General features: G+C 34.8%; 1 protein-coding gene across 1 annotated transcript in view; it reads right to left on the minus strand.

The window, feature by feature from the left end:
* Window positions 1-139638: 139638 nt before the first annotated feature.
* The window catches only part of LOC149551848 (uncharacterized), a 5584-nt gene continuing 1043 nt past the window's right edge, over window positions 139639-144179 (minus strand). The window contains exons 1-2 of the mRNA XM_089787349.1: window positions 142310-144179; window positions 139639-140391 (exon numbers count right to left, since the gene is read on the minus strand). The exon at window positions 142310-144179 is cut by the window's right edge and continues 1043 nt beyond it. Of these exons, the coding sequence (XP_089643475.1) occupies window positions 139943-140391; window positions 142310-144179 (2319 nt within the window). The 3' untranslated portion in view covers window positions 139639-139942. The remainder of the gene's footprint in view (window positions 140392-142309) is intronic.

Consider the following 144179-nt stretch of genomic DNA (forward strand, 5'->3'; position numbering starts at 1 on the left):
TATCAGACGGAAAGAATAATAGATATTTACAAAAGAGCAATCCTTATAGAAGGAGATTGAAAAACCTAAAAGGGAAACCCTAAGAGGTAAATGACATTTTATAATTACTAATTAAATTTTAAATGAAAATGGAAAGTGCATAAGGTGAAATCTTAAGAAGGGAGTAAAGGTAATTTAATAAATGAAATAAAATTAACATTTTACTCTAACACCCCCCTTAAGATGAGAAACAATGCAACTACAAATAATGTAGAGAGAGAAAGGAAACTACAATGCAATGCTGAAAGAAAACTTGGATCCCGACAACAAGGCCTGAAGAGGTACCCAGTCACAACCAAATCTCTATAAAACAAATCAATAGAGAAAACCAGTGGAAAAGACCCTACTCTAGAAAGAGATATATCAAGAAAACAAGGAAGGAATGACTCATCAATGAGACCCCCCAAGGACAACTTCCTTCACCCCAAGCATAGAACACAGTTGAAGATACCATGGGGATGCAAAAGGTTCAGTGAAGATGTCTACAACCTGCTTAGTAGTGGGAATGTACTCCAAGCTCAAAACACCATCTTGAATTAGATGCCTGATGGAGTGGATATGAAGCTCAATGTGATTGGTCTACTAATGCTTAAGTGGGTTGTGGGAAATGTTTATAGCACTCTGATATTGTCACACCATAGAAAGGTGGGACTATTAGGAGAAAATCTAAACTTGATCATCAACTATCGAAGCCACAAAACCTCCTGACTAGTGAGCACAAATCCAAAAGTAGACTTGCGATCATCAATATCATTGGCCCAATCTGATTCTGTGTAACCAACAATGTGAGGATCCCCTAATGTGTAGTGAATGCCATAACATGTAGTAGCCCGAATGTACCTCAAGATACATATGGAAGCTTTCCAATGAATCTCATATAGATCATGGGAGAATTGAGAGACAAGTCCAACTGCAAAGGAAATATTAGAACTTGTGTGTGTTAGGTACAACAAACTACCCACAAGTTGTCTATATAAAGTGGAATCCACTATAGGAGTAGTACAAGTGGTAGATAAAACAACACCTGACTGAAAAGGAGTGGGAGAAGGCTTGCAATCAAGCATGTTGAATCTTTGAAGCATATCAAGAACATACTTTTGCTGGAGTATGGCTATCCCATCCGAAGATTGAACAACCTATAGGCCCAAAAAATAGTCCAGAAGTCCAAGGTCTGTCATCTCAAACTGCTCTCTCAAGGCTTGTTGAACACTCTGTATTATGGAGGGTGAGCTACTTGTAATGATGAGATCATCTACATAAAACACAAGTATCAATAAGTCAGCCCCATGACGCTAAATGTAAACTATAGGACCAAATGACATTGAGTGAACTATGATGCAAGCAAGCAAGAAGGAATCTATCTTCTCATACCAAGCTCGACAGGCCTGTTTGAGACCATATAAAGACCTTTGAAGCTTGCATATCAATGAAGAGTCTTGCCCAAAACCATGAGGCTGCTCCATATAGATCTTCTCATGAAGGTCTTCATGCAAAAAGGCACTCTTCACATCCATTTGAAAAATTGTCCATCCCTATGAAGTTGTAAGAGAGAGTACAAGTTGAATATAATTTATTTTTGCAACAGGAGAAAAGGTCTTGGAGTAATCAATTCCCTCAACCTATGAAAACCCCTTATCAACAAGACGTGCATTGTACCTATCAATAAAACCATCTGCAACATACTTGGTATGATACATCCACCGGCAATGGAACAACTTTCTTCTTTTCGAAAGAGGACAAAGATCCCATGTGTGGTTCTTCATCAAAGAAGAGTACTCCTCAACCATAGCCCTATCCCACTCTAAGTGTCTTGTTTCCTGTGAAAATCTTTATGGATCATTTGAAATGACATGAATGGGGAGGCTTGTATCAAATTTTGAGCACGAGTGCGACGAAAATTTGTAAGATCACCTACCATAGGTCCTACTGCATCAACAATATGACAAGCACAGTTGGGCACTCGCAGAGCAACAAGTGGAGGTGCTGAAGGGGGATCAATATCAAGATCTTCCTCAGAGGATGCATAATCCTGTGGAGGAGTAGATGAAGTACTAGGTAGTGAAGGAAAATTTCAAAAAGTAGTCCAATCTATTATTTTTACACTCCTTAAAAAGCATAACTAGGTTTTGATTTTCAATTCCTACTTGCTAGTAGGAAGTTGGAAAACTTGGTTTTGAGGCAAAATTGGAAGTCTGGTATGCTAATTCCATTTTGTCAATTTTGAAACAAACACAAAAAATTTCAAATCCAGATTTTGAAAAAGTCAATTCCTATCATCTTCCATGAACCAAACGGACCCTTAAAGATCATAAAATGGTTTGTGAAGAAGACAAGCAACCCAACAAATTCAGTGTAGAAGAAGCCAATGAACTTGGATAAAGCATCGAAATATAGCTCACAATATGAAAATCACTAGTTACTAGTCTTTTTAGTTCCTACCATGTAGAGAACTATTGCCAAGGGTTATTAGTTAAACGGTGATTAAACATTTACTTATCATCCAATAATGTTCGATAGTTTCTCTACTAATACATTTTTTTGGTTAGTTCCTACATAGAAGATGATTGATCTTCAACAATTTCCTGTGCAATATAGAGACTAACAAATTTTCATTGGCCAGATTGGAGACTTCTACAATTTCAATGCAAGAGAACACCTGAATGTAGAAGGTGGGATCATAAACAATGTCTGAGAATCACCATTTTCAAAGAGGCTATTTTTAATCGAGGTCACAAATTCATCTATAGTTTGTAACTGAATATTAGTTGTTTGCAAATGAAGGAATATTAATTTTCTATACCTTTCTTATTGAGAGGTGAGGAATACATCTTCCTCCATTTATACCATTTTATTTGATTATTTAAAACATTGAGAAGTGGGAAGGACATCTTCCTCAATTTATACAATTTTATTTGATTATTTATAACAACTCAATCATTCTGGCAGCCTTTGTGAAAGGGTAGACCAGATTACATGTCGAGGAGATTGAATGCCACCTATGTGCTTCATTAAAAGACCACTATCTCTTTTGTAGGTCATTCAGTGAAATAATTGGCAATTTTACGGAGGTGAGAGGTGGAAATGACACGTATTTTTTGGGAGGCTTATGAATTGACGAATCAACAATGAGTTTATTTTCCCTAGAGTAGAAATCTATTTAGGTATCATTGTAATGGGATTTTGGCTAGTTTGTCATTTAAGAAGTATAGTGCAGGTGCATAGGAGTTGGTACATGAATACAAGTGAGCATTCATGACTTATAGTTTTAGAATTTAGGTTTGCCCTTAGATAGGGTTACACAAATAATGGATCATTTGCCTTCATCTGCCTTATCTAGTAGGTTCTACTATATTCCGGAATAAGACCAAAAATAACTAAAACAACTATATAGAAGGACTTAGGACTTGCTGTGATCAGATGCATTATCAGCCAATCAATATTTAATTACAGTTTACTTTTTCCCTATTTGCACAGGTTGAACTTCCATATTTTCTACAAGATTATTAATTTGAGGTTCTTTGGTAGTATGTAATTGCATTTGTCGATGATGTGCATGAATGCACTAATATCCATCTCTTGGATTTTTCATTTCTGCATTGTGCTAGACTCATCTGCTACTATTTTCTCTGACCACCCGTCCGTCCACTACATAGATCTATGGTCCACGGAAGTGAAAAATAGTGGGGACTTGGCAGTTAGGGTCGAATGCATGCTCTCAGTTCAATGTAGAGGAAGATCCCAGTGAGGAGTTTGAGCCAGAATTCCCACATAGAGAGTTGTCTACTAAAAAATTTCAATATTACCAGTCATTCTAACAAAACTTTTTGGTGCGAAGGAGAGAGCATTGCGATTGCAACCTATATTCATGGCTCCCATTTCTAGCATGCACATCTTGCAAGAGTATGCAGTCTTGTGATTGTCCAGTTGATTTCTGTTAAATATTCAATCTGTAATTTTGTGGCTTCTAAAATTCTAACTTTCCATTCAAGCACAATCTTTCTTCAAACATTCTCAAATGACTTGCAAAGTACTAAAATAAAATGATAGAGCCTTCCAACCAGATCTTCTACTCTAATCTGAAAGTCATTGGTACCAATCTAAAATACTCAATTCTTGTAATCAAAGGTTTGTTCGTGTCATCAGGGGGTTGGTCTCCCTTTTCCCCTTAAAATCTGGCAAAAAATGCATAATATAATATAATATAGTGCTTGGGTTTTTTTAACAACATTCGCTCTCATACAAATCCGGCTTGATCTTGATCTAACACTAGACTGGTTTCTTGCTTATGAACAAAGATATTACAATTCTCATTGTGACATGTGCTAAAAGGGTCTGTATCCCTTGAACGCCATCTATCAACATTGAAGAGAATCCTCTAAAGTCTTGTGCTTTACCCAGGATAAACATTGCATTTCTCACTCTTTTGTTGGTTTCTAGTCTTTCCTTCGTCGTTCCTTGTTCCCTTGTCCAACCATGTTGCCTATAGATAGTAGGGGCATCAAGAATTTAAGCCTGGTACCTCTGGCTTCCCGCAGGGAGGGCATGCCCGATTCAATGGAGGAAGTTAGCTACAGATCAGTTGAACTATGCGTTTAGAGAAAGATGAGAATATCCACAAGAAAATTAATTTTTCTGGTGTTGAACCTACTGTAAAAACTGATATACAGAATGATATGCATTTTGACATGATTTCTAGGCGAGGCAAACTACTAGACTGGATGAGAAATTCTGATCAGCATAGTAATTGACATGGTCGAATGGTTCAAAATTTCACTCAAGGATGTAGTTTGGTAGATATAAATGACATGTAGTTGATAGCTTTAACATAATTTTGTCTCTAGTTAGTTGCTTGTAAAGCCGTTGCAGTTGTTCTTTTATAGTCCATTTTAAGATCAAAAGGATACTATCAGTAGCGATGCATAAAATTTATAAAGACTATAATATTAATATATTTATTAGAAATCTTATTTGGTATGCTATCGTGATTATTTTAAAAAATTTTATCAGAGATTATTTTCTGAAGATTTCTAGAGGTAGCCAAAAAATGAAGCATCAACTTGATTGGTAATAAATAGAAATATCTTTTGTAACCATTGTAGCTTTCCTCATATTCAACAAGCCTCTGAAGTCCAAATTGTTCTCAACAAACTTTGTCAGTTTTAGACTTTATGAAAAGTCCATTAGCATGTTCTGAATATGATCTCCCATTAAATCGATTCAGAGAAATAGCAAGTGTGATAAGTGTCATAGTAGGTAGAGTCCAATAGTTGGGAGGGATGTCTAGGGACGAAGTAGGAATGGGGGGCATATTTTTACGCAGATTCCCTTGAATCCTAGACACACACTTGAATTAGATAACAACTGTAGAAATGCTCTACAATCTTTCTTCTTCCCTCTTTCCATAAATCCATCCATGTCCTTGTGCCAACTGCTAAACATCCAAACACCAAGTCATGCTCTCCCTCTAGATGTAAAATGTAATTATTGAATCCAGTACCTCCTGCAGTAGTCCCTTGGCTTGAATAAAAAAAACCCCACTTGAATCCTCTAATCTAGAAACCTCAAGTCTCTACTGGACTTGATAGAACTCCCTTCCCTCTCTTCCTTAGTACAAGAGAGGTTATGCTTAGTCCTAAATAAAAATGCCAATAGAGTCAATACAAGGCAAACAATTTTAATGACCTGAGCATCATATACGAGAGCATTAGCTTATGACCTAGTGCTGAATTTCTTACAAATTAATTTTAACTCTTCTGTGATAACATTAGATATTTCCTCCACCCATAGTTAGCCCCTAATGTTCTTTTTCCATCTCATTGAAATTCAGATTTATCTTACGTTTAATTGATTAAGCTTTTTAATTCTATTAATGTATTCCAATCCTTATTTCCACCATCACATATATCAAAGAGGAGACCATAGATGGAATTATTAGTTCTATTTAATCTTCTTTGTTGTGCATCTATAAAACAAAGACAAAGGCCAAGTGTTAGTTTGCAGAGGATAATAGAGAACAGGGATAAATGATAAGAACATTAAATGGAACATAAATTTAGAATGTATCTAGGTATGCTAGTTTCGAGTAAGATTCATTTACTTTACCATTTTGGTGTTGATTTCAGTGCATAATCAAAACCATGTGGCATTGAGGTGATGAATTTTTAGAACCTATGAATGTAGGCAAATAAGACATAGCAGTGTCAAAATTAGTTAAGTTGAGAACATGTTAGAATTCATGGTTTATTTAGAACATGCTACCAGTTTGTCATAAGCTAGCTAGAATGGATATGCATTGTGTTATTTATAGATGTGGGCTTTGGTAGCTATACCTTTTTTTGGCTTGTCTTCTTCCTGTATAGGTGCTCTTAGTAGGGTATTTGTCTTCCTCAATGTTGCCTAGTTGGCTACAATAGAATAGAGGAAATATGTTAGAATGTTGATTAACTAGGAGATGACATAGAAGGTGATTTTCAAAAGCAAGTGTTACAGTGACAAATTTACATAGGAGGTGAAAATGTACTCTTGGTACTTAACTGGTGGATGTCTTCTTCAAGGTATGGCTTGGAGGAGACCGGTCCAAATGGTGTATCTTGGGTTGCACTCATGATTACTAAGGGCCTACAATTTTGTTGCTTTCTTAATTAAATTTTGCAATATGGGAATGGAATTGGAATGAGCCTTAAGGAAAGTATATAGAAGCCTTGAGAAGGAAGTAGGCTGAGGGCATAGAGAAAGAATGTGGGGGATTGAAGATGGAATCTATAGGTTCTTGATGTGTGTGGTCTACTGGAATGGACATGAGTTCATGGTGCATAAATGACAAGTTGTTTGTGTCTGGGCCTATTTCAATGTGCACTATGTCAAGCGTGCATAGAATAAGTGTCCTAGAGAATTTGATTTTTCTTAATACATATGTTGGCAAAGAAAAATAGCAATGGTAGTTACTAGAATATCATAATCAGTCTAGTACACCTCTAATCTTTGAACTAGTGGTGTAGATGAGTGAGTGTTTGTCCAACAATGGTTTGTTATTGTACTTGGCAGAGGGCCTGGTTGTTCTTGCAGCATAGTATCTTGTAACAAATTGGTGCTTTTTAAATTTGTAGAGATGTCAAAGTTGAAGTCTCCAATAATGTAGAGAAGGCTTTGGGCAAAAATAACTGCCATTACTTTATTGATAGCTGTAACAGTATTTGTGAGTGTAGCAGTTAATCATGCATGCAAAGGAATATTGTTTGGCTATTTAGGAGTAATGAGATAACAAGAGCCTCTACATTGTCAACACTTAGTGCTCTAGAAGTTTGTTAGGATTAAGCCTTAGATAGAAATAACAATTACATGCAAATATAAACAATATCAAAAAATAATAGATCACACAGAAAATAACACAAGACACCAAGATTTAACATGGTTCACCCAATCCCTGGGCTACGTCCACCAAACAACAAGTCCAATATTATTAGGATCCAGTGATTACAACCTAATTAAAATCTGTAATCCCTTATAGCTCAATACCACTACAAGAACCAATTTTTGCATCACCCACAATGAAAACGGTCCCTAACCCTAAGCCCTTTTATACAAGTATTTTTACTACTTTAGGGTTATAATTAATAATTACATGTCAACCCAAAATCCCAATAATTATGGAGTATGTATAGTACTTCCTTGATCAGTCACCACAATCTAACAACTTCCCACTTGGGGACTAATCAGGCTCCACACTAAACAACAATAATCTCCCACTTGGAGACTAATCCTGTAACTATGTCGCTACTCTATGAAGCTCCCACTGGATCAAACCACCTTGGACTCTGTTGTTCTTTTATTCATGTTTAGTCTAGAAGACCAACTGAAGCTGAAGAAGAATTCAACTTCTCCCTTGTTACTACCTTTGTAAACATGTCTGTTGGATTGTCATCTATATGTATCTTGTCCAACTTTAATTGTCTATTATCCAAAACTGACTGAATGAAATGGTATCACAACTGAATGTGTTTTGTCTTTGAATGTAGAGCAAAATTCTTAGCAAGATGAATGTCACTCTGACTATCTATAAATAAATAATTATCCCTCTGAGGGTGTCCTAATTCTTCCAAGAAGAACTGAAGCCATATCATCTCCTTCACTGCCTCTATAGTAGCAACATACTCTGCCTCTGTAGTGGATAAAGCATTAACCTTCTATAACCTAGAAACCCAGCTCACTGCTGCCCCACCAACAATAAATACATAACCTATAGTACTCTACTTGGTATCAATATTACCAACCAAATCTGAGTCAACATAGCCCTATAAATTAGTAGTATAGCCCCCAAAGTGTAAACACTTACTGGATGTTCCTCTCAAATATCTGAAAATCCATTTGACTGCATTCCAATGCTCAATTCTTGGATGAATCATATACCTGCTAACAACTCCCATTGCATGTGCATTATTTGGCCTTGTACATACCATAGCATACATCAAGCTTCCTGCAACTGAAGCATTGGGTGAGTTGGACATCTTATCCTCCTCTTCTTATTTCTTTGGACACATCTTATTAGTCAATTTCAAATGACCAGGTAAAGGTGTGCTAACAAATTTAGCATTCTCCATAGAGAAATGTTGCAACACCTTCTCAACATAATCAGCTTGAGATAGCATCAATTTCCTGTTCTTCCTATCTCTGGAAATCTTCGTACCAAGGATTTGTTTTGCTGCCTCCAAATCCTTCATAGCAAATGCATGTGCTAACTGAAATTTCAACCCCTTAATGTGATCCATGTTAGACCCAGCTACAAGCATATCATCAACATATAAACATAAAATAATGTAGTTGTCATCATCCAACCTCTTAAAATAAACACAATGATATGAATGACACCTACTATATCCATGCTCATGCATAAAACTGTCAAATTTCAGATACCATTGCTGAGGTGCCTCCTTCAAGCCATATAAACTTTTCTTCAATCTGCACACTAAGTTCTCCTTACTTTTGACCTCAAATCCCCATGACTGAGCCATATATATCTCTTTCTCCAAATCACCATAAAGGAAGGTTTCTTTAACATCAAGTTGCTTTAAATGCAAATCTTTAATAGCCACAATACTTAATATAGCGTGAATAGAAGTCATCTTAACAACAACAGAAAATATCTCATCAAAATCAATGCCCTTTTTATGTGCAAATCCTTTTATAAATAACCTAGCTTTAAATATTTGCTTACCTCCATCTTCTTCTTTTAACCTATAAACCTATTTATTCTATAAAGCCCTTTTACCTGCAGGCAACTTGCATAAATTCTATGTCTTATTTTTCAACAAAGAGTCCATTTTGTCTTTCATGGTAGACTCCCACTGAATCTTAGTATCCACTTGCACAACTTCATCATAAAATTCAAGTTCACCATCATCAGTAAGTAAAATAGCATACAAGGAAGGATAAAATATTTGTGGAGGTCTACTTAGCTTTGTTGACCATCTAACATTCAAGGGGTTGTGTGGTATTTGTTGTTGCGGTTGTTGCACATCATGAGGAATTGTTGAAACATAATCTTTCAAAGTATCATCCAACATTACATAATCATCTTCTTTCTTCTCATGTTGCTGCAATAGATCTTTGTACACCACTTTCTCATTGAATATGACATCCCTACTTCTTACAATTTTATGATTTTCAAAATCCCAAAGTTTGTAACCAAATTCATTAATGCCATATCCAACAGATACTCATTTCTTTGACTTAGCTTCCAGCTTGGTTCTATTTTTAGAATCTAAATTAGTGAAAGCTTCACAACCAAAGGCCTTGAGAAAAGAATAACTCATCTTCTTACAAGTCCATGCTTCCTCTAGAATACCACAACCTAAAGGAGTAGAGAGACCTGTATTAATCAAATATACAATAGTATTGACAGCCTTCACCCACATGTGTAAGGGCAACCTAGTATGCAACCTAATGCTCCTTGCATGCTCCATTATAGTCCTTTTCATGTGTTTAGCCACTCCATTTTACTATGGAGTCATTGAAACAATTTTTTGTCTGTGAATACCATTAGTGGAGCAATGATCGTCAAATTCATGATTGCAACACTCACCACCATTATCAGATCTGAGACATTTTAATTTCTTACCGGTCTCATTTTCAACCAAGCATTTCCATTTTTTAAAAGTTTGAAATACATCAAATTTTTGTCTAAGGAAATAAACCCATACTTTTCTAGTTACATCATCAATAAATGTAACATAATAATGAGAGCCACCAAGGGAAGATACTTGAGTTGGTCCTCATAAATCTGTATGCACAAGCTCTAATTTTTTCTTTTTATTTTTCTTCCCAATTTTCACAAAACTCACTCTATTTTGTTTTCCATGCACAACTTTCACAGAAATCCATATTAATACATTTTAGACTTGGTAAAACTTTCTTTAAATGAAAAAATTTCATACCTTTCTCACTCATGTGCCCAAGTTTGTAATGCCACAATGTTGTATCAGAATCTACAATAGCTATTTGTTCTCCTTGCTCAACTGCAACAACTGTTCTTGAAAATGCATTTTTTTCTAAAACAATTAAAGTAGAAGGAATAATATGACTTGTACAAAGCTATAAGGTGCCTACTTTCACACCTTTTGATATTACAAGGGAACCTTTTGAAACCTTCCAATTTTTTATCATTAAAAGTAACTACACAACCCTTATCACCGAGTTTCCGGGCTGAAATTAAATTCCTACTTAGCCTTGGAACATGTCTTACCTCATGTAGTAGCCAATGATTCCCATTTTGCAACTTAATATCAACTTTTCCCTTTCCAACAATTTGATAGGGTTCATTATCCCCCAAATAAACAAGTCCAAAATCCTCTTGGACATAATCAATGAAATAACCTCTATGACGTGTACCATGAAATGAAGCACCAGAATCTAAAACCCATGAATCATCAACACTTTCTAAAGACAGAAGCACAACATCCTCTTCGAATTTTTTACTTACCACATTTTCCTCCTTCTCCATCTAGTTTATCTCCTTCATTTTTCTTTCAAGTCCAACAATATTTCTTTTTATGCCCTAGTTTCCCACAGTACTAGCAGTCATTTGGTCCTCTCGATTGAGACCTCCTCCCCTTTGACTTTCCTCTTGATTTCCCATGATTTTGAGAATTGTTTCCTCTCTTAGTCATTATGCCTTTTCTTTGTGCATTTAAAGAACTTCCTAATATAGACCCACACGAGGATTTCCTACAAGTTTCCTCACTCAAAATAACGCTGATCACATCATCATATTTTAGGGTACTAGATCTAGGAACAAAATTACTCACAACCATTACCAAGGCATTCTAGCTTTTAGGAAAAGAACACAAAATCAAAAGAGCCCTAATTTCTTCATCAAAATTGATACCCATAGAAGATAATTGACTAGTAATAGTATTAAACTCATTTAAATGATTTGCAACAGATCCATCTTCTGCCCTTTTCATATTAAATAGGAACTTTATGAGAAATACCTTATTTGAAGCAAAGGGCTTTTCATACATGTTTGCTATGGTTTGCATCAACTCTTAACTTTTCCCTTTCCAACAATATGGCCTATATAAAGATAGTCTTCTATTTCTATCTTCCATAACTAAAAGTTTTGCCCATTAAACTTGTCAACCCTTAGATTACCCTCATCTCCCATCGCTCCCACTCAACTATGAGACTTTCCTGTAGAGGATTACTGAAAAAAAAACCTCACTTTGATACCACTTGTTAGGATTAAGCCTTAGATAGAAATAAAAATTACATGCAAAGATAAACTATATCAGAAATAATAGATCACATAGAAAAGAACACGAGACACCAAGATTTAATGTGGTTCACCCAATCCCTGGGCTACATCCACCAAACAACAAGTCCAATATTATTACAATCCAATGATTACAACTTGATTACAATCTGTAATCCCTTACAACTCAATACTGCCGCAAGAACCAATTTTTGCATCACCCATAATGAAAAAATCCCTAATCCTAAGCCCTTTTATATAAGTATTTTTATCGCTTTAGGGTTATAATTAATAATTACATGTTGGCCCAAAATCCCAATAATTATGGAGTATGTATAGTACTTCCCTAATCAGTAACCACAGTTTAATAAAGTTAACACATGGAGTGTTCGATGAATGCATGTCATTATGTCATGGACTTGGTGTGTTGCAAAATAATTGTATTTTGGAAATGGATTGTTGACTATTGACATCTTTTGATGGGTTTCTTGTAGATAGATAATGGTTGATGACATTATATTTTCATCATGTAGGATGTCCTCTAAATGTGGTTGGAAATAACGAGTATTTAGTGTAGCTATTGTAATAGAGGGTACATTGTCGAGGGGCTTGTGGGGGCTATTAAGTAGCCAAGAAACATCCTTTTCCAAATGTGCCATTTCTTCTGGCACTGTTGCTTTCACCTTGAATTTTTTTGGTGAGAGGATTTAGCAAGAATAGTGACTCAATGCTTGTTGTTTAGGATATGGCTATGTATGTTAGGCTATGGTGGTGCACCCCTAGAGGGTCAAATGCAATGTCATGCATAGTGAGTCATTGTGCTCTATGAATGGTGCGAGCATATGCTAATTGTATGGGAAACTATTTTCTAACATTGGTGTTGTACATAACATTTTTCTTTTGGAGTGGTTTCACAGGCCGAAGAATTGGCACCCAACCATTGTTTATGTATGTTTGGTTAACCTTTTCAATCGGTTGGCCTGGGATCTACCAATGCACGAATCATTGAATTGTAGCCAAATAATGTCTAGGTTAGTGTCCTTTGTGTATGCTTTGAACTTTCCATCAATTCCATTGACAAGCGCATCTTGTATGTCATAGTTGCCACCAGAGATTTTGATGTTAATGTCTTTTTTTAATTGTATTTATTTTGCCAAAGGTATGGTTTTTTGGTGTGAATGGTTTGTTGTGACAAAGAAATCATGCTCATCAATTGTATTAATTATAATTAGGTCTCCAAGGAAGGAGGAAAATATCCTTTTGTTGTGTGTGTCAACATCTTTTCTTCTATAAAATAGAAACAAAAATGTTGGGTCAATGGGTGGTGGGTGTAAGCATTGTTTATTCAAGAATGTTATGTCATCATTTTTTTGGGATCTAGTGTGTATGGTTTAGAATACTAATAAATGTGTGGTCTTTTTGCCTCACTACAGTATGTAGGTTGTAGCATTTTACATTTAGCTGCCAAAAGTTGTAAGATACTAGGTCACTATTATTTGTCAGAGTTTGGAATACTGGGTAGTCATGTATAGCTTTTGATTGGTAGAAGTTGCCACAGAAAATGACATCCAGACCACCAAAGTATCTAGTAGGTTCTTGCATTATGTCACAAAATCTTTTATCTATGCAGCACATCAAACTTGCTTCGACAAAGGATACTTCATCAATGACAACAATTCACAATTGGCTATATTTATAGAGTAAGGATAGAGTATTTCTTGGTAGGTGAATAAAAAGAGGATAAGATCATTTTGAACCCTTCTATAGTAGGCCTTATTTTTAAAAAAATTTCAGTAATGCTCACAAATGGCCAGCCATAGACTACAATGGGTTGATTAACAAACATGCCATGACTACACCAGTCGATTGTCCAAAGCAAGAAAAGGCTAAACTTGTTGGTTTGCTACTTCCAATTATAGACCATAGAATTTTTTGTGATATTTCTCACTTCTACAACATCCATCGCTTCTCACTCCAAGGAAAATGGCTAGCCTCTATACCTATTTGCAATTTATAAACGTTTCCAACTAGCATCAAACCTACACCATCTGTGATAGGAACTTGGCTGCCTTGCAACTCTTGTTTGTAAAAGTGACATGTTTATATGTTAGGATTTCAACTTTATTCTATAAAAGTTAGAGTTGTCTATAAAAAGCATGAATAATATTTCTACTCTAATTTAGGTTGTTACTAATATGATAAGTTAGTTATGTTTGTAATATCTATAAATATATGTCTATTTGTAATAAAAAGAAGGGGGAACTTGGTAAAGGGGAAAGGTGGGAGAAATTTTTTAATAGACTTTTGGATTTGCATTATACACTGAGTGTTCTTGAACTTATACTTTTTCAAGAAAATAATGAAGAGCTCATTTAGTTGTACATCTTGAATGTTCTCATCATCTATAATGTTGGTTACTTTTTGTATATTAAGTCACTGATCTCTTATGTAATGGTGAAATATGATAGTCTTCTTAATCTATGTACTAAATTTGGCAATGTGTATTCATTTTCATGGTATATTGTTGTGAATATATGCGAATAGCATATCTTTTCATATGCCGAGGTTTATGTTAGAGTAATAAAGTATTTTCTTATTAATTAAATCATATTGATTTAATTATTGACTCACTTATTATCTCTACTTTAGTTAAGCTAAACTTTGGGCATATAATCTTTAATTCTTTTATTAATTATTATCATGTAACCTAGGTTTTACCTATTAGGATTTATAAGGATTGATCTCTTTGTAATTTATTCATTCACTTTTGATTATAGCAATTTCTCTTTTTGCTCATCAAGAATGTCTCATCTGTAGATTTAGGAATTCTAGCCTTCATAGCTTTTGTTTCTCTCTATCTGTGATAGGTGTTTGCATATAGGTGATTCCTAGGAGCTGTGGGGTGGATCTTTCAACTTCAACATGGTATCAAAGCTTCAAATTCTCCATGTCCCTATTCTATTTATGAGAGGTTTAGCTTAGCTTTTAGTTCTATATTTTTTCTTTTAGAGGGGTTTATTTTTTAGAATTTTTATTTTTAAATATTGGATCTGGGAGGTCACCTTTTTTGGTGTGCTTTGAGCCCAAACAAACCACACCATTGAGCTTAGAGTGCCCAAAAACCCATATTTTCATATAAAACTTGTCCAATTTGGACATAGTTGGAATCTGAGGCACAAAAACATTTGCTCCCAAATTGGGTATATTTCTTGAGGCAATGGGTTTATGATTTTTGACACTTAAATTGAGACTTTTTGCATGAAAATTGAGGTTTTCTAGCACAAAAATTGAGATTTTTTTCACACCAAAATTGAGGTTTTCTAGTAAAATTTAGATATTTGGCATAAAAATCGAGATGATTTTTGGTACATAACTGACATGCTTCTCGAGGTAATTTTCATATGGAATCATCACGCTTTTTGAGACAATTTTGATACAGAATTTATGCACTTCCCAAGACAATTTTTGCTACAAACACACACGCTTCCTAAAGTAGTTTATGATTTTGGTGGGCACACTTCCCAATGCATTTTGGCATGAGTCCTAAGACAGTGATTATTTATTTTTCCCTTCTAACACTTTTTTGACTTGCCTTTGGTTTTTTGGCCTTAACTTGCTCATCTAGACCCTATTTCTTGCAAATGAGATATTGTCATAAAGTTGATTTCGAGCCCAACATGATGGTGTAGTTTATTTGGACTTTTAATGCTGTTTGGTTTCTAGTTTATGCAATCAAAGTTAGAGGTTCTTTTTTGCACTTTGAGAGACATATCTTACGATATTTTATTTTTCAGATTCTACTCTAGGTACATCACATTCAATTTTTTTCTTTTTTGCATTATTGTGGATATCTTGGTTGTTTTAGGTCTAGGGATCAATTTTGTTGCTTCAGATGATTTTTCATGGGTTATACTAGCTCTTGTGTCAACCTTATGCCTTTTTTAAATCTTTGTTGACATCCTTTTGTAGTATTTTTGCAAACACACTGAGATAAAGTGTCACTCTATTGCATTAAGGGATCTTGCACATTTTTTGTTTTGTTGTACTTATACTACATTATAAAGTGCATTGGGGGATTTCATGTTGGGAATATTCACCATTTTCTTTTGTTAATTAAGTGTTCCTTCCACGACATTAGCCTCATGATGTGTCGATGACACATGCCATTAAAGGTGTTTGTACTTCTTTTGAACTCTCAATGTTCCCAGTTCTTCTTTCTATAGGAGATATTGCATTTAGTTTCAGTGTTCATGTCTAACCTCTCAACATTATAGGGGGTTATGTTGGTTCTATTGCTTTCTTGGTTCGATGGAGTGAGCTATGTATTTAGTACTTGATCCTATGTACTGAGTGATTGCAATGGTTGGATACATGTACATTTTGGTGAAATGGATTGTTTACCATATAGACATTCTTTCATTCCTATTTTTGGAGGCCATGAAGATACCTTCCATCTTTGATTGATTGAAACATGGGTCAATGAGTTTGTCAAACACTACATAGTTAAATCTTGGTAGTAATATCATAATTTGACTTGTGGAAAATATCTCCTACTTAACATAATATATTTTTATATTTATATTTCCTTGGTGTTCTATTTTCCAAAAAAAAATCTTATTTTCTGATATTTCTATTTGTACAAAATGATATTCATGGAGACAAATATTCAAACTTTTATTTTTTATTTTAACGTAAGTGTGGTTTAGATATACAATGCTCTCTCTTCCATTATCAATGGAATTGTTTGGCAATACTTTTTTTCAATCAATTATGCCTCAATCTTCTATTTATTTAAAATAATAATTTTGATTCAAGAGCATTAACATTTTCATGCATTAAATTTTCAAACAATCAATAAGGATGTCAAATACCTATTGAAAAACATTTTTGAAAGAGGAGCAACACAAAAAGACAATGATATTTTAAGACTTTAATGAGAATTTTTAAAACTTTGTAGTTTGTAACAAATTACAAATAATAAGAGTATTTTCTAAATATTTCTTATATATTTTTTTTTAATGTGGAAGATGTCTCAAGTTAGGGTTTTGAATTTTTTATTATAAATTAGAGACATTTTCTTTATGACTATTTATGACATGAGTGTATTGATGATGTAGAAAAATTGCTTGTAATATTAATGTGACTGGTGTATTATTTGTGCACACTCGTTATTAGCCACATAAACATGCTATAATGGTAATTTATACACCAAGAACTCATTCTAATCAATACATACTATTAAATTGTTTCTCTAGTAAACTCTAGCTTTCTATATATAGTAGGAATGATAATTTCTCCCCTCAACTTGCCATAACTAAATCGTTTCTTTTCCAATCTCTCTAACTCCATCTCTACCATTAGTTATTATTGAAACTATTTATTTCTTCCACTTGAAATGGTCATTTTACTATCTATCATCATCATCTTTGAATCTCTTTATGAATCAATTTGTAGTTCATTTTTTTGAAATTTTCTCATAGTGTGTATGCATACTCTTGGCCATCTTTCTACAATCATCTTTATACATCACTCATACACCTGCTCACCCACTATTGTATGGCTCAAACTTGTTGACAAAGTTCACCCACAAGAATAGGAGAATTCTAATGACTAGACTTTCAATAGCCTTTGAATTTTGTGCAACGATTCTTTATGATGTGTCCATGAAATTATTTACAATGATTATTTGGGATGTATTAAAGCCAAGTCAATAACATGTCATTATAATTGTGTATATTTTAATTGAAATAAAATAATTTATAGATGTCATAACCTAACCCTAACTTGCCCACCTACATTAAATATTCTTATAAACTACCTACAAAGCTCCCCCATTGCATTTTATTTGTCTCTCATGAAAAATATTTTCTTGCAAAGTAATGAGATGTAGGTTTTCAAACTACAACACATTTTGGGATATTTTTGCAAAATTTATTTATTTTGTGTAAAATTACGATAACAGTCCAATCTTATTTTAACTAGACTTGTCTTGACTTTTGAGGAGCTCTTTTGGAGGTTTTTCTTAAATTTTGTTTCCTCCTTATAAGGAATACATTGTTCTTTAGAAATCTATCTTCCCAAAACTTGTATACGTGATACAAAATGTAAACCCTAAGCCATTCCCAACAACACATAACACTTACACACATATAATACAAATTAATCATAAAACTAACCTACTAATAACATACCACGAGATCAAAATTCTTGGAAATAATATATTGAGAGTAGTAATAAAGAGCACGCCATAAATACAACATCAAAAGAATAATTGTTTGATGGCGACTTACCAAATTTTGCCTCTACCATTGTTTAATAAGAATGCAACTCTCTTCTCACTCTCCCTCCACTAATTATATTTTAGAAATTTCTCCATTTTCTCTTCTTTCTCTTCTCCACATCTTCCCAAACATGCATATGCAATCCCCAAAATTTCTAGAAGCTCCGAGAAGAAAGAATGAATTCCTCACCCTCCATTCAAAAGCTAAGTAACTCTCCTCCTTTAGCTCAGTAGCTTCTAGAAAAAAAAATGAATTCCTCTTCCTCTAGAACTCTCCTTTCTCTCGCACATGCATGAGTATATGCACCAAGATGGTGAGCAAAATAGTGGACAGCATGAAAAAAAAATTCAAAAGTACACATAACATGATCACATTATGTGTAATTTGATCAAATTAAAAAATGGTCCTAGGCTTGTTAACAAACCAAGAAAATCATATTAAAAAAATTGAACATGGAAATAATTCATCCAACTTATAAACACGATCACATTATGATTAACCAAAAATGATCATGTTATGCTTAACAAAATGAAATCACGTTACTGAGAGCTAGCATCATTGCTTCTAGTTCTCCATACCCCCATTGGGTTATGAAGAATCAAAACCAATGAAGGTGAGATATATAGAGAGAGGGGGGTGAAGGAGATGCAAAGGAGGAGAGAGAGGGGGGGGGTGATAGAATTCACATTTCTCTATGGATAATTCCACAACAATTGTCACTTCTCTATTTGAATTTTTTTTACTGAATGTGCACAAAAGACTTTTTGTCACTACTTGAGCTTCTAGTAGATGATGAGTATTCATCATTATCATCAATGTCATCTGATACATGCTCACATGCATATCTTACTATTGACATATCAGTCAAGTTTTTTATTAGTGACAAACATTTATTTAGATTGTATATAGCTACCCAGCTCATTGTGTAGTTCTCAATGTTTTCCATGTATTTCAATTGATTTCGAGTTTATCAGTGGTTATCAAGCAGTGAAGTGTTCATTGAGTTCAGCGTTAACTGAGCTTTCTAGTGTTAACCAAGAGACTCAATTTATACCGAGCTCGACGTGAGAATTTTTACCAAGTCATATAGTGTAAATCAAGAGACTCAATTTATATGACAAGTTTTGACAATGTCTACCAAGTCACCAATGCAGACCAAGTTGAGGACTACTTAGAAGTGATTATTATGGACTAAGCTTCTACATCTACCAAGTGTATAATGATGTGGAGTATTGACATTAGATGTCGAGTATCAGAACTTCACCGATTCAGTCTTCAAAACCTGAATGTCTTCATGTGGTCTGACTTTGTAACATTTGTAGTAACTTGTATGATGGCTGACTTTGTAATTTGTATAATTGGATTGATATATATGTAATGCATTGTATCATATCCAAGGCATGTATTGTCAGCCTCCCAATTAGATCAATAAAATGGTTTAAAAACAAAACTCACGGATTAGACATCCAAAATGAGCTGTTATATTTCTAATAGAGAAGGTTCATTTAAATTGTCAACCCGAGGACATATACTTGAAACAAGTTTGAAAAGTATATGCACCATGAAACTCTCTAAGTTATTCTATCATTGCAAAAGATAAACTATAACAGTGCTGAAAATAAATTTAAGTACACAGTAATGGCTGCAGGAACTGTATACTACAAAGTACAACTTTTCATACATGTCTGTATCTATATCTCCAATGCTTGATTACAATTTCTAATATATAAGATTACTGACTCCCTAACAACAATCTAACAAGTTTTTCATCATTCCTTTAACAAGGAAAAATTTTATTACAAAAGTAATGACAAAGTGTGTTGAATTTTAGTTCCACATTTTCAACAGTCTACTCAAATGCACGGCTCTCCTTCATTATTGCAAATTAGCTCAAACCAATTTACCATGTTATGCTCCTCATTTTGAACTTTCTAGATTATTTTGAAAATCTAAATTTCATTAAGAAATGTGAAAGTTATGGTCATTTTTCTGAAAGTGATTTTATGCTGCCTGAAAACGTGCCACTTTTTCCTCAACCAAATTCTGATCTCTAGTGCTAATTAACTGTTTTGAACTAACTCAAATGCTCAAAAGGGTTTATGCTCCTTTTTTTTAGATTTCCAAAACCATAAGCCATTCTTAATTTCATTAAGAATTGAGTGAGATATGATTATTTTTCTGAAGCTAACTTTTAACTTTATCTTCATTTCCTTCACTTGCTGAATATTGACAAGTGTCAACTTACTTCTCCTTCTTTCCAGCTGCATGAACGAATCAAATAACTCACAAAAAACATGTTAACCACCTGAAGAATATTATTATTCAATGTTAACCATTTATCACAATAAATCATCATAATCTAGCATCAACTAGCTGCACATGCAATTGTTAATCAATAAATCATTAATCATAGTTAATGCTTCATAAACCAAGTTAATGTATGGAAATGGCGTGGAAATATATTAAAACCATGGGGTAAAGTGTTATAACAAATAGATATAGATATGACATTTTATAGGCTCATCATTTCTCCCCAGCTGAAATTTTGCTTGTCCTCAAGCAAGGGATAGACATTAGTTAGTCATGAAAACTCTCAGCATGGAATCTTGTGACAACTTTAATCAATCATCAAGAATTTCAAAGGTGGTATAAAAGTTATACATGAAAGGTCATCCTTCTATGGTCTATGTCAATAAAACCAGGTATACATGTGCTCCCCCCAGTTAAAAGGTTGTTTGTCCTCAAATGAGAATGTATGGATGAGGGTAACATCAAATTACTTATGGAGCATATAATTACAATAATGATAATTGAGAATCAAAATGCAATGCATTAATAATAAATTACTAAAAATGATAATTATTATGAATAAATAGAAATCACAGTACCATTTGTGTTGTTGTGAGAAACTTCAAACTTTGCAAATAGCTGAAAGTACAGGTCCTTTTATTGATGAATATTCAGGTCCCTCCAAGAGTGTTGAATATTTAATATGAGTATTGTCTTCATACTTTCTAAAAGTTGTCTTTTGGATCACATAGTAGTTGTTGCAGGAGTGTCTATTGAATCAAAGAGTAGTGGCTATAGGACTGATTGTTAAAACCAAATAGTAGTTGTTGTAGGAATGATTGTTACAACATGAAACCTATAAAAAATACCAACTAGACACCATCATTGAATAGAGCATTCCTAACATCATGAAGACTCAACTACTCAATGGAACTTTTAGAAATGTATGCAAAGACTCTCTTCTAGAATTAGAAACTTGACTCACTTAAACCCTTGAAAATGATTTGAAATATGAGCAACCAACTAGTTGTAAACTCCTCCAAAATAGTCTTAGAGACAAGAAGAACTAGGAAACAAACTAAACTAGACAACTACTAACTCTAAGACATTGTGTAACAACACATATTGAATGGAAAACCTAACCTAACCTATCCTACCCTACACTAACTAGATTACATGACCCGTTCAAACAAAACCATTCACTGGTTCTTTGAAGTATCTTCCTCTTCTAAAAATCTTCCAATGCTTCACATGCCTATGTACAGTGAGCAATTGTTGCAACATCAATAGAAACTTCGCAAACTATAATATTTTTGGAAAGACATTTAAAAAATCACTTATTACTCCATCTTGACAATTTATATTGTCATTTTTAAGTGCATAAGTAAGATGAAATATTTCCCCTTTAGGTGCAGCTGCATATGTAGCTTCGTCTTCTATCGCAAGTTCTTCCTTTGCTCCAACCATAGCTTGTGACAACATTTTTTCCTCCATATGAATGAGATGTCTAATAGGACACCCTCGTGAAAGCATAAATTTTGAACACTTCTTGCTGGATTTGTGTAGATGAGTTGCTTCTCCATCCTCTTCTTGATTTTTAAAAACCAATTTGTACATGGCTGATTTGATAAAAGCACAAAAATTTCAACACCATCTTCATAAGGCTCAGAGTTTCTCTCTACAAAAGATGTTGGTTTAACATCTAATGTTAAGCAAAACTCATCTAAATCATCCCAAAACTGATCTTCTTCAATATCTTCTTTACATTTATGCATGAGAGGACTAATTTTCACTTTATTGCAACTTTCTTCTTGAAGTAGGAGTTTTGATTTGACATCACATTCATCTTCAATAGCAACCTCATGTATGGTGATTTCTTCATTTTGCCAAATAAGGTTGTATTCATTTCCCCCCTCACAAATTAGCACTTTTTCATCAATATGTGAACAAAATTCCTCTATTATGCTAGATAACATGTCTTCATTGATTTCCCAACTTGCTGAAAATGATATTGGATCTTCATTCTCCATGGATCTAAAATCCATATTGTGTTGCATGCAAACTTCTATGATCCTAAGTGCTTTGAAAAGAAACTAAGATTCTAGGAAAACTACAATGAGCAGCTAAAAACTCAGAGACTCTTATAACTTGACTTGTCCCTGGCAACAGCGCCAAAAATGTCAGCCTCCCAATTAGATCAATAACTTGGTTTACAAACACAACTCACGGATTAGACATCCAAAATGAGCAGTTATATTTCTAATAGAGAAGGTTCATTTAAATTGTCAACCCGAGGATGTATACTTGAAACAAGTCTACAAAGTATATGCACCATGAAACTCTCTAATTTATTCTATCATTGCGAAACATAAACTATAACACTGCTGAAAATAAATCTAAGTACACAGTAATGGCTGCAAGAAACTACACAATAATGGCTGCAGGAACTGTATACTACAAAATACAACTTTTCATATATGTCTATATTTATATCTCCAATGTTTGATTACAATTTTGAATATATAAGATTATTGAATCCCTCATAACAATCTAACAAGTTTTTCATCATTCCTTTAAACAAGGAAGAATCTTATTACAAAAGTAATGACAAAGTGTGTTTAATTTCAAATCCATATTTTCAGCAGTCCACTCAAATGCATATCTCTCCTTCATTATTGTGAATTAGATCAGACCAATTTACCATATTATGATCCTCCTTTTCAAATTTCTAAATCATTTAAAAAATCTAAATTTCATTAAGAAATGTGAAAGTCGTGGTCATTTTGTTGAAAGTGGTTTTATGATGCTTGAAAACGTGCCACTTTTTCCTCAACAAACTTCTGATCTGTGGTGCTCATTAACTATTTTGAACCAACTCAAATGCTCGAATGGGTTCATGCTCCTTGTTTTCAAATTTCCAAAACCATAAGCCATTCTTAATTCCATCAAGAATTGAGTGAGATATGATTATTTTTCTAAAACTGACTTTTAACTTTATCTTCATTTCCTACACTTGCTGAATATTGACAAGTGCCAACTTGCTTCTCATTCTTTCCAGCTGCATGAACGACTCAAATAACTCACAAACAACATGTTAACCACCTCAAAAATATTATTATTCAATGTTAACCATTTATCACAATAAATCATAATAATCTAGCATCAACTAGCTACACATGCAATTGTTAATCAATAAATCATTAATCATAGTTAATGCTTCATAAACCAAGTTAATGTATGGAAATGGCTTGGAAATATATTAAAACCATGGGGTAAAGTGTTATAACAAATGGATATAGATATGACATTTTATAGGCTCATCATTTCCCCCTAGCTGAAATTTTGCTTGTCCTCAAGCAAAGGGTAGGCATTAGTTAGTCATGAAAACTCTCAGCATGGAATCTTGTGACAACTTTAATCAATCATCAAGAATTTCAAAGGTGGTATAAAATGTATACATGAAAGGTCATCCTCCTATGGTCTATGTAATTAAAACCAGGTATACATGTGCTCCCCCCAATTAAAAGGTTGTTTGTCCTCAAATGAGAATGTATGGATGAGGGTAACATCAAATTGCTTATGGAGCATATAATTACAATAATGATAATTGAAAATCAAAATGCAATGCATAGATAATAAATTACTAAAAATGATAATTATTATGAATAAATGGAAATCACAGTACCATTTGTGTTGTTGTGAGAAACTTCAAACTTTGCAATTAGCTGAAAGTATAGGTCCCTTTATTGATGAATATTCATGTCCGTCCAAGAGTGTTACATATTTAATATGAGTATTGTCTTCATACTTTCTGAAAGTTGTCTTTTGGATCACATAGTAGTTGCTACAGGAGTGTCTATTGAATCAAAGAGTAGTGGCTATAGGATTGATTGTTAAAACCAAATAGTAGTTGTTGTAGGAATGATTGTTACAACATGAAACCTATAAATAATACCAACTAGACACCATCATTGAATAGAACATTCCTAACATCATGAAGACTCAACTACTCAATGAAACTTTTAGAAATGTATGCAAAGACTCTCTTCTAAAATTAGAAACTTGACTCACTCAAACATTTGAAAATGATTTGAAATATGAGCAACCAACCTGTTGTAAACTCCTTCAAAATAGTCTTAGAGACAAGAAGAACTAGGAAATAAACTAAACTAGACAACTACTAACTCTAAGACATTGTGTAACAACACTTATTGAATGAAAAACCTAACCTAATCTATCCTACCCTACACTAACTAGATTACATGACCCGTTCAAACAAAACCATTCACTGATTCTTTGAAGTATCTTCTTCTCAAAATCTTCCAATGCTTCACATGCCTATGCACAATGAGAAATAGTTGCAACATCAATAGAAACTTCACAAATGAGAATACTTTGGAAAGGCATTAACAAAATCACTTATTACTCCATCTTGACAATTTATATTGTCATTTTGAAGTGCATGAGTAAGATGAAATATTTCCCCTTTAGGTGCAGCTGCATATGTAGCTTCGTCTTCTATTGCAAGTTCTTCCTTTGCTACAACCATAGCTTGTGACAACATTTTTTCATCCATATGAATGAGATGTCTAATAAGACACCCTCATGAAACCACAAATTTTGAACCCTTCTTGGTGGATTTGTGTAGATGAGTTGCTTCTCCATCCTCTTCTTGATTTTTAAAAAATAATTTGTGTGGCTGAATTGATTAAAAAAAAAAGAAATTTCAACACCATCTTCATAAGGCTCAGAGTTTCTCTCTACAAAAGATGTTGGTTTAACATCTAATGTTAAGAAAAACTCTTCTAAATCATCCCAAAACTAATCTTCTTCAATATATTCTTTACTTTTATGCATGAGAGGACTAATTTTCACTTTATTGCAACTTTCTTCTTGAAATAGAAATTCTGATTTCACATCACATTCATCTTCAATAACAACCTCATGTATGGTGATTTCTTCATTTTGCAAAATAAGGTTGTATTCATTTTCCTCCTCACAAATTAGCACTTTTTCATCAATATGTGAACAAAACTCCTCTATTATGCTAAAGAACATGTCTTCATTGATTTCCAAACTTACTAAAAATGATATTGGATCTTCATTCTCCATGAGTCTAAAATCCACATTGTGTTACATGCAAACTTCTATGATCCTAAGTGCTTTGAAAAGAAACTAAGATTCTAGAAAAACTACAATGAGCAGCTAAAAATTTAGAGACTCTCATAGCTTGACTTGTCCGTAGAAATGGCGCCAAAAATATCAGCCTCCCAATTAGATCAATAACTTGGTTTACAAACACAACTCACAGATTAGACATCCAAAATGAGTAGTTATATTTCTAATAGAGAAGGTTCATTTAAATTTTCAACCCGAGGATGTATACTTGAAACAAGTCTGCAAAGTATATGCACCATGAAACTCTCTAAGTTATTCTATCATTGCAAAACATAAACTATAACAGCACTGAAAATAAATATAAGTACATAGTAATGGCTGCAAGAAACTACACAGTAATGGCTGTAGGAATTGTATACTACAAACTACAACTTTTCATATATGTCTGCATCTATATCTCCAATGCTTGATTAAAATTTTGAATATATAAGATTACTAACTCCCTAACAACAATCTAACAAGTTTTTCATCATTCCTTTAAACAAGGAATAATCTTATTACAAAAGTAATGACAAAGTGTGCTAAATTTCAGTTCCACATTTTTAGCAGTCCACTCAAATGCATGGCTCTACTTCATTATTGTGAATTAGATAAAACCACTTTACCATGTTATGATCCTCCTTTTTACCTTTCTATATCATTTTGAAAATCTAAATTTCATTAAGAAATGTGGAAGTTATGGTTGTTTTTCTAAAAGTGGTTTTATGTTGCCTGAAAACATGCCACTTTTTCCTCAACCAACTTCTGATCTATGGTGCTCATTAAGTATTTCAAACCAACTCAAACGCTCAAAAGGGTTTATGCTCCTTTTTTTTAGCTTTCCAAAATCATAATCCATTCTTAATTTCATTAAGAATTGAGTGAGATATGATTATTTTTCTGAAACTAACTTTTAACTTTATCTTCGTTTCCTACACTTGCTAAATATTGACACGTGTCAATTTGCTTCTCCTTCTTTCTAGCTGCATGAATGACTCAAATAACTCACAAAAAAAATTTTAACCACCTCAAGAATATTATTATTTAATGTTAACCATTTATCACAATAAATCATCATAATCTAGCATCAACTAGCTGCACATGCAATTGTTAATCAATAAATCATTAATCATAGTTAATGCTTCATAAACCAAGTTAATGTATGGAAATGGCTTGGAAATATATTAAAACCATTGGGTAAAGTTTTATAACAAATGGATATAGATATAAAATTTTATAGGCTCATCATGTATGATGCATGGAATATAATGTGTGGAAATATGAATGTGAAAAGTAGGAGTGAATTATAAACACCATAACAGTGCAAGGAGCAGTAGAGACACATCTATCATAGAAAGGTGATTAGTAAAAAAAGAATCTCATTCAACAAAATAAGTTCCAGATCAGAGATCTACTATTGCTTCATCCTAATAGGTGGATTAGTCAAATCCTTTCACAAGGTACACCTAACAATCTTTTGTAAATCTCTTTACTGAGTGCATACTTAATTGTATGTTTGTGAATCCTTTCACAAGGTGGACCTAGCAGTCCTTATTGCTCCTAACACAACAAATCATTAGAAGTGGTCAATGTAAGCTTTAAAAGGCTAGCTTTATACTACAGTACTAAAGTTGTGTGTATCATCCCCACCCTAGTTTTACTTTCTATTTGGAAGGTTCCTGGGTCACCAAATCTTTGTGTCTCAGTGTTATGAATGCTTTCAATTTCTTATGCATGCAAATAGATTAGAATTTGTACAATAGATAAATGCAAATTGAATGGCTAGATTAAAGATTGAAATTTTTGAGGTTTTAGAAGTTACTAATTCATGCCTCCACTCTCAGTAACTTAGCTTAGTCCTTAATATTTCCATCAATTGGTATTAGAGCTTTTTGGTTCTCAAGAGAAAGCTTAATAGCTTGAGCAAAGATCAAGGCCATGGAGATATTTAGACTTGCAAAGGCTGCTGATAATGAAAAATTTGATTTAGAAATGGCCATTGCCCAACTCAAGAAAGGAAAGGAGCAACTCTGTCAATCCTTGAAAATAAGAAAATAACTTGCAATTCAAATGAATGATCCACTCTACATTGAAGAAATAATTGAAGACCTTCATTCAAGAAATTCAGATGAAGCCGATGAAGCAATCAAAGAACTCCTAGAAAAGAATAGTTCCCTGCAAGAAGAAGTAAGAAAGCTAAGAAAAGAACAAAAAATTCGGTCAGTAAGGTTATGTGAAGTCTTGGAATAGAGAAACAAGATAAAAGAAGAGATGGATGGAAGAAACAATGAAATCCAGAACCAATCCCTTTAGCAACCAGACCTTATTGATCAGCTCTCCAATGCAATTGAAGAAATCATGAGCCTAAGATTTGAAAATGAAAGAATAAGGAATGATCTAAATTCTGAAAGGAAAATCAATGAAAGAATGAAAATGATCTCAAATCTGAAGGACATATCAATGAAAGATTGAGAAATGATCTAAACTCTAAGAAGCAAATCAATGAAAGAATGATGAAATCTCAAGAAACCATGAATTAATTAAATGAGCAAAACCTTTATAGTAAAAAAGGAAAAGTAGGAACTAGATATACAAAAGAAGGAGAATTATCCATGCAAGGAGCCCAAAAGAACCAAAGACCTACGTGCACTCACTATGGTAAGATAGGTCATACATCAAACAAGTGCTAGAGTAATGGAAAAGAAAAATTCAATGGAAAATGCTATAATTGTGGTCAACATGGTCATAGAGCTAATGAATGCAAAGAGAAACCAAGATTTGAAGGCAAATGTCATAAATGCAAGAAACATGGACACAAGTCATCAGAATGCAAAATCAAGGTATTGAATCTAGCAAAGAAAATTGTGAAAGCAATATTTGGATGGGATTACAATACCTAGTGTAGATGTCATTAATTTGGAGAATTTGGACACGTTGGTATGAATTGTGTTAAACATCATATGAGGAAAAGAGATAGTATGTAAAGATGTTTCATTTGTACAAAACTTGGTCATCTTGCCAAGAACTGCATGAATACTAGTAAAATTGAAGATGAGAAGAAGGAAAAAGCTGATAACATTTGTAAGTAGATGAGACAACAATGGGTTCCTAAGTCTACTAAGCATGCAAGTCCGAGCAATGATGGACATGTCACTCAAGAATTGGGTGACTCTACCACTTATAATTAAGTTCTCAAGGGAGAACTGGAACTAAGCCATCAAAGAAGACATCCAAAAATAGTTCTAGATTGAAAGGTGGCAAAGATCCAAATCTATATTTAGGATGTAAAGGGATCATTGAGTAAGACTGGTATCAGTTACTACTGAGTTACTTCTCTATCGAGTGAGGTTAGGTCATAGAATCTACCAAGCAAGGTCGAGAGTAATAAATATTCATATGGTTACCAACTCATGAAGACTTCACCAAGTATTCAATACCAAGTAGTGGATGACAGTTTGTCAACATATCTACTTTTATATCGAGCATTAATGGGGAAATTTCAAAAAAAGGCTTGTTACATAAACCAAGTGATTTTCCAGTCAATGTCAAAGATGATGATGATGAAGAAGATAAGGAGAAAGATGAAGAAGAGAATGTTGAAGAAGTAACTCACTTTGATAATGAAGAAGATGAAGAGGATCAAGGACAAGAGGCTATTGAGGAAGAAAATAAAGAAGATGAGGAGACTAACCTTGTCAAGATAGTCGCAGCACTCATTGCCTCACTTCCTCACTCTCCAAGCAAGCCAATGTCTACATCAAGTAAGGAGACTACATCAGCAACTTTGATTGTTTCCACTAGTGATATATCAAATGTCCAATCACTCTTTGTTCCCACTCAGCTCAACACATCACTAATAGAAGTGACTTCCACTTCATCCACAGAGTTGTAGATTCTTCCTTCATCTACCGAGTTGACTACTTCAATTTTGACTTCTTCAGTTGTAAGTACACCAACTTTGAGTTCTATAATTTTCAGCACATCAATTTTGGGTTCCTCACACATTTCTATAATTATTCCTTCAGTTAATATAGTATCAATTTTTATTACAAGCCCAAGTATCTCTACTATTATTTCTATTCCATATACAAAAGCAATAAGTGCAAGGACAGTTGAGCCCAAGGTTCAATCAAGCACATAATTTTTGGGGAAAGGAAAGGAGATAGAGGAAGACATTGATTTAGATGAGAAAATAGTAATACCCAATTGGGATATTTACAAGCTTACTTCAGACCAAATGTAGACATTTGGTGAACTCCTCCAAAAGAAGGCTAAGCAACAAAGGCTAAGAGAGGAGAGAGATAAAGAGTATAAGATAATTGAAGATGCTAAAAACATTTCGGCAGAGACTATAGGAATTGAGATTGATTCTTCTCAACCTATTTTGTATTAGCTAGTAGAAGTAGTCTAGAAATTCAATGAAGACACTAATAGACAAGATAAGCTAGTGGAGAAGGATGAAAAGAAGTTTAACAATAAAGTGCTAGAGCACATTGCTCAGAAGATTTTCATTCATCAAGTAGAGCTCTCTACAATTTTGGGTAATTTAGAAACATCATGTTCAAATGTGTCATCACTTTTTGGGAAGCTATGTGATGTTTCTAGTTTTACAAAGGAAATAAAGGACAAACTATCCAAAATTGATGAAGATCTAAAGGCTAGTGATCAATAGCTATAACTTTACCCTAGTTCAAACTTTACATACTTCGAGAAAACAAGATTTTTGTCAAAAATGCAAGCAAAATTTATAAGGGAAGAAGCAAGGATCATATCTACATTTATTAACATACAAAACATGATCCTTCCCAACATGGATGCATTGCAAAAACATATTGCATATTCAAAAACTTTAATCCATGACAATATCTTCTCTATTGTAGATCATATGATAGAATTGTCAACAGAAGTAACAATTGCACTTCATACATGTAAGGTCCTATAGGAAAATTGGGATAAAACTTTGGAAATCATTCTTAAGGTACATTCTGATTTTTTGTCTCATTTTGGTGTTTCTATGTAAATAAAATAGAATAAATCTTTGGCATTACTGTCAAAAAGGGGGAGAAAAGATATATTAAAGATATATTGGAGAAAGCCATATGTTATGGGAAGTAAGACATGTATAGAGAGACACATAGTATGGGAAAATATGCTATGGGAGAGAACATGCAATAAGTAAGACATGTGGTATATAGCAAGAAGATGTATAGTATACTGTATATACTTTACAAAATCAATTTTGAAATATCCCAAAAATAGTGTACTCTACTGAGCCAATATCACATGATAATGGATATAAAGTATTCAATTTTGGTTGATAAGTGTTTTTGTCACTAATGCCAAAGGGGAAGATTGTTGACATATTAGTCAATTTTGTTATTAGTGACACACACTTATTCAGATTGTATATTGCTACCAAGCTCATTGTACAATTCTCAATGTTTTCCATGTATTTCAATTGATGCAGAGTTTATCAGTGGTTAACAATCAGTGTAGTGTTCACCGAGTTCAATGTTAACTAAGCTTTCCAGTGTTAACAACGAGACTTAGTTTATATTGAGCTTGAGGTGAGAATTTTTATCAAGTCATATAGTGTAAATCAAGAGACTTAGTTTATATGATGAGTTTTCACAATGTCTACTGAGTCACCAATGTAAACCAAGTTCAAGACTACTTAGAAGTGATTAGTATGGACTGAGCTTCTACATCTACTGAGTGCATGACGATGTTGAGTATTGATAGTAGATTTTGATTATTGGAACCTCACTGAGTCGATATTTAGAACTCGAATGTCTTCATGTGGGCCAACTTTGTAAAATTTGTAGAACTTGTATGATGGATGACTTTGTAATTTGTATAATTGGATTGATATATATGTAATGCATTGTATCATATCCAAGGCATGTATGATGCATGGAATGTAATGTGTGGAAATATGAATGAGAAAAGTAGAAGGATCAAATGGTAAAGGCCATAACAACATAAGGAGTAGAAGAGACATATCTATCTTAGAAAGGTGATTAGTACACAAAGGAATCTCATTCAACAAACTAAGTTGTAGATCAAAGATCTACTACTGTTTCATCCTAATAGGTGGATCAGTGAAATCCTTTCACAAGATAGACTTAACATTCTTTTGTAAATCTCTTTACCAAGCGCATACTTAATTGTATGTTTGTAAATCCTTTCACAAGCTGGACCTAGCAGTCTTTATTGCTCCTGATAGGGTAGATCATCAGAAGTGGTCAATGTAAGCTTTAATAGGGTAACTTTATACTGTAGTACTAAAGTTGTGGGTATCATCCCCACCCCAATTTTACTTTTTATTTGGAAGGTTTCTATGTCACCAAATATTTGTGTCTCATTTTTACGAATGCTTTCAGTTTCTTATGCATGCAAATAGATTAGAATTAATATAATAGATAAATGAAATTTGAATGATTGGATTAAAGATTGAAATTTTTGAAGTTTTAGAAGTTACTAATTCACCCCTCCCCTCTCAATAACCTAGCTTTGTCTTGAATATTTCCAAAACTTACTTCTTTCCTTTGTTGATTTCCCCTTTCTAGCTCTTTAGGTCCTTATCTTTCTCTTCTATCATGGGTCCAAGAAGATCTTCCCACTCTTTTCCATTAACTAGGTGGACTTTGTCTCTTAATTCTAAATAATTTGTTAATAGTTTCATTCTTAGCCGAATTCATAACTAGATTCTCCATAGCTTGTTTTTTTTCTTGATCACTATAATATTTTCTCCTCAACTGAACATTATGTAATCAATTGATATACAATCACAATTTTCTCTTGATCAGACCTTTAAGCTTGAGATTGAGCCTATGGATGCACAAAAGAGTTGAAAGCTAGATTTGGTGGAAGAATAGTATTTGATCTATCAAGTATTCTCTAAGGGGATGTAAGACTCCTTATGGAATACTAGATGGTTGTAATGTGTCCCAAAGGGTCATAAGGGGTGAGCTAATGTCCCTTTCAAGAAGTTCTAGGACCCCTTATGGTCCCTTTTGACATATTATAGCCTTCAAGTGTACCCTAAGTGGATCTAATACTATTCTTCTACCAGATCTAGTCATGCGACAACTAATCTTGCTCCACCCTAGCTACATCTAGGGATACCTTAGGTATTTCTCTTGACCTAATAGGGTTACCATCTACCCTATTCTCCTTAGGATCCTAACAAGGAGGCCCTAGGCTTTTCAACTAGCGCACATCAATGTGAGAACAACAACTCCTCAACATTACAACCAACCCCAATTACTCAAATGACACCCCAAATTGATGAATGGTCATATAAGAAGGCATTTGGATTCCCCTCAAGTTTCACAACAACAAAACAACTTGAAACCCTAATCGAGTTCCAAAAATCATGCAAGATTTCAAAAAAATGCTTGAAATAGGGCTAGAATCAATTAGCCATCCTAATGAAGAAAATCCCAAATAATTTGCAAAAGTCCTTAACAAAGGGTCAATTAAACCACTGATCTAGACACCCTTTTCAGAGAACTCAGAGATTTTTATGGTCTAGGGTTCTCAACTTGTCCGTATAGTATGAACACAAATTTAGCCTAAAATCAAGAGTTTTAAGGGTTTAGTAGACTACCTAATGAGAAACATATTTTTTCGTCCATATAACTTCCAAAAATGCCTCCCATTGAAAGTGGGGCTTCAATACACAACATCCTAACACTTACTAAGCTGTGATTAAAGTATTATAAACATTCAATTACTCTAACACCTTTGCACTTTCCTATGACCCCTAGCCATGCATCTCTAGCTTGCCTAGGGCATCACCATATAATTACTCGCTTTGATTCCCAAGGTCTCTAATTTATTGTAAAATATGTACAATGAGTCATCTCCAAAATTCCAAGAGGTCGTATAAATCCTATGGTGGGAGAGGGAGTTATGACCCCATTTTGCTCAATTGTTTGATTCAGGACAACAAGTAGACTAAAAACAAAACAATTTATTGAACCAATTAAATCTCTACAAATTCACAAATAAAAGTTATACAAAATATTAAATTGAAACCCTCTAATACTTCTAGACATTGCAGATCCAAGATCAATCCATGAAAGTGCCAAAAATCTTAGAAAACATAAACTGTTACTAGTTTATATCTGATAGTCCGTACACAAAAAAAATGGATAAAACTTCCAACCCTATCATAATATCAAGGATGACCTTATAAAAACATCCCAACACTAATCCCAAGTACTCCAAATAGTTACTAATGTCCAACTGAAAACTTGCTAGAATGCAACAAAAAGTTGTCAAAGTTGTTAATGACAACATTGACAATTTTTTAGCAACTTTTACATTTGTTGGAGTTTGACTCTCAAACTTGCTCCAAAGGTTTCCAAACCTTTCAAAAAGAATTAAATGGATGAAAAATATGAAAGAAGGTCCTAAAAACACTAATTTTACCATTCTACCATACTAAACACAAAGATGCTCAATTTGACCTAGTCAACAACTATGAGCAACTAATGAGCATTTGACTATTCTACCATACTAAACACAAAGATGATCAATTTGACCTAGTCAACAAGTATGAGAAATTAATTCCTCATAAGGTATCCTAACCTTAAGACACTTCACCTTAGGACTAGGCTAGCCCTATTATTCACGTAGTGGTGTGGCTAGCACCACTACAAGACAAAATACCCTAGGAGCCCCAGGTCTTTCCATGAGCCTACCTAGGTGCCCTTGCACCATACTCCCTCAAAAAAGATAACTATGTCACTCTTATGGAAAATAGGTATTGGGGGATGCTAGCTTTGTTGAAATCTACCTCAGCAACCTAAGTTGCTTCTGAATCAGGTTTGCCCTTCCATTTGATGAGGTGATCCATATGTACCTAGTGCCTACTTGCCTTCTTAACTCTAGAATCTAACACTTGTTCAGCTTCCAACTTGCTTGAGGTAAGTACTACTGCAAGCTCTAGATCAGTACTGACCCCATGTCTTCTCTAAGGTAGTGTACCCTTAAATTCAACCAAAGCTTGCATATTGAAAATAGGAGAGATGCTCAAATTTGATGGCAAATCAATTTTATAGGCATTGGCTCCATACTTGGCTATGATTTTGCAAGGTCCCACTCTTTTCATTTGTATCTTGATTGGCATACCTTTTTGAAATTTGGATTATTTCAAATACACCATAACATAGTCACCAACAACAAATTGGATATCTTTCCTTCTTTCATCCACCTCGGCCTTCAATTTTTGGGTATTGTCTTGGACAGTATTCTTGACTTGTTCTTGGATTTCTTTCATGGTTTGGGAAAAATATTCGTCATATCCACTTCTATGCTCCATTCCTCCAAGATCCCTCAATTCACACACATCCCTTGGATGTAGTCCATACACAAATTCAAAGGGACCTTTTCCTATGGTTCTATTCCTACTATCATTGTAAGCATATTCTACTTGGGGAATAATGACATCTCATGTTTTTCCATACTCCTTAGTTAGGAATGTCAAGAGATTACCTAGCACCTTGTTGACCACTTTAGTCTCACCATCTATTTGGGGATGGTAGGCTGATCCAAAAGAAGGGTTAGTACCAAGTCTACTCTACAAAGTCTTCCAAAAGTGACTCATGAATTCTACATCCCTATCTAAAACTATGCTCAATGGAAGTCCATGAATCCTCACAACCTCTTCAAAGAAAAAATGTGCAATGTAGCTTGCATAATTTGTAGTCTTACATGGAATGAAGTTCCCCATCTTGTCGAATCTATCAACAACCTACTATGAAGTCCATGATCACACACTGACATGGCCTATTTGGGACTAGTAGGGTCTGATAAAGACCTACATTACTCATTCCTTCTTTAGCTTTCATACATATCATACTCTACTCTACATACCTAGTCACATCTTTGACTAGTTTAGGCCAATAATAGAACCTTTGAACCAATTCTAGGGTTTTGCTCACACCAAAGTGTCCACTTAGGCTTTTATTGTGCATTTCTTGTATTAGGTTCTCCCTTATTGAACCCCTTGGTATACATAACTAGTTACCCTTAAATAGAAATCCATTTTGTAAGGTAAATTTAGAGAACTTGCTATGGAAATGGTTCTCAAAATCACAACATACCTTATGTGCCTCTTGACAATTGTCATCCTCCTTATAGAGACTTTTGAAGCTCTCTGTTCCAATTCTATGCTACTAAACCTCTTGGACTAGTGTTAACATTCTCCTGCTCAATGAATTTTCCACCTTGTTCATCTACCCTTTCTTATGCTTGATTGTGAAGGTAAAAGCTTGCAAGTACTCCATCCACTTCAAGTGTTTATTACTCAAATTTTCTTGAGTGTTGATATAGTTTAGAGCTTGGTTATTAGTAAATTCAAAAAATTCCTTAGGCAAGAGGTAGTGTCTCCACTTCCTAAGAGACTAAACTAGGGCATAGAGTTCTAGGTCATAAGATTAATACTTCTTTTTGGGCTCATTAAGTTTTTCACTAAAGAAGGCTACTGGCCTACCTTATTGGCTTAATACTCCCCCTACTACTAGGCCACTTGCATTTCACTTTATAGTGAAAAGTTTCTCCAAACTAGGTAGTTGCAAAATAGGTTGGGTAGCTTCTTGCTTCTTTAGCATTTCAAAAGATTTATCTACTTCAAACGTCCACTTGAACTTAGACTTGATCCAACTCTTTATGGTATCTAGCAAAGGTGAACATATGCCACTAAAATTCCTAATGAATTTTCTATAAAACTGAGCTAGACCATGGAAACTTCTTGCCTTAGCCGATGTAGTAGGTGGTGGCCAGTTGGGGATAGCAACAACCTTCTCTTGATCCATCTTCAAGGACCCTTAGACACCACAAAGCCCAAGTATACTAGTTCTTTCTTGAAGGAGTCGCACTTCTCAAGGTTTATATCAAGCTTCTTCTCATGAAGTCTTTGCAATGCTACTTCCACATGTTTGATGTGCTCTTCCTTGGTCTTTTTGAAGATGAGTATGTCATCTAGGAATTATTTAAGCACTTCATTCATGAGCCTCATGAATGTGCTAGGTGCATTAGAGAGACCAAATGGCATCACAAACCATTCATACAGCCCATCTATTGTCTTAAATTTTGTTTTCCACTCATCTCCCTCCTTAATCATGATTTGGTGATATCCACTCTTCAAGTTCAGCTTTGTGAAATACATTGCCTCTCCAAGACAATCCATGAGATCCTCAATCCTAGGTATGGGAAACCTATACCTATTTTTTATCCTATTTATGGCCCTTGAGTCCATACATAGTCTCCATTTTCCTCCCTAATTGGATGCTAGTACAATAGGGACTATACATGGGCTTATGCTCTTCTTGATTAGACCTTGGTCTATCAATTCTTGCACTTGTCTTTCCACTTCTAGGTTTTAGTCTAGAGTGAGTTTGAATACTACTTTTTTTTTGGTAAGGATGCACTAAGAACAAATTCTATTTGATGATGGCTTATGAATCTTCTAGGAGTTAGGGTAGTAGGAGTACCATCACTCACAATGTCTTTGTATTTTTCAAGCAATGCTTGAACCTTTGCAAGAAAAGGGTCCTTAACTATCTTTTCTTTTCCTTTGGACTTCAAACCATATAGCCTTGGCTCTCTTGATTTTTAAGATCCTTAATAAATTATTTCCCACTATACAACAACACACTAGGAACCTTAGACTATGTTTCTTCTCCCTCCAATAAAGATTGGATTTTAAATGTTTTGCCTCCTTTCTTGAATGATATTGAGTTTGCCTTGCCATCATATATTGCTTCTCTATCATATTTCTAGGGTCTGCCTAATAGTAGAAGGAAAGAACCTATAGGTAAGATGTTGCATAATAGCCAATCCTTGTACCCTGCTATGGAGAAGTCAACCCATGTCTACTCATTCACCAGTATGCTTTGGCCTTTGTTGAGCCAAGTCACCTTGTATGGAGTCACATGTGGTATTTTAGTTAGCTTAAGCTTTTTAACTACCTACTCTAATATTATGTTATCAATAGAACTTAAATCCATCACCACATTACAAACTTTCCCAAGGATCTTGCATCTAATCCTAAACAAAGCCCTACTATTCGTAGGTTCATTAGGGGTAGGTTGTTTGATTAGTATCCTCCTCAACATAAGGTTCTCACCTTTCTTAGACTCTATGTGATCCACTTCATTCTCCTTGCAGTTAGAGTTATCCTCTTGTGCATATGCCACCCTTTTGTCATGGTTCGAAGAAGAGGGCTTTTCAAGGCATATATGTTGGATGGCCTAGTTGACCACAGTTGTAGTACTTCATGCTAAAAAAGTAGAAGTTGCTTCTGCTTGATCCTCTACCTTTGTTAGAACCTCCTTGGTTACCTCTTCCTCTACTATAACCTCCTCTAGAAGTTCTTTTAGTGGCTTTCTTTATCAGCTTGGTCTCACCTTGGTTTCTCTACTCATTACATCTACCTTGGTAACCTTGTCTTTGTCCTTTTTTATTTCTGTCCTTGCCTCTATCATTGAAGTTGGAATCCCCTTTCTTCTTATTCTTTTCCTCCACCTTTAGGGCTAGCTGATGGCACCTTTGAATAGTAGTAGGTGTCCACAAACTAAGCTCCTCTTGAATATTCCAGTTTGAACAATCCAAGTACCTAGCTACTTTTATTATCTCTTTCTCTTGCTTCTTAGATCTAAGGGATAACCTCTAAAAATCCACTGTATAAGAGGCCACATCCAAGTCTCTTTGTGTCAGTCCTTGTCTTCTCTTATGGGGTTGAATCTCATAGTCCTTCAGTAGGAAATTATCCCTTAGTTTGGTCACCATGGCATTCCAATTGGCTATAGCCTTCTTGCCCATACTAATCCTCTCATCTAGGACATATTTCCACCATGTCAAAGCTCAACCTCTAAGGCTTGACTTAGCTACTTTGACCTTTTGTGCCTTTGATACTCCTTCACACTCAAAATGGTTCTCCATGCCATCTAACCAATCCACTACTGCATCTATGCCCATCTTTCCATTGAATAGTGGCACACCTTTCAAAGCTTTTCTACCTAGGGATTTTATAGCTTTCAAGAAAGGTTTCTCATTCATTGTAGGGTCTATCTCAAGGACAACATGTTCTTCTACTATCTCCTTACCCTTCTCATTACCTTCTTCTTTCTTCTTTTTAGCTGCATCAACAACTTCCTCCAACTTTGTCTTCACCTCTTCCAAAACTACTTCAAGGAGTTTATTCTTCTCCTTTTTCTCATCAACTTCCTTAGCTAGCTCTACATTAGTCATCATACTTGACTCACCCGATAACTCTCCAGTAGTTGTAGACATACAACTCCTTCCCAACTCTTTAACTTTCTCTGATACCACTCCAATGTGACAACTGGTCTTTCTCCACCCTAGCTACCTCTAGGGATACGTTAGGTGTTTCTCTTGACCTAATAGGGTTACTAGTTACCCTATTCTCCTTAGGATCCTAACAAGGAGGTCTTATGCTTTTCAACTAGTGCACACCAATCTAAGAATAACAACTCTCCAACATTAGAACGAACCCCAATTACTCATATGACACCCCAAATGGATGAATGGTCATTTAAGAAGGCATTTAGATTCCCCTCAAGATTCACAACCACAAAAAAGCTTGAAACCCTAACTAAGTTCCAAAAAGCATGCAAAATTTCACAAAAATGTTTGAAATAGGGATACAAGAAATTAGCCCTCCTAATGAAAAGAATCCCAAATAACTTGCAAAAGCCCTTAACAAAGGGTCAATTAAACCACTAATATAGACACCCTTTTCAGAGAACTCGGAGATTTTGGTGGTCTAGGATACTCAACCTGTCCATATAGTATGAACACAAATTTAGCATAAAACTAAGGGTTTTAAGAGTTTAGCAGGCCGACTGATGAGAAACAGGTTTTTCCCTCTATAGAACTTCCACCAATGCCTCCCATTGAAATTAAGGATTCAATACACATCCTTGTAACACTTACTAAGCTCTAATTGAAGTTGTATCATCTTAAAATGGAATCACTTCCATCTTGGTAGGTTTAGCACCCTCTTTTAGTATATTTATCATGATATATTTACATTGTAGGATGCACTTTGTACTTGATTCCTTTGTTCTATGTAAAATTAGGGTTAGGATCCTGAAGATTCTCCTTAATTTACCTCCTCTATGGCTCTATTGTCTAGGTAGGACATAGGCATAGGTCCTCATAGCCTTCATTATATTCATTATAGGATTTTATGCCTATTCCTGGCATTTAGTCCTATTCTGATATCATTTATAGGTTTCTAGGCATCCTTGAGACCTTATGTTTTCTGCTCTGGTTGGGTTTTGATCCCTAGGTCAACCCTTACCCATGGGAAGGTTGACCAAGTTGACCCTAACCTAGGGCAAGGTTAAGGTCATCCTTGACCTAGGTTAGGGTCAAAATCATCCTTGACCTTCTTCAAGATTCAATCCCCCTTTTCAAATTTTGGTCCTAGAGAGCCCCGAAATTAATGTTGGGCTTTCAGATTCAAATGTGGAAGGGTTTTAATTTGAGATTAATTTATTTCTTTCCTTAGTTTTTTATTATGTTTGGACCATAATTCAATGTGAAATTTGAATTATGGGTCCTCCCATTACTCGAGGAGCCTCACCTTGAAGCCTCTATATAAAGACTCTCATTTGCATCTATATACAACTAGAAGAACTAGAACTAGAAGAAGACAACAAGAATCAAGAGATAACAAGATGACGCTATGAAGATGTAACATTGTAAGAGAATGATATAGAAGATCAAGCTATTGTGGATATCAAGCACTTTATGAACACACTATTGTGAACATCAATTTGGAGCAAGAGAGATCCAATCTTCCTTGCTCTGCCATTATCAATAGTACTTTAGCCTTGGGGGCTTGGTATGCTTTCTTATCTTATTCAGTTCTATGGGTTGCTTTCTCATACATATTCCTGCTAGGGTTTCAATCTAGTATATTAGATCTTGGCATTATACATTCAATACACACACACACACATTCTATTATATCTAGCTATTTGTGGAGTTGGAAATATCCAAAATGGGGTTTGACTAAGGCAAAACCCTATATAGCCACCCCAAAACCCAAATTTTAGATATATGTGTTTTTTTTTTCGAAGTTCAGAGTATAGATCTTGATACCCTTTTCAAAAAACTTTTGAGATTCGCAAACAAAATTTTCATCGGAGCAGTGCAGGTCAAGGTTGACTTTTTGGGGCACACTTGTGCCATAGGGTAAGATTGTGCCCCACCAACTGGGTCACGTTTGACCTACCCTTAGAAGGATAAAAGTTTTCTTGTTTTTCTCCATCTTGATATTTCTAGTCTAGAATGGATTGCAGATTTTCTAGAAACTATGCATAGGCATAAGAAAATAGGTATTTTCAGATTGGTGCTATTTCGAGGTATGTATTTTATCTTGTCTAATTTCAAAAAAAATTATACTCATTCCATATCAAATCAAAAATAATAAATGAATAGTGGTGAATGTTATAAGCATTGCTAGATATGCATTTTCATCCTATTGAGAAGTATTATAAACATTCAATCACTCTAAATGTTTGCACTTGCCTGTGACCCTTAGCCATACATCTCTAGCTTACCTAGGACATCACCATATAATTACTTGATTTGATTTACAAGGGCCATAATTTATTGTATAGTATGCAAAAGGAGTCATCTCCCAAATCCCAAGAGGTCATTTAAATCCTACAGTGGGTGAGGGAGTTATGACCCCCTTTTGCTCAATTGCCTAATTCAGGACAACGGCAGACTAAAAACAAAACAATTTATTGAACCAAATAAATCTCTAAAAAGTAAAAAATAAAAGTTATACAAAGTATTAAATTGAAACCATCTAATATTTCAAGACACTACAAATCAAAGATCAATCCATGAAAGTGCCAAAAATCTCAGCAAACATAAACTATAACTGGTTTATAGTTGACAATTTATACACACCAAAAATGGCTAAAACTTCCAACCCTCACAAGAGTTTGAGGATGGCCTTATAAACACATCCCAAAATTGATCCCAAATGATCCAAATAGTTACTAAGATCCAACTAAAAAGTTACTCATATGCAGCAAAAAGTTGTCAATGTCGTCAATGACAACATTGCCAAATTTTTAGCAACTTTTACATCTTTTGGAGTTTGACTCTCAAACTTCCTCCAAAGGCTTCCAAACCTTTCCAAAAGAATTAAATGGATGAAAAACATGTAAGAAGGTCCTAAAAACACTAATTTTACCATTCTACCATACTAAATGCAAAGATGCTCAATTTGACCCAATCATCAACTATGAGCAACTAATGAGCATTTGACCATTGTACCATACTAAACACAGAGATGCTCAATTTGACCTAGTAAAAAACTATCAGAAACTAATGAGAAATTAATGCCTCATAATATAGTCTATCCTTAACACACTTCACCTTAGGACTAGACTAGCCCTATTATTCACCTAATGGTGTGGCTAGCACCACTATAAGCCAAAATACCCTAGGAGTCATAGGTCTTTCCATAAGCCTACCTAGGTGCCCTTGCACCATCTATATTTCAACTCTTTTGTGGATCTATGAGATCAATCACGTGCCTAAAGGATTGGCCAAGAAAAAGTTGTGATTATATATCAACTGATTACAAAATGTTTAGTTGAGGAGAAAATATTGTAGCAATCAAGAAGAGAACTGGCTATGGAGAATCTAGTTATGAATTCTGTTAAGAATAAAGCTATTAATGAATTACTTAGGATTAAGAGACAAGGTCCACCTAGTTAATGGAAAAGAGTGGGAAGAGCTTTTTGGACCCATGATAGAAGTTGCGGATAAGGAATTGAGCATCTAGAAAGGGGAAAAAGGTAATATATGCATGTGAGCCTATGTTAGATGATGATGATGATGATGAATACTCACTATCTAATATTATGTCAAGTAGTGACAAAAGGTCTTTAGTGCACATATACTTAGAAATAAAATCTTAAGGGATCTTATGGGGTTTTAAGTGGTCCTAATGTCCCTCTCGACACACTAGGACCAATCATGACCCCTTTCGATGCATTAGTGCCATCAAGTCTCTAGAAGCACTTATATTTGTTAGTGGAGGAGATACAATCATTGGATCTATAATAATCTTAGATATCTAACCTCAATTGATGTAACCGATTCTAAACTTTTCTCCCAATTAGACTTCATTGTCCTTTTAATGTACCCACATGAAAATAGAAATATGAAGCTTAGTGATAAGCTCTATAGATACCTTGAAAAAGAAGGTGCATTGAGACATAATTTAACATGATTTTATAAAATATATAGTAGGAATGACAACATATAAACCATTCCAGCTATCAAAAACCATATGAAACCTAGCTTGATTCAAAAGTGTTATTTAAATCTTGACCTGATACCTCTATCCATCTCTAGGTCAATCTATTATTGTTCTTGCTCTTTCTATTTTGAAGAATTTTGTGAATTAGCATTCAATGGTTGTACATAATCTTGACAAGAAATCCAAAAGATAAATATTTATTTCATAGAAACACCAGTATTTACAATAAACTAATAATAATGAAAAAATTACATACCCCATTAACATGCAAAGTCATAACTACATAATTAAACCCAAATACTTATAGAAACATTTGTTACAATGGAAACAAGCTCATGTATACAAGTGAAAAAATGATTGCAACATATGAAAATAAGTGTACCACATATAGGATAATGATGGTTGTATTTCCATGCCCTCCAAATCTTGTGGTGGTGGCATATTAACAGGCTCTAATGATTGTTGAGATTGGGAAGACCTATTTAACATTCACCTTAGTTGTACTTAACACATGATATGCATGTTATCCTATGTCAAATGATGATAATGAATACACACCATCTACTAGTAGCTCAAGTAGTGGTAGAAGGTCTTTAGTGTGCCTCCAACTACTGGACTATCATGGAAAACTTCTTATGAAGATGGAACCCCCAACTAATAAACTATCATAGAAAACTTGTGATGAACATGACACCTCCAATTACTAGTCTTTCACAGAAAACTTGTGATGAAGATAACACCTGCAACTATTGAAATGTCATGAAAAACCTGTGATGACGATGGCACCTGCAACTACTCAATTTTCATGGAAAACTTGTGATAAAGATGACACCTCCAACTACTAGACTATCATGGAAAATTTGTGATGAAGATGATACCTCCAACTACTAGTCTATCATGGAAAACTTGTGATGAAGATGGCACCTGCTACTACTAGACTATCACGAAAAACTTGTGATGAAGATGGCACCTCTAACTACTAGACTGTCATGGAAGACTTGTTATGAAGATGACATCTGTAACTACTAGACTATCATGGAAAACTTGTGATGAATATGACACCTGCAACTTCTAGGTCCTATCATGAAAAAGTTGTGATAAATATGGTATCTCCAACTACTAGACTATCATAGAAAACTTGTGATGAAGATGACACCTCCAACGACTAGACTATCATGGAAAACTTGTGATAAAGATAACACCTCCAACTACTATAATGTCAGGAAATTTTTTATCTCTCTTTTCAAATTTAGAGAGAGAGAGAGAGAGAGAGAGAGAGAGATTAGGGTATCTCTATAATTATATACATACATTCACCAAAGACCTTATCAACATGTTTCAATGTTTCAAAATCTAAGCTAAATTGGCTATCAATGTCAAGCATCAATTTTTCGCTCATCTTGGTAAGAGCTCCAATAATTTGTCTGGTCATTAGAGAAGACTATTTTTGTAGGTTTCCTTGTTTGTCATGGTAATATATGTTGGCTTAATTTTAGACCCTTCTTCCTCCTATTCTTGACATACACATAAAAACCCATCACTAAATTTTCCTACATGATAAAAATAAAAAAGAAAGTTGACTAAAATAAATTAACATACCTTAGAGCCCTCATAGGAAGTCTCTGTCATTTCTTCAAAAGATGATTTATCTTATAGTTCAACCACAAGAATCTCTCTTCTATAACCTAACCTTACTTTTTATTGTTGCATTGCAATTAGGTCTTCACTATAAGGGTCACCATTTTGATGAACCACAAACTGAATGATTCCAAGATCCACAATATGAGTTCTAGAAGCTAAAATTTCCTTGACATAATTGGAATTTGAATATTTGTATAAAACCTACTATGCATCGTCCCTCCACCACACTCTTTCTGTGGTGGGATTTTGGTAGTCTTTGGTAATACACATGTTTTCCTTACAACATTTTTTTTTTATTACTCTCACAATATTCTGAAGAAAACAATGAAGCGATTGAAAAATGTGATGGTTCTAATGTGTCCAATGCATGGTTCATTCAAAGCATGAAACTCAAGATTGAGATCATTTTAATAATGCCCTAGTTGATCCAATCATTTATTTGATGAAATCAATCTATTTTCGTGTAGTTTCTTCATTAACTAAGCCTAATTAGGCCTATTAGACCTCTAAACAATTGACTGTACTTTTACATAGACATAACATGTTTGCGCTATTGTTGGTATAGTTATACTAGACATAATGCAGCCATGTTATGTATAGTATGGTAGTTTAGTTATATGAAGCATAACAGAATCACATTTTGTTAACAAAAAAGTATGATTGCATTTAGGTTTGGTAACATGCTTGTTAAACTACCCAAAGGCTTGGGTTTATGTTTTACCTCCATTTGTTTGTTGCTTTAGATATTTTTTCATCTTCTAAGATCAATAATTGTCTTTGACTTCATTAGTTTTGCAAATGGTAAAGTGGGTATCTCTAAAATTACCACCATAACCTCACACATTTTCTTACCTTTCTAACTATTTTTTTTTTCAAAGGACAAGATTAGCATTGTGAAGTTGATTTTTCTATATTAGTGTCCTGACACTCATGTCAGACATGTGTCTACCATTTTTTTAATAAATTTTGATCTACTTAACCAAATGAAAAATAAAGTACATATTATTGTTTTACAATTGATTCTATACACTTAAAAAACAAATTCAATTTTATATTATTTTGATGCAAGTTATGCTCAGCCCTCGAAGAGGTACTAGAATTTTAGGATGGAGCCACTTTAAAAAATCATAGAAAAAAAACTAATTGTTAGAAAGTTATGAAAAAATAAACAACTTCTAGATCTAACTCTTACCTAACATCCTACCAAAGGGTTTTTCAAAATACTAAATACAAGTGTATGTTTTGTTGAGTACACAGAAATGACTATGTTATGTTTTTTTAGCAAAAAATAGAAATAATTTTTTGTGCATGCAAGCTTTGATCCTCTTTATCTTATCCATTTTTAAAAACCTTACAAATTTAGAAACTAGATTTAGAGCACTACAATATTTATTTTTTACACATTTTCTCAATTTGAGTGCATGACCCTCAAATGGGTCTTCCAAGATTAGGTTTACCTGATTTTAGAAAAAAAGGAGTCCACTTATATCCTCCTTTTTGCAAACCATCTTTGTGCACACAGCCATTTGAGTATGGTAGTGGGAGAGATTATCTTCTAAATCTTATTCCATGCATTCCCCTTTTCCCTTATTCATTTTTTTTCTGTACTACTTCTTTCACTTTTAAACTTGTCACTTTTTAAAATGCCATTATAAAAATGATCAAAACTAAAAATTTAATTAAGGTTTTTAAATAAAACTCAACAAACAAAATTTTTAGTATGTATAAATTTAATAAATACACTCATCTAATATTACATGAATAATAATTGTTCTACAACTTGACATGACAACATTCTACACAAGATATCAAAGTGACATCACTCTACAAACCACAATATTGCACAACATCACACACCTTAAATATACAAACCACTAGACTTCATCTTTACATTTGTAAAAGATTATTTAGTCATAAAATATTTGTAATTTCATAAATAAATCTAACTAAACAAAAAATATAGATTCAACTAACAAAAAAATAAAAAATAAACATATATAAATGAACAAATATCCACATCTCCATCTTTCACAAAATTTTGATCTATAAATGCTCAAACAAAGGATAAATCAATATCTTATTACTAATTACTTTTCAAAAAAGCATCCCAAATAAAATCACCCAACTCAATACTATTTATATATTAAAAATAGTTTATATTTAACAATCAAATTATATATTTTTTTGATAGGTAATAATTTCTTATATTAATATCCAGGAAAAGATTACATTCAAGTTTCATAGTAGGAATTTCAACTCCGACAACTGAGAAAGAACTATTAGTAGATAAAATCCCCTACCTACATCCTTAACTAGAGCACATAGAACATTGAGGAGATCAAAATTTCTCACAATCCTTACAATCCAAAATGTGAGAAAACCCAACTCTAGAAGCCAAGACAAAAAATACCAGTACCTACAGCAAAAATCCTGACATAAAATACCTGAAATCACAACTTCCTAAACCAATTTTCCACTTCTTTAGTTGAGGAGGCAAACACCTTCCTCTACTTAGTCCTTGACTTGATAGCTTTCTGTTGCCATTTCTCTAACTACTAAATGTTATGATACAATGGAACCATAATGAAAGTATGTAAACCCATAGAAAAGGATAGAGTGCAATTAAATGGTGAATGTGTCAAAAAAAAAAATTGACTCCCTTTGCAACCCATTTTGTCCTATTAATCATTCGATAAGTGACAAGTATAAAAGATCACATGCCACTACTTGCCAATCCAAACATGTATCAGTGCCAACCAATTGAAACTTCTTCCTAGCCATTTCAAATCTAGACATTGATTGGTACTATCTATTGTAAAGTCTTCAATACTCATTCATTATTAGAAGTTTTGAAGCCCCATAGACTCTTCCAAGTCCTCAATGCCAATGCTTTGAAAATCCTCCCATAACTCAAAATTGTCTTCAATTGAGCTCACTATCCCAATTTTAGATAGCTTGCCAACCAGAGTGCTAGCCTCTCTTACTGTATTTGTTACCTTAAATTCCTTAACTCCTTGGAGCAATGCTCTTACTTGGCTAACATATTTATCTAAGTATCAAGCCTCAAATTGTCCCTTCATGATACCATTAAAAACTATTTTGGAATTTCCTTCCAAGTGAATCTTGCAAGCACCAAGCGTTGTGCCAACCATCACAACCTCAATCATAGCTTGGCATTCTACTTGGTAATTGGTTCCATCCTTGATTCTTTTAGTGTGCAATGCTAAAATGCTACCATCATGAGATATGAACACTATATCAATTTCTAAAGGCCTTGGATTCATGTAGTGGTACCATCAAAGTTAATTTTTAACCAACCATTGTCCGAGGGCACCATTCGACATGTCACTTTTCACCAAGAGGTCATGAATGGGAAACAATAAAATTATATTGTGCAATGCTAAGATGGTTAATTTAGTTTAAGAATATCTTAATGTTGAAGTAAATTAACTATTACCTAATCACATTAATATATATATATACACATAAACTAAATTTATCTATATAAAAAAGCTCAATCTTTGTTGTCCAACATAATTATAGAACAACAATTAGTAATGCACTTCTGTTGGTTTCTCTTTCTGATTACTTCTGTTGGTTTCAGGTCCTTGCTTGACCTAGTTTAATTGTATTGCTAGTTTTAGGTCCAATTAAAACCTGGTAGAGCTTCATGGTATATCTTTCTTTTTGATGTAAAGGGTTTTTGGGCCCCTTCAAAACCTATTTTTACCTTAATCTAAAACAATTAGTAATGCACTACCTTAGAATGACTTAATACTTGCCTTCGGTTACTAATTTTAATTATATATATATATTTTTTGATGAATGGCCCCTTTTCCATTAATTGATTAATAATAAAGTTGCATATTCATAGAAAAGGTTGGGGAATACAAGGTCATTCTGCAAAATTTTACATGGCACCAAGGTTAGAAAGTTATAAATTATACATAAAAAAAAGAATGAACTAAAAAGTCCTTAGGTTGCAAGAGCAGTTCCAAAGGGAGATCATGGAGGTCATATGAATCATATACATTAGAGAGGCTAATAGGTCATAATTAACTAGGGGCACAACTAGGGTCACTTTGTGGTGGAGAAACTGAGCAATGGTGCCAGTCATTATTCCTACTGCCCAAAGAGTAGCGAGGAACCCAGGACTAAGGAATTCAAGAGTGGTAAGAGGAGGAACTATGACCCTAATATTGACTACAAGGTAGAGCGAGATTAGAATAAACAACATCTAGTAGCATTGCCTCAATGCAGCTCTTACAAGTGGGCCACCTTGTTAGATTCTATTTTCTCTTTGAAAAGATAGAAATTCTATTCTTTTTATATGTAAATATTATTATAATTTAATTATAAATTTGTTATAAATATTAATTTTGACTTGTTTTATTTTTTTTAGTTATAATATATATATATATATATAATTTTAAAAATTAAGATGTAAACTTACTCTCATAAGTTAATTCTACTAATATTTATATAATAAATATTGTTAATCTCAAATTGGTTTTGACAAGGAAGTGACAAAATACAATTATCTATTAATATTATAGTGCACACCAAGTGATTAGAGCAAGCCAAGAAATTAGTGTGAGTCAAGTGATCAAAGCATGTTGAGCATCATTTTTTAGACAATACATGCCAAGCAATATATCTAATATGAGCCGAGTCACTCATGAGCTGAGCAAACTATATGTGCTAAGTGATTCAAAAGCCAACTAAATAGTGTATGTTGAGCCATTTAGAAGTGAGTTACAACATTGAGAATGTTGTGATGGTTGAGCATCAAAGCCTTCAGATGTCAAGTGAATATTTTTTGTAATTGCACAAACTTCTATGTAAACCATTTTTGGGCCAACTTAAAGATTATTTTACAATTCTAGAAGATATGTATGGACGTATATTATGAATCCCTATATAGTACATGCAACCAATCAAATTTAGGGATGTTTAAGTGATAAAATGGGTTAGCTTCAGCTGTTGATTCTTACCTAACTCTAGCCCACCTATGTGTTATTTTTTTCATGCTATGGATGAACATGTGTAATTAACTATTTCAGTTTACATGCTAAATTGTGAGATGGATGTGTGGTGAATGTTTTATGGTTAAAGTTTTGAAGTGATGATTTAACGCCCCTCCCCCCCCCCCCCCCCCCCCTAGTGTTTACTTTCCCATTATTATTTTCAACAATCAATATCAGAGCTCTGTTCATTGGAAAGAAAAGCTTTATAACTTTGAGGAAAGATTTTGAAGATGGAAGTCTACAAGTTGGGAAAGGTTATTGAGAACTAGAAGATTGAAGTACAACTTTCCCTACAACTAAATGAAGCAAGAGATGAAATGCAATGTTAATTGAAGAGAAGAAATGAATTGGCTATTGAGCTAAATGGCACTGATTACCAAGAAGAAGACACTACTGAATTATTTGAAAATGGAAACTCAAGTGAGTTTGATGTAGTAGTTGCAGATCAGATGGAAAAGAATAATGCCCTAACTAAAGAGGTCATAAATCTTAATATAGAACAAAAAATCCAATCAGTATTAATATGTGAGGTGACCAAATAGAAAAAGAAAGATGAGTAAGAAAAAGTCATGATTGAAGATGAAAAAAGAACACTGACCATTAGACTCTAAGAGAAGACATTAGATGTAAAAAAGTTTTCTAACATGCAATTGGATACAATGAATCAATTAATGATTGAAAACTATTAATTTAATGGAAAAGACATTGAGATCACAACCTTGAAGTTACAAAATGATCAACTAAGGAATGAACTGAGAGCAAGAAAGGAATTTGTTGAAAGCTTCAACAGACCTAGTGAAGTCATCAAATACTTTGAGAAATTGATGAGATCTCCAAGAGCTAAAAATGATACTATTGGATTGGGATACACCAATACCAAGGAAGGAGAATCATCTAAAATTGGTGGACAAAGAAACAAAAAAGGAAATGACTACAAACCCACTTATCATAATTGTGGGAAGCTAGGTCATATAGCTAATGCTTGCAAGAGCAACAATGCAAACCAGAACCCTAAGTAGAAATTAAAGAGAGATTGTCATAAGTGCAACAAGTAAGAACATCAGGCACATGAATGCAGGACCAAGACCTTAAGCACTCAGAGATTTGAAGGATATTGCCACAATTGTTAGAAGTATGGACATAAAGCATATGAATGTAGATCTAATGCCAAGTGGACATATAACAAGAAGACAAATGTATAAAAAAATGGAAAATAATATGATTGGGATTACAATACAAGGTATAATTGTCACTATTTTCAAGAATATGGACATGTTCCTAGGAATTGTATTAGAACACATTTCAGAGGTAATTAAAATAGATGGTTGAGTGAGACTACATGATTTAGTTATCTCAAGACTGGTTATGTCAGTAGAAACTATCCAACTAGATCACCTATACCAAGTAATGGAAACAATAAAGGCAAAGAAAAGTTCAATGTTGAGAAGGTCAAAATGTAGATGAACAAGACATGGAAGAAGAAGGAAGATTGTAGCATATCAAGTGTAGATGAGGTCACTTCATTCAATGGATCAGGTGAGCACATCTCCCCCAACTAGGCAATCAAGAGGTATGTATGGGGCTGATATTTCAAAGTTATATTATACATTAGTTCCAAGAATCTAAGATCTAAAAATATTATATATGCATGAATTAAAATGAAATGTATTGGTTAGAACCTGAAAGAGATATTCAGTTTTCTTGTTTTTCATGTTGTTGCCAAGCATGGAAAGTTTCACAGTTATTGCCAAGTGATGGAATTGCTATTAGTATTGTTCAATTTTTCTATGTTAGCCAAGCATTCTAGAAATCATGTATAAGTCGAGTAAGTAGGAAGTCCTATGATAATTGAGCTTATAGTTGTGTAAGCATTGAGTATTTATTGATGAATATGAAGGGTTATATAGTCAAATTTTGACTCATTTGTATTCATCAGCAATAGAAGAGAGCACAAAGAGCATGAAGGCAATATGGAAAAGGAGATTCTAGCATTTAAAAATTGGATTTGACTACTACTTGATAGAATTCATCAGATTGAAAGGAATTTTACTATTGCCGAGTTATGTTGTTTGATTTTTCATAAACCCTAAGTAGCCAATATGACAACTAGCTCTTTTTAAAATATTAGGAAAGAGAGAAAGGAGGTTTTTAATGTTTAGCTCATAAGTAATGATCTAAGACAACCACCTTTCTGAGCAATACTTGAGATAGCATACAAAGGAGACCTATCTATTGCAATTGTTGATGATACCACCAAAAGTTTTCATGATTCAAAATGTTAGGTGTTGTTATACAGGATAGAAGTAGGTGATATGGAAATAAGAGATCCCTACGATAAATTGTGTGATAAAAAATTCTTGAGGGAAGAATATAAAATTGTAGGACAAAAAAGGTTGAACCGTGCCCTAATTTTTTTGGATTTTTCTACGTTGCATAAATGATAACTATATCTGGTTAAAAGGTGGACTAGTTAAGCTCATAAAGAGGATCATTAGATGAGTATTAGGGTACCCTACCCATGATCAACCTAAGAGCATGTGAAGTGATGTGAAGGATGTGATTGAAAAGAATACAAGTGCAATATGGAACAAGAGATGAATGTCTATTGACACAATCTCATATCCCTTAATTGTCTTTGTAGTAAGAGTGATTGCTCACAAGTTCTTTCATTCTAGTTGATTGAATAGTGTATCATGTGTGGTTGTTGATTTGGGTTACAAGATAGTAAAGGGAGACCATTCCTATGACCTTGCCAAGTTGTAACTACAATAACTATTAGAAAACTTGGAGGCCATCAGGAAAGCAAAAAGTGCATAATGCAAATTTGGTTCTTTACTTGTTTGCATATTTTTTTTATGTGAAAAAATCCTTCCCCACCTTTTTCATAGTTGCTTGGAAGACCAATAGGCCTATTACACAAAAATTTTCAGAATTCATAGAGTAGCTAGGTGACAATTTTGATTCAGTAATGACAAGTTACTTTGAGGATTTTAAGAAATCCATGAAATAGAGGTTAAGGATTCCTGTATCACTTGTGGAGAAACATTATTGTAAGAATTTGACTTAGGGAAAAATTCACCCAAGACCAAGGAACTCAAGAACAAGCAAAATAGTAGACCAAAAAGAGTATGATTAAAATAACGATATTCAATTCAATTCAATGTGAAAGTACACTAGGAGTGCCTATCTATAAAGGCCTCTAGAATGCTTCTAGAATGCGTAAGAGTTAGCAACATGATAAGTCATACAACCAAGAACACATCCACCAGAAGTGGATTATCCTCCATTAAGCATAGGAGTAAGTGTGATGATGAGAGGATAAGCCTACAAAGGTGTAGCCCACAAAATTATGTTCTAGTCACCATGTGTTGAATTAGAGTTGCTTACTCCAGTTTTGTCAACATGACAACTCATAAGAGTATGCAAACTCCTAACTGTCTCACCTAAGAAATAATAAAATAATGCATTAACTTAAGTAAACTTAAGTAAATTGTAATAAGTAAATACTTATTTACACCAACACCCCCCCTTAAGTGCAACTTAGGGGAAAGCACTTAAACTTACAAAAGCTAGTATGAAATGCAAGATGGGTCCCAACTACTAGGCCATGTTAGGTACCCATGTACAAAAATGAAATGCAATCTCTCATAAAGCAGAGAAAAAGGGAAAACCTTGTGGGAAAAACCCTCCCACAAAAAGAGAGATGAAAAATCAAGATGCATGGATGGATGGAGTAATCAAGGCCCCCCCATTACGACATACATCAAGTATATACAATAGAGAAGTATGAAAAGAACATAGACCCAAAAGAGGAAAAGGTTCCCCCACAAGAGAGAGAAGAAGAAATGAGATAAGGTAGTCTCCCCCCCCCCCCCCAATGTAGAATGTCAATTAGTGATAGTTGCTCTAATGTAGAAGCTGATCCATGACTGTTGAATAATGTTCCTCCCCTTTGGAAGAAATAATCTTGATGATCAATGATGCCTCTAAAACCTTCTCAACTATCCTTGTGTCGATACTGACTGTCACCCCTTCCAATATTTCTAAAAAGAACATGGTCAGATCTAGCAAGGATAAATGTAGAACATATTCCAAAGAACTAACTATCTCCTCGAATGATAAAGAGACCCCCTACAACTGCTATACATAAGGATCCACAATCATATCAACCTATGAAGACTCATCATGTAGAGAATGGACATGAGGATCAATGTGAGCCCTCGCAACAACTAAAGAAGGATCTTTTCAATCAAGGAGAAGATGTATATAATCAATGATGTCTCCCAAATCTGCTATGTGGGACTCCACACAAAAATATAAAATATCTATCAAGCAGTCATCCACTAATGCTGGAGGTGGAAGACTAGGTGTACCTTGCTATGATAGACCTATCACTGTGGCTATATATGCATGTGGAATATGCTGATGATGTGACATTAGACTGTAACTATCAATAGGATCCCACATATCTAAATCTATTGAATCACTATTGTTGGTGTCACTATTAGTTTCCACAATGTATGAAGTGTAGAGAGGATTAGAGGATAAGCTGGGTAAAATTTCCTCAAACTGAACATTGCTCTCTATGAAAATCACATGTGTCTTAGGATCCATAAGTCTGTATGCCTTAACACCATCTTCATATCCAATGAAAGTACAAGGCCTAGGTGGTGGTGCCTTGCATCTCCTGGAAGATATGTTTGCCCATGCTGGACAACTGAAGACTCTGAAGTATTTCTCAACTAGTTTTCTACCACACCATACATCAAAAGAGTCTTTCCATCTAAGTCATTATGAGGAGACCTATTAAGTATGGGATTGGCACTACTTATAGCTTTGACTTCAAGTATAGGATCAAGAGACTTGGCTTGTATCATGCAACTTGCCATAGACTTAAGTGTTTGAAACCTCAGTACTACAACTATGTCTTGTGTGGACTCAATGCCGGTGGATTCTGAAGATCAATACCCTCAAGTTTGTGAAAGTCTTTAAGTCTTGTGTTCACATATCTATCTTCATTGTCCATCTGAAGAACTTTGATGGCTTTCCCTGATTGTTGTTCAACATGACTCTTGAAGGCTAGAAACTTATCCAAGACTTCATTCTTATGATGAAGAAAATAGACCCATGTGTAGCATGAAAAGTCATCAATGAAAGCGAGTATGTAGTGAGCCTGGTTGACTGATGTCACTGTAAAAGGACCTGCTAGTACCATGTGAACCAACTGAAGAACAACTGATGCTCTTGAAGACTTCCCTTTTAAAAACTTCTCCACTAGATGCATATCCATTGAACAAGTTGAACATTCACCTATAGAAAATTTGAATGTAGGTTGACCTTTGACCATGTTTTTTAAGAAAAGTTGATGAAGATAGCAACAAGCAATATGACCATACCACTCATGACATAATTTGGTTTGTGAACGAGATTGATTCAGCAAGGCATGTGAAGAAGACTTAGGCACAAAGTGGGAGAAAGAATACAACCTTGTTTCATGATTAACTTTCCCCATTGCAACCAATGAATCATAATTGAGAATGCGCACCATTATTGAATCTAGAAGGAACTCAACTTTATTGCCATCTCCATAGTGAGTGATTTAGTAAATTGAGAGGAGATTAGAGATTAGGAACATAGAGAACTTCTTTGAACTCTCTATTTTCCATCTCCACATGTCCTTTCCCTTCAACTTCCATTTTTATATTATCTCCTACAAAGATGTGTGGTAGCTTAGACTGCTTTAATGAAGAAAAGTCTACTTTTGAAGAACCCATATGATACGAGGCACCTAAGTCAAGAATCCATTCTATTGAAGAAGTTGAGTTTTCCATAAGTGCTTTCCCTTTGCCCTTTGAATCTTAAGATGAAGATCCTCTTTCCTTATAAGCATTAGGCAATGGAACATTGTGTTTCTTTATGATGTTTTTTAACTCATCAATATTTTTATGATAACACTCATGTTCATCATGACCCAAATTCTTGCAATAGGTATACTTTTTCTTCTCCTCATTAGTGTCCCCCTTCTTGTTTGAATTTGAGGAAGACTTGCCTTGTTGATTGGATGGTGGTGTTATCTTTTCTATATTCTCTTGTGTGTTATTTTTCCACTTCCTATTCTTGCCCTTTCATTTATTTGAAATTTGAGTAGCTAAATTTTGAGAACCCTCATTATTAGCCACCAATGCCTTAGACTTGGGCGAATTGAGAATCCCCATTGATTGCTACTTCTTTTCTTCATAATCCAACAATTGAGCATAATGATCAAAAGTGACTTTCTAATAGGTAGCCCCTAATGTAGTCTTTGTGGTGTTGTAAGAAGAAAAAAATGTGGAGTACTCAGATGGTAGCTTATTATGAATGAGATAGATTAACCTAACATCTTTAATAGGACTACCACTATCATTAAGCTTCATTATTAATTCATGAGATAGAGTAACCTGTCATCTTTAAAAGGACTACCACTATCATCAAGCTTTGTTCTTAATTCATTCACCTTAATGATGAAATCATGTATAGAATCAAATGTCTTAGGATCTAGGGAGACAAGCTCATCTTCAATTTTGTAAACATCCTCCTCAGACACTTTACCATATAGATTTTTGAGGGCATCCCAAGCATCCTTGGATGTCTTGTGCTTCTTGATTTGATAGAGAATTTTATCTTCAACCCTCAACAAAATATCACCTAGGGCTTTCCTATCTGCCAATTCCCAAGCATTAATATCACTTTTAGATACTTGATCACCTATTAGTTTAGGAAGGGTACCATATACATAATGAGAAAATTCATTATGCATTAATTGACACCACATTTTAATAGACCATATAGCATAATTATATGGTGTTAATTTTGGGAACTTAAAATTTCCCATGATGCAAGAAAATAGTAGGAAAAGAGGAACACAACACCAAGAAACACCCCCCCTTTTCACTCAATCAAGAAATCCCCCCCCCCCCCCCCCCCCCCCCCCCCAACAAAAAGAGAAGAAGATGCTTTTGGCACTTTATACTTAGTCCATTTACAATAGTCACTTGCTAAATTTGGCCTTAGTGGTCTTTTAATTTTTCCTTTTTACAACCTCATTTTGGAGTTCAAAACTGGAACATTACAATGTACCTCAAATATACAAAAATTATAAAATTATATGAAGTCATTACAATGCAAAAAAGGACTTAATTCTAAAAGTGATACTTTTGTCCACACAACCCTATAATTTGATTATAGATCTGGAAAGTAGAAGAAAAAAATTGCACTTTCAAAAAAATGAAACCTATTTTCGACTCCAGATGAGCCTGTATGGAGCAATTGAAGTTGCAAAATGTAGGATTGGTAAGTACAGTTGCCAAAAAATGCAATTTCTGACAAATCCATGCACCAAAACTAGAAAAGAACTACACGACTAAAAAGTTTAGGAAATTCTAGCCAAAATCAAAAAAAATTGCACCTAATTTGGAGCATGGATGACTATGATATGGTCTCCCAAAGACGGACTATCAAATCAAAAATGAATTTGGAGAGGGGTCAAATCAACAAATTATGAGGTTAAATTTAATGGTCAAATAGTTGTCATAGCAATTCAAATTTGGCTGCGAATGATGGTCATACAATCATTAATTTTAGACCAATGAATGATGATGTAAGCAAAAAATTTGGCCCTTAGGCTAATGTAGTGAATGACATCAAGATGACATTAGTATGTACAGATGATCCACGTGTCAGTATGATTGGACAACATGGCAGATAGAAGGGCTAACGTGGGTTCAGATATACGGTGTTGACTCAGCTTGATAACATGTATGTCATAGACAATGTGGAGGTTTGTTGATTGTGTAGGTGAGTCCAACATGGCTTTATCAACTAATGCCATGTAGCAACATCTAAAGTGGCAATGTGGCATGTATGGGGCTGAGCTAGCATAGTTACTAATAAAGTGTGATTGGGTCAGTGACTCTTTATCAGGTAGAAGTTTCAAAAAGCATCGCCAAAAAGTAAGGTATGGGCCGAAGTTTGTTAAAAATCTACCGCTGCTGGTAAAGGATTAATCAATGTTGGAGAAGGTATTTTGGAGTTGGAGGGTTCAAATCACTGGTCTAGAGACTATTTTTAATCTATTGTCGAAGAACCTTGTCTATGGGGGAGTCGTTGCAAATTTCCACAAAATACACTCAGACAACATACTGAAGTCAATGTCGAAGATCATAGTGTTCTACCGAAGATTAAAACCAGTGCTGAGGAGTTTAGGAAATATCCCATATTGACAACATGAAAGACTCCCTTCATGTATAAATGAAAGAGCTTGAGTTAACTAAAATAAAGTTGGTGCCACCAGATCTCACAATGTGATTGACTGTGGTTGGCCCATGCTCGCCAGAGTTGGGACATTGTCAAATTATGATGAATGCTAACTAGGATTATAAAGTAAACTATCTTATTCCACGAATATTCTTTTTAGGGGTCGAGGTTGTAGATCCTACAAAAAAAAAATTCTCTATAGGCTCTGTAGGGTTGATTTTTTTTGAAAAAATACAAAATTTTGAAAATAATTGCAAAGAAGAAATAATTACAGATCTGAACAAAATAGTTGCATAGGTTTAATAGATCATATTGGATTTGTAGATCAAACCTTCGAGTGCTAGTTTACAAAAAAAATTGCCTCAAAATTGACTTTGGCCCAATATAGGAAAATTTAAAGTCAATTTTCACAAATCAACATTCCAAACATAATGGTGAGATCTACTTTAGCTCTAGATGCTTCCAATGATTGTGGATTCTTCGAATTTGAGTCAAGGTTTCCTCGGAGAGGTGAAGCAAGAATGGTCTCAAATGGCTATGTGAAGAGAATCTCCCTCAGCTCTGATACCATGTAAGAATTTTGCTTAGGGAAAAATTCACCCAAGACCAAGAAACTCAAGCATAAGCACAATAGTAGACCAAAAAGAGTATGATCAAAATAACGATATGATATTCAATTCAATGTGAAAGTACACTAGGAGTACCTCTGTATAAAGGCCCTTGGAATGCTTTTATAATGCCTAGGAGTAACTAACATGATAAGTCATACAACCAAGTACACATCCACCAAAAGTGGATTATCCTTTCCTAAGCACAAGAGTAAGTGTGATGATGAGAGGATAAGCCTACAAAGGTGTAGCATGCAAAATTATTTTTTAGACACCATGTTCATAATTAAGATTGCTAATAACTATGTTATCTACATGACAACTTAGTTAATTATGCAAACTCCAGTGTTGTAGACACCATGTGCTGAGTTAGAGTTTCTTAGTCCAGTGTTGTCAACATGAAAACTCATAAGATTACACAAACTCCTAAGTGTCTCACCTAAGAAATAATTAAATAATGCATTAACCTAAGTAAACTTAAGTAAAGTGTATTAAGTAAATACCTATTTACACCAACAATTATGATGATGTTTTCTTCCTAGTGGATGCAAATTACACACATGTGCAAGCAACTATACCTAGGGTTAGATGGTTAAATCCCTTGCCATATGAGATAAATGTAGATGAGGTCTCTCAAGCTATTACATCTTTATTAGTAGAATAAATTGACGAGAGTGGCACCTCATTTGGAAACTATGAAGAAGCTAGATCAAGGTTTACAATTGACTTGAAAACAACTATAGTTCTTAGGAAGAAGAACAAACTTGTGAAAATGTTGAAAGAAATATTTGGTGAAGGAAATGAGGAAGAAGAAGATGATGATGATGATAAAGAGGAAGAACAAAACCAAGCCCCATTGGCATTAACTCAAAGTTAAGGAGATGATCAAGAAGAAGATGCAAAAGGTACCAAGGGAGAAGAAGTCAAGGAAGCACCAAAGGATACAAAGGCCAAGAAGAGAAAGGAAAAAGAACAAACAATGGAGAAACCTAAAAAGCCTGTGAAGAAACCACAACAAAAGCCTACAGTACCTACTACTAGGTCTAGCACAAGGGCAACCACTATTCAAGAAAAAGAAGTTGCTAAGCCTAAAGGAAAAATGACATCTGACATAGCAGAGCCGGGTGAGCCTATCAAGAAAATGTGAAAGAGATTGGAGAAGAAGTTAGTGCCTCAAATTGAGTTAGATGAGGATAAAATAGATTCAGATGACATGAGTCAATTCAAGGTAGTAAGCCACAATCCCTCCTCCAATTTAGAAAATTTGTGTGATAATATCAAATAAAATGTAGATTTATCTGGTTTCATAAACATTGACTTTGATAAGCTAGGGAAAGTTGAACAAAATACTATTGAGGAACCCATATATGTCATAATGGCTACATTCAAATAAACTCCTCTAGAAATTTCCAATTGACTACCCAAGAGTCTATATGACCAAGTTGAGCAGAAATGACAATATAGCTTGCTAACTGTGAGACAAAGTAGGGAATCAACTCTAGCCCAAGTTATGCCAAAATTAGATAAACTAAATATTGCTAAAGCTATTGAAAAGTACAAGTCTAAATTTCCCCCCCAAAATAGAGCTTTCCATGTCTTGAATAGGAATATTGAGGATGTGGTTAACAAAAGTACATTTTTTTGGAGATCAATATATGGATCATCCACTACACCAATCAAAGAAGAAGGTGAGCAAGAAGTACAAAATCCTTAGAAAAATGAACAAGAGGTAGCAGAGACTACAAAAGAGGTTCCAGTCAAGGATGGTAATATGAAAGGTATTGAGGAGACAACAATAGAAGAGGCCATAGTTGAGGAACAATAACAAGATACACAAGATTTTCATGATGAACAAGTGTCGAGTACTAGTCCTCCACATATAGACCAAGTGAGTAAACAAGACTCAGTGAAAATCAAGGATATTCTTGATAATTCAGCAAAGAACATCAATTCCTTGACTAAATAAGATTTGAGAAAGATATTGAATGATTCCACCATGGCAACACAATTGTGTACTAATCCTATATTGGTGAGAACAGATGAGATTGAGAAGGCATAACTTGTTTTTGTAGGAGAGAAACCACAAGAAACATCCAATGTTCCCTCTTAATCAACTAAGGTGAATGAGATAGATTCACAAGTAAAACAAGAAGATCAAATTGTAAACCAAGGAAAATAGGATACAACACACTAGGTACCATCTATTATGCCTACTGTTATATTTACATTGAAAGAGGTAGAAGCACAAAATGTCACACCATCAGTACCAAGTCTCAATAGCTCTAGTTTACAAGCTTTGGTAACAATTGAGAAAGATGGAACTGAAGTAATATTAGGTTAGAAAGAAAGTCTTATACCTACACCACAAACACAAGGTGAAGCATAGTAGGAAGTGTGTAAAGATGAAAAGCCTGAAGAATTTTAGGTGACTACTACACTAGAGGAACAAATTGTCATACAGACTCTAGCTACTCTGCCAGTTTTTGTTACTCCTCCTAGTAGTTAATTTCTTCAGAGGCTGAGCACACATGTAAAACCATTGCAACTATCATGTCCAAGTGCTAGTACATCAATGAGAAAAGATGACACATCTTTTGGAGAAGTCGGTTTAGATGAGGTAATTGAGTTGCCCAAGTTTGATCTGACAACAATCACAATTGAAGAGATGAGCATTCTATAGGAAGCTTTGCAGAGAAAGAAGACATAGGAAATGATGAGAAGTGAGTATAAGAAAAAGAAAGTATTGCATGAGATAAAGGACATATTTTATGATGCTTTCAGTCTCCTTGAGATGAATGAAGATAAGCCTATTATTGAATAACTTGTTATTATTGTTGAAAAATAAAGGATGAAGACCTAGACATGAATGTTAAAATTTTAGAATGGTTTGAAAGGAAATTTCACACTAAGGTACTTGAGAAGATATCTAGTACTATTGCACTAAGACATGTTGATCTAGAAACCAAAATGGAGAGTGTGAAGCAGGTGTTAGAGAATACTTTCTCTCCATACACCAAGTTATGTGATGTGAATCTTTTTGCACAGGATGTTTAGAGGGCTATTGACCAACTACAAGGAGATTTACAACCATAGATACTACTCTTATCTCCTGGTCAAAGCCAAGCTCATTTTCAAAGACTATTGTCCACTCAAGGTACACTTGATAAGCTGAAATCACAAGATGCCAACATTCGAGCTAGTTTGATAAGTATTCAATCCATGTTGACCCCACACATGGAAGTTTTGTATATGGAAATATTGTGTGTTGAGACATTGATGGCCAAAGATAACCAAAATTAACCTCATGATGGCTTAGTTGACCTTGTTTCCTAGCTAGACATTCAGTATTAATCTCTAGAGGTAGCATGTAATAATTGGGATGCAACACTGAAGATCATAATGGAGATCCATAAATCATTTTTGGATAAACACACTATCTATGTACCACCCATGACATAAGTGTCAAAAAATGGGGAAATGAATATAATGGGGAAATGATTATGAAGTTTTAAAAGGATTATGAAGTTTTGAGTAACGGGGAGTAATAATGCAGAAATAGGGAACATTAAATCTACTCAGCAATAGTATCAAATTCAGATACAAAAAGGAAATATTTACTCAAGGGGAGTAATGGAGAAACAAGGTATGATAGTTAGTCATCCATTTTGAAAAATTTTGAAGTTTTAAAATTTTGTATGAGAGCCAAGTCACTAATATATATTGTCTAAGTTATGGTCATAATAAGGATTATATATGCATGAAAACATGTTTTTGCCACTCATGTCAAAGGAAGATATTGTTAATCTTAGATTGTTTTTGACAAGGTAGTGACAAAACACTTAGTCATTATCTATCAGTATTACAGTGCACGCCAAGTGATCAAAGAAAGTTGAGCAATAAATGTGAGCCAAGTGATCAAAGCATGTCAAGCATCAGTTGTCAGACAATACATGTTGAGAAATATACCTAGTATGTTCCAAGTCACTCATAAGCTAAGCACACTATACATGTCAAATGATTTATCAACTGACTAAATAGTGTATGCTGAGCCATTTAGTAGTTGAGTTACAACATTGAGAATGTAGTGATGGTCGAGCATCAGAGCCTTCAAATGCCAAGTGAATAGTTTTGGACATAGTTGTTTATAATGGAACAAACTTTTATGTAAACCATTTTTAGGTCGACTTAACAATTTTTTTATGATTCTAGACGATATGTATGGAGGAATATTACAAATCCCTATGTAGTACATACAACTAATAAAATTTAGGGATGTTTAAGTGGAAATATGAATCAACCTCAGTCTTTGATTCTTACCTGACCCTAGCCAACCTATGTTTACTAAAGAAGGAAAACCCTAAGCAGTTTGCAAGGATGGTGAATGCATAGAAGGAGATGAATGCTAAGTGCAGAGAGAGCATTCATGGTGGATATGGAGGTTGTGATAATGATTTAAATTATAGAGTCAGTTAGAGATAATGGAGGAAAGCAAAGAGAGGATAGAGGAGACATTTTTTATCAGAAGGATCAAGGATTCATCAAGAAAGAGAAGATTTGACATTTAGAAACAGAGTGCTAACCAAAGGATGATGGTGTTGAATCATTCTAATAGGTGATACAAAGAAAATCTCCTAACAGAGTAGTGCTAATAGACTTGTGTAAATCTCTTAACTGAATGCTTGCTTTATTGTAAGTTTAAGTCCTCGAACAAGGCACACTTTTAGTAGGGTGTTGAAATCCTTGAATAGGGTGAGACCTTGAAATCCTTTAACAAGTTGAGACCTAATAGTCTTTGTAAGCCTTTAATAGAGAAAACCCCTCACAAGGTAGATCATAGTTTATTATGAGACTTAGTGTAACCTTAATTGGCTACACTTTATAGCTGCAGTAGTGAAGATTTATGGATGTCAACCCCACCCTAGTTTTACCTTCTCATTGGAGGGTTTCTAGGTAACAAATTTATTGTGTTGTGTTATTTGTTTCATGTTATGGATGGACTTGTCTAGTTATAAGCTATTTCATTTTACATGCTAAATTGTGAGATGGATGTGTTTTAATGTTTTATGGTTAAAGTTTTTAAGTGTTGATTCACCCGACCACCCCCCACCCCTTCAGAGTTTACCTTCCCATTGTTATTTCTAACAAATATTAATTATCAATTATATATAATTTAAAATATAACAAAATCAGAATTTTTTTCATTTGTTCATAATCAATTTTTAATCAAAAAATCTTTAATTTTATTTTACTTATATATTCTTTTGTTATATATGTTCAACAATATTATATAATATACTATTATATTATATTATTTATAATTTGTAATGGCTATTAAATTTCCTAATGTAAAAACAATTATGATATACAAATATAATTTGATGTAATGATAAGGTAAATTTTTATTTGAAATAGTTAGAAATAAAAATAGATAAAGTAAGCATATGACAAAAATTAAAATTTAAAAAAATCATAAATATTCACACTCATTCAATCAATCAAAACGTAAATTCATTATTATATAGCCAACTTTGTAGAAAAAGTAGTTAATTTAGCACTATCAATCTTGTAGAAAAAGTAGATAATTTAGCAACATGCCCTTAAAACTTGGCTAAAAATTTGAAGAAACATTATAAGACCCCAACTGTTTTAGCCAATCACACCACACAAAGCCTTGAGATTTTTAATTTCTTCTTTTGTACCCCATAATTGTAACTTGAAGTCCTCTAATTCTAAGCACAAAGCGTAAGATTCCTCATTGAGGCTAGCAAAATTATTATTAATATCATCAAGGAATAATCTGTAATCATTTCCAAGAGAAACTCTATGGCCTTTTCAATGCCGTAAATTTGGATGAATCCCAAAAATCTCCATCTGAACAATAGGACATGTGTTGTAACTCAAGCTTTAAATAACCATGTGGCTGACATGAAATAAAAGAAAAATTAGTAACACTAGAATTAGATGAGGAGGAAGCAAGAAAAACATGAAGTACCATGGTGGGGGATTTACTACAATTGGGTTATCCATTCTTGCATTCAGAGATGGACAAATCAATTTCCATAGTTGAACAATGAACAAGCAATTAGTACATATCCATGCAAGGGCCTTCGGATTTGGATGCATTGCCTTTAAAAAAAATTTTAGATTTGTGAACTAAGGAAGCACCCATGCATTTCCTTCTTTCAATAAACCACATTCATTTAGCATGTTTAAATAAGATTAACATGCAATAAGACAGGAACCATTCCCAACATAACTGATCTTTGCTAATGAGAATGCCTTACAAGTGTTGCCTCATTGCCAAAAATTATCACACTTCTCCATAGCACAATCTAAAGCCAATAAATTTTAAATCATGAATACAAAGTGCCGGGAATTCACTTATTTAACTTTGAGATTAGATCAAAGGCTTCTCATCTAAGAAAGTCACCACCATATGAGAAGATTTGCAAGATCACAACACTATGATCAATAAAACATCATTGCCAATTAAGAAATAGATTTTAGGAAATCAAACCACTAGATACAAAAATAAAGTAGCAAAAATTGATTATCTGAACATCAAATTTTTGAAGTTGAAGGTGATGAGAACTTTATCTTCCAACCCAATTAAGGTTTTATAGTTGAAGCAGAGAAGAATTATCACATTTCCTAAAGATTATATAGTTGGAATGTTAAAAATTAAACATTGATAATAAAAAAATTCCTATTTGCACCGAGAATAGAATTAACAACCTCTTTAACTCTTGTACAATATTGTACTATGTTCTCACCTTCCATCATTCTCATGTCATCAAATTATCCTCTCAAGCTTTCTAATTTTTCTCTTAAGACATTGTCATCACCTCTATATATGATCTTAACCATACAATTCTAGGGATGATTACCTAAATATATATCTTTTATGTATCTACTAATAAGCATATGCCATCATAATATTTATCAACTAAGAATTTGGGAATTATTGTCCTATTCTTCATCTTCTCTCTAAACTCCTCATAGTATCCATCCATAACTTTCTTAAATTTGTCTCCCAATTGATTGATAAACTCATTTATTTTTTGTGTTACTAGTTTCTTCTTACTCCATGGGATATCACCAATGGTAGGGAAATAATTTTGAACATACAAGAAAATGCAAACAAGTAAAGAGCCTAATTTACACATACTATTCTTCACTTTTCTGATACTCTCCAGGTTCACAGCTAATAACATCAGCTACAAGTCTGCAAGGTCATAGCTATGATCCTTCTTCACAAATTTCCACACAAAATCTACACCAACACATGTAACATTGATGTATTGCAAGGCAAGAGAATCCCCAAAGGAGGTTTCCTAGCCTCCAATAAATAACCACATAGCAGAAACACAACAACAATGCAAGATCTAATACCAAATCACAACTCTTTATTCATAAAACAACTATTTACAAGCAATGTTCCTAGTTGTAAGGCCTTCTAGGTTATGACAAAATACATAAGAAATCGCAATAACAGTCCAACAAGATCTTGCAAGATCCAAATTCTAGCTAGCCCAAATCTGCAACCTGGTAGAGAACTCCAAGAAGAATCTAAACTGGTGCTTGCAAGCCACCAGGCATCCCTCTTGTTTCCCAAGCCCATACTTAGTGACTAGCTTTTCTCCTTCTTCTCTTTTCTCAACTACTCATACTCTCCATGATGGGTGATATCTCCCAAATCCTCCTTTAATACTTGTGTGGCCACAAAATGGCCAACTCCCTTGGATTAAAGCTCATGAATACAAACTCCAAGGTCTACTAGTAAATAGGAACATATTACCAACAACCACTAAAATGTCTCTAACTCCAAGACAATGACTCCAATCATCATGTGCACTTAAGGAAAGGTTTCCCAATATGCCTCAAATGGATCCCCAACTGTGTGAATCATAATCTTCACAACTCGAGCATGAAGCCCCTACATACAGGATTGGTGACTTCCCTAGGATGTTCTTACATCAAACATTATCTAGTTGGCTAGACTAATAAAACTTATGTGTAATCACCCTAACTACAAATTCAATCTTTGCATCTATAATGATGGAAATGGTCATTCTATGTTTATTCCATATTTCTAATGTATTTTCCTCAATAACATCCTTTCTTTGGTATTAAAATGTTGTAACCTTGTCCATGCTAGTGTATCGAATGACTTGGTGAATGATTTGCATGTTGGTCTTAATCAATCCTCCTTCCAACCATAACTTCACATCATGTATTCAACTTAGTATAATCTTAATCCATTCAATCTTGAAAACATTATGGAATTTTAGGATATGAGTTAACCCTTTCTCAGCAATATATATGTTTATGTTCGTGCTTCAATCTCGCATCTACACAAAAAATTTCATATGCACTTCACGACTTAAAATCTCCAACCTCTCCAATCATACACATGTACCATGATCACACATCATGAATTACTATGACTTTTAGAAGGATTGAGGATGGAGCTCTAGAAGAATCTCCCTTCATTGTAATCTTAGGATATGCCTTGAATTTCAGTGGCTTAACAACTTCATTTCTACCCAGCTCAACATTACTAACCTTTGATTCCATCTTCTTCTCTGTGGTAGGTGAGATTGATGCCATAATGTCTCTTTAGGGTTTGATCAACAAAATTCTTCTTCACTCTACCTCAACACGACTGCTCATAAATCCACTTTCAATTCTAACATCACATGATAAATCTTCTCAGAATCACTCGACAATGCATAGAAATTGCTTAGGCTCTTGAAAAATTGAATGCAAAGTGATCAAAATGAATTTTGAAATATTCTAGATAGGTCAAAAATGCAATTTTTGGGCCTCATTAATTTTTGTACCTATAGCTAGTGCAATACAGGCTGTCTCAGCTTCTACTACAAAACTCAATAGTAACACTTCAAAAATCCTTCAAAATGAACTTGGCCAAAACCTTGACTCGGTCACTTTGCAATTTACTTGGTCACTTAATGTAATCACCTGAAAATGGTTACCTAGACCATAAACCCCCTTCTAGCATTTCTTTCTAATGTTATCAAGTGTTTGATCACAAAAATAAAGTAAAATCAATTTATTTGATTTTAACCTATAATTTGACCATCATATTCTAAAAACATATTTGATTAAAAGAATTTCCTCCATTTTATTTCAAATATGATTCTCAAAAATCCATCTACACATTTTTTATTTCATAAATAAAAGAAATGCATTTTTGTCTACAAATGAGCCCCCTATTTTGACAAAATATTTTGTCTACACATGAAGGTGTAATTTTCCATGTGTAGAGCCTTCTATTTTGACAAAATATTTTGTCTACACATGAAAGTGTAATTTTCCATGTGTAGAGCCTTCTATTTTGACAAAATATTTTGTCTACACATGAAAGTGTAATTTTTCATGTGTTGAGAAGCCTCCCATTTTGACAAAACAAAATCATTTTCTACAAAAATGCATAATTTTCTATGAGTGGAGCCTTTTATTTTGACTAAGGACATTTTAATGTCAAAAATTAGGCAAGAATTATTCTCCACCCTTGATTAACCATTTCTTGTCTTTTGATCTCAGCCATCCAATTTTCTTTAAAAAGAGGGCTCTCTCCTCATATGAGGACACACTCTTGAATATTGTTATGCTGTAGGTTTTTTAACAGGTTTCTTGGAGCTTTGTGGAGAACTTCATTTTCTTGTCTTCATTCCTTGATACCATAGCATTTTAGGTTAGATTCATATTTGCATGCTAGTCTAGTTTCCATTTTACAATAATTCTATCTCACATAGCTTAATAGTCAGTTTGTAATAATCTCATCCATGCTTAGATTAGTTGCACTTTGCATTCTCATCTTAGCTTAGTTTTCATCTTACATTGCATCATTGAGGCATATTTGGTGGACATTTGCACTCTTGAATCTCGTCTCTAAAAGAACCTCCCATTGCATGGTTTACTAGCAAGAAGCACGTTTCTAAGACTCAACTAAGAGCTTGCATATTCAAATCCTAACTTCTTGCACTCCGTGGATAGGGAGCTCTAATCCGGCATCTAAGCATTCCAATTTCATGGAATACCTTGGATAGAAGGGTTTAGAGTGTTACACAAAATATAGTGTACATTTTTGGCACCCATCATGGGGTAGAAACCAAGTTTCTAGCTCCATTTTTCTTGTTTAAATGTTAGTTGCATTCTCATTTATGATTTTTAAAGCAACTCATTAGATCTAATCAATTGGTTTTTTACTTGATTCTCATTTTGTTATTGAGGCTAACTCTTGTGCAAGCTAGTTGAGGATCAAAACAATAGAAATTTGAAAGATTTACTCATATCTTCCAAACCGTTAGTCATATGAGTCTGAATTTTTTTTTTTAGGGTGGTGATAGTCTAGAAAGACTCCAGTCTAAAATTTAGACTTATTCATGTTGATTTGCATGATTTGTAATGATTTTTTTATTTTTTCACAAAAATGCAATTTCAAGTGCAAATCAGTGAATTTTTTAGTAAACTCTACATTTTTGTATAGGTCTACAAATTATAGTGGGGGTTGTTTCTTTGATTTTTTAATTTTTGTGTCATATCAATGCTCAAATAGTCGATTTACTAAAAATGGTTTGTTTTGACAAAGTGGGTCCCACATGAGAAAATGAGAAGATACAACTAAAATTCTTAAATTTTTAGAAATCTCTATCATTTTTAGTAGGGGTCTCTTCTTTTTTCTTTTATTTTTGAAGCCAAAATCATGAGAAATAAATCAAATCTTGTTGACTAGCCAAAAACAAAGAATGAAAAAGAGATCATTTTGTGATTAGCTTGCAATTCCTTGGATACACTTGGTGAAAAGGGATAACTTGAATGTTTGAGGAAACTAACTACTTTGTGTTTCCAATATTATTTGGTAACTATTTCATAACCCATATTGTTTTGTAGGGATTTTCTCATTACTTACTCGTTAAGTGCAAAGCAAATCAACAAAAAAAAAGAACTCATGCCAAAGAAAAACACTTAAACAAATTTGCTAAACATTTATTGTAGAACACATGTCAAAGATGAAAAAATAAACAAACAAGGTGAAGACCCTTAAAAATGTGCCTAGCCTTTGCTAGCTTTGAACAAGGTAAGCCTAAACTTTTGTTCTTTTCTTAAATTGTGGCATTCATTTTCGAAATCTAGCCTAAGTTAGGAGGGTTAATTCACTTTCATGTGTGACACTCTACTAGTTTTTTTAATTTCCTAAGCACATTAAACCTATGATTGAGGTTCTTTGGTGATAGGAGAGTGTGCTCTTCACCCTTGTGGTGAATCAGAAATCTTGAACCACCTTTGAATTTTCAAAAGCAAGGGGATAATTGAATCTTTTTGGCATGTTTGGGAGAAACGATCAAGATAGGAGAGTATGCTCTTCACCCTTGAGGTGGATCAGAAATCTTGACCCTTGAAAGTGGATCCAATTTGTTATAGTTAAGATCCTTTAGCGGGCTTGCTCTTGGGCAATCAAGAGGAATGACCAAAGTGGGGACAAGCGAACTCGGCTATTTTGACCCACTATAAACTCAAGGCTATCAAGGACACAAAATCTTGGTAGACGTAGCACTTGTCTAACCTAGTGTGATCACTTGTTGGATTTTGACCATGCGGAGATCACTAGGGAGGAATGCTTAAGGTACTTTTGTGGTCGCAAGATTAGTTACTCACCGTAAGGGGAGGGGCCCTGTATTAGGGACAAGAGGAGTGTTGTGAACTAAAATTCTTTCTAAACACCCTAGGCTAGTAGCTACCCTATTTATCCTCTCAACTTCTTGGTGTAAGGTTGATCCTTGTGGGTTACTCGGATCTCCCCAAGATTTTACACTCACCATTTGTGTCCCTTGAGGGCACTTAGCGTGGGCCAAGTTGTTGAGTAATGAGCCATGACCTTTAGGTAGATCTTCTTGGCATGTGTTTTTGATTGTGAATGACCCGTGTAAATGTTCTTGAACATCAAACACAATGATAACATTCATAGGATTTCATTGTTTTCAACTATCATAATTGTGTGTTGGCAAGGTTGCTTTGTCCCTTGTTCAACTGATTGAAACATGTAATTACCCCTATTGTTTTCAAACTAAATGCTTGTTGATTACTACTTAGTGTTACTTTGGACACAAAAAAAACAAAACAATATGTTGAAAAAGTACCATTCACAATATCTTTCAGCAATACCTAAGACTATCGCATGACTACTAAGTGTAAGCCCTTCCATTGAGAAAAGTGTCATCCGCAACATTTTGCTAATAAATTGTCATCCTGATTTCTCACTATACTTGGTCTAAATTCTGTGAGAGGCTATCTTAGGGCATTTCCTATTACTCTAGTTCATAATCAGTGTGTTCTAAGCCAATATAAGTTGAAAGTATTTCTTTGATGCATAGATTACACACTTAAGTTGAGAAATTGTTCACTTTATTTTTCACTTGCCTTCTTGACTACGCGGCTATCTTGCTACTCCTTTGGCTTGAGTCCTTGGTGTCGTAACTTGCTTGGATGCCATTCTCACTACTATGCTTAATTCCTGCATTAAACAAACATTTTTCTCTTCTTAGTGTGGACTTCTAGTGATCTTGTGTTGTCCTATTAGTTGAGCATTGTAATTTTTACATGCCAGTTACAACTAGGTTGTAGATTAACCAAGGAAACCACCCTTCTTTTAGCTTTATAGAGTTACCCTTTCATACTAGATGCTTGTGCAAAAAAAACTTTGATTCTCAACCTATTTTTGATGTAGAGGGGGATAACCACTCTACGAACCAGTTTGGCAGAACTCTAGACACTCCTCTCACTACTATTAGGTCAAAAAATAGTGTCTCTCACAATGAGTAGGGAGGAAAGGAATCGATGACTTGAAGAATTTTTTGCAAAAAATGAAAGGTTACAACAACGAGAGATAGAGAAAAAGGCTTATATGGATGAACAAGCTTCTCTCTTTGCCACGAGATTTAATGCCAACATTTTTGGAGGGCCAAGTACTAGTGAGCCTCGAAATAATGACAACATAAATCCTTTCAATAATCATGGGGATGACGGGGGTAATTCTCCCCCTATAACTCCATAGTCACGTCATGGTGGTTTTGTATCACCTTCTAAATCATCTCAACATGGGCATGAATCCCATAAGTCCCACCATGAGAGTGATATAGACATGGAGATAACCAATAAAGATCTCATAAAGTTTCAATAAGATGATTTCCTTCAAAAATTGATGCTCAAGTCACTGGAACAAAATGGTGATCAATACTACATGCATCTTGTTTCCAAAGAGGTCAAGCTACCACCTAATTTTGATGTAAAAAATTTAGTTCAAAAGAGGGAGCCCACTCCCCTTGAAGTGGCTATGCAAAGAATACAAGACTTGGAAATACAGATGTCCAAATTAAAGAAAGAACATGGGAAACCTAAGACCCCTTTAACTATAGAGTTGATATGTGTGTTGCCATTTGATAAGAATTTATACATGATACCATTATCAAGAGATGTCAACATCTCGAAGTATGATAAGTATGATGGTAATGGAGACCTTCATGACCATATAAGACAATTCTATGCACTTAGTATGGATTTTATAACTGATGATACATACCTCATGCGACTATTTCCAAGAAGCTTAAGTGGTCAGGCTATGGAGTGGTTCACCAAGATCACACCTCCTCTTAAATATTTTAATGAGCTAGTGAAACGATTTATCCAACATTATTCCTATAACATCTCACATCCTATCAGTATACTAGACTTGTGCAACATGAAACAAAAAGTGGGAGAATCCTTTGTTACTTATTTACAAAGGTGGAGAAAGATATATTCAAATTACCCATGACAATTACCTAAATATGAGAAGATTGATATCTTTGTGTCTAGTCTCATTCCAAAATTGCATTATGACTTGAGAGAACAAATCTACCTCACTTTTAATGATATGGTTGAAAGTGCTTTTTGTATAGAAGATGTTGCCATTAAGAAGGGTGAGATTACTATTAGTAAGGATAAATCTAATGGTAATTGGAAAGATAAGAATAAATCTTGGAATAAGAACAAGTACGTAGTAAATGATGGTGTTGTGGACATTCCGCAGACTAAAGAACCCATTTTCAACTTGGCTAGTGCTCTATGTGCAACAAAGGAACAAGGGGTATCTACAAAAAAAGATTCTAACAAGGCCAAGCTTGTAAAAAATCCCAAGCGTGTCTTAACTCCTCTTGGAGATTCATATGAGATTATCCTCAAAACCCTACTTGCACGTGGAATCATCACATTACTTGACAACTCTAGAGCATATGATCCTGCTGTTAAACCTCCTTGGTGGAGAGATGACGATTATTGTAACTATCATAGAAAGAAAGTAAATACAACTAATAATTGTTTTAAACTAAAAGACATTATTCAAGATCTCGTCGAGGACAGGAAGATTGGTGTGGATGGGCTCATTAAAAACTCAAATCATAAGGCTTTCAAGGAACCTTTACCTAAATATAATCAAGGAGAAAGTTCAAACACCAACATGAATGTGGGAACTAAGAATCATGATATTAAAATCAACTATACGTATGCTCATACTAACAATCTCATTGCTACACTTGAACCTGTTTGTGAGAATGTCAATATGATGAGGCCTAGATATGATGACTATGGTACTAATGATGAAAGACCAAAACTTATCTTAAGAGGTGTTGGTTCTATTGAAACACAAGATTCTACTAAACATAAACCCTTGATCATACTTAGAAGGGCTACTCCTTCATCTCATGGTGATAAATTGAATGCTATTACTAGGAGCCATCCAAAAGTTGTCCTTAGAGGAGCCAATGTTTCTAAGCAACCAAGTGCTAAGCCAATTAGTTCATCAACTACCTCTACCTTGATGTATGACCTTGTCAATAAACTACAAAAGACCCCCACACAAATTTCCATTTTTGAGTTGTTAGAGTTGTCACCTCTCCACAAAGATATCCTTGAGAAAGCTTTATGCTCTGCATTGATGCGGAACAATTCCAAGCTATGTTGAACCACATCTCCTCACCTCACGATCTTTCCTTTTCTAAAGAAGATGATCAAGCTCTTAGTCATCCCCATAACCTTGCTCTCCATGTCGAAGTTCAAATCTTCCATATTCGCGTCCATCAAGTCTTGATAGAAAATGGTGCAAGATTAAATATTATCTCATTTAATGTGATACAACAATTGGGCATGTCAAAATTTGCCATTGATCCTAGATGCAAAATCACCATAAAAGCCTATGATGAGGTTGAATGACCTTCTAAGGGTTTAATTTTGCTACCAATATGAGTTAGTCCAGTGGAAAAAGATGTTGTCTTCCAAGTCCTAGATATACCTCTTGCATATAACTTCTTGTTGGGGTGACCATGGATTCAAGACATGCAAGTAGTGCCCTCTACTTACCATCAGTGTATCAAGTTTCGATTCAATAGTACTGAGATAGTTGTTCCTGGTGACAACCCGATGTCCATCAACACATTGTCTACTACTGAAATGTTGTTTCCACACAATCGCTCTTCACATGAACCAGCATCATCCTTTACAGAGTGTGAACAAAAACTAAAAATGATGAACCTTGGTATGGGCGAGTACAGTCTAGACTCTATTGCTACTCTTCAAATTTCTCCTTGGTCTAATGGGAAACCAACTATCACAAAGAAGCCTTATGCTTCTGCTATGACACTTTTTGGCACTTTTGTGCAATCATTAGTACCTCTAGAGGCAGAAAAGGAAGAACAAGCCATTAAAGACTGGATCTATAGAGGAGAGGAAGATGAAGAAGTTACCGTAACTACTCCTATTTCTTGTAAAAGATATGGCAAAGGCTATAAATATCTAACAAAAATGGGCTATTAAGGCCATGGGTCCTTAACTGGTCATAAGAATGCTCTAGTTGAACCTTTAAGTCACACTCAAGGTCATGATACTCGAGACACTATTGGTTTAGGCTTTCGGCTAGGAAATGACATACCAACACGTGGTCAAAGACTACCCATATCTAGTGAATCAGAGGATGATGACCTTCCCATGATTACTACTACTTCACAAGATGAAGACTTTGTCCCTCCCACTTCCCTCCTTTGGGGAGAAGAAATATTGACCACTAATAATGATGAGGAAGCTTCCACTTCCCAACAACAAGAACTAGTAGAATCTACTACTGAGGACATGTATAGAGGACAAATTAGACAAAATATTGCTCTTCTCATAGCTAGGGATCAGAGTACAAATTCTCACGAGTATGAGTGGGAAAGTCTATTGGATGCATCTTGTGAGCTAGAGGTGGATGTAATTCATGCCTATGCAACCCAACCAAGTGTAGTTGAATGGTCTAGTATAGGGTTAGATGAGTTTGACTTACAACATGTCTCAATGGGTCACACTAGTCCCTCTAGGTCTATTCCTGAGCTGGACTCCTTTGCAACATTTTCTATAGGCTCGACTTCACAAGTCACTAGAGATGACTCCTTCCATATCAATCACATCAAAACTTCCACCTCACTCTCGCTAATTCACCCAGATCTCATAGATTGGTCTCTCCAAAATCAAAGACCTGAAATACGATCTTTCCAAAATGATTATGAGATCACTTGTTACCCGAATGCCATTGAACCCATCACTTCTTCCACCAATGAACCCATGGTTAACGTGATAGAATCAAATATCAAGTACCTCAGTCAAAAAATTAAAAGAAAAAATAAGCGGTTAGACAGCAAAAACCACATTGTGGCGGTGTCTAATCCCCAAAAAGTAAAAATAAAGACATATCTAATGGTGAAAACCTCCCTAAGGCACCTACGGATGAGGTACTTGGTAGCCTACAAAGCTATTTTCAACAAAGATCTTTGGTTCTCATTAAACCTATGCAACATATCAACTTGGGTACAGAAGAATGTCCTAAGATTATTCATATAGCTCAATCCTTGTCAAATGAGGAAAAGACACAATTTTCTCAATTCTTCCAAAACAAGAAGATCAACTTCACATGGACATACTCTGATATGCCAGGGCTTGATATAGTTCTCATCATGCATCACTTATCAATCTCCCCGGATGTGAAGCCTATCAAACAAAAGTTGAGAAAAATACATCCACATGTGGCCCTACTGGTCAAGGCAGAATTGGAAAAACTATTAAGTGCAAACTTTATCAAAGCCATTAATTATGAAAAATGGATTTCCAACATTGTACCTATCTCTAAGCATGACAAATCCATCTGAGTTTGTATTGATTTTAGAGACCTCAATAAAGCATGTCCCAAGGATGAATTTCCGCTACCAAATTTCGATATGATAGTGGACATGACTGTGGGTTATGAGATGTACTCTCTCATGGATGGATTTTTTGGGTATAACCAAATCAAGATAGCTCCCGCAGACCAAGAAAAGACAACTTTTACATGCACATGCGATACATTTTGTTGGAATGTCATGCCTTTTGGGCTTAAAAATGCTGGTGCTACATATCAAAGAGCAATGACAACCATCTTCCATGATATGATGCATAAAAACATGGAAGATTATGTTGATGACACACTGGCTAAATCTAAAAAATAAGACACACATCTTGGAGACCTTAGTCTAATATTGGACCATATGGAACAATTTCAACTTAGGCTGAATCCAAAAAAATGTGTCTTTGGTGTCACTTCTGGGAAATTTCTAGGTTATATCATTTCAGCAAAAGGCATTGAGGTTTATCCTAAAAAGGTCCAAGCTATCATGGATATGCCTCCCCCAAAGAATATCAGTCAGCTTAGAAGTCTGCAAGGATGTCTACAATCCATTAGAAGATTTATCTCTCAATTGGCTAATAAGGCTCAAGGTTTCAATAAAAATCTGCATAAAGGATCCACCCATATTTGGAACAGTGACTGTCAACAAAGTTTAGATCAACTCAAAGGCTACTTGGCAAAACCTCCAGTTTTGATGCCACCCATCTTGGGAAAACCTTTGATTCTGTATATTTCAGCTAGGTATTCTTCTCTAGGAGCACTTCTAGCCCAAATTAATGAGATGGATAAAGAAAGAGCCATATACTATATCAGTCAAACTTTGGTGGCTTATGAAATAAACTACACAAGTATAGAGAAGGCATGCCTTGCTGTAGTATTTGCTTCACAAAAACTCTGACATTATATGTTGGCACATACAGTTCACTTGATTGCTAAGATAGATCCTTTGAAATATCTATTAATTAAAGCTACACTCACTGGTCATCTTGCTAAATGGATGATGATTCTTTTTGAATTTGACATTTAGTATGTTGAATGTAAGGTAATCAAAGGGCAGGCCATAGCTAACCAGTTGGCTAACTTTCCACTTGCAGATACAACACTTATACAAATTGAGTTTCCAGATGCCTCAATCATGTACATCACTGAGAGAACATGGAAAATGTTTTTTAATGGGTCTCATACTCAAAATGGAGCTAGAGTGGGTATCTTTTTTGTTTCCCCTCATGGATATACGATTCCCAAATCTTACAAACTCTTATTCCCTTGTACAAACAACATGGAAAAATATGAAGCTTTAACAAATGGGATCAAAATGGCTCTTAAATGGCAGATAACTGAACTACACATCTATGGTGATTCTCAACTTATTGTGAACCAAGTGAATAATGAATATCAGAGAAAAGATGACAAGTTGATCCCTTATAAAAAATTGATAGATGCTCTAAGGAATTATTTTACCTTTGTAACATTCCAACAGATTCCTAGAGTAGAAAAAAAGGTTGTTGATGCTATGGCCACCTTAGCATCTATCCTCCAACTGCAAGAACATGAATCGCCATTTGAGTTCCTAGTGGAAGAACTACATCATCCGGCCTATGATTCCTTGGATACCTAGGCGATCTACACTGTCGTAGGTCACAATTCCTCCCACTACGTTGCTATCTTCTCCTACTTGCATGATCAGGTTATCTCTGAAACCCTCACATGCAACCAAAAATGCCAACTCCTCCGTAATGCTTCACATTACACTCCGGTCTCTAGTGACTTGTATAGAAAGGTTCTAGATGGAACATTGATTAGGTGTTTAGAGCTAGAAGAGTCTGAAAAGACACTTACCAAAGTCTACGAAGCATTTGTGGGGCACATTCTAATGGCCTTGCACTTGCTCGAAAATTGCTTAGGACGGGTTATTATTGGCCCACCATGCAAGCTGATGCTACTTGCTATGTGAAGTCCTGTCAAAAATGTTAGCTCCATGGAAACTTGATACATGCTCCTGGGTGAGAATTAATCCCTTCTGTGAAATATTGGCCATTTCAACAATGGGCCTTTGACTTGGCAGGAAAGATTCATCCAAGCTCATCCAGGGGTCATAAATTCATCATCATAGCGACAGAGTATTTCACTTAATGGGTTGAAGCTGTACCATTATCTACTACTATAGGAAAACATGTTGCACTATTTATACTAAATCGCATCATTTGTCGATATGGTATCCCATCCTCTATTGTTACGGACAATGGAGGGTAGTTCAAGAATAAGGACCTAAGGCAGTTGTGCAAAAATTTTCAAATCAAACAACACTGGTCCTCTATTTACTATCCCCAAGGGAATGGCCAAGCTGAGGCCTCCAACAAAACATTGCTGAAAATCTTGCATTGTATAGTTAATAAGTTTGGGAGAGATTGGCATCTACAGATAAATCCGACACTTTGGGCCTATAGAACTACCATCTGTACTCCTATAGGGGCCACACCTTTTTCTTTAGTCTATGGCTCTGAGGTTGTTCTCCCATTAGAAGTAGAGATCCCCTCCTTGTGAGTCTCTTTACATCGGTTGATAACTAATGAAGACCATAGAGCTATTCAGATACATGAATTAGAGACTCTTGATGAGTGTCGTAAGATAGCTTTTGATCACATGAGAGCTTATCAAAAGCGCATGTCTACTCAGTATAACAAGAAGGTTCATCTATGTGAGTTTCAAGTTGGTGACCTCGTGCTTAGAGAAAATCAAAAAAATCAATAGCATAGGGAGCAGAAAGGAAAGTTTGAACCTAATTGGTTAGGCCCATACATTATCACAACAGCATTTGGGTCTGGGACTTATCAGTTGTCTACTCTCGAAGGTGAAGAACTGGCATAACCTATCAATTTTCTACACTTAAAGAAGTTCTATGCTTAAAGGCTTATTGCTCAACTATCTTGTACATATCTATGATCCTGAAAAAATCCTAAAAATTGCAAAAGGACACAACAAACAAACAAACAAAAAATTAAATTTTTTTTTTTAAATGGTACAAAAGAAGTAAGAACACCACCTCTAATTTAAAAAGGGACAAGAGATAGCACTTTTGGACTTCCCTAAACAACACAAGGCCTTGAATGCTGAACAGGGCTACAGTCAAATGGTTGATTTCCATCTCTGAGACAAATTTTGGTTCTTTGTGGCTTTCCATTACAATTAATAGAAGATAGGAATAAGAGAAAGGGGTAGCATTTATAGTTGAATTATTCAAAGGTATTTGGTGCAAAAGTATTTGTTTATCTAGGGCTGAGAAGCTTATAGCCTAGACTATAGTAGTCTATCAAGCTGGTATTTGATCTAGAGTTAATTTCACAGATACCCAATTGACAAACACTTTGGGTTTTAAGTTCTACTCTGCCAATCAGTGGTTGCTCAACATTAGAAATGGATGGAAGTAGGGGCAGCTAGAGAGAAGGAAGGTTGTGGCTTAGAGGAAACATGGAGTCTGATTATGTATTAAAATACCAAAGACATGAATTGCAGGAAAGTCAATGCACATCTGTGTTATCCACTTTGGCCAATGATCTCCAATGTTTATTTTAGCCCTTAGTCAACCCACTTGGTGTCATAAACTCCCTTTATTGCCTCTTTAGGTACCTCACGCAGTCCTAGTTACCCCGTATTCCACCAAATCTCGCTCACATCCTCCGTTTCACCCCCGTAGACCCAAAAAAAATTTAAAAAATTCAAAATTTGCCTAAAAATATGAAAAAAATTCAAACATTGCCTTAAAATATCAAAAAAAAAATCAAAAATTGCCTTTAAATATCAAAAAAAATCAAAAATTGCCTTAAAATGCCTAAAAAAATTCAAAAATTGCCAAAAAATATCAAAAAAAAAAATCAAAAATTGCCTAAAAATATCAAAAAAAATCAAAATTTTCCTTAAAATTGCCTAAAAATGCCAAAAAAATTCAAAAATTGCCTAAAAATATCAAAAAATTCCACAAAAAGCCCAATACATTCAAAAGGGGGTCAAAATTACCAAAAATGGTTGTAAACGCTCAAAACATTTAACACCACCCCAAAATTCCTCTCAATTTCTGATATTAAGAAGAAGCATGGCAATGTCCTAAAACATAACTTCGGGCTTAGGAAAATCTAGCACAACTCAGATAGTGGAAGAGATGCTGCGAAAGCCGACCATCACCTTCCTTCCATGCAACCATTATTAATGTGAATCAAGAAGGATTTTTAGCTTTATTTAAGTTGTAGTAGCCACGATTAGTCTAACCACCTTCAACAAATATATCAATGCTATCTTGAAAGCCCTGATATCCATCAGATTCTTTCATCCTCATACAACTGGGGGCACAGAATAAGTAGGCATAAGCGTAAGAGCTTGGCTACCCTTTTAGTGCCTTTTTCAAAGGCCCAAGTGTCCTTTTTGGACCCCTTTAGCACCTTTTTAGGGCCATCAAGTGCCTTTTTAGGCCCAAGCGCCTTTTTCAAAGCCCATCAATTGCCTTTTTAGGCCCAAGCGCCTTTTTCAAGGCCCATCAAGTGCCTTTTTTAGGTCCAAGCACCTTTTTCAAGGCCCATCAATTGCCTTTTTAGGCCCAAGCGCCTTTTTAGGCTCAAGTACCTTTTTCAAGGCTCATCTAGGTCAAAGCGCCTTTTCCAAGGCATTATTTCATCTTTCTCAAGGCCCCAAGTGTCCTTTTTGGATCAAAACGCCTATTTCACTACCTTATTTTGCCTTTTTCAAGGCCCTAGGTGTCCTTTTTGGATCAAAGCACCTTTTTCAAGACCTTATTTTTCCTTTTTCATGGCCTTAGGCATCCCTTTTGGATCAAAGTGTATTCTTCAAGACCTTATTTTGCCTTTTTCAAGGCCCAAGGTGTTCCTTTTAGGCCCCCAAAACATCTTTTTTGGGTCAAAATACCTTTTCAATGGCCTATTTTGTTTTTCTCAAGGCCTAGGTGTCCTTTTGGGCCCCCAAAATGCCTTTTTATAGACCTTGAGAATGTTCATCTCAGTGCACACTTAGAGAAACATCCCAATGCTAGCCTTCTAATCATCTATAAGGGCTATTGGTAAACACAAAATTATGCTTTACACACTACAGCTCTCCAAATGTTATGCAAATCTATAAACATTCAGTTCCCCACATACAAGTAAAGGTTTTCCCTACTCTACGAATTGTATTATTCACACTTTTATGGAAATTACCTTTACAATAGTCTTCAAAAATTCCAAAAACATTCACGTAGTCTTCAAAAATTCCAAAAACATTCACATATTCTTCAAAAATTCTAAAAACATTCACATATTCTTCAAAAATTCCAAAAACATTCACATGTTCTTCAAAAATCCCAAAAACATCCATATATTCATAAAAAAGCTTACAAAACATTTAAAACATTTTTCAATAAAATCACAAGAACATCCACCTATGGCATGAGATCGCCACAATCCACTTGAACAAATACTTCTTAACACACGATACACAAAGTCACAACATTAGTTCAATGCTCGTCAATGTCCTCCTTGTGGAGGTGGGGTATTTGGGTTTCTAGTTGGGTGTATTCATGTTTGTGTAGTCCTAGATGATGAAACTCCTGGCATCAGTCTTGCACCTTCCTAGATTGTATCCATCAGAATCAAGATATGGCCGCATCTCAACAAAGTATTCATCTAAGTAATAAACATCCTATCCAAGAAGGATATTCCTCTCTTGTGCTTTGGAGGGACTGCTTGATGGTACAATCCCATGTAGTATGCTTCCTCTCATGCCAACTTCTCTGACTTCTCCCTCACTTCATTCATGTCTACTCACAATTTTGCTGCCCTAGCTACTGTCATTTCCTATTGAGCAATGTCTCATTTTTCCTTATATGTATTCACAATCATCTTCCATGATTCCCTCTCATGTTTTACTTCATGCATCTGGCTCATGAAGTGGGTGATCCTTGCATTAGCAACATTTAATTGATCCTATGATCTGTATGCTATGGCATTAATCTTTGCCATAATTTCTCTGAATGCTTCCACCTGAGCTTGTAGCAACACCATCTCATTGTGAATCTATTCCAACGCTGCTTGCTCTACCACCAAAGATGTCTCTACAATTTCTACCTACACTCATTCTGTTGACAATGCTACTTCCACACGCTTCGCTTCCTCCGGTGCTCCATCTTCTCAAGCTCTTTCAATCAAACCTTGAAACAACTCTACATCTTGTTCTGCATTATCAGCCCACTCTATCTCTACCACTAGTGCTTTCTTTAGCTCCACTTCCATCACCTTGGCTGCATCATGAACTGGTGGCAACACCATGCTAGGTTGTGCTTCCTTAAATGGATGAAAGGCAGACCTTAGAGCACCACTTGTGTTCTCCTCAAGGATGTTGCTCATACCCCCTAAGATTTTTTTTGCTTGCCTCCATGGTGATGCAATAGGCTTTAGCACTGGTCCTTGCTCCATATCTTTGGAAGGCTCCTCCATTGGCATTTGTTCCTCTCCCTGGCTATCTATGAAACCAATATGCACATCTGCAGTCTCACTAAGTCTCTCTAGGCTTGGTGATCTTGTTTCCTCTGTTGGTTTCTCTTGCTCCATAAGTTGGATTCCACTCTCTGCTAACAATTAAAGCAAGGTAGGGTCCTCTGTGTTGTCCTCTATTGGACCCTAGACTGGTAGCTCCACTTGGCTTGCTCCAGCCACTTCTAGGTTGGATCTACCAACCCTTTGATGAGACGATGCTCCTCTTGGTTCTAACTACTTGAGCTTTTCTTTTCTCTATCCCTTTTGCCCCATTCCATCCACTCAGCTATCGCTTCCCTCATCAATCCATCCCCCCTTTCCAATATCTACCATCTCTGGTTCTTGTTGCACTTTATGATCAGCGATGGCCATGACTATAATAATTCACAAACTTTTTTTACTTCATTGATCATTATAAGTATCCAAAAAAGTTTGGGAATTATTATAGTCATGGCCAGTGCTCAAGATAAAGTGTAACAAGAACCAGAGATGGTAGATACTGGAAAGGGGGGATGGATTGATGAGGGAAGTGATAGCTTGGTGGATGGAATGGGGCGAAGGGGACACAGAGAAGAGAAACTTAACACTTGTCAAACTTTCAATAGTGATACTCGACTATCAGTGACTTTGCAACTCGGTATCCAAACATTCACTCAATTGATATTACCAATATGTCCTTATGCATCTAATATTATGATAATTTGGATTTTCATGCTTTCAATCATAGGAACTTATGTATAATTTCAAAAATTCAAATACAATTCCATGCATACTTCTTTATATTGATTTGAGGTGTTGGAATCACCTAATCCATTGGATTGGGTGATCAAAACAACATTTTATTTGAATTGTTGCTTCCTTAAGATTTCTTCTTCTAAGTTTGATTTAGATGGCTTCACACTTCTTCAACATTGACCTTTCCTTATACATTGTTCTCTTCATCATTGGGTGCTAGTGCTCTATTCCTACAGTCTCTACTTAGGTGACTGACCTTCTAACATTGAAAGCGTATTGGACCAAACTTCCTCCAATTCCTAGATCTTCCTCCGAAACTTATTCTTGCACAATTTGTTACAATATGTCTATACTTCCCACATAATTGACAAGTGACCCAAGTATTGTAGTCCCAATTTATTGTATTACCTTGCCTAATTGCATTTCCTTTAGGTGTCCAACTATGTTTTGCATTCGATCTACAATCTTGTGCCGTGTGACCATATTTCTGACATGTATAGAAATATACTTCAAAAGATTGTGACCATACTTCTGATATGCATAGAAATATACTTCAAATCTAGATGTAGCTAGTGTCTTATTGATGTTTGTTCTACACTCATATGCTTGGTGTACATACTTATTACAATTAAAGAAATAACCATTAAACCTAGGTTTAGAATTGGAATTACCAGTTTTTCTCCTACAAATATTTTTTGTAACTGGTTTTCCATAATGATAGCATGTGGCTTTCTTGCTTGTTGGTTTTCCATTCCTTTTTTCTTCATGTTTTGATGAATTTCCTTGCTCTACAGGTGATATAAAATGAATATAGCCTAATCCAGTAGTATCATAAGGTCTTCTTTGTGCTCTTAACTATTCATCAAGTTGTCTCATGGCCTCTCAAGATCTGTTCATTCTTTCAATTATTTATTTTTCATCTCTCAATTCATTTTTTAGTTTATTATTTTCTAATTTTAGATCTGCAATCTTGTCTAGCGTCCTTGGGTTGCATGATTGGCACTTAATAACTAATTGACTATGTCAAATTAATTTTGTGTCATCCTTCATACTTTAGTGATCCTTTAATCAAGTATTGTAGCAATTTTCCTCTTATCGTAATCATCCATTGCCTTATCTTTGTCAACCTTTTTCTTTTGTTCTATGACTTCATATAACCTTACTAAGTGCATTTCATGTTCTCTCTTTAGTGTTGTTACTTCTTCATTCAGAATGTTATTATTCTCTAATGGATCTTCTATTGTTGCTATAGTTTCACTAGGCCTACCTTCATCACATAAGTCCTCAATTCTTTCTTCCTAGTATTGTGTGTAATTTTGCAAGATTGCCATATCCTTTCTTCTTGTCAAGGATTTCCTCAATTTTTCCTTTATAGCCTTAAGTTGTTCCAATGTAATATGCAAATCAATCTTTTGATTCTCAATCACCTTTCCTATTTTATAAGCTTCTATCCCCAATATCTTTGACTCTCTAGTGGTTAGACTTCTTGCTTAGAGATTTGAGCGTTGATACCAAATTTTTGGAAATCTAATGGGAAAGTGACATGGTGAGAGGGTGGGGGATGAATCAAGATCTCAAAAAAATTTACCACTTCAAGCATAAACCATATTAAACATAATTCACCAACTCTCCATTAACCTTAACCATGAAACATCATGTAATAATATGTAATTCCATATCTAACATCTATCAAAATCAATAAAAAACATAAACAAGTAAACAACACATGACACAAGATTTGGTTTCACAAAAACCCTCCAAGGTGAAGGTAAAACTGTGATGGGGATGGAACACACAAAATATTCAATGCTATAGTAACAAAGTTCTTGTTAGGGCTACAATTTGATCACTTCTAATGATCTACCCTATGAGGGACCTTCTCTATTTAAAGCTGACAAGATTGTTAAGTCTACATTTACAAAAGGATTTAACTTCACAATTAGGTGAGTACTCTATTAGGAGATTTACAATAGGCCTGTTAGAACCACTATGTTAAGAGATTTAACTGATACACTTGTTATAATGTAATGGTACCTTCATCCTTCAGAATGCACTAAAATGTTGATAACAAATCTTCACTTTCCAATAACTAATCACCTCCTTATGACTAATATACAATAGCTCCTCACTACATTTCCTGGTTGCCTTACTCCTTCAAAACTTGTTGGTTCTTCTTCATCTTCCTTCAACTCACTCGCACGCAACCTTACACAATTTTGTCATGAAACCCTGCTTAAATTGCCATCTTGAGAAGTTTATAGATCGCAATCAACAATCCACTTTCATCCTTTTGTAGCTTTACTTTCCATTTTTCTAATTGGTTCTTTCACCTGCATAGGCAATAATGATGCAAAAATGCAAGTGTAATTACCTCCTTATTCTTCATCTTGATTATAGAAACATGTTTCATGCTCAAAAAAATGGTTTACATAATATTTTTTGCCATTCCAAACTACTATACACAAACTATAGAACTCAACACATATTGTCTTTGATTCTTGGTCGTACTTTGTTCTTCCTACTAATCCTCAACATAGACTTTGCTTGGCTTAAACTATTTTCACTCTTAATTTCTCAGTTCATATAGCACTCAACTTATATGATGTGCTTCCTTATGGATAGCTTGGAAACCACTAAATGCTCAACAATTATACATTTCTTGGCACAAATTGAACTTTTCCACTATTTTTCTTATAGCTCAACCTTCATTATGGCTTGGTCACAGTGTTGACTAACCAACTTTTCCTTGTGAATGATGTTTGGTGTGGATCATGATCAGCCTCCAACTAGGAGATTGTTGATATTATGGTTATTGATCATGTAGTGGGTGTTGATGTTGTGGTGACTTTGGGAAAAGAGAACTGACAATATTGTAAAACCCTAAAATGGTTGATTTTAGAGGTTTCCCTTAAAAAATATTACAAGCAACTAAGATGCATAATGTATTGTAATATTAGTGTACATTTTTGTTAGGTAATAGAAAGGTTGAAGGCTATGTAGGTGGATGTAGCACAGCTTTTGGGTGCACCATGTTAAACCTATGCATTATATGTGTTCTTTGTGTTTTCTTCTTTTGTTTCTAAAAATAACTATTTATTCTTATATTATTTTTGATCTATCAAACCCTAACAATTGGTATTAGAGCAAAAAAAAATTATTGTAGATTGACATGAATTTCATATTTGAGTAGCAGCAATGGAGGATTCTAGATTCAAGATTGAAAAATTCAATGGCCAAAATTTACATTTAAATGTAGATGGAAGATTATCTGTATCAAAAGGATATGTGGAAGCCATTAGAAGAAGAAATCAAGAAATAGGGAGCTCTGATAGAAGAAGATTGGGAGATCTTGGATAGGAAGGCACTAGGATCTATTCAATTGTGCCTTGCACCATCTATAACTTTCAACATATCAAAGGCAAAAATGATAACAGAGTTGATGGAGACATTGGCTACGTTATACAAGAAACCCTCAACTTTGAATAAGGTATTTCTTATGAAAATGGGTGAGGGAGGATCTACAGAGAATCATTTAAATGAATTTATCACAGTCACCAGTCAGTTGTCATCTATACAGATTTTATTCGATGAAGAGGTTAGGGCTCTCTTAATCTTATGTTCTTTGCTAGAAAGATAAAATAGCGTAGTTATGGTTGTAAGTAACTTTGTCTCTGGTTCATATATTTTGAAATTTGATGAAGTTGTTGGCATTATCCTAAGCAAGGAAATGTGACAGAAAAGCATAGGTGAAACTCCAACCTCATTAGGTTTCACTTTAAATGCGGAGAACAGAGGAAGAACAAAGGAAAAAGAAAAAGGTCCTTCGCATGACAAGTCATGAAGGAAGTCAAAGAAAGGATATTCTCAATCTAAAGGAAAGAAAGGTTGATGGTACTGTGTCCAAATCTTCATCACCTAAAGAAAGACTGTTGGTCTCAAAAAAAAACAAGGAGACAAAAATGAAGATGATAGTAAGGAAGCTAACATTGCAAGTAATACTTTACAAGATGCTTTAATATTATGTTTGGATAATGTTAATGATTCCTAGGTCATAAATTTTGGGGCTTCATTCCATGCTACACCCCATAGAAAATACTTCCATGATTATGTTCAAGGTGATTTTGGACAGTTATATTTGGATGATGATGAGCCTTTTCCTATTGTTGGGAAAGGAAAAATAAAGATCAAGTTGCCAAATAGAAATGACTAGATACTGCAGGAGGTAAGGCATGTCCCTAATTTAAGAAGAAATTTAATTTCTAGAGGATAATTAGGTAGTGAAGGTTGCATAGTCATGTTTTTAGACAATATCTATAAGGTCACTAAAGGTTCATTAGTAGTAGCTAAAGGTGTGAAGGTAGGCACATTATATCTATGTACTAATAACACTTGTTCTACCTTAGTTGCTACTAATAATGTTAATACAAGGAAAGCTAGTGTAGATGTTGAATAGATTAAAAAATGTGGCACCATAGGCTTGGGCACATGAGTGAGAAAGGGATGAAAATAATTTACTCTAAAAATCTATTACCAGTCCTCGTCCGAGGGTATGTGCAGGATCATGGTGTGCCAAAAAGTGGCGATCTGAAAAATATGTAGTTCTGAAATGCCTCAAAGAATTTCAAAATCTATTCCAACTTTTTTCACACCCATCCTGATACTAAATGAAAACAATCAATACCTCTATAATTCCTACTATATCTTTCAATACCAACCTTATATGGTCATCTTTAAAACATCCCGAAAATGTGTTTTTGGCATGTTCTTATGTGTTTTTTACATCAAGCATGTAGCTGACGACTTTTTTTAAACCAAATTTTGATGTAATGAAAAGGGTTTCTTAAGAATGTTATTAGCTTTTCATAAATGTAAGCTTTGTCAAATTATGAGTTCAGTAAGTAATTATTACTTATTTTCTAATGGAGTTAGCTACAAAGTGCTGATTGACATACTGGTTGAAAAATAGCTATAACTTTCAAACTGTATAAGATTTGTGAAATCCAAAAGATGTGTCACATTCTATGCTTCGACTAGTATAATAAAAAGAAAAGAAAAACTTAATTTTGATTTTTTTGAACTAGTTAAGGTGGTCAGACACGGGAGTTTTTTAAATTCTGTAAATAATATAGTAGAAAATTCATAATTAATTATTTATTTGGAATAAAAATTTCCAAAAATATGTATCACATCTAGGCATGAGTCTACTTTTTATATCTAAAATTATATTTAAAAATATTATCATTTGATTATGATTAAGGTGGTCAAACATACACCTACTTTTTATTTTCACCCTGAAATTTTTGTAGTACTGCATTAAAATCCAAACTTTTGACCAATCAAATAAGTTTTTCTCTAGATAAGTCCTTGTAGTTTAGAAACTAGATTCAATTTACTACAAATTATTTTCTTACAAATTTTTTATATAAAGTCCAGAACCACTTTAAAATTATGTGTCAGGTTGACATAACCCTGATTTGCTAGTTTTTCACTGCCACTTAAGGCCATAGTTTGGTACACCATGATCCTGCACATACCAAGGACTGAAAAAATATTGATCTAGAGTTTTGTGAAAATTGTGTTTATGGAAAATAGAAAAGAGACAGATTTCTCAGGGTTGCAAAAAAAAATAAGAGTGAGAAGTTAGAGCTAGTGCTTTTAGATGTATGAGGACCATCTCAAGTATCATCTCTTGGTGGCTCTTGTTATTATGTAATTTTTATAGATGATTCAACCAAGAAAACATGGATATATTTCTTGAAACAAAAATTTGATGTTTTTGAAATATTTAAGAAATGGAAAGCTTTGGTTAAGAATGAGACAAGAAAGAAGTTCAAGTGTCTCAAATCTGATAATGGAGGTGATTATTGCAGCACAACCTTTGAATATTATTATTATATTAATGGAATTTGAAGGTAGAAGACAGTTCCAAGAACCCCACAAGAAAATAGGGTGTCAGAAAGAATGAATTGGACAATCATGGAACATGCAAGCAGCATGAGATTGCATGATTGTTCGCCCCTTCATTTCTGGGAAGATGCTATAAACATTTCTCTCTATTTGATAAATAGAGGACCTTCAACCCCTTTGGATAGTGGTATTATAGAGGAAGCATGGACTAAAAAAAAAGGTAAATTATTCATTTCTCAAAACTTTTGGTTCTAAAGTTTTTGTCCATGTTGATAAAGAAAATAGAACCAAGCTTGATCTAATCTCTATAATGTACCTTCATTGGACATGGAGTCAATGTCTATGGTTATCAATTATGGGATTTTGAAAATCTTAAAATAATTAGAAGTAGAGATGTTATATTCAATGAGAAGTTTATATATAAAGAATTGTTGCAAGAAAAGAAGCATGAATAGGTCAAACAAGAATATGTGGTGTTGGATGAGACTCCTAAAAATGAAAAACCACTGGTACCTAATGCTTCGCAAGAATAGGTTATCCCACAAACTCTTCTAAGTGTTACACGTTCTACAAGGTCAAGTAGACCTTCTAAAAGGTTTTCTCCTTCTTTGTATTCCATTTTATTGACTAATTTTGGTGAACTAGAAGAACATGAAGAAGCAATGCAGGTGGATGCCAAAAAATAATAGAAGTTGGGCATGAACAAGGAGATGGGCTTGTTGCTAAAAAATAAGACTTGGTACTTAGTCCCTCTACCTAAAGGAAAAAGAGCCTTACCTAAAAAATGGGTTTATAGGCCGAAGGAGGAAGATGGAGGAAAGAAAAGGTATAAGGCTAGACTTGTGGTAAAGGGTTTTGTATAGAAAAAGGGTATAGATTTTGATGAAATATTCTCCCTTGTTGTAAAAATGACTTCAATTAGAACTATACTAAGTCTTGTGGTTGCAGAAGAATTGCATCTTGAACAACTAGATGTTAAGACAACTTTTCTCCATGGAGATTTGGAGGAAGAAATTTACATGCAACATCTAGAGGGATGTGAGGTCAAGGGTACGGAGAATTTGGTGTGCAAGTTAAGAAAAAGTTTGTATGGTCTAAAGTAGGCACCTCGGCAATGGTATTTAAAATTTGATAGTTTCATGGTTGAACAAGGGTATCATAGATGTCATTTTAATCACTGTGTATATTGTAAGAGATTGGATAATGGGGGTTACATTATCTTGTTATTCTATATTGATGACTTACTTGTTGTTGGGTCTAATTTACAACAAATAAATGAACTTAAACATAAATTAGAAAGGTCATTTTCTATGAAGAATTTGGGTGCTGCTAAGAAAATCCTTGGTATGAGGGTTACATGAGATAGGAAAAATAGAACCTTGAATTTTTCCCAAAGTAAGTTAATAAAGAAGATGTTGAAAAGATTTAATATGCAAGATGTAAAAGTAGTCAGTACACCTTTGGCTAGTCATTTTAAATTGAGTAAGGAAATGTGCCCAAAGGCATCAGAAGAGGTAGATAAAATATCTAACATCCTATAGTCATCATTCATTAGTAGTCTAAAGTATGTAGTGGTATCCACACGACCAGATATTGCTCATGCAATGAGAGTTGTCAGCAGGTATATGAGAAATCTGAGTATGGAACATTGGAATGTTGTCAAATAGATTCTTCAATATTTGAAAGCTTCTACTACCAAGACATTATGTTCCATAGGATCTAGTTATGCTCTAAGTAAAAATTTTTGACTCTGATCTGGCAAGAGATATTGATACAAGGAGGAGTACTAAAGGGTATGTTTTCATTAATGGAGGCACTGTAGTCAGTCAGATTTCTAGATTGTAGAAGGTTAATGAACTTTCAACCATTGAAGTGGAGTATGTAGCTACTACAGAAGCTAGCAAGGAGATGATTTGGTTACAATTCTTTTCGGAGGAATGTGGTTAGAAACAAGAAGATCACCCATTGTACAGTAAAATCTAGAGTGTCATTCATCTTGCAAAGAATTATACTTTTCATTAAAGGACAAAGCACATATAGCTCGAGTACCATTTTATAAGGTCTATTTTGGAGAATGATCAATTACGGCTTGAAAAGATTCACACAAGTGAAAATCTTGTAGACATGTTCATGAAGAAAGTCCCCAAGGAGAAGTTGGTTTCTTGTTCAAATTCAATTGGGCTTCTTGACTGATGATCATGGATGTAATACATAGCAAAGTCTTATATCGTGTAGGAGTTGCACATACTACATTGTCATCTAGTTTCAGTCTCCAAGTGGGAGATTGTTTGGTGTGGAGCTTGATAAGTCTCCAAGTGGGAGATTTTTGATATTGTGGTGACTAATCATTTAGTGGATGTTGATGTTTTGGCAACTTTGGGAAAAGAAAACTAACAACATTGTAAAACCCTAAAATGGTCAATTTTAGAGGTTGCCCTAAAACAATGTTATAAGTGGCTGAGATGCATAATGCATTGTAATGTTGGTGTACATTTTTTCTAGATAATAGAAAGGTTGAAGGATATGTAGATGGATGTAGCCTAGGTTTTGGGTGAACCATGTTAAATCTATGTGTTATCTATGCTCTTTGTGTTTTCTTCTTTTGTTTCTAAATATAATTGTTTATTCTTATATTGTTCAGGATCTATTAAAACCCTAACAAATGACTATGTGTTTCATATTAATAGAAAATACTAAGATAACCTTTAGGGTCAACAAACTCTTTTTCGTGAGGCCTCCATATATGTTCTAATTATTTGTTTATAGTTTCGAGCTTCTTCTGGAGAACTTTCTCCTAGGAGAATAATGTCATTTACAAATTGTTGGTGAGTTATGTTGGGTACCCCTTATGTTACTAAGATTCCCTTTTTTTTTAATTCTAATTTGTGCCTTTTTAATTGTCCTACCAAAGTATTCTGCCATTACAATGAATAAAAAAGGGGAGATAGGGCCTCCTTGCCTAATTCCTCTGGATATGCTAAAAAAACCCTTCTAGGGTACCATGATTAGAAGAGATATTTTAGGGGTAAATACACTTAAAAATAAGGTTTATCCATTGATGAGAAAAACCAAAGGCTTCTAGAGATTTACACAAGAATAAAAAACCAACTTTGTCATGAGATTTTTGTATGTATAGTTTTATTAACATTCATGCCTCCTTTTTTGTTTGTACCAAGTGTATTAATTCTTTTATGGTGATAATTCCATCAAGAATTGATCTAGTGGGTACAAAGCCTATTCATTCTTCTGAGATTAGTTTAGGTAATGTCATTTTAAGCCTATTTATAAAGGGATTTCATAAGTATTTTATATATAGTGTTGCACAAAGCTATTGAACGAAAGTCATCTGAGACTTTGTAGTTTTTTTCTTAAGTATTAGAGAGATAAGGGTATTATTAATTTCAGTTAATAACAGTCCCGAATTCCTAGTTGCTTTAATAGCCTTCTATTAATCTTCGCCTAATATATTCTAGCATTTTTGGAAGAAGAAAGTTTGAAATCCATCAAGCCTTACGGATTTATCCAGATTTAAGTTGAATAGCGCCTCTTTGATCTGTTGTAACAAGAAAGCCTTAAATTTAGATATTTGTTATCTTCTTTTGTAATCAACTTTGGGATTGAGTTTAACATGTTGTTTTGGGTTGTTAAATTTGATTTTTCAAAGTTATTAAGAATATCTGTAAAATAATATAAGAAAACTTTGATATTTGAGTTGGATTTTCTACCATATTTCCTACACTATTTTCAATTTTTGACATCATGTTCATATTTATGTTGTTTAAAGTATTGTTATGAAAGAATTTTTTGTTTCAATTGCCTTCTGATAACCATGTTTCTCATGATTTTTGTTTCCAAATAATTTCTTCTTTGGCTAGGATGATTTTCTTGTTTAGATAGTAAATATTTTTCTTTAAGATATTTATTGTTATCCATTCCATTTTTTAATAACTTCTTCATTAGGTTTTTTAGGTCTTCTTCTATTTCCAATTTGTAAGGAAACTTGCAGTGAAATAAATAACTATTTCCACATAACCCATAATAGATTTGAAATAAGTATGTAATTGAAATCCACATGCAAGAGAATAGACAACATACCCACAAAAATGTGACACACGATATACCCTAGGAAGCTATCATTGAGGGAAAAATCCCGCCTCCAAAAGCATCCATCACCATGTATTATTTGACAAATAAACCATTGCAATACAACCATGGAATCCTTCATATCCATACCCACAACTGAGCAATCCATGTGAACAAGCATGAATCCACACATCCCATGCCATGTTTAAAACCTTCACAAATGTTTTCTTAGCTAATCTATCAAGCCTTGTCTTGCTCAACTTTCTTTTTTCATCTTTTTCTCCTTTGTCTTGTCTCTACAACTACCCTTGTGGCTTCTTATATAGTATCAAGTCCCACAAAACCACCCAATGATATTACATAAACCATGTCCTACCTAACCCCCATTGAACTCAAATTTAATATTGGATATTTAATTATTTCTCCAATATTAAATAATTACATCAAACATTATCACAATGTTACAATACAACTCATCAAATATATCCCATGAGAATCTTTATATGTTTCACATCCATCTAGGTGCTCCTAGGTGCAACATTACATAATAAAATAAAATAAAATAAACAATATAACAATATTATGCAATGTGTGCAACACACACAATCTCAACAATCTCCCACTTTTTGTATAGATTGTATAGGGTCCATTTTTAGCCACATTAATGAACAAGGGAGCAATCCTCCTAACACATCCACCATCATGGATCAAAGTACACCATGTACTCCATCCTAGTACCTGTAGAAAAATCAAAGTATCCAACATCTCAAACATGAATGAAACCACCTCCTATTATGGAATTGCCACTGGACATGCGTAGAATCCATCCAAAGAGAAAGCCACCCAACCTATTACTTAAGAATCAAAAAAATCCTATACCAATTGAAATGCCAAGCAAAAACACAAGATCCAAAGGTAATCATATGTAGCCATAGTTATCAAAATCTATAGCTTAAATAACACCCACAAAGTGTCAAACTCATCCAACTATCCATGCCTCTAAAGGTATACCAAGTGAATCTCACATCATCAAAATATCCAATATTTAACTTGAAATCATAAGCCTCAAGAGAAATACCTACCACATATATACCATGAAGCTCTCACTGCAAAATATAATGTCAAATCTATAAGCAATCCACTCACAACATCTTAAAGAAATGAATCCATGTAGTATCGAGGACATCCATAATACATAAACCAATAACCTGTAAGAACAACTCCCATAACAAGTCTCCATCTCTCTCCCAAGTTTTCCACAAAAAACAAAGGAAAGAGATGAAGGAATACCTATGTCATCTCTCACATGACATACATGAACACAAACTAGTGATCAAAATCTTCAGCCAATCTCAAATCCAATGTAAGTGAAACTAAACATCTAGAAAGATAACCAAGACCAAAGAAAAATCATGGAAATCATAACCTATATCATGTCCTTCTACACACACCTCTAGATGTAAATTGTGCAAGTATGATCTCCTCTATAAAACCCCAACCAAGAAGCCACAATGTCACCCAAGCCATACCATATTACAAATCATGGATATAAGCCTCTCATAAGAAGATCAAACTCATTAACCATTCATAAACCAATGAAAAACCATTCCCAATATAAAATCATCTCCCAAAATAAACTAGCATAACAAAATACGAACATAGAGATAACCAATGCTAAACTATCTCTCAAATGAAACCTCCAAAACTAACTCATGTACCATAGCTCAATATCCATATCAATGAAAGACAAGCATAAACACAATACACCTTAGAGAAATAATGGTCTATACCTCTCAAGTAGTAAACCACCAAGTAGACGAAGAGTTGGGAATGAGAATCCTCATCAAGATATCCAAGTCTCCTACCAAAACTCATCTAAGAATAATCTTTTCTCAAGTCCATATCAGGTGAATGCCCCTCAAACTTTCTGTTGAAACCAAACAAATGTCCCAACAAATAGTTCTCTAATCCAAGAGAAATCAACATCACCAGCATCTCTAAGTATCCATGAGCACCTGTAAACAATCAACCCATGCCAACTCCAAATGCAACATAGAAATATCATGAAGTGTCCAACAAATGATCAATGTACTAAATACAAAGAAATTAAACCAAGATCAATGTCAAAGTTCCAACCCTGGCCTCAAGAACATAAATATGACAATGTGATTTAAATCATCTCAACCAAAGAGATAACATGCCCCATATGAACATAACATAACATGTCAAAACTCTAAATGCATATCAAGAGTATATAATGACATAATAATGAAATCATCCTAATACCAAAGATAACATGTCAAATGAAAGTATAGACCACACCACAACATTTGGGGTCAAATTGCATTGACAATTTGTGACAGTGGTGTAATTTATGGTCATTTTTCATTTTATTTTTTGCAATTGTCCCCAATTGCAATACCAACATTAGCATCATAATTGTGATGCCCTTGCAAGCATAAATCAAAAAAAAAGAAACACGGCAATCATTTTCCATTTATTTTGATTTTGTAGAAGTTGCATGTGAAAGAGGTGGAGAGATATGAACATTGTCATGGTGCCCTTATAATTGGTGCAGTTGATTGTTGTACCCTCATGATCTCTACATTTTGTTATTATGCCCTTGCTCTGTAATTTCATTATCATGTCGTGCCCTTACTTTGTGATTTCATTGTCGTATTGTGCCCTTTCTCTCTAATTTCATTGTCGTGACATGCCCTTGTGATCTACGTGCCCTAGCTCTACAATTTTCAAGGGCAAGAAGGGGCACATATGTAAATATTTTTTTCTTTTTCTTGTAAACATGCATTTCTTTATATTTCCTTCTAATTAAACATGTATCTCTTTATATATTCAAAGAGATCTTTTTCAAGGTGCTTATTACATATATGATCCAGCTACATACATATTCTAGAATCCAAATAATAAAACAATAAAACTCACTCAACCCATGTTAAGTGACTTACCTCAAGATCCTATATAAAAATAATGCAGACCATGAAAAATGGGTCAAGTTTGCAAGAAATTTTACAAAAACATATCATAGCAGATATTTTTAGAAAGAAACAAGCCATAACTAGTTAAATGGGCCTAGTTGTTGATTAGCTAGGTTGATACATACGTATATTTAACTGGGTTATGGAATCTACAAGGGAATGAGCCTAATTATTATGCATATATGTTTGGTGCATTTCTTTCCTGTGATATATCTCTGCATTTCATTGTTGTGCCCTTGCTTTGCAATTTGGTTGTCATGCCCTTTGTGATCTCTGTGTTTCATTTTCATGTCCTTACTCTGCAATTTTAGTGTCGTGCCCCTACTCTACAATTTTGTTGCCATTTCATGCCCTTGCTCTACGATTTCATTGCCATGTTGTGTCCTTCCTCTATGATTTTTTTGTCATTCCCTAGCTCTGTGATTTTCTCCAAGGGTATGTAAATGTTGATTTATTTTCCTTGTAAATGTTGGAATTACAATAGGAAAGGTAAACTTCTGAGGGGGGGGGGAGTGAATCAATACTTTAAACTTTGACCAATAAAACATTCACCACACATCTATCTCATGCATTCACTAAGTAAACTGAAATACCATGTAAAGCATGTACATCTAAAACATGTAAACATATAAGCAGTCACACACATATGACACTAGATATGATTACCTAGAAGCCCTCCAATGAGAAGGTAAAACTGGGGAGCGGATGAGACCCACAAATCTTCACTACTGTAGTAATAAAGTGTATCCAATGAAGGTTACAATGTTTTGATCATGAGACATGATGTATCCTGTGAAAGATCTACCCTGTTAAAGGCTTACAAAGACTGTTAGGTATCACCTTATTAGAGGATTTCAACACCCTATTAGAAGTGCCTTGCTAAAGGATTTTAAATCACAATTAAGTAAGAAACTTGTTAGAGAATTTCAATACAACCTATTAGGACTACTCTATTAAGAGATTTTGACTAAAATCACCTATTAGAATGTCTCAGCATTGATCCTACGATTAGCACTTAGTTGCTTGATAATAGATCACCTCTAAACTGATTTATTATTGATCCTTCTTGATCAGATGTCTCTTTTTTGTATGTTTTTCTCTTCCTCTGTTCTCCTTTAACTAATTCTGCAATGCTATCTTAGATCATAACTCCTTAGTCACCATGAATGCTCTATCTGTGCATGCAAAATTCTCTCTTTACTCCTTCATACACCTTGTAAAATTTAGGTTTTTCCTCCTTAAGAAGACATAGGTGACTTAGGGTTAGGTATGAATCAATGGTTTTGATTCATCCATTTTGCCACTTAAACCTTCCCTTTACCTGATTGGCTACATGCAATTCATAGGCATTCCAACTTAAGATTTTTCTTTATCACCAAAATATTGTAAATTAATCTTTAATTCAACTCAAAAATGGTTTACATGGTTGTTTGTGCCATTACAAAAAATTATGACAAAACTGTCTCACTCAACATCTGGATTCTCTAATGCTCGGCATATATAGATTTCTATGCTAAGAATCAGCATCTACATCACTCAACATGCACTACTTGCTCAGCTCCCGAATCACTCGGCATACATTATCTTCTTGACACTTGAGTGACTTGGCACATGAGTGACTCGGCATGCTCTAACATATGCATTTTTATCTTGGCATGTATTACTTGTTTGGCATGAACTAAGTAAATGACTTAAGTATGCAAACACTCATTAGTCAAAACCAATCTAAGATAAACAATCTCCCCCTTTGACATGAGTGTCAAAAACACTTGATCATGCATTAATAACCTTATCCTTATGAGCATAGCATATCTCTTATTTGGCTTATGTACAAAACTTCAAAATTTTGTAACAACTTATATACCTCAAAATTTGATAACTCCCCCTAAGTTGATAGGTCTATTCTATATTCAAAATAATGTACTCTTGCTAAGTAAATATGTCTCAACTAATACTCTTTGATTTCATGATGTTTGTGCTTGCTCCCCCTTAGCTTGTTCTATCTTTTTCTCTATCCTTTTTCTTACTCTATCTCCTCTTTGTCTCCCCAAAAATCTATATCTCCCCCCTTTTTGACACTAATGTCAATAGTCTATACACTTATAGTGTGTTTGTCTAGAAAATATTTATGGATGTCTAGTATAATCTTGAGAGCTACATCCCAATTTTCACATGCTACATCCAAAGACTTAATTTGGATGGCTATCTCAATAGTAAGGTGGACTAGGTCATCTAATGTTGAAATATTGGGGTCTTTCTTCATAAGTTTTTCAACATGGCCTAATTCCTTGTGCAAAACCTCCATGTGTGGGGTCAATGTTGTTTGGATGCTAATCAGTTTAGCCCTTATATTGGACTCATTTGCAGACAATGTTGCTAATTGACTCTGGGTTTGTAGAAGATCTCTTAAGTGCTTCTCACTTTGAGCTAGATTCATAGGTAGTTTTTCACCTAATGAATTAATTTGACATTCCAAACTAAAAATGTGACTTTTGGTTTCTTGTGTGAAGAGTGTTGGATTGCACAGTTTTGTGTACAGTGAGAAAATGTTCTCAAGTACCTTCTTCACATCCTCAACCTTAGTTGCCAATGCAACTTGTGTGAGTGCTATGTCACCTAATATTTTCTCATTTACTTTGCTTTGGAATTTATTTTCTGACCACTTTAACAATTTAGCATTTGTGTCAAGGTCTTCATCACTGACCTTTTCCATTGTATTTGTTAGTTGTTCAATTAGTGGCTTGGTCTCATCTAGAGTTGGTAGACTAAATGTATATAGAAAGATGTCTTTAATATCCAACAATGCTTGCTTCTTGCTATGCTCCCTTCTTAGTAATTCTTGATGCTTCTTTCTTGCTAGGGTTGCTTGTAATATACCCATTTGCTCTATGGTCATTGTGACATAATCATACTTTGGTAACATAATCTCCTCATCAAGGCTCACATCTCCATATTGTACTACCTCTTCAGCCTTTGATGAGCTTGGATTTGGCACTGAGATCTGCAATGATGTTGCATTTGTGCTCAGTTTCTGAAGAGTATGAGTTAAAGGAGTGCTAGATTCTAGTAAAGTTACCAGGGCTTGAATTGCTACTTGCTCCTTCACTTGGGGTGTCAACTCTGTTTCTTCAAGCTTGTCCTTATTATCAAAAATTCCTTATGATTCACCTTGTACTTGTGTTGGAGGTGCAACTAATATTATTTGACCTATTTGACTCTATTCTTTAATAGTGGCCTAAGTTTCCATTGTATTCTTCTCAACTATATCAACCTTATATGATGTAACTTCAGGTGTTTTATCCAAATGTTTTATAATAGTGGTTTTAGGGATTATAGTAGGTGGTTCTTGTGTATTCACCTCTCCCCTTGGAGTTTTAGTCACTGATTTCTTTAGTTCATCTACATTCACCAAAACAGGATTATCACATAATTTTTCCTGCAATGTAGACTAATCAAGTTTTTTTTTTAGATATTCCTCTATAGGGAGATTGATGTTCTGAGTTGTGAGATCAGAAACATCCTTAACTGTTACTATTTTAGTGTTTACACTTGGTGTATGTTGAGGGCTGACATTATAAAATTGTGTATCTTGTACACTATGTTCTTCTTACTACTCTACCTCAGTTGTTGCCTTGTCATCTACATTCATTTATGTTCCTCCCTCAATAGTTTCTTCATTATTATCATTTTTCTCATCATCTTTTTAACCTCTATGGGTTCTTGTTCACCTTCCTTCACTATAGCAAGCCCATATGTTACTTCCCACATTTGTGTGGACTTCTTAACTACATCTTCAATATTGTTTTGTAGTATGTTGAAGGCTCTATATTTAGGTACAAACCTAACTACATATTTCTTCATGGCCTTAGCAATTTTTGCCTTACTGAGTTCAAGCATAACTTGTGCAAGTGATGTCTCCCTTATTTGTCTTTCCAAGTTCAAACAATAGTGCCATTTTCGCTGAACTCTCTCATATAGGCTTTTAGGAATAGAGTTAGCAATTTCTAGTGGGGCTTTCTTAAAGTTTTCCATCATGGCATATATAGCTTCCTCCACTTGATTCTTCTCTACTTTACCTAGATTATCAAAATCAACTGCACTATTCTTGACATTTTCACAAAGATTTTCAAGATCTGATAGTGGATTGTGACTCACCACATAGAATTGGGTATTGTCATCTTATTATGTTTTGTCCTCATCTAATTCAACTTGTGCAATGTATTTCCTCCCTGGATTTTTATGCACTCCTCCTCCCTGCTCTGCTAGTTTGGCTTTCTCCTTTTCCTTTTGTGCAATTACACATGCACTGGCCCTTACAGTAGGTGCAGTTGGTTTGGGTTGGCTTGGTTTGATAGTCTTCTTAGCCCTTGTCACTAGTTGTGTCTTGGCCTTCCTCTTCTTTTTATCAATAGGTGTGGTGCTTCCTCATCTTCTTCTTCCTCAGCACCTTCAACAACTTTTATTTCCTCTTCTAGGTAATCTTCACCTTGACCTTGTGTAAGTGCAAGTGGTGCTTGTATCTAGATATCTTCTTCCTCTTCATCCTCTTCTTCCTCATCTTCTTCTTACTCAACACCTTCACCAAATTTAGTTTTTAGATTCTTCACTAATTTATCCTTCTTCTTTATAACATAGGCAGTTTTCAGTTCCATAGTAATCTTGGATTTTTCCATTTCATAGTTTCCAAATGCCTTGGCATTTTTATCTATTTCTTTTGCTAGTAAAGTTGTAATAGCTATAGAGGCCTCATCCAAATTTATTTCATATCCTAATGGTCTTAGCCATCTTACCCTTGGAGTTTTTGCTTGAACAAATGTATAGTCAACATCTACTATAAAATAAACATCATCACAATGTTGTTCCACTAAATATACTGGAAATCTCAATCTTTTCTTCATAGATTGCCTAAAGTCTTCAAAGTAGCTGGTCATAACTAACTCAAAGTTCCCACCCAATTGTTCAATGAACTCGCCAATATGTACTACCACTAACGTATTTGTCTTCCATGCAAGTGTGCCAAATGTAGGAAAAGTGTTTTGAACATAAAAGAAAATGCATATTAGGATAGAACCAAATTTGCATTGAACACTCTTTGTCTTTCTTATGGCTCCTAAGTTCTCAACCAATTGTTGTAGTTGTAACTCTATGAGATCATATATGTGATCTTTCTTCACAATATTATAACTAACATCTACTACAATATAGGGCACACTATTTCATCTACTTGATTGGTAAAAATTGTTTGAAAATAACCCTTACTGCAAAATCTATCAATGGATCTGTAATGGTGTCAATTGTCATTCATCTCTTGTTCCACATGGCTCCTGTATTCTTCTCAATAACCTCTTTTAAATCACTCCTTAGAGTCTTGGGCCAATCTAGGGATGGATACCCTATTACCCTATGGATTATTCTTTTGGTTATTCTAATAGGCCCATTATCCAACCATAGTGAACTATCATGTATTCTGCTTAGGACAATCTTAATCCTTTTTTTTTTTTAACACATTTAGGAAATCTAGGGTTCATTTTAACCCTTTCTTCTCTATAATTTTAAATTCTTCCCTCAGTACACCATTCTCACAAAGTATGTCATATGCTTGTCTAATCTCCCTATCACCAATACTTCCAACCTTATAGTTACAACATTTTCTTACATCTTGAACCATTAAAATATTTAGTGGTATCATGGATAATGCACCAAAGGGGTCTTGTTTGTAGGAAATGTCAGTTATGGCCTTGAATATTGGTTTCTTAACCTCATTACTAACCAGTTGAACATTCAAAACCTCTTTACCCTCTACATTATTTGAACTAGATGCCATTGTGAGAAAGTAGGGTTTATGAAAATATAAATAGCATAGTTTGACACTTGATAAATACTTTGTAAGATCTGACAAAATGGTGTAGAATCATTGCTCAAATCTTTTGCAATTGCTTTAGATAGATTTCTAGATCGCATCTTGCTCTCCTTGCTCTTTCTTGATTTTGAAATGACAAAAAATGAGTTGAAATTGATCAAATACCCTTATGAAACACTACGATAAATGTTGAGTTCTTACACAACTATAAGCTTGGCATCAACCAATTTTAGACTCACTCGACATCCACTAGCAATTTCAATCATTTGACAATCATTATGAGCTCGACATCAACTAGCCAGTATGTTAGCTTGGCATCCTCTTGCATTTCACTTGGTACATACAGGAAACTTTTCATGCTCCATAGTAACATCAAAAACTTAAAGATTTTTCTTGGATTCCTAATAACATCTTGCATCTTTTTTCATGCTAATGTAACCTTTTCAGTACTAAGTTCTTTCGAGCTAATGTATGATATAACTTTTGGATATCAGTCACACATACCTCTTGATTACTTAGTTTGATAAGGTGTGATCACCTAACCCATTGGGTAAAGTGATCCCTTCTCCATTTGATGTGTTGCAATCATCCTTTTTCTTCCATGTCTTGCTCATTTCATTTCTGACATTTTCAACATTTACCTTGCCTTTTCCTTTATCAAACTCACAACTTGGTGCATTTGAATTTGTTGAACAATATTGACTGATGTGACCAATCTTCAAACAGCTAAAACATGTGGTTTGACTCAACCACCTTTTGTAGTCACTTCTAAAGTGTGTTCTAATACAATTCTCAAGAACATGTCCATACTCTTGACAATAATGATAGCTCTATCTTGTATTATAATCCCAATTACATGAGTTATCATTGTTTCTTACATTTATTTTTTTGTTTGATGACTACATAGGTTTGGATCTGTAGTCAAAATCTCTATGTCCATACTTTCGATAGTTATAGTAGTATCCTTCAAATATTTGTCTGTGCATGGTCATAGTTATGTGTTCATGTGCTTGATGACCTTGTTTGTTGCACTTGTGGTAGTGAACCATGCTTTTATGTTTGACATCCTAATATATAGTCTTGCTTTTGCACACATTAGCAGTACGTCCTTTCTTATCACAATTATGACAAGTAGGTTTGGAGTTCATACCTTTGTTGTTCCTTTCTTCAGCACTTTTGGATGATTATCCTTCTTCAGTAATTGTGTATCTCAGTCTAGATTTATCATTATTGGATCTAGGGGATCTCAATAATTTCTCAAAGTATTTGATGGCTTCACTTTGTTTATTGAAACTTTTAGAAAATTTCTTTTCCCTTTTTAGGTCTTTGCTCAATTGCTCATTCTGTAACTTCAATGTTGTTATCTCAATGTCCTTAACATTTAGCTCATAGTTGGCATTCATCATTTGATTCAAAGTATCCAATTACATGTTATAAATCTTAGTTAGCTCTGATGATTTATCTTCCAATCTATTGCTCAAAACTCTTTTTTCTTCTTCAATCATGGCTTTGTCTTCCATAGCTTTCTTCTGATGTCCAGTCATCTCACATAGTAGTATAGCTTGTGATTCTTGTTCTAATTTGAGATTTCTAATTTCCTCAGCTTGGGCCCTATTCTTTTCCATTAGATCTACAACTTCTACATCAAATTTGTTGGAGTCTCAATCAATAAATAGCTTAGTAGTGTTCATCTCTCTATATTGTGTGTCATTCTCCTCAATAGCAATTTCTTTCCTTCTCTTCAAATATTTCTTTAATTCTTCTCTTGCTTCATTCAGTTGATGTAGAATGAGTTTTATTTCAATTCCCTAATTCTCAATAATCTTTCCCAACTTTTAGACTTCCATTTCCAAGATCTTTCCTCAAAGCTACAAAGATTCTCTTTTAGAGAACAAAGCTTTGATACCAATTATTGGAATTACAATAGGAAAGGTAAAAGTCTGAGAGGGTGGGTGGTGGGGGTAGGGGGTTGAATCAATACTTTAAACTTTGACTAATAAAAAATTCACCACACATCCATCTCATACATTCACTAAGTAAACTGAAATACCATGTAAAGCATGGAAATCTAAAACATGCAAACGTATAAGAATTCGCACACATATGACACTAGATATGATTACCTAGAAACCCTCCAATGAGAAGGAAAAACTAGGATGGGGATGACACCCACAAATCTTCACTATTCTAGTAATAAAGTGTATCCAATGAAGGTTACAATGTTTTGATCATGAGACATGGTCTACCTTGTGAAAGGTCTACCCTATTAAAGGCTTACAAAGACTATTAGTTATCACCTTATTAGAGGATTTCAATACCTTATTAGAAGTGTGCCTTGTTAAAGGACTTTAACTCACAATTAAGTAAGCATCTTGTTAGAGGATTTTAATAAAGCCTATTAGGACTACTTTGTTAAGAGATTTTGACTAAAATCACCTGTTAGAATGTCTTAGCATTGATCCTATGGTTAGAAATTGGTTGCTTGATAATAAATCACCTCCAAACTGATGTATTCTTGATCCTTCTTGATCAAATGTCTCTTTGCTATATGCTCTCCTCTTCCTCTATTCTCCTTTAACTAATTCTATAATGCAATTGCAGATCATAATTCCTTGGTCACCATGAATGCTCTTTTTGCGCATGCAAACTTCTCTCTTCGCTCCTTCATACACCTTGTAAAATTTAGGGTTTATCCTCCTTAAGAAGACATAGGTGACTTAGGGTTAGGTATGAATCAATGGCTATGATTCATCCATTTTGCCACTTAAACCTTCCCTTTACCTAATTGGCTGCATGCAATTCATAGGGATTCCAACTTAAGATTCATGCCTGTCACCAAAATATCATAAATTAATCTTTAAGTCAGCTCAAAAATAGTTTACATAGTTGTTTATGTGAATACAAACAATTATGAAAAAATTGTCTCACTCACCATCTGAAGTCTCTTATGCTCAACATATACTAATTTCTATTCTAAGACTCGACATCTATATCACTTAGCATGCACTACTTTCTCTGCACCTGAATCACTCGGCATACACTATCTTCTCAGCACTTGAGTGACTCCACACTTGAGTAACTTGGCACATGAGTGACTTTACATGCTCTAACATATATTACTTGTTCGACATGAACTAAGTAAATGACTTAAGTGTGCAGACACTCATTAGTCAAAACCAATCTGAGATCAACACTAAATAGGTATCTCTTTATATCTCCTTTTGAACATGTATATCTAGAGATCTTTTCTAAGGTGCTTATTACATATTAGCTACACAATAGAAAATTTGATCAAGTTTCATACATATTCTGGAATCCAAATAAAAAATAAATAAAACTCACCCAACCTATGCTAAGTGACTTACCTGAAGATCCTGTACAAAATAATGTAGACCATGGAAAATGGGTAGAGTTTGCAAGAAATTTTACAAAAACATATCATAGAAAATATTTTGAGAAAGAAACTATCCATAATCATGAGGCTCATTCCCTTGCAAAAGCCTCTGCCACAATGACATTACCTCTAAACCTTGCAAGGGATGTTGAAGTGGTTACCAACCTTGTAACACTCTTATAAGCATTTGATACTTGGGATCATCGCAGGGAGACTATACCAATACTTGAAAGACTCTTATAAGCATTTGATATTTGGACTGTAAATTCTCAAAGACACTTGAAATTGATTCCAATGTCATAGTACCTACCACAACACTTTCCTAGATTCTATCCAGTGGCTCCCATAACATCCTCTATGTTGTCTAGTTTTTGTTTCTGTTGTGCAGTCTCTTTCTAAAGCTACTCCTTCTCGTTCTCCTTCTAAAGTAGCTCCTTCTCCTTTGCTCTCATGCCTTAAATTTTGATTATCAAACTTTTGAATATCTACCTCTAACTTATCTAAAATCAACTTCATAGTGTGTTGTAACTTTGGGATAGGTGTTTGATCATTAATAACTTTCAATTCAACCTTCAAGTTTTCAAGATTGGTCAACACCCTCACTTGTGGAGCTCTCATGTCAAGCACCTTTTGTATTGTTTCAACACCATGTTCTTTCTTCTGAGTTAACAGCTCTTCATATTCATTTTCTTGTAAACATTAAGTTTGTTGAACAATTGTAAACTCTTAGAAAGTGCATTGTTATTTTCATGTATGCATGTATATATGTATGTATGTATGTATGTTTGTATGTATGTATATATATAGAGAGATCTTGTGGATTGTAGATTTTGGATTATGAACAAAAGTGAAAAGAAAACATGACATTAATCATTCTCTATTTGTTTTGATTGATTGTGGAGAGTTGCACACGAAAGAGAGTGGAAAGCTTCGAATAAAGGTGGAGAGCTCTAAACATTGGTGGAGATCGGTGGAGATCTAGGATTTTGTTGTCGTTCCCTTGTGATCTTCATGCTCTTGCTCTACAATTTTCTTCAAGGGAAGAAGAGGTACCTATGTAAATTTTATTTTATTTTCTTTCTAAACATGTATCTCTTGTTCATATATAATAGCTTTGGTCATATTCAAGGATAACTAATTATGATGATTGTATGCATATGTGCATGTATGTATGTAAATCAGTTCACTATGTGAACTACTTTACATGCATACATACACAATTACATAGTACTTGTGCTAAATTAAATTAATCATACATGTCTTGGATTCACAAAAGCAATTATCCTTGCATTCAATCGAATTTATTCATGCCAAAATAAGTATGCAAAAATCTGTACTTATAGATTATATTATATCTTGGTGATTGAGTAAAGATCTTGTGCATAATATTGTCCAGGTAATGATCAGATGCATTCACATTAATTCATAATAGGATCGAGTAGATGATCCATTTATGTTACTTCATATTATTTTTATTGAACATTTTGTTTAGCATAATCAGTAATACTAGAATTATATAGCTACAACTAGTAATCTTGTTTATTTTATTCAATCATATACATTTAAGACTAATATTTTTCTTAAAATTATACTATATATTTGTTATCACTAAAACACAAATATAGATCTCTAATAGTTATCTTTTTTAATTTCAAGATCTTCATATTTAATTTTAAGAGTTTCCACTATTGGATAGTGGAATAGCCACAATGTGGAACCATGTAGCTCATGGCTTTTTTCACCAAATTATATTTTTGTCCTTCAAAAATATTATAGGTGAATGTTCTTCTGATTTTTCATATATTTAATAATTTGTCGCTTTTCATTTGAGGTAATTTTCTATTATGAGATAGAGACATCTATCATAAGGATGGACATGTCAATTTTGATCATTCCACTTTGAAAGTTGATTCCCTTATCTAATTAATGAAACTACTTGCAACTGACACCCTAATTTTCTACAACTTTTCTGATTGACCATTCACACAAACAAATCATCCCATATCCATAAACAACATCTAATCTTCTATAAGTCTCTCTCTCCTCTGAAGACCCAATACATGGAGCCATTATCATTGTGAGTAGACTCACTCTCCTTAGACAACTTCAATCAAAACTATTCATAACGAAATAAGTATGTAGAAATATGTACTTACAAATTATATTATCTCTTGGTGATTGAGTAAAGATCAAATACAATTTACCAAGGTTATAAAATTGCATATGCAGATGTATATATGTATGCATGTATGTATGTATGTATGTATGCATCTCATTGTCATGCCTTTGTGATCTCTGTATATGTATATATATATATACATATGTATATGTACACACACACACACACATATATGTATATGTATATATGTGTATATATATCCCTAGGGACATATTAGAATGGTTAATATGGGTCATAGGGTGACCTATGACCCCTTTTGACCCATTAAATGATGACATATGTCCCTAGGGGTCCTAGGACCCCTAGGGACATATTAGAATGGTTAATATGGGTCCAAGGGTGTCATAGGGTGACCTAAGACCCCCTTCGACCTATTAAATGATGACATATGTCCCTAGGGGTCCTAGGACCCCTAGGGACATATTAGAATGGTTAATATGGGTCAAAAGGTGTCATAGGGTGACCTATGACCCCCTTCGACCCATTAAATGATGACATATGTCCCTAGGGGTCCTAAGACCCCTAGGGACATATTAAAATGGTTAATATGGGTCAAAGGGAGTCATAGGGTGACCTATGACCCCCTTTGACCCATTAAATGAAGACATATGTCCCTAGGGGTCCTAGGACCCCTAGGGACATATTAGAATCATTCATATCAGTCAAAGGGGATCATAGGGTGACCTACGACCCCCTTTGACCCATGAAATGATGACATATGTCCCTAGGGGTCCTAGGACCCATAAGGACATATTAGAATGGTTAATATGGGTCAAAGGGGGTCATAGGTTGACCTATGACCCCCTACGACCCATTAAATGATGACATATGTCCCTAGGGGTCCTAGGACCCCTAGGGACATATTAGAATGGTTAATATGGGTCAAAGGGGGTCATAGGTTGACCTATGACCCCCTTTGACCCATTAAATGATGACATATGTCCTTAGGGGTCCTAGGACCCCTAGGGACATATTAGAATGGTTAATATGTGTGAAAGGGGGTCATAGGTTGACCTATGACCCCCCACGACCCATTAAATGACGAAATATGTCCCTAGGGGTCCTAGGACCCCTAGGGACATATTAGAATGGTATATATGAGTCAAAGGGGGTCATAGGGTGACCTATGACCCCCTTTGACCCATTAAATGATGACATATGTCCCTAGGGGTCCTAAGACCCCTAGGGACATATTAGAATGGTTAATATGTGTGAAAGGAGGTCATAAGTTGACCTATGACCACCCACGACCCATTAAATGACAATATATGTCCTTAGGGGTCTTAGGACCCCTTGGGACATATTAGAATGGTATATATGGGTCAAAGGGGGTCATAGAGTGATCTATGACCCCCTTTGACCCATTAAATAATGACATATGTCCCTAGGGGTCCTAAGACCCCTAAGGACATATTAGAATGGTTAATATGGGTCAAAGAGGGTCATAAAGTGACCTATGACCCCTTTTGACCTATTAAATGATGACATATGTCCCTAGGGATCCTAGGACCCCTAGGGACATATTAGAATGGTTAATATGTGTCAAAGGGGGTCATAGGTTGACCTATGACCCATTTGACCCATTAAATGATGACATATGTACCTAGGCATCCTAGGACCCCTAAGGACATATTAGAATGGTATATATGGGTCAAAGGGGGTGATAGGGTGACCTATGACCCCCTTCGATCCATTAAATGATGACATATATTAAAATGGTTAATATTTGTGAAAGGGTGTCATATGTTGACCTATGACCCCCCACGACCTATTAAATGATTAGATATGTCCCTAGGGGTCCTAGGAACCCTAGGGACATATTAGAATGGTTAATATGTGTGAAAGGGGGTCATAGGTTGACCTATGAACCCCCACGATCCATTAAATGACGAGATATGTCCCTAGGGGTCCTAAGACCCCTAGGGACATATTAGAATGGTTAATATGAGTCAAAGGGGTTCATAGGTTGACCTATGACTCCCGATGACCCATTAAATGATGAGATATGTCCTTAGGGGTCTGAGGACCCCTAGGGACATATTAGAATAGTTAATATGGATCAAAGGGGGTCATAGGTTGACCTATGACGTCTTTTGACCCATTAAATGATGACATATGTCCCTAGGGGTCCTAGCACCCCTAGGGACATATTATAATGGTTAATATGTGTGAACCCTATGATCCCCCACGACCCATTAAATGACGACATATGTCCCTAGGGGTCCTAGGACCCCTAGGGACATATTATAATGGTTAATATGGGTCAAAGGGGATCATAGGGCGACCTATGACTCCCTTTGACCCATTAAATGAACACATATGTCCCTAGGGGTCTTAGGAACCCTAGGGACATATTAGAATGGTATATATGGGTCAAAGGGGGTCATAGGGTGACCTATGACCCCCTTTGACCTATTAAATGATGACGTATGTCCCTAGGGGTCCTAGGACCCCTAGGTACATATTAGAATGGTTAATATGTGTGAAAGGGGGTCATAGGTTGACCTATGACACTCTTTGACCCATGAAATGATGACATATGTCCCTAGGGGTCCTAGGACCCTTAGGGACATATTAGAATGGTTAATATGAGTCAAAGGGGGTCATAGGTTGACCTATGACCCCCCACGACCCATTAAATGACGAAATATGTTCCTAAGGGACATATTAGAATGGTTAATATAAGTCAAAGGGTGTCATAAGTTGACCTATGACCCCCTTTGACCCATTAAATGATGACATATGTCCCTAGGGGTCCTAAGACCCCTAGGGTACGACCCATTAAAAGATGAGATATGTCCCTAGGGGCCCTAGGACCCCTAGGGACATATTAGAATCATTCACATGGGTCAAAGGGGGTCATAGGGTGACCTATGACCCCCTTTGACCCATTAAATCATGACATATGTCCCGAGGGGTCCTAGGACCCCTAGGGACATATTATAATGGTTAATATGTGTGAAAGGGGGTCATAGGTTGACCTATGACCCCCCACGACCCATTAAATGATGAGAGATGTCCCTAGGGGTCCTAGGACCCTTAGGGACATATTAGAATCATTCATATGGGTCAAAGGCGGTCATAGGGTGACCTATGACCCTCTTTGACCTATTAAATGATGACATATGTTCCTAGGGGTCCTAGGACCCCTAGGGACATATTAGAATCGTATATATGGGTGAAACCCTATGACCCCCTTCGTCCCATTAAATGATGACATATGTCCCTAGGAGGACATATTAGAATGGTTAATATGTGTGAAAAGGGGTCATAGGTTGACCTATGACCTCTTTTGACCCATGAAATGATGACATATGTCCCTAGGGGTGCTAGGACCCTTAAGGACATATTAGAATGGTTAGTATAGGTCAAAGGGGGTCATAGGTTGACCTATGACCTCCCACAACCCATTAAATGATGACATATGTCCCTAGGGGTCCTAGGACCCCGAGGGACATATTAGTGGTTAATATGGGTCAAAGGGGGTCATAGGTTGACCTATGACCCCCTTTGACCCATTAAATGACAACATATGTCCTTAGGGGTCCTAAGACCCCTAGGGACATATTAGAATGGTTAATATTTGTGAAAGGGGGTCATAGGTTGACCTATGACCCCCCATGACCCATTAAATGATGAGATATGTCCCTAGGGGTCCTAGGAACCGTAGGGACATATTAGAATCATTCATATGGGTCAAAGGGGGTCATAGGGTGACCTATGACCCCCTTTGACCCATTAAATGATGACATATGTCCCTAGGGGTCCTAGGACCCCTAGGGACATATTATAATGGTTAATATGTGTGAAAGGGGTTCATAGGTTGACCTGTGACCCCCCACGACCCATTAAATGATGAGAGATGTCCCTAGTGGTCCTAGGACCCCTAGGGACATATTAGAATCGTTCATATGGGTCAAAGGTGGTCATAGGGTGACCTATGACCCCTTTTGATCCATTAAATGATGACATATGTCCCTAAGGGTCCTAGGACCCCTAGGGACATATTAGAATCATTCATATGGGTCAAAGGGGGTCACAGGGGGGGTCATAGGGTGACCTATGACCCCCTTTGACCCATTAAATGACAACATATGTCCCTAGAGGTCCTAGGATGCCTAGGGACATATTAGAATTGTTAATATGGGTCAAAGGGGGTCATAGGTTGACCTATGACCCCCACGACCCATTGAATGATGACATGTTCCTAGAGGTCCTAAGACCCCTAGGGACATATTAGAATGGTTAATAAGGGTTGAAAAATGAAAGGATATATATATATACTATTAATACTATTCTAGGATAATAATAATAATAATATAAATAAACACTAAATATTAATATTATTATATCTATAGTAATAATAATAATACTATTATAGCTATAATAATAATATGTATATTAATACTATTATGGCATAATATTAATATATATATTAATACTATTGTAGCATAATAATAATAATAATAGAAATAAACACTAAATATTTATACTATTATATCTATAGTAATAATATTAATACTATTATAGGTATAATAATAATATTGATACTATATATTAATACTATATATTAATACTATTATATATTAATACTACTATATATTAATACTATTATATATTAATGCTACTATATATTAATAGTATTATATATTAATACTATTGATACTATATATTAATACTATTATACTATTAGTACTAATAAACCAAAGTCAATTTCCCTCCAATGAGTTTTATAATATTAATATTATTATAGTAAAGGAGGGAAATTATAGCAAATTTTTCCCACCAAAAGTTATTTTAAAAAATCGGATATCTGATTTTACTGGCACCAATTTCAAACATATCCCTATCCCTACGGACTCGACAACATCACTTTTTCAGTTTTTTTTCACAGGTTTTGCAAAAGGTTGCATTTTTGGGCCCAACCAATCGAAAAAAATTCAAAAATATAACCTTAGGTTTTCGAATTTTTCATCTAAATGGGGCGCAGTAGTCGTCGAAAGGATAAACACAAAAGGAAGATATCCAATGAAGACATTGCAGCATATAGGAAAAGGGACAAAATGGAACACTGAAGAAAAAGACCAGGTATGCTAAATATCAGTCAAGTTGATGATGAATTAATCGAAGGTGAAACCATAGAGTCAGATAATGAATATGTACAGTTGGGGAATGAAAATGTACCTATCGAAAGCGATAATGCCAAAATTGAAAATTTAGAGAATGAAAATTTTGAAGATGAAATGCTACCAAGTCATAATCCAAATTGCATAATTGACCATGTCGAACATGACAATACACTGGAACCTAATGCACAAGAACCTTACATATCTCCTAATTATAATCGACATGAAGGTTCTAAAATACCAAAATGGATAATTGAAATTGATGAAATGATTATTAATCAAAAAGAACCATTCGGTTATGGGCTTCAAGACTATATTAGATGTTTTTCGGCAACAAGACAGTGGTAGAGAAATGTCAGCTTTTTATGCACTTATTAAAGATGCAAAAGATGAGACCTATGCTTTCCAAATTGAAGATTCGTGTTAATAAAAAGTTGGAAAGAAATGTCATTATTGTGAAGAATATTTTCAGTGCTCTCAATAGCATTGGAAAAAATAGCAGAGAGAAGGATAACAGAGCTGCTCGAAAGGCTATTACAACTTCTTTCATAAGTCATCATTTGAGAAAGGGTAGATATATGAGACAAACTTGTATTGATTTGAATCTAAATCCTACTACTTTGAAAAGAGCACTTAGTCGACGAGAGAAAATTGATGATCCTCTTCAAAATGAAACATGGGCATTTGGTGGGAGACTTCCACGTTTTGATAAGAAGCTATCCGACGATGTGAAGGAAGAAATTACACAATTTTGGCACTCTAATTCACGAGTATCACCCAATGCTAAAGACGTGTTAAAGTTGATAATTGGCATCAAAGACCGCATGCCACATCCTGAACACTATTTGGAGGTAAGTCAAATTATGTTGTTCAAATAATTTAGAGAGAGTCATCCAAGTCTTCATATATCACAAAGGGCTTTTGAATCTTTGAAGCCATTTTATTGTGTGCCACTCAAAAATCAAAATACATGTTGTTGCAAATATCATGTTGAGTTTTCTATGCACCATGAACTATTACACTCCATCTATTCTACTTTGCATAGTAAAGAAATGTTGGAGGATTGTGGGGCTAGTGGGCTTGCAAAATCATCAAGAGACTTGCTAGATCAACTCTTATGTCGTAGCGTTGATGGTTGTTCCTTTTATAAAAATGCTTGCTTAAATAAGAAGTGTTCAGAATGTGGTGGCTTATCCAAGTTTGACACATGTTTTCATGAAGGGTGCAAACAAGATCTTGGAAAGACAATAGTAAAAAAAAAGGTATATGAAACAGTGAAATACACATTGAAGAGTGGGGGTGAGAGCTCTAGATGTGAATTGGTTGGAAAAGATATCAGTGTGGCTAGTTTTATTTCAGATTTCAAGGCGAATCTTTTTTACAAGTATGCAAGACATAGTCACAGGTCTCAGTGGTTGGATCAAAAATTTAGAATGTGTAAGGAGACTTTTCCCATTGACACTATTATATCAGTTGTTAGTTTTGCTAAGAACTAAACATTACAACCTCAAAATGAGACACAATCTCAATATTAGAACTCCATTCAGATTGCTATTTTTGTTCACATAACATATAGACATGCCCCTGATAGTGCAGAAGATAATCGAAAGATTATTAGAGAGTATCATTTTTATATGAGTGATGATAGATTTCACTCTCACGAGTTTGTGTAACATTGTTTCGAGAATTATTTTGATTTCTTACATAAGCATGCAATTGCTATGGATAGACATATCATTTGGTCAGATAACTGTACAGGTTAATTCAAGAATGCTCGCATGTTTTATTGGTTGTGTAGGATGCACGTAGAGAGAGGGGTGCCTCATATTTGGAGTTATTTTTAGTCTAGCCATGGAAAAGGGGAACATGATGGAGCAGGGGCATGTGTGAAGAGAGCTCTAGTTAAGGAGCAACTGAAGATTTCAACAACAGAGCTTATTGATGCTTGTAGCATTGTTGATTGGTGTAGTTTAGCATTATCACAGGAGGGGGCTCTTGATTCAGTGGTACGTAGGTTCTTTTGGTTGGTTGAGGAAGGGTCCATAGCTGATAGATCAGATTGTGCTACAGTGAGAGACTCATCAAAAATGCATTCATTCTGGAGCTCTGATTCTAGTATATGGACCATTTGGACACGATAGCTAGCTTGTTTTTATCCTAGTTTTTTTCAGTGTGATTGGGATCACTATGAGTCAAGTGAGTGGGTGGACACATGGGCTCCAAATTATCTTACTCCATTGTCTATCATACCCTCTATCAAAAATAATGACATGGAAAGTTCACTTGAGCATAACCATCTATCAAATCTACTTCAGCCAGGACATGTCTTTGCATTGGTTGCACCACAGGAGAATGATGAGAAATCCAATTATTGGTTAGCACATTGTGTAAGAGGTAAACAAAAACTTGCACAACCAATCACAGATGATGATGGATTCACATATCCTACTAGTTCAGTGGTTGTTGCTGGAACATGGCTGCAGACATACATGCTTAGAAGGAATGAAATTCCTACATTCAAAGACTATCAGAAGCACAAAGTAATTCTCATATATTCGCATCTTATTATAGCAACAAATGTAAAGTTATTGAAGTATCAAAGAAGACCAAAAGTAAAAGAACTTTTTACTATTGCTAATGCTGATCATGAAGCCCTATTGGAGACCCTAAAACACAGAGAGGACCCTATTGGAACACTCGACTAGGTATATTTACTTCTTATGTTATTTTCTTCATAATGATTTAATGAATTGATGATTATCTTGTCTAATACAATAAGTTACTAATTTCTTTATGATATTGAAATGTAGGTACATCATGAAGAGTTGGAGGGGGGTGGTATTGGGGAGAATTTCTAAGATTTATGATGTATTATGATGTAAAATGTGAACTTTTTTTGTATATATGGTTTTTGTAATAATGAAAAAGACAGGTTAAATTAGTTGCACATTCTAATTTGTATTTTGGTAGGTTCTCTATAAGGAATTATAAGAGTAAGATATTGAACAAGTTCTTGCAAATCATATTTGCATGTGATACAAGGCTATAAGGATAATTTTAAGAGTATTTATAACTATATCAAAGATAATTGTTTGTGAATATCTTATTAAAAGTTTGGCTTTTTCCTTATTTGACATAAAGCTAACATTATGATTATTAAAACTATTTTTATCAAACTAATCAAATAAGAAAAATCTAGAAAGTAAGGATGAACAATTAGAATACTATGTGATTTGATTTTTAAAAAAATTTGATGTAATTCTTCCCAAATTTAATTTGAAAAAGATTCATTATTGTAATTGTCTACAGTTTTTTGAGCCTTATTGAAACGACCATGTCCATGACATGTATGACACCAAACATTCAATACTCTCTTGATATAAGGTTATCTCTCATGCTAAGATTGCTAAGTAAGATCATGAAATGATTTTAAGGTTCCTTTAATTGTGGATGCTCACTTAGTGAAATAATGTGATTTTCTAGTAATCACTTGGGTGACTTACACTATTGAGTTGAGTCACTAACTCGACACACAAGGCACTCCTACCATCAACAAGAGGCTAATTATCTTTATATTTGAATTGAGCAAGTGCATCCATAATTCTTTCATCCAACAAAACTAATACTAAACAACATGAAATGAAATTTAAAGCTAAGTGAGGAAATAAGGATCATTATGCAGTAATGCAAACTTGATGCATGACATCTTGGGTTCTTTGGCAATCCTGCATTCTAGCCACAGAGACCATCCATTGTCTGTAGCCACCCTGTACCAAGGAGTCCCCAAGGTTCTCTAAGTGTGTTTTGAGGTTGATCTTTTGAGGGTCATAACTTAGAGCTCATGAGGGCTATCAATGAACTGTCGAATGCTACAAGATGGTGATGTTGAGGCCTAAAATAACCTATCTCATTTTCAAGAGATCACATTTCGTTTGGATTCGGCACAGTGATCTCGCTCAATGCCAAAACTCACAATGTGCCTCAGTTCATAGGTGCACCATAGCATAACTTTGAAACCGATGATCTTGGCATCGAATCGTCAACGCCATTAGCTCCGGGTGGGTGGGTAAACCATAGTCACACCTTTGTTCCAGCCATGGAGACCATCCGTCATCCACGGCCACCCCGTACCAAGGAGTCTCCAAGGTGCTCTAAGTGCATTTCGAGGTCGATCTTCCGAGGTTCATAACTTGGAGCTTATGAGGACTATCGATGAACTGTTGAATGTTACAAGATGATGATGCTAAGACCTAAAATTACCTATCTCATTTTTGAGAGATCACATTTCGTTTGGATTTGGCACAATGATCTCGCTCAATGTCAAAACTCGCAGTGTGCCTCAATTCATAGGTGCACCACACTTTGAAACCGCTGATCTTGGCATCGAATCATCAGTGCCATTAGCTCTAGGTTGGTGGGTGAACCCTAGTAAAACCCTTGTTTTGGCCATGGAGACCATCCATCATCCACGGCCACCCCATACCAAGGAGTCCCCAAGGTTCTCTAAGTGCATTTTGAGGTCGATCTTCTGAGGATCATAACTTGGAGCTCGTGAGGGCTATCGATGAACTATTGAATGCTACAGGATGATTATGTTGAGGCCTAAATTAACCTATCTCATTTTAAAGAGATTACATTCTATTTGGATTCAACATAGCGATCTCGCTCAATGCAAAAACTCAAAGTGTGCCTTAGTTCATAGGTGCACCATAGCGTAACTTTGAAATTGCTGATCTTGGCATTGAATTGTCAGTGCCATTAGCTCTAGGTGGGTGAGTGAAACCTATTCATACCCTTGTTCTAGCCATAGAGACCATCCATCATTCGCAGCCACCCCATACCAAGGAGTCTCCAAGCTGCTCTAAGTGCATTTCGAGCTCGATCTTCTGAGGATCATAACTGGGAGCTCGTGAGGACTATCGATGAACTATCAAATGCTATAAGATGGTGATGTTGAGATCTAAAATTACCTATCTCATTTTTGAGAGATCACATTCCGTTTGGATTCGACACAATGATCTCGCTCGATGCCAAAACCGCAGTGTGCATCAGTTCATAGGTGCACCATAGCGCAACTTTGAAACCGCTGATCTTGGCATCAAATCGTCAATTCCATTAGGTCTGGGTGGGCAAGTGAACCCTAGTGACACCCTTGTTCTGGCCACGGAGACCATTCATCGTCCGCGGCCACCCCGTACCGAGGAGTCCCCAAGGTTCTCTAAGTGCGTTTTGAGGTCGATCTTTCGAGGGTCATAACTCGGAGCTCGTGAAGGCTATGATGAACTGATGAATGCTACATGATGGTTATGTTGAGGCATAAAATAACCTATCTCATTTTTGAGAGATCACATTTCATTTGGATTTGGCACAGCGATCTCGTTCAATGCCAAAACTCGCAATGTGCCTCAGTTCATAGGTGCACCACAGTGTAACTTTGAAATCGTTGATCTTGGCATCGAATCGTCAGCAATATTAGCTCCAGGTGGATGGGTGAACCCTATTCATTCCCTTGTTCCAGCCATAGAGACCATCCATCATCCGCGGCCACCTTTACCAAGGAGTCTCCAAGGTGCTCTAAGTGCATTTCAAGGTCGATCTTTCGAGGGTCATAACTGGGAGCTTGTCAGGACTATCAATGAACTGTCAAATGCTACATGACGGTGATGTTGAGACCTAAAATAACCTATCTCATTTTTGAGAGATCAGATTCTGTTTGGATTCAGCACAACGATCTCGCTTGATGCCAAAACTCACAGTGTGCCTCAGTTCATAGGTGCACCACAACGCAACTTTGAAACTGCTAATCTTGGCATCGAATCGTCGGTGCCATTAGCTTCGGGTGGGTGGGTGAACCCTAGTCACACTCTTGTTTCGGCCACGGAGACCATCCATCATCCGCAGTCACCCCGTATCAAGGAGTCCCCAAGGTTCTCTAAGTGCATTTTGAGGTCAATCTTCTAACGGTCATAACTTGAAACTCATGAGGGCTATCGATGAATTGTCGAATGCTATAGGATGATGATGTTGATGTAAGGAAACTTGGCAATAAAGAATATAACTATTTCTACATAACCAATAATAGATCTGAAATAAACACAAAATTAAAATTCACATGCAAGAGAATAGACAACATACCCACAAAATTGTGACACAAGATATACCCTGGGAAACCCTCATTGAGGAAAAAACCCAGCCTCCAAAAGCATCCATCACCATGTATTATTCAACAAAAATACCATTGCAATACAACCATGGAAGCCTTCAAAGCCATAGCCACCACCAAGCAATCCATGTGAACATGCATGAATCCACACATCCCATGTCATGCTTCCAACCTTCACAAATGCTCCCTTGGCTAACCTGTCAAGCCTTGTCCCCCTCGACTCTTGTCTTTCTCACTCATACTCTACAACAACTACCCTTGTGGCTGCTTATATAGTAGGAAGTCCCACAAAACCACCAAGTAGTATTACATAAACCATGTGCTACCTAACCCACTGACCCCCCATTTAATATTGGGCATTTAATTCTTTTCCCCAATATTAAATAATTACCTAAAATATTTTCACAATGTTACAATACAACTCATCAAGAATATTCTATGGGAATCTTTACATGTTGCACATCCATCTAGGCACAACATTACATAATAAAATAAAATAATAAAATATAACAATGTTATGCAATGTGTGCAACACCCATTATCTCAACAATCTCCCACTTGTTATATACATTGCATAGGGTCAATCTGTAGCCACATAAATGAACAAGGGAACAATCCCTCCCAGCACATCCACCATCATGGATCAAAATACATCAAGTGCTCCATCTTAGTATCCGCAACAAAATCAAAGTATCCAACATCTCGAATATGAATGATCTCACCTCCCATTATGCCACTACCACTGGACATACATAGAAGCCATCCAAAGAGAAAGCCACCCAACCTGTCGCATTAGAAGATCATAAAATCTTGTACCAACTGAAATTTCAAGCACAAAAAAAATTGATCCAAAGGTAATCACATGTATCCGTAATTGTCAAAATATCCATAGCTAAAATAACACCCACAACAAGTGCCAAACCCATCCAACTATCCATACCTCAAAGGTATAACAAGTGAATCTTATATCACTGACATATCCAATCTATACCCTGCAATCATAAGCCTCATGAGCAATACCTACCACATATATGCCAATAAGCTCCCACTGCAAAAGATAATGTCAAATCTATAACCAATCCACTCAACACATCTCAAAGAAGTGAATCCATGTAGTATCAAGGACATCCGAAATACATAAACTATTATTCTGCAAGAACAACTCTCATAACACGTCTCCAATGCTCTCCCAAGTTCTCCACAACCAACAAAGGAAAAAGATAAAGTAATAACCATGTTATCTCTCACATGACATACATGAACACAAACCAGTGATCACAATTTCTAACCAATCTCAAATCCAATGTAGGCAAAACTGAACATCCAAGAAAATAACCAAGACCAAAGCAACCATGCAAATCATAACCTGTATCATGTCCTTCTACACACACCATCTCCCAAACTCAACCAGCATAACCATCTCCCAAACTCAACCAGCATAACAACATATGCAAATGGAGATAACCAATGCCAAAACATCTCTCAAATGAACCCTCTAGAACTAACTCATGTACCATAGCTCAAAATCCATATCCATGAAAGACAAGCATAAATATAATGCAACTGAGAAAAACAATGGGCTATACCTCTCAAATAGCAAGCTACTGAGTAGACCAAGAGTGGGGAATGAGAATGCTCATCAAGATACCCAAGTCTCCAACCAAGACTCATCTAAGAACAATCTCCTCTCAAGTCGATATTAGGTGACTGCCCCTCGGACTTCCTGTTGAAACCATTAACTGTCCCAACAAATACTTCTCTAATCCAAGAGAAATCAGCATCACCACCGTCTCTAAGTATCCATAAGCACCTGTAACCAATCAATCTATGCCAACTCCAAATGCAACATAGCAATATCATGAAGTATCCAGCTTATGATCAATGTACTCAATACCAAGAAAATAAACCAAAATCAATGTCAAAGTCCCAACCATGGCCTCAGAAACATAAACATGACAACATGATCTAAACCATCTCAACTAAAGAGATAACATGCTCCACATGAACATACTATAACATGTCACAACTCTAAACGCGTATCAAGAGTATACCATGACATAAGAATGAAACCATCATCATACCAAGGATAACATGCCAAATAAAAACATAAACCACACCTTTGCCAAGAACCCTATGAGTCTTCAAGATGCAACCATCTCTATACACTATGAAGAAAACCATCTCCACATACCAAGAAGAACCATCTCCACACACCATGAAGATAATCAAGAACTCCATGAGTCCTCAAGATCTAACCATCTTCACACACCATGAAGATAACAAGTGCACCATGCAAATGTCAAAGATGCTTCTGCAACAACAAGATCTCAGACAAATCTCCAATAGCTGCAAACACTCAATAAATATATCAATCCCAAGAACTCCCACTCAACTATGGTACCAAGTCACCTATGGCATCACAAAATCCATCTCCTACTTGAAGATCCAAACCAAACCAGGAACTAATCCTGCATTGTCACCTCATCATTGTCACAAGCTCCCACTAAACCATGTATCCAAGCTATCCATGACATCATGATGAAAAAAAATCCATCCTCTGTATATCCAATCATGTCATGCTGAAATTTATGACACCATAATCACATCCATGAACCGAGCATTTGTCTCTCAAAGTGTCCAATTTGTCAGCATAAAATAGTCAACCACAATCCTCCACCATGATTGTACCTGGTAACAACATCTCATCCCTTCTACATGAAGAAAAAATTAGCAAATCATGTGACTTAGGGCATAGACAACCCAAATCCAAGCCACCAATCTAAATATGCATCAATAATGAAAGATCAATGGGCAAAGACAACTCATAACCAAGCTATAAATGCAACCTGTAAGTATAGACCCCTTACAACACTGCACAACTTGTAGATCCAACAAGTCATCATACATATCTAAACCAAACACTGATAACCATATCATCATGAGACCAATCTAAAATATGAACTGAGTATACAATGACATCAAATCTTAAATCTCTAATGCCATAAACTCATAATGTTACCATAGTCAAAATATATCTATAAATTGTTCAGATCAATATATCACCAAATAAATCATGCCAAACCTACACCAAATCTAAACCAATGTGTAGAGCTCTCCAAGAGCTTTCCATTGATTACTCGAAGTCCAAAATTTAACTTCGTATGCCCAAGTTATGCCCTAATCCGTGCTCAAAATAAATAACATCTAACTTTAGGGCTCTTAAAACTTGAAAAAAATATAGAAATCACAGAACCAAACCTATACCAAGTTGTAGTGCTCTAAATTAGCTTTCCAACGCCTATAAGAACTCTAAAATCTGATATTCTAAGAGAAAGTTATGGTTGTTTTACTAAGACAGTCTTTTTACCATTTTCATTGCGATTTTTCATTTTTTATTTTTTATTTTTGTGACGAAAATTCTGGCGGGATTAAATTTAACGGCCAACATGGGCTGAAACCAAAAAACTCTTTCATTTCCTCTAAACATGGCCAAACTAGGGCATATTATATATCAAAATTTATGAAAATGTCAACCTGGATCCAATGGTGAGGTCATTTCTGCATGCTACCCCCCAAAACTCTCCTTTTAAATGAAACATCCAAAAAATTCTTTTGTCCTAAAAATTTCACATGCCCAAATATTTTAACATCCCATCATAACAGCAAATCCAAAACTCTTAGATCTGCAATAAATCACTCATATATCTTGCCATTTTCTTTTATCCTCTCATGCATTCCCATGGATTCAATCTAGGGTTACAATAATAAAACCATAACTCTGATACTGCTTGTAAGGAAACTTGGCAATAAAGAATATAACTATTTCCACATAACCCATAATAGATCTGAAATAAACACAGAATTAAAATCCACATGCAAGAGAATAGACAACATACCCACAAAATTGTGACACAAGATATACTCTGAGAAACCCTCATTGAGAGAAAAACCCAACCTCCAAAAGCATCCATCACCATGTATTATTCAGCAAAAATATCATTGCAATACAACCATGGACGTCTTCAAAGCCATAGCCACCACCAAGCAATCCATGTGAACATGCATGAATCCACACATCTCATGCCATGCTTCCAACCTTCACAAATGCTCTCTTGGCTAACTTGTCAAGCCTTGTCTCGCTCGACTTTTGCCTTTCTCACTCTTACTCTACAACAACTACCCTTGTGGCTGCTTATATAGTAGCAAGTCCCACAAAACCACCAAGTGGTATTACATAAACCATGTGCTACCTAACCCATTGACCCCACATTTAATATTGGGCATTTAATTCTTTTTTCCAATATTAAATAATTACATGAAATATTTTCACAATGTTACAATACAACTCATCAAGAATATTCGATGAGAATCTTTACATGTTGCACGTTCATCTAGGCACAACATTACATAATAAAATAAAATAATAAAATATAACAATATAATGCAATGTGTGCAACACCCATTATCTCAACAATCTCCCACTTGTTGTATACATTGCATAGGGTCAATCTATAGCCACATAAATGAACAAGAGAAAAATCCCTCCCAGCACATCTACCATCATGGATCAAAATACACCAAGTGCTCCATCCTAGTACCCGCAACAAAATCAAAGTATCTAGCATCTCGAATATGAATGATCTCACCTCCCATTATGCCACTACCACTGGACATACATAGAAGCCATCCAAAGAGAAAGCCACCCAACCTATCGCATTAGAAGATCATAAAATCTTGTACCAACTGAAATTTCAAGCACAAAAAAAATTGATCCAAAGGTAATCACATGTATCCGTAGTTGTCAAAATATCCATAGCTAAAATAGCACCCATAGCAAGTGCCAAACCCATCCAACTATCCATACCTCAAAGGTATAACAAGTGAATCTCATATCACCGACATATCCAATCTATAACCTGCAATCACAAGCCTCAAGAGCAATACCTACCACATATATACCAAGAAGCTCCCACTACAAAAGATAATGTCAAATCTACAATCAATCCACTCAACACATCTCAAAGAAGTGAATCCATGTAGTATCAAGGACATCCGAAATACATAAACTATTATTCTGCAAGAACAACTCTCATAACACGTCTCCAATGCTCTCCCAAGTTCTCTACAACCAACAAAGGAAAGAGATAAAGTAATAACCATGTTATCTCTCACATGACATACATGAACACAAACCAGTGATCACAATTTCTAACCAATCTCAAATCCAATGTAGGCGAAACTGAACATCCAAGAAAATAACCAAGACCAAAGCAACCATGCAAATCATAACCTGTATCATGTCCTTCTACACACACCTCTAGATGCAAACTGTGCAAGTATGATCTCCTCCATAAAACCCCAACAAGAAGCCTCAACAACACCCAAACCATACCATATAACTAATCATGGATATAAGCCTCTCACAAGAAGATCAAACTCATAAACCATTCCTATACCAAGGAATAACCATTCCTAATCCAAGGAAAATGCCCAATATAAAACCATCTCCCAAACTCAACCAGCATAACAACATATGCAAATGGAGATAACCAATGCCAAAACATCTCTCAAATGAACCCTCTAGAACTAACTCATGTACCATAGCTCAAAATCCATATCTATGAAAGACAAGCATAAATATAATGCAACTGAGAAAAACAATGGGCTATACCTCTCAAATAGCAAGCTACCGAGTAGACCAAGAGTGGGGAATGAGAATGCTCATCAAGATACCCAAGTCTCCAACCAAGACTCATCTAAGAACAATCTCCTCTCAAGTCGATATTAGGTGACTGCCCCTCGGACTTCCTGTTGAAACCATTAACCATCCCAACAAATACTTCTCTAATCCAAGAGAAATCAGCATCACCACCGTCTCTAAGTATCCATAAGCACCTGTAACCAATCAATCTATGCCAACTCCAAATGCAACATAGCAATATCATGAAGTATCCAGCTTATGATCAATGTACTCAATACCAAGAAAATAAACCAAAATCAATGTCAAAGTCCCAACCATGGCCTCAGAAACATAAACATGACAACATGATCTAAACCATCTCAACTAAAGAGATAACATGCTCCACATGAACATACTATAACATGTCACAACTCTAAACGCGTATCAAGAGTATACCATGACATAAGAATGAAACCATCATCATACCAAGGATAACATGCCAAATAAAAACATAAACCACACCTTTGCCAAGAACCCTATGAGTCTTCAAGATGCAACCATCTCTATACACCATGAAGAAAACCATCTCCACATACCAAGAAGAACCATCTCCACACACCATGAAGATAATCAAGAACTCCATGAGTCCTCAAGATCTAACCATCTTCACACACCATGAAGATAACAAGTGCACCATGCAAATGTTAAAGAAACTTCTACAACAACAGGATCTAAGACAAACCTCCAACATTTTCAAACACTCAATAAATATATCAATGCCAAGAACTCTCACTCAACTATGGCACCAAGTCACCTATGGCATCACAAAATCCATCTCCTACTTGAAGATCCAAACCAAACTAGGAACTAATCCTGCACTGTCACCTCATCATTATCACAAGCTCCCAATAAACCATGTATCCAAGCTATTCATGACATCATGATGAAAAAAAATCCATCCTCTGTATATCCAATCATGTCATGCCAAAATCTATGACACCATGATCACATCCATGAACCAAGCATCTATCTGTCAAAGTGTCCAATCTGTCAGCATATAATAGTCAACCACAATCCTCCACCATGATTGTACCTGGTAACAACATCTCATCCCTTCTACATGAAGAAAAAATTAGCAAATCGTGTGACTTAGAGCATAGACAACCCAAATCCAAGCCACCAATCTAAATATGCATCAATAATGAAAGATCAATGGGCAAAGACAACCCATAACTAAGCTATAAATGCAACCTGTAAGTATAGACCACTTACAACACTGCACAACTTGTAGATCCAATAGGTCATCATACATATCTAAACCAAACACTGATAACCATATCATCATGAGACCAATCTGAAATATGAACTGAGCATACAATGACATCAAATCTTAAATCTCTAATGCCATAAACTCATAATGTTACCATAGTCAAAATATATCTATAAACTGTTTAGATCAATATATCACAAAATAAATCATGTCAAACCTGCTCCAAATCTGAACCAATATGTAGAGCTCTCCAAGAGCTTTTCGTTGACTACTCGAAGTCCAAAATCTGACTCTGTATGCCCAAGTTATGCCCTAATCCGTACTCAAAATAAATAACATCTGACTTTAGGGCTCTTAAAACCTAACAAAATATAGAAATCACAGAACCAAACCTATACCAAGTTGTAGTGCTCTGAATTTCAACGCTTGTAAGAACTCTGAAATCTGATATTCTGAGAGAAAGTTATGGTTGTTTTACTAAGACACTCTTTTTACCATTTTTACTGTGATTTTTCATTTTTTATTTTTTTTTTTGTGACGAAAATTTCGACGGGATTAACTTTGACGGCTAACATGGGCTTAAACCAAAAAACTCTTTCATTTCCTCTAAACATGGTCAAACTAGGGCGTATTATATATCAAAATTTATGAAAATGTCGACCCAGATCCAATGGTGAAGTCTGTTTTTACCCAAGAGGTCATTTCTGCATGCTACCCCCCAAAACCCTCATTTTAAATGAAACATTTGAAAAATTCTTTTGTCCAAAAATTTTCACATGCCCAAATATTTTAACATCCCATCATAACAGCAAATCCAAAACTCTTAGATCTGCAATAAATCACTCATATATCTTGTCATTTTCTTTTATCCTCTCATGCATTCCCATGGATTCAATCTAGAGTTACAATAATAAAACCATAGCTCTAATACCACTTGTAAGGAAACTTGACAATAAAAAATATAACCATTTCCACATAACCCATAATAGATTTGAAATAAACATAGAATTAAAATCCACATGCAAGAGAATAGACAACATACCCACAAAATTGTGACACAAGATATACCTTGAAAAACCCTCATTGAGGGAAAAACCTAGCCTCCAAAAGCATCCATCACCATGTATTATTCAACAAAAATATCATTGCAATACAACCATGGAAGCCTTCAAAGCCATAGCCACCACCAAGCAATCCATGTGAACACGTATGAATCCACACATCCCATGCCATGCTTCCAACCTTCACAAATGCTCCCTTAGCTAACCTGTCAAGCCTTGTCCCGCTTGACTTTTGCCTTTCTCACTCTTACTCTACAACAACTACCCTTGTGGCTGCTTATATAATAGCAAGTCCCACAAAACCACCAAGTGGTATTACATAAACCATGTGCTACCTAACCCACTGACCCCACATTTAATATTGGGCATTTAATTCTTTTTTCCAATATTAAATAATTACATGAAATATTTTCACAATGTTACAATACAACTCATCAAGAATATTCTATGGAAATCTTTAGATGTTGCACATCCATCTAGGCACAACATTACATAATAAAATAAAATAATAAAATATAACAATATTATGCAATGTGTGAAACACCCATTATCTCAACAGTTGAATCCTAAAATAACCTATCTCATTTTTGAGAGATCACATTCTGTTTGGATTCGGCAGAATGATCTCGCTCGATACCAAGACTCGCAGTGTGCCTCAGTTCATAGGTGCACCACAGCGTAAATTTAAAACCGTTGATCTTGGCATCGAATCATCAGTGCCATTAGCTCCAGGTGGGTGGGTGAACCCTAGTCACACCCTTGTTTCAGCCACAGAGACCATCCGTCATCCGCGACCACCCCGTACCAAGGTGCTCTAAGTGCATTTTGAGGTCGATCTTTTGAGGTACTTATACGTCTTCTGATCCTATTATTATTTGTATAAGTCACACATCTTTTTTATGTTATTACAGTTTATGTTTAAAAGACAAAATATATGTTAAAAGCATTTGGTTAGCTCAACCACTCAAAATAAGACTTTTCCAGTGCCAGGGACGTTGAGAATAAATATTGAATTCATATGGAATGTGTTGTGTATAATTGGAAGTTATTTAATTCATTGTGTCATTGTTTTGGGTTACTTCTTATATGATTATTTTTAGAAAGCTCTTAAATTAGCACTAATATGCATTGAAGAATGATTAAAGGAATATGAATTGAGGAATACTCACTATAAGAATTTTATGAATGATAAAGGGAAAAACTCTTACTCACATTCATAGTGATGAAGATCTCTCGGATTCGAGAATAAATGAACATTCATTCCTACTACTTTAGTTAATCTCAGGAGTTTTATTTTTAATGTTCAACTAAATCGTCTCATATATTCAAACTTTCAATTTCTCCACTTGCTAAGATTTTCAAATAAATCCTTGAAATATGGGCATCAATAATATGAATCATATAATATTTACAAACCATTACTCATATAATATGAATCAATAATAAAAAATTTAACTGTAATATACCATTTATTAATAATGAACATATCAAAATAGACCAGCGTATCTATAGACAAAGAACTCAAATATATATATCAAAATACATGGATCCATATACAAAGTGTGGCTGATCATGCCATCAAAATGTGTATAATATCAATGTTTCTATATACAATGTGGCATATGCCATCTCAAAATTTCTCATGATGCATCCTACGATAACTATACTATCCTAGGGTGCTGGTGGATGATCAAAATGCAACCTCTTCACTAAACTAGGTGGATCGGATGCCTCCTACATAAATAAAAATGGAAAACCCAAAGTTAGACTACTAAATTTATATGATTCTTTGTATCTAACATTGAATTACTCAAATGCATAATGATATTTTTTGTAATAAAAATTTATACTATCCAAATTTCATAATAAATACCTCTCTCGTCGACCTCCTATGCCGGTCAGGAGTCCTCTCATATGCCCTCAACAATGCTTCTACCTCTCTGATTGTGGGCTGTATATGTTCAAATTATACGTTTGTCAAATGAATCTACAATTTGAACTATAACATTATAATTCATAGCATGCTAAATTTATAACATATTTAATCATGAATTCAAACTACAACTTACTATTGTAGGCTCCTCCTCAGGAGAGAGTGCCTGCATCATCAAATCTACATGACTCTCTCATCAAACCTCATGTGCACTAGGAGTCTCTTATGAGATACAAAATAGTAGTTGTTAATATCATGGAAATTAGTTTTGAATTTATTTATGAAGATAAGGATAATAAAAAATAAATGATACTTATACATACAGTGGGGCTCTTAGTGTGAATGGAAATCCCTGATGGTCTACGATGCAGAATCTTTACATGCTCATTGCCAGTAGCCACGCCCTATATACAATAAAGAATGTAGTTAAATGAGATTACCACAAACATGTTACAAGAATGCATCGATATTTAATTAAATAGAAAGCACCTAATTACCTTTCCTTTGTCAATGCACGTTGGCTCACCCTCCGCACTTTGTCCCCCTGGGACAGTTGCTACCTATAAGATAAAAGAAAGTTTAGCAACCATATATGCTACAATATTAAATAATAATAAAATTCAAACACAACATAATGTACCATAGATGTCTCAAGGCCAAATGAAATAGCCAAGAGCGCGGCATCATCAATCTGTCTAAGCTCTTCCTTGGTCATCAACTAAACATGAATGAAGATCACATACATATAAAAGTCAATATGGCTTAAAATTTAAAATTACTCTATTATAAAAATTAACTTTAAATCACACATGTCATAAAAAATATATATATACACGTACCAACACTGAAGGAGTTCATGCCTTTGCATTCCCTTCCTCTCTTACATCAAGGTCTGTAGCCTCTACACGTGTGTCTGGTGTATCCTCGCCTAATACAAAATGATACTCAGGAAGATCACCTATGGGACCTAGGAAAATATTGTTGCATGTAATGCAAGTGTGAGGCACACAAATGTGTGATGAGCTAGCCGATGATGAACTAGCACCAACATCATCAACATGAGGAGGCAGGACTGACCTAGCCTGAGATATCATTAGGCTACTTAGCCTATGAATGGCTCTGATGGTCTGAGAGCTAGCCTCTATCATAATATCTAGATGCTACACTTGAGGAGGAGGGGAGATATTAGTGGGGGGGACAAAAGTGCCAGCTTTCTTCCGCTGGGAAGAGGGTCTATCCTAAGGAGCTCCTAATCCTAAGCCCATGTTGGGCTTCATGCTCCAATAGTTCACTTTAAGTTTCAACACAAATTCTACATATAATTTTCTAAGGAAATAAAATGGTATGTCTAAATTGCCATGTGGAGGGATATCAAAGACCATCCACCAATGATCCCAAAAGTTTTCACATATGGCATCATTTGTGCACCATTTAATGGATAGTTTGGATTTTTTTGGGTCGACTGGTAAACCCATTTTCGAGTTTGCAAAAAGGCTAGCCAAAACTTCTTTGGTTATGTTGAGGGCCGCAATCTCATCATAGTCCAAACCATCATCAAACATTGCGTGCATTTCGTCATGCCAACGAAGAGTGGCATTTTGTTGGTTTGTAAGGGTTTCAATGTTATCCAGTATGGTGTTTAATGTGGATAACATAGGAGCCAATGCGGGTACATTATTATATGTTCTATGCAAACCTCTCAATTCGGTGAGATTCTCATTTATCAAATCCTCAATTCGAGGAGGGTTTTGAGGGGGTAGAGGATCATTTGGTGGACGGTTTTGTGGGGGTACTGGATTGTTTAGTGGGGGGTTACAAGGAATATTATTCTGTGCCTCAGTGTCATCATTCTAATCAGCCATTCCTATTGAATTGCAAAACGTAATATATATTTTTAAAAAACCTTAATTTTAACCAATTTTTTCAAAAAAATCCTAGATTCAACTAAAACAAACAAAATTATGCTAAAATCTATTCAATTTAGATTAAAAATGAATTTTTTTTTAAAAAGAACTTACTTGGATATCTGATATCCGATATAGAATTCGATATCCAATGTAGAACCCGATATCGGTCGCACCTGGCCTCAAAATTCAGAAAATACAAGGCTGCGAGTCTGTGTTTTTTTTTAATATGTGATGGTAGGGATCGGATATCCGATATTATATCGGATATCCGATATATTGGATATGATATTTTATAACGCAAATCTCGTATTTTATAACGCAAATCATTTTACATAACATATGATATTTTATATTACATTATATTATATTTTACATTATGTTATATTATTATATTATTATTTTATTATAATATAATATTATTATTATATTATTATTTTATTATAATATAATATTATTATTATATTATATTATATTATTATAATTTATATATTATATTATATTATTATAATATAATACATTATAATATTATATTATATTATAATACATAATGTATTATAATATAATATTATATTATATTATATTATACTATTATAAGGTAATATTTTTATATTATTATAATATTATAATAATAATATTATATTAGGCTCCCTAGCATATCGAATTTTCGATATGTTTTCGGATATACGATAAAATCGGATATCTGATATGTTACCGGATATCTGATAAGGCTCGGCCTTACCTTCCAAGTTTGGTACCTGGATAGGTGGAAAAAAGTCAGAGCATATTTTGAAGCGCTTTTAGACGTCTTCAAACTCTATTTTTTTCACATCGCCACTTTTTGGCACACCATGATCTTGCACATACCTGTGAGAAAATAATTACTAAGTCATGATGGACCAATGTCCTAGATGTTTACCCTAGGTCATTTTTATAGTTGATCAAGCATGCAAAAGCATTAAGGCCAACTGAGAAGAGATTTATTAGTTTGCAAGATATAAGTAAAGATCATATCTCAAGTGCAGATATGATGTGAAAGCAGGTGATGTGTAGTGAAGTGAATGTGATGCGAACAATTGAGAAGAAATATTGTATGATATGTGAATCTTATGTGATGTGACTGATGTATGATCAGAGCAAGTGTGATATACAACAGTAAAACAATATTGCATGTATACCTACTCTTGTGAAGAAAACTTAATTGTATAATTGCATGTTAGAGCAGTGGGCTCTTCTTGCATACATTGTATTTGTTCTACCAACTCCTAACAAAGTTGAGGCTTTCAATAGGACCTAGTCCTCTAACAAGGACTTGAGACACTATATGTATTTCATAGACTCCTAACAGGGTCAATATGCTTAACATGATTCTTTTGTTTAGTGAATCATCTTATGGGTACCATCCCCATTAGGGTTTTCCCTAGTTAACCAAATAATGGTGTTATGAGTTCTATTTGTGCATGGTTATATTTACTGTTCAGCATTGTTGGTTTACTTTTATATGCAAGTTATAAAGTAATTAACAATATTCAGTTGTGGGAAAAAATTTGTAGAATATTGATTCACACTCCCCGCCCCCCGCCTCTTAGTATTGTCTATTTTTAACACTCTTCCATAGTAGGTGATGTGTCTATTGATTTGTCCCTAGTGTTCTCCCTGCTTTATACTTCTCTAATTTCCTTTGTTTGATCTTTATCAATATTATCTTCTATTTTTGTTGTGATTGGTGTCCTTTTGTAACCCTCATGTATCTCTCCTTATTTTGATGATCTTTATGAGCTTCTTCCAAAAGTATTAGTTGGTTCTCCACTAGTAGTTTTTCATGGACCAATTTTCTGTATTTCTTCATGTTTTCTATTATTTCTTTGCTATATGAATTGTTATTGTTGCATTGCATACATATCTGAAGCCTATTTAAATTGATTTCCTCTTTTCTGAGCTTGAGCAATTCTTCCTCGTCCTTATCTAATGGTTGCTTGTTATTTTTTGATCTGGACTCAAGGTTAGGCTTTCTTCATGATTCAACATATAGTTTAAGTTAGATATAGCTCTATTGCTCCCATTGCTTTCAATAATTTCCCCTTCCTCAGTTTTTGATATTGATACATTTTTTGACATTTCCTAAGTAGTCTTTTTATTGTTGACAATTTCTGATGAAATTTTAATGGAGTCGAATATTTGAAGCTTCCCTTTGATACTATTTGTCATTATTTTTTGGTCCAAACTGTGATTCTTGGAAATAATTGATCTAGAGTTGAGGTTTTATTCATATATAAGAAACTTTTTTATTCATATTCTATATAGGATTCCTGGAGGATGATCTCTTCGAATATTTTTTTTCATAATTTGCATAACTTAAATTTTAGATGGATCTTTTAGTTATTTTTTTGATTTGTTTAGATTCCTGCTTATTTGGCTTCATGTTAACTAGGATTTTTCCTCATTAGGAGGATTTGTAATTCACTTCTAAACATAGGAATTTACCTATTGAAGAGCCAATTCTTTGTAAAGTGTGAAATTTGATGAGTTCCACAGGGATCTCTTTGATTACTATCCATGTGGCCACGGTCGGTTATTTTATTCTTTCTTCACTAAAGTTTGGCCTCCATTTAAAGAAATTTACACTATAGCTTGTATAAAAACATAGAGATCGAGATAGCAGACTTTCTCTAATAGAAATGCTCTTGCAATGTAAATAAATCAGATGTTTTGTGAGGGAGAGTATACTTACCCATTCTTCACAGAAGTCATATATCCACTCATTTAACTTTGGGACCATTCCAGTAAACAAAAACTCCCAGCTTTTCACAGCCTTCCCATCGATTTTCAGTATGGTGGTTACTCATTATAATTATATTGGTGGCTTCATATTTGTTTCTGGGTTGGAGATCGAAAACAAGGTTAGGATTTTGGTTTAAGATAGGTTTCTGTAGTTGATCTAAGGATTTAGGGTTTAGCTCAGGAGCATGTTCCTTTTGATTAAGGGTTTGTTCATTTTTTCTTTTGACAATGGTCCACTCTCCTCCATTTTCCTGTTCTGCCAATCTGCTTTCGTTGGGTCTTTGGAGGCTCAAATTCTTCCTGGGGTCCCGAGATTGGTGCTTTTCTGGATTGGGGAATGTTTCCGTGGATCTTTGTCCTTCAGGGCGTATTTTGTTTGCGCGAAAAAGTTCTCTTCTTTTTCTATTTTCCCAAGCTTCAATGTCCCTCTATGGATGAGCTTTGTCGCCCATGGGTTTGAGAAATTTTCTACCCCTCTTCGCGTGGTTCCAGGCGGTCGTAGAGAGATTCCAACTTATTTGTAGTTGGGAGGGATATCGCATATTTTTGTATTCGCGAAGAAGCTCTGTCTCTTTTTTCACAAATGAACTTGTGCTTTGCAGAGCCATTGTATCCACACTTTTTTTTTAAAGACAAAAGATATTTTCTTGTTTTATTATATTTAAATTATTTTTTTCAAATGTAAATGTGTGATTTTCAACAAGTATGTAAATGTGTGATTTTCAACAAGTATGTAAATGTGTAATTTTCAGAAATTATGTAAATCAATAAAATTTTTTAATTTTTTTAATTTTTTAATTTAAAATCATATTTTGTTGGACCTTTTATTAATTATATAAAGTGTAGTGAAAAGTTACAAATAGTAAGTGTTATGTTTATTTCATAATGTCCACACCACCTTTAATATTATCTATTAAATAAGAATTTTCAATTTTAACATTGTTTTTTCCTATTTTAAACTTGACATTTGAATTTCATCTATTTCATTATAATATTTTTAACCCACCTTATGAAAATCAGTCATCTATACTATTTTAAGCTAATGACAACCATAACAATAATAATTATTGTTAATATTACAATTAAGATTATAATTATAGTTAATTATAATTACAATTTTCTTAAAAAATAAATATAATATTTATTCAATATCAACTTTTTATACTTTAAAAAAATATAATATCATGATCTCAACTTTTATAAAACAATCTACATCCCTTGTTATTTATTATTTTATGTATATACTTCTTCTTTTTCTTTATTGTATTTGCGGCGAGCTATAGTTGTACTTAACTAGTTATTAATCTTTTCTATCTCAACCAATTAGAGTATTTTTATTTTTATTTAAACTTTTTATTTTTGTAATGTTTATTTATGAAATTTTTAATTTTTTAATTAAAATTTTATTTTACTTAAATTGCAGGTCATATTTTGTTATGTAAAACTATTAAATCAATAATATATTACTTTATCATACAATTATTTTGATAATATTTTTTTCTTTTATAATAACTTGTGATTATCTTTTATGAATATATATTTTTTTTAGTTCAGATAAAATATTAATACTTTAAGATACAAGACATTTATATTTAATTATAGATTTTTTTAATTATAAATTATATATATATATATATATATATATATTAAAAATTTAAATATTCAAAATAAAACAATAATTTTTTAATCTTTATAAATTAAAAATTAGATTTTTAATGTAAAACTATAATTTAAAAAAATTATTCTAATTTTATAATATTAATTAAAAATTAATAAAATCTTATTAAATTTTATCAAATTTTGACTTGTTCATTTTAGATTTTAGTAAAATTTCAACATCATTTATTAAATTTTTTAAATTAATTTTAATAATATATTTTAATTACATATAACTTATATTAGTTTTATTTTTTATTATTCTAAATTTCTCATCTACATTCATATTTTTTCTCATTATCTCTTCTTTCTTGATTCTTATTTTGTGTATTTTTATATTTTAATAGGAATTCCTAGCATTTATAATTAGATTTTGTAATTTTAGTTGATTTTATTTATATATATTTTATTAGATATAATTTATATTGATTTTAATAATTTTAGTTTTAGATTTTGCGCAAACCTTCTATCGACTGAATATTGCATGTACAAACTAGTTTATTAATAAACTTTTAAAAATTGAATGATACAGCAAGTACAAAACCGAATAGCTGACCTTGTTTAATGTTATAACATACACATAGTGACAAAAAGATCTAAATATTTTTATAATAACTATCATTTTAGCTATTTTCAAATAGCTTGCACCACTAAATCCTTCATTTATATTATATATTATAGACATACCAATTTATTAATTTACAACTAGGCAGTTGACGTTTCATCAAGAACCCAATTTTTTTTTCCTCCACTTTGTCCCTATACTGTCGCTCAAGAGGAAGATTTCATCAAAGGAAAATTATTAAAAGCATGTCAGTAGAAAAATAGAGCAATTTTAACAACTGAATATAATATTAACAACGTGAGAGAAGTTTATATATCTAAAACTGGCAGCACCAAATATTAAAAAAACAAGAGCACCAAAAATTCAAACTGAAACAGCTCTGCAAAGTGTTTTCTTCCGTTCGAAGCAGTTCCCAAACTATCAACTTCATCAAGTTATTTTAATATGTTTGGCAGAACTTTTGACTCGGCCAGATTGTACAGTTTTAAATGCATTTAAGAGTTCTTTTCCATATGGTACTAAAAACATAGAAATATTGTGGAGCTTTAATTATTAAAAGGAATAATGTCAGTGTTTATTGTCATGGGGGAAGAGGAAACAAAACTGACCAGATATTATTATGTTATTTTGGTGCGTGTACGACTACATCATTCACAAACATTAGGTCTCTGCAACTTCATGAACATAGATAGGTTCACCACTTTGGCCTACACTCTTGAAAGCCTCCATAAAATTGAATTATGAGAATTCAACTCTTTCTTAGGCTTTATAATTATTGTGATGAAAATCATAGCATTTGAAGAATGGAATTGGGACCTTTACACTCATACATTTCTATTAACTTTGTCTAGCTTCGTTTTTCACTTTTTCTAATAAGAATGCCATGGTAGGAATTATGGTACTCAAAATGAATATATATAGGTGTGGTGAATTGAAGATAATATGTTGTGGCACCATATATTCTTTACAAACAACTTATGATCTAAAGAGGTTTCGTCTCTTTTAGTAGAGGAATTTATAGTCTATATAATTATTCAAGGTTATAGACATAAAGCATTATAATCTAAAGTTCATGGGGTCGAGATGGGGTCTAATTACCAAATCATAATAATAGAAAATCTAAATTTATATGGTACTCATTATAGAATTTTAAGAAATTAAAGTACACAAAATTATTGATGTCTATTGTCAAAAACATAGGAAGCAATTTTCAATCATAACAATCTAAAAACATTATTCAATATTCTACCTATTTTTATGGAAATAAGTCAATATGAATGAACAATGAATTTAAAGGTATCATCATTACTCATTCCATAAATTGAAATATATAATATCAAAGTCAAGGAATGATGTTGTTAAATATATTATATTGCAATATGTAAGAGGGAGTTAAAAATTAGATAATGCACAATGATAACAAAACATATGTGAACAAGGGTTGTGTATCACTCTAGTCCCAGCTTATGGCTAGGTAGGTGAAATGTGTGTTTGTGAATGATTTTGGCAAGTTGAATTCTCTACACCATGATGAGGTAAGTTCAACAGTATAGTTCTCACATGTGTTGGTTGAAAAATGTCGTGATTAGTTACTCACATGAGAAGGTGGAAGCATGACATTTCATGAAACATAGCTTAAGTCGGGACTTATAATACTTCTCAACCATTATCAAGGATTCCAAAATAGGTTTATGTCGAAAAATAAGGTACTAGAGTAAATTTAATGTTCAATATTATAAGCATTTTTATTATTAAGATCATTATAGCATGTATAAGAGTTAGATACTCGGGTAAGTGCATAAAGTTGTGGTACCAAAAAGGTGCTACTTTAGTCTTTTTCCCCATCTAAAGCATAGCGTGATCACAGTATTGTGTGATTGTGTTGTGGTTTGGATGCCTGAGCCTTAGGCTTGTGAAATTCAAAACATAGCGTGATCAAGCTATAGTGTGATCATGTGTTATAACACAATTGCGCTATCAAAAAACTATAAATCACAATACTTGCGACTATTTCCCCATTTTCACTTTGTCAGACTTGTTTTTCCCCCTCTTTCTTGCCTCCAATAGTAAGTTGAGTTTGCCCTACCACAAGAATTTGTATGATCCTTGATGATAATTAGTTGAGTTTGTACAATAAAGATGATTGATCTCCTCATTTAGGGAACCTTAACCCACTCTTTTTTGGCCAACCTTAAACAACACATATTAAGGAAGAAATTAAGCTTGAAAAAATAAGTCAACTTTGACTATTTAACACTTTTAGTCTAGGAATCAAGCTTTAGTATGTGACTTTTAAGTCGTCCACTCTTTTTTTATTTGTTTACTCTTAGAGTTCATCTTTAGAACCATTTTCACCTATATACCTTTTCATTTGTTAATGTCATGCTTTGTTAGATTAGTTTTTATTATGCATCTCTTAGAGTAGTCTTACCTAGTTGTATTGCAAAAGTATAACAAAAAAAGAAAGTTAGCCTTCTCTAGTAGTTCTCTTGCAAAATTGTGAAAATATATAAATGTTCCTCACTTGTTCGAGCTCCTATGGTACTAAGACTTCACATCTACATATTTTTCTTTGATGCGGTAAATAGTAGTCGTGAACTGCAAGATTTACTTGCCTAGGAGAATCTAGGACCCACACTTATCAATAGGCCTCCAAGTCCTTAGTTTATCTCCTTATCATGAGAGCATTTTTACCAATCTAACAAAATGAGATTTAAAAAAAAAGCAACAAATTAACTTTGAAGTGAGTGATCAAGTATTTTTAAATCTACAATAATATAACTAGATGTCTCTTACATGAAAAAATAAACACAACAAGATGTAACATAACTATTGTGATACTTATTAGGTGCTACAAGCAATTGGCAATACATCATGCAAACCAAAACTACCAAAATATGTACATATACACTCAATCTTTAAGCGTTGTATTTGAAGGAGTTTTTTTTGCAATAAAATTATACTTCAAACAAAGTTTATAAAGCTTGATGAAGAATAATAAAGGAACCAAATGCTACAATTTAAAGAAGCATCAAAATGCTACAAATTACGATGATTACAAAATCTAATCAACTAAAACAACTTGTCAAATGAAAATGTCACATGGAAGAATAATCCATTCAAAAACATTTGTAGCTAAGCATTAATGACAACACTTATTTGAAAAGTAAGGCATATTAAGAAAAATTATTGTAGTGGAGTATATGATGACTAATTAGGGCCTACATATCCATAATTCAATATTATGAATGTTTATAGTTATAATAATTAGAGGCTTGTTAAGTCAACATTGAGATTAATGACTTTGCAAATTCATTATGCTCTCTCTCTCCCCCTCTCAAGTAGTTCTAGATAACATAATATTTTATGAACATAATTGAAAGGTTTACAAAAATTGCCTATTAAAAATTATTCATAATTTCAAATGATCTCATTTAATTCACTATCTTGTAAATGTCACATATTTACATGCTATTTTGTTATTTAATTGAATAATTTCAAGTTGAGAAAAAATATTTTTTAGATTATTCATTATCATTTACATTATATATCTCAAAAAGTATTTGTCTAGAGAATGTTTAAATTAAGATTATTTATCTAAATTGTAAAAATGCTTAATCTAGTAGAATTCAAATATAGTATTAATATATTTATTTGATTATAAATATTTTTATAATTTTACTTACAAAAGTCTTTTTTTTTAATGGAGGTCAGCTTTTTCGTCTAGCCTCTTTGATTAAGGACCAAAGACTGAAGAATTACAAAAGTTTTGAGTTACCAACAATTTTTATAATTTTACTCACAAAAGTTTCCAGTAATGAACAAATATAATTTTAATTTGATGTTGTACCTATACTATCCTCTATTTAATTCTGACGATAATGAACCATATCAGAAATATTGATAATGATAAATTGCACATAATTCAAGCCAGAAATATTAGTGTCTTACTAATTTCAATTACTATAAGTTTTAACAATTTATAGAACAGAATTCATTACTTCATCGTCTTCATCAGACTTTTCTAGTATCCCGAACTTTCTGCATTACTAATTAGTTCTCTCGACTCGAAAATTGCAATCATATTAAACTCATATGCTGCACCCATTCCAATCCAGGGCACAACGAACAAGAGAAAACATCACCATAACCGGAGAAACAACACTAAAAAAATTGTTTTCTGAAGCAATGTCGATGCATTGACTGGAAATATCAAATATTTTTATGTACAGGAAAAGCCTGATTACTCATCATGCTCAAGCTCCGAAAAATCATTTCCCCAATTGAAAGAAGGAAAAATTTAAAACTACTCTACACAGCATCTTATAGGTCAAATAGCACTTACTGCAAAACTTCATCTAATCTATATACCCAAGGCATTCAGAAAACATCATGCATGAGAGCTCCAAGCAACAACAATGGCTGCCAGAGCCTACTTACACATACATATATATGTATGAATCTATCTATATATAGTTTAGACTACAATTGTGGATCCCTCAGGGCTGCTTTCTTGAGAAGGGGGGTTCGATTTAGAACTTGAACTGCGAAGAAGATGATGCTGCTGCTGCTGCAGGCAGTGAAGATTGAGCAGTGATTTCCTGCGGGGCTTGGCTTCAGAGAGCATGGAGACCACATCTCTCATGGAGGGGCGATCTGCAGGGCACCTGGCCGTGCAAAGAAGAGCCACTCGCAAAACCAACATCATTTCTTCCTGTACAGAGTTGCATGAAGCTCCCACATTTTGATCAAGAACTTCCAAAATCCCATCTTTTGTTTGAATCTTGGCCCGCACCCAATCCACTATGTTAATGGCGTCTCCGAATTCTGAATCCACCGACCTCCTCCCCGTCAAAATCTCCAGCAAGACGACCCCAAAACTGTAGATGTCACTTTTCTCGTCTACTTGCAGAGTGTAGGCATATTCTGCACATGAAACGGCATGAATTAGACATTGATCGGATGTGTTATGATTGCTATTTGAGTCGTTCTTGTTTTTGTTTGGTGGGAGATACGTAAGATGTAATGGGCTACAGTTTTAGGCACAGCAGAGGGATTTGATTGGTTGTGTTGCTGTTTGCCTTTTTGTACAAGTGTGTGGAAATACGGAAATATGCCTGCTTTTGGGGGCTTGCATATACTGGGTAAAGCTAGATGTTTATCTGAACATACGAGAATCTGACACAAAAACAAACTTGCTTCTAAAGGGATTTCTTAAACGACTTTTTGTGGCTTGGGATTCGAGGAAAAAATGGTGTTTTTTTTTTCAACTGGGTACTGTTCATTAATAGGAAAAACAAAACTTGGGAGGCTTCAGGTTGTGAACTTGGACTCATCCAGGTTGTGTCTTTTTGGCTTTGCTGGTCTGATCTGAGAATGGAATTTAGGTGACGGTTTGTTTTCTTATTGGGAACACCATCTTGTCACATTGTGGAATTTAACCTACAATCGAACATAAAAACATTCCTATTTGTGCTAGGATTGACCTTAGTATAGTGATAGCTATTGTGTACTGCTTCAGATTGTGCTTTGCATAGTGATAGCTGGTATGGGGTTTTATGAAAAAAAAAAATACTGTATACAATTTTTAATTTCGTTTTTCATATTGCCTATTTGTCATTTATATATAAATAGGACATTCTAATGACAGATATGGATTCTGTGAATAGCTATTTTTATATATGAATCAATCAATTTATTATAAATAGCATTAAAAAAAATTGATGAATTCTAATATCAACTTTATAATCTGGTACACTGCAGAAAAATTTCTACTTATCTATTGTATATTATACCTAAGTGAAGAAAAATTGATAAAATATGAAATTTTGAAATTAATTCATATGAACTACTATTTATGAAATACGAATCAATCAATTAAACTAAAAAGACACCCACTTTATAACTTGACACATTGTTAAAAAACCTTCTACTTATCTATTGTATATTATATTCAAGTTAAGAAAACCTTACCAAATATGAAATTGATTCATATAAACTACTAGTTATGAAATTTGAATCAACCAATTAAACTAAAAAACACTACTGAATTCTAAGATCAATATCATAACTTACATTATACAGAAATATCTTCACATATCCACTTTATATGATACTACGTCAAAAAAGAAATATAAAAAAATCTAACTTGAAATTGATACCATGACTTGAAATATCTTCATAAACTAGTATAGTTTCTAGTATAGTTTAGTAGATTGAAACCCCCAAAAAAGACACCAATGAATAACTTACATAATGCAAAAAAAAAAAAAAAAAAAATCTACACATATCCACTGTATATGACAATAAGTCGAGAGAGGCTTAAAAATGTGCAACTTGAGATTGATTCTACGACTCAAAATATCTTCATAATCTAGTATGATTTACTGTCGATTGCAGAAGAAAAGCAAAACTTTATCAACCTTTTCGCATTTTCTTTCAATTTTTAAAAGTTGGTAATCAAAAACCTGTCCGTAATAACATGCTTTAATGAGTACTTGAAGGACAAGATCCAGATTTAAGAGCCAAAAACACAATCTAGACGGTAAACATCAGACACAGTTGATGAGACTTGACTGATGTTCTATACTTCCGCTGTAGAATACTTATGTTCCAACTTAAAACAGAGCAATAGTAATCTACTTATGAAAGCCCGAGAATGATTAGGAAGCCCATCAGCAACCCAAATCCCGTTTAAAACCTTTTTCAAGACGTCAATCATAATGTAAGGAATACAGAGTACCTACACTATCTCAACTACGGTATGCAGACAAGTATAGGAGAAATATAACAGGAGAGCTGAGCTGAAATGAAATGAGAAGAAAAATGGGGGCGGAGGTACTACCTGGTGCAATGTAGCCGTAGGAGCCTGCAATGACAGACATGGATTCGTCCGACTGAATGAGCTTAGCAACCCCAAAATCAGCCACGCGAGCCTCCATATCAGCATCGAGCAGTATATTACTCGGCTTGACATCTCTATGCACCACAACGGGATAACAATCATGGTGCAAATACATGAGCCCCTGCGCCACACCAACAGCAACCTTATATCTGGTCATCCAATCAGCCAACATGGTTGCCTCCTTGTTTCCATGGAGAAGATCCGCAAGGCTCCCATTGGGCATGTACTCATACAACAAAAGAGTAGTCTCATTGTTGGAGCAACAACCCAAAAGACGCACAATGTTCCGGTGCCTCACATTGCCGAGCACATCGACCTCCGCAAGAACACCCCTTCGACGCCGGTGGGCTTCTTTAGGGTTAGTCCAGAGCTTCTTCACAGCAATGGTTTCACCGTTAGGCATCTGGGCTTTGTAAACGGTGCCTGCTGATCCCATCCCGATGATGTTCGAGCTCTTGAGGCACTCAAGAATGGCTTCCACGGTGAAATTCAGGCGCTGAAATGCAGTCATCTTCCAGGGGCCTTCGTCATGCTCTGTTCTGTAGCGGTGGCCCAAAATGTAGCCCTTGTATTTCTTGTAGAAACAGCGGGTTCCCACAATGAGAACGAAGAGAGCCAGAGCAAAAACACCCCCCATTACCCAAACCAGAGGGCCGGGCTTTTTAGCCCGGGGAGAATACAAATCCGGCGCGGGAAATTCCAAACAGGGCACTAATACTCCTCCACAAAGCCCCGGATTGCCTGCAAAAACACTCCTGCTGATGTTCCTAAACACTGGACCATCCGAAGGAACAGGCCCAGTGAGCCGATTGAATGAAACATTGAAGATCTCAAGAGTAGTACAGTTGTCAAATACTTGGGGAATCATCCCCGTGAAAGCATTATGTGAGAGATCGATTTCATTGATCTCCGGCAGCATTGCGAGCTCGGGCATAATGGAGCCCGTCAATTTGTTCTCACTGACTTGGAGATTCAAGAGCTTCTGGCAGTGAGTAATGTCTCTAGGAATCGGCCCGGACAAAATGTTCCCCTGAAGCTCAAGCTTGTAGAGGAAATTGCAGTTCTCGAAGGAAGGAATCCTCCCTGAAATGTTAGAGAAAGCCGCCGAGAATATCTGCAGGCCCGGCGTGCTCCAGACCTTGTCAGGAAGCCTGCCGCCGAGATGAGAATTGTAGGACACATTGATGTACTGCAATCTGGGTGCGTCGAAGATGTCAGGGGCTAATCCCATGCTGAAATTGTTCCGTGAAAGATCCACAAACGTCAAGTTCTGCAGGAACCCTAACCCCGGCGGGATTCGACCGCTCAACCTGTTGTCCGCGACCCGGAAACGCCATAGCCGTGAGCAAGTAGCGATCCCGGCGGGAATTTCGCCATTAAAACGGTTGGAAAACATGATAAGCTTGAAGAGCTCACCTCCGGCGCAGAGAAATGGCGGAATGGGGCCCGTCAATTGGTTGGAAGAAACATCGAGCTCCTTGAGCCGGCACTTGCTGCCGAGCCCCTGAGGGAGCATTCCCGTGAAGGAATTGCTCCAAATGCGGAAAACCTCGAGCCTAGGCAGCTCAGCGATTCCCCTAGGCACGCTCCCGCTCATGTTGTTATACATGAGACACAGCAGCTCCAGCTTCTTCAGCCTCCAGAAGTTCCTCGGAATCGAACCCGAGATCATATTGTTCGACAAGTCCAGCGAAACCAGGCTCCTCAGATTACCCAAATACCCAGGAATTGTGCCCATCAGATTGTTCTTGAACAGATACAGAGTGTTCAGCTTCTTCAGCTTCCCCAACTCCCATGGCAAACCTCCGCT

The sequence above is a fragment of the Cupressus sempervirens genome, chromosome 6 (assembly GCF_028749045.1).
Source record: "Cupressus sempervirens isolate cs-2001-9-10 chromosome 6, ASM2874904v1, whole genome shotgun sequence".
Taxonomy (NCBI): Eukaryota; Viridiplantae; Streptophyta; class Pinopsida; order Cupressales; family Cupressaceae; genus Cupressus; species Cupressus sempervirens.